The sequence below is a fragment of the Patella vulgata genome, chromosome 1, assembly GCF_932274485.2.
Source record: "Patella vulgata chromosome 1, xgPatVulg1.2, whole genome shotgun sequence".
Classification (NCBI taxonomy): Eukaryota; Metazoa; Mollusca; class Gastropoda; family Patellidae; genus Patella; species Patella vulgata.
The window spans coordinates 45,080,765-45,188,890 of NC_065879.2; the positions used below are offsets into that span (position 1 = coordinate 45,080,765).

Here is a 108,126-nt window from a genome sequence, read left to right on the forward strand (position 1 = left end):
TATTGACAACTCGTACTTTACGCTTTCGGAGCCCCTTGCAACGCTTCATAAGGAACCGAGTTCCATCTCCAGTTATCACTTTCATCAGAGGTACAGAAAGTCTATTTGGTTTATTTATCAGCTGGGGCGCCCAAAATGCCAGAATTTTATTGACTTAGAAGAATGCGATCTTTTCAAGGGGCATCGATAAGTAACTGCAATAGAATTGTTGAAAAAGTGAGAGAGAGACCCCCGGACAAAACCCACGAGGCTGGACGTGCGACACAACTCCTCGTCACATGCAAGTTGAGCATCGAAACCACGCCACTTGCTTCAGTGACAAGTCGCATGATCAAAAGCGCGCGCGGTACGACTACTCAACTACAAAATCAATCTTCTAATATCTCTGTAAAAGATGACTACCTTTAACGTCTCAAGATGACTACCTTTAACACGACGTGACGTCTCATCACGCGGCGTCAATCATTGGCTCAATGGCGCGTGCATTGTTTACATAAGATGTTCTAGTTTGGGCAGAATGGATACTTTTTACTCATTTTAATATCCATTTGCACTAAATAGGTACTATTTTTACCTACAAATACGTCAAACGCCTTTATTTATTTTTCTAATACATAAAAAACATGTTTTAGAATTTAAAATTTGTCGCAGGAAAAAAGTTAATATTTCTGGCTCATTAAATCGCATCGATGTCATCTTTATCAGTGATTGTAGCGGCCTAGCGAAAATTTATTGCTGGTCAATGTGCTACAAAATGTCAAATAATAAATCCAAACAAAGGTAAAGTACCTACGGCACCCAATGACCTGTTATGGCAACTGAACATCATTGGATCTAAAACAAACATTACATACATATACTGTAACTGTTTAAAGATCTGATAAAACGCACTGGTTAATACAAACTATTCGGTTTATCATGATGGGAAAATCAGCACTGCAATAAATTAGAATCAATTTTTTATCACTTGTAACAAGATAATGATACAGATAGCTTTTATTGTTCTTGGTGATCTATAAACACAGGACCATTAATGGCCAGTGCATTAATTTACTCATTTAAGTTGGACTGTGTCCGTCGTTTAAATACAATTATTTCTACATTTGAACTAAGCAAAACATTTTTAGTCGAATTCCTTCATGTAAGTTCTTAGTTCCTGTAAACATATCCCGACTATAATAAAAGGTCTAAATCAAACGTTTTACTAGTTATAGAAGGCCCGAAAAGGTGAAATAGCTCGAATATTGGCGTTTCTGTCTGCATTTACAGATGGAGTCAACCAAGATATCACCGCTAAGTCTTGCACGTTTAATTTATAGATTCCTTAAAAAGAAAGACAGTGGTTTGATATTAGAGAATATACGCAATATTTTGTTTATTATAGGGGCATTATGGAAGATTAAATAAAGAGATGACAGTCCTCGCTATAATGTTTAAAATCGTACCTATGAGATGGCATCGGGAGTTGTTTATGGTCTTGTCATGTTAATAAATGTCTAATTAATAGTTTATATAACATTTAAGGCCATAATGTATGTTTAATCTTATTGTAAATTACTATTATACTATTGCTCGCTGATGGCTGACAAGGAATGTGTGGTGGTTTCAATCGTTCGAATGGAACGGAAGACCAAGCCCCCCACCACCTTCAACGTAAGTAGTACACGGAAAGTATCTTTAAACAGTTGAAATTAGAATGTGGGTAGGCGAAAATGCTAATATCCGGGGGAAATATGTACTAAACCAAAAATATATAAAAAAAAAAATGATATTAGAAAAAAAAAAAGAAACATATTCCTTTCCATCTTATATATTGTGGGTAACTATTAGTAAAATTCACGATGTAACTTTAAGAGACCCTAACCCCCGTAAAAATGACTTTAAGCGCTGACCTATCGTTAAATTACTTTCTTCTCCATTTATTTTGACTAAACGGTCTTCAAGGACTTTGTGCTTATTAAAATTGTCCCTGTACCTTTAAGTGATAAATATCGCGACTCATTGTGTAGTACCGGTATATATGTATATTTGTTGTGTGAGACGGGATATTAGGAATTAGTCACGACACAGTGTTAGTTGGTTAACATATAGTTTTCACCAGACCAAGTGAAATTCTTGAGAAAACACCACCTAAAGAACTGTAATTCAAACACGTATGGGAGACTTGAAGTAGCCTATATTTTTGAAATAGCTTTCTGGTTTTCTTATTAGATCAAGTCTACAATCAGATCGGAATTATATACCATGGCGGAGTATTTGTTAATTAAAAGGAAGGGTTGAATTTTAGAGAACAGTCACCAGGCTACTAACAAATATTTCTCAATAAGCCGTATCTAAACTATAGATATTCTAAACAAGACATACATCACATGATCCGGATTATTGTGTGTTGAAGGTATAGTGACTTTTAAGTTAATTCAATTTTAAAATATCTAAAGAGAAAACCATGTCAAAACCATTCCAATGGCGTGATTCGTCCTGTCTTTACCGATTAGTCGAAAAACAATATCTCGAAGACTTGGCGCGGTATCACGAGAGAACTAACACTGTAAATGCCCACAAATTTGTGAACTACGCACCCAGAGAAGTTTTTCCAGATTTTCTCAAGAAAATCAACAATCACGTTGAGATCATAATGTTTTCAAGATATGGAGATTATTTCGACTCTAATCCGATAGCAAAAAAAGTGAAAATTCCTTATTTAAAAACAGGTGAGAAAAAAAGAGCAAGATTTGCTTCTCCTCCAAGAAAAGTCGATGTCATCAAGTCTGAAATGGACACCAAAAAGATAGAAGAGTCACCACAGACAAGTTCGGATGGAAATAAACCACATAAATCGGTACTAGTTCGTCCGAGAACTACACCACTTGTGCGTAGGGATAGTGTAGATTTTGCTAGGGCTTTACCTCCGCGTAGTAAGTCATGCCCTACCATAAGAGAGCAGCAAGTTTCTGTTGATGCGACTTTGAATCCGGAAGCGACGCCAGCAACAACAACTGCGACGACTTCACAGAAAACGGAAAATAATAAGTTGTCTGATCCGACAAAAAGTCGCAAAAAGTCACCAAAACCGAAACATATTCTACTTAGACGCAGATCAAGATTCACAATCAACGACTCTTTAGATGAAATTGATAGAATGGTCAGGAATCCATTTTGTAATGAGATGTGGTACCGGAAGTCCGCCCATATCTTAAAGAAAGCTGACATGGAAGAGGAGGACAAAGAATTAACTCAAGAAGACATTGATAACATGATTCGTAGATTGTGCAGACCAACTGCCAGCAGTCAAAACAGAATGAGTAAGCGACATATTCCAGAGAAAATGAAAAAGAAGAAACGCGTGATGTTTGATACATATGTCGACAACGACAGCCGGTTTTGTGGAGATCGTAACATGACTTTTTATGAAATTGAAGACATTGTGGATAGGTTGAGTGAAATTCCTCTTCATGTTCCCGATAATTGCCGAACAATTCCCGAGAATGTGAAATCTGACATGGGTATTCTGAACAGTTATAGATGGCAAGGCGTGGTAAAATGTTAACTGCCTACAGTTTTCATCACCGATAAAAAAAAAAAAGAACTTAACCCTAACTGATTGGTGACAAAACATATTTTTTAACTACAGGCAATAGCAAAGGAACTGTATACCGGCCGAATATGAATATAAATTGCCTAAAAGGATATTGTAAGATATAAAACATTTATTTTTTTTACTAATGGCATGGATATTTTTATACCTGTGCCATGGGTTTTGCCCACGACACTGACGTTAAGGGGCTTTGTGCGGTTTTTCGCACTGACACCTACGTCCTCATAATAATGGTGATTTAAAGACTAGCTCCGCCTCCACCTACACCACCACCCCAAAATTTCCTCATCTGAGGTGTATACTGGGCCCTGTTTCTCGAAATCTTAACTGAAGATAAAATCTAAATTTTAGTAAATACTTCAATTTTGATTGGCAAAGCACTAAAATCAATCTAATATTATCCTATCAAATTACTAAAATTTGGATTTTATCTTAGTTAAAATTTCGTGAAACAGGCCCCTGTTTTTTTAAAACATTACTGCTTGCTGCGTAGAAAATAACTGCAGTGTCGTTCTTTAGGTTTTTTTACATTAAGGTGGATTTGAAAAGGAGTTTGTGTCGTTATCATCAAATCATAATTCGGCAAAATGTACAATTTGTTTGTGAATTGTAGCCGCAGGAAAACATTGCCATGTGGCGCCAAAGTATCAGCGTTCTCTCGGCCTCACACCTCAAAATATATTATGTTCTGAACAACGTTGCTCCAAAGTATTTCAATTTCAATGATATTTGTTCTTTTTATGTTTCTAGTACTTTGTAATAATATCTATATATGTATTTGTTTTACTTTAAAATTCCAATATATTATATTATGTAGAATAGCAATAATATATTCATAGACATGTGATTTTTAGAGAATTCCATGTTTTCCCACGCTAAACTATACATTCATTATGTATATTGGATACGTGATTGTAATAATAAAAAACATGTATATATACAGTATGGGTGTGTATATAAATTACGTATTAAAGGGACAATATTACTCTTGCTGGCTTGACAGCTCCAGAAAATAAAAAAATAGCCTTATTCTAAGTACTAGATGTGTTAGTGTCCCACCTGTTGTGTAAATTATCCATTAAATCCTATTTTACTTGTCCAAAGGGTTCAAAAATATTTTTAAATCCAAGTAACATTCGAAAAGCTTTACGTAAGGCTTTTCTAATCATTTAGTTGAATTTTTCCAATTTTTTTAAATTAGGTGTGTTAAGATGAAATTTGTATCATCAATTAAATGGAATATTGTAAAATAGTACAATTTGTTGACCAGAATAAAGATTGGAACATATTATTCAGTTACAACAAGAGTGGTATTGAGCCTTTAAGAAAAACATTGTGAAAATCTTACAATAATAATTACGAACATTTCATATGAATATTTATTCCATACCCTTTCAGTTAAAATACACGAGATGCATGCATGTTTTTCTATTATGCAGACTCGGAAATGACTGCATCTGTTGGGGTATATCTTTTTTTTTTCTCTTTTCACGATTCCCTTGCGAAGGGAAATATTTCAAAGTTTTTCATTTCTTCACACACTGCGCCATGATAAAAATGTGCTTTTGAAGTAGAATATGAAAGGTTTGTTTGATAAAAAAATATGCAAAGATTATTGCTGGGGATTAAAGTTGTCGCTGTACCAGAATACACAATCTAAGGCGGTGACCAGGGGCACGTTTTACAAACCTCACATACAACTTACGTAGAGGGAATCTAGAAATTATACTGTACAAATGTATTGAATTTACTTGTCAGTAACTTTTCGTAAGCTTCGGGAATTGGGTCCCAGGTCAGAAAATTACCTTGATCAGGAAGATGGCATTGTGTTGAGATTTATTGTTATTTTCTTATCATTGAGGACGTATATTGCTGAGTTTCCACCAGTTAATACCCCGGTAGTGGCAAGAGGAGAATCAGAAAAATGTGGGTCATTTTTTTGTCATAGTTTACGAATCTCAAGTAAAAGTTCGTATGTTTTGGAGAATTTTCACACACACACATTCCGAACCGGAAATACTTTATAATATTATACACTGTCCGGTAGCTGAAACATGTACTTTTCCAAAAACATATCCAACAAAGCACACAACAACAGACCATTACGTCAAGGAAAGTGATCTTTCCGCCTACTCTTCATTAAACTCCGACTGAAAGAGTACTTACACATGCACGCTAATATGAACACCCGAGGAACTTAATTTTTCGTCCCATCCGAAAGACTAGGCGCTGTATAATTGCCGCCGGGAATGCCGTCCTACACGCCTGAGTTACAAGGAAAACCCTGGATGCAAAATCCCGTTGACTGTTTTGGCCAATACCAGGGCAGAACACTGGCCCTCCTTATAAGCGAAACGATGGCAGACTCACCAAGCCACCGTGACCCCTGATCAATTAATTAAGCTTTAAATGGAGTGCTTCGGGAAAAGAACCCATGTTCAGTTTGAGAAAAAAATACCCAAATGACTTAGAAGTTTTATTTTATCGTATTTACTGTGGGTTATACGTCATTTTAATAAGATAATGTATATATTGTACCTGTATTAAAGTATTGTGGGGATTAGGGTAACTATAAATTATGATAATATAATTATATATAATAACGGGTTTAATTATTACACCATATATCATTCTTACGTACACCGTGGTTTAATTAATTATTGGACTGGACGTTACACTGTAAAAACATCAGTGTTCTATCCATCAATTTGTACAGTATAAATCACCTACATTACCATTCCCACCCACATTTCCGTCGAATTCCAATTGTCAAAAGCTAAGCCACAGTTGCTCCGCATCTTGATATTTCATTTACAAATCATTGCAATATTTCTAAGATTTTAAATATTATAAATGTCATAAACCTAACGGAAACAGGGCCACGAAAAACAAGCGGCAATGAACTAGAATCCCGGGTTTGAATCCTTTCGGGCCTGACAAGGAAACTGCTACCTGGTTGTTTGGATGCTGCGAAAACCTCCCGTAAAAGAACCCTTAACATTTGCAAGAAAATGCGTAAACGCTACTGTCAGGGCATTGTACGCGTACAGTAAGTGGAGAACAATACCAGAGAAAAACAAACACGCATGCTTCTACTTCCCAAAAGAGAAAAAATGGAAAATTTACTCTACAAAATACCAAGAAAGAACAAAAAATATAGATATATAAATTTCAAAAATCCTTTCTTGGAAACAGAACTAATTTGTTTATGTAAATGTGGAACGGGTCAACATTACAGTTTTTACACTGTACACACGTTTGTTTGTAGATATATTATTACACTATTAAATAGTTACATGATTGTCTCACTAAACGTCATGGTTGACAACACGAATCAATCAACTGGAGCAATTCAAATAATACAAAATTAGTATAATAACAGTTATTATCTGGCTATTGATATAGTTTACAGTTTCGTCTTGTATCGATGTCGGTTTAGTCTAGAATCGCAAATGTCAGACCTGGTGTTGTTTCTCTCTTGGTAACAATTCGCACCAGTGGCGTTGTCGGAGATATAACTACGGTGGAAGCGGACGTTAAATAAGGCCATTTTACACGCCGGTGGCTAATCGTGGTATAAGAATATCGTATTCTATCCATAGTAGTAACAGACCAAAAAGGTAAAATCAAGATATATTTATATTTATTTCAATAATTTTGAAATTAAGCAGATTCTTGTCCCCTGGTCAGCAAATTTATGTTTAAAATAATACCATAAATATAATGTATACAAAATAGGAGATCTATTTAGAAACAAACAACATTTCCTTGCATTGGAGTAACGGGCAAAAAGGGTTTAGTAAGCTCAAATTAAATTTACTTAAGTGTCATCATTAGGCATTTTAATATTATTTGGAATTTGTGCAAAATTGAGAACCAATAATTATACCAAATATTGGATCTTCTTGAAATCAAAACTGATATGTTCTATTATATAGTTTTGTTTTCGATACCTTACTGATTAAATTCTTCGGAACAACTGCATGGGGATTTCACAAAATCGTTTTTGTTGAGCTTTTATATGAGTTTAGAATTTAACGGTCTTGAATAATGTTGTTTTGAATAATGTTTTCAATTAGTTGTTGAAATTTTAATCAGAAATATATATATTTTTTTTAAATTGTAGGTTATGGGAAATAAAGACAAATATATGAACCGAGCCACAACAGACCCATTTGATGAGGACTACAGAACTTTCAAATGGCGGATGACGGTTGCCAGGCCAACCACGGCTAGTGCTAGACGCTCCAAATTGTGGTCACGTGAGCGACAGAATTACGAAGAGGAACATCGTCGAATAATGGAAGATTTTAAAAACAGGCCATATTTAAGATATGAATATCCAGAATTAAAGAAACATTATCCAGGAACATGGCGTGTGGCAAATTCTACAGAAGTTGACGAGATCGTTAAACGTCTGACGCGAAAACCAAAGTGGATATACACGACACCGCCCCCTAGCAATACTCGTCAAAGACTTTTAGACAGAGCTCAAGCATAGAACGTATTATTGTGTCCCGTGCTGAGACAGTTGATAATTTGGTTGATATGAAAGAAAAAAAAATATATAAATAAGTGGACATCGGTTGGTTTATTAGTTCTAGTATCAACATTGACATTACCTCTAGATGCGTATACACTTTTAAATGTCAGCAGATTGTTATCCCACCAAATTTGCACATTAAAGTCAATGAGATCCACAATTTTATTTTTGATCCAGATTAAAAAAAAGTGGCGTATACCTCTTTACATGGTGCCAAGATAGACAATATTCCAGCTTTCCATATTAACATAAATGTTGGGCTTTTAAAAAGGTTTTTAAGTACCGTTTTTCGATTGCTTTGAGGTTTTTTTTCGATGAGGTGATTTCGGACCAGAAGTCGTTGATGTACACCATTTAAGTCATGGGGACCTCTGGACAAGCTTTCTCTTCGGCATCTTTCTGAGGCATATGCTATAACATATTTTGTATTGTCATTTTAAAAAGTGTTTTTCTATGGAAGTCGTTCTTTTCGCGCTTATTTTAAAAATAATACATTGTGTGGTAGATTAGCAACGCAGAATTACTCGAATATTAGGTTAAGCAACACCCCGTCGACACCGGACTTTTCCACATGAACCAAATTAGGCTAAGTTTTAGGTACGAACTATCTAGATTGGGGAGTTGTACAGAGGGTTAGCTTTCCTTCATTCCATGTACTCTTTGAGAAGTGGGGTATGATTCTTGTATATTGTTATAACTGGGTTCGTATTACAAATGAATCCTAGCAGTGGTTAGAATGCACGAAGTTGGCAAATCGGGTTATGACAGCATGTTGACTCACCACTTGAATAAAATCCTTGATGGAAAGAGAGACCAAATATATAATGTATTATGTAAGATTTAGATAAAGACCTGACAGTTACAACTGTGATAGTTTTAAAAACAGATCGTGGTAAAGGAAATATATAGACGGTTTCAGTTAAATTATTAATGCTCGATTTTCTTTGCTACCATTGTCGATTATCCATTTTTAAATCAAATTATTAAATGGCGATCGTGGTTCAACCCATTAAAAATCGTGACCATCCAATGGTCTAGGTATGTTATCATGGGCTTGCCATGTGAAGAAATGTCTAATTAATAATTTCGTCTTTACACAGGAAATCGCAAATGCTAATTGTAAAACGGAGATATATTCTCCCCTCTTAACTGTATATACATGTTCATAATTCATCTACTGTATATTCATCCCGGATTTGTATTATATACAAATTATATATTGTTTGTAATAAATGCCATATTTTCTTTTATTCATTTCTTCATTTTGAATGCACACAACCTATAAGTCAAATACGCCAATATGGGTGCACTTTTTATGCACCTACATAAAATATAAAAGAAAGTTTGAACCCGATAACAGAAGTGACAGTCACTAATACCAGAAGCAGGAAGCAGGACTCGGTCTCCGAACAGAATGTCTCAGTTTCAAATTCTCAATTTCGTCGGAAGATTCTGCTGGAATTTTTACTGTCGTGTGGTGCTGGGACAGCATATCAAGCAATTTATTTTTAATAAAATGCTCCTCCAATTTCTCATCCCAGTTCCAGTTAGTAATTTCAACGCACCCTTATTGTCATACTACGTTATAATTTCAATTTCCCCCTGTATGGCGTATGTCCGTCTTTATTTGCCCAGTCGGGACAGAACAGTAGGACCTTAAACCCCATTTCATTTAATTTCATTTCCATTCTGGTTTGGACATTTCTTTCCTGAAAGCTGATTGTACAACGAAATCTTAGAACAACATCACACAAGGCAGGCCTATGTTACTTTTCTGGATGGCCTTGTTTTTTTTAGTTAATTAGGGGGTTGAGTCCACTGGTTAGTATTGGTGTATCCAGGTAACTTTATTTCCAAAATATGTCTGACTTCTTTATCAAAGGAGGCCCCTCCACCGCTCGCCAGTTTTTAGGCGTTTTAATCGAGAAGAAAAGTAAGGTTCCTGAATAATTGTTGCCGCCACATCCACTAGGTCAATTCAAGTCCAGGGTTACGCTTGTGTTAAGGCTGTGTTGTTGTGGCGTATGACTTGTGTTCTTTTTTATGCCTTAATTTGAGCCTCTATTGGAAGCTTTACCAGATTATTAATTGCATACAGGCCCTAACCAATAAAGTTGATGCATATAGATTAGCCATGAAGTCCTCTGTAATCTGCCTCTGCTGCAGTTTTGTCATGTGCAGCGCCGGGACTACCACTGTCTCTAACTCAATATCATCCAAAATTTTCAACATTGAAAACACGATTTATTTGTCAAATTAAATCAACATTCATGTTGTGATCCTACCGGAAAAAGATGGGCTTTTGATATCCAATATTTAAGACGAAATAAACATTTTACCATTGGTACACGAATCGTGTACCATAATGCGCTTCAGCCCCAGGATTATCAAGAGACTCGAGGGACGAGACTAGACACATTGCACCAAATCAAACGGCGTATGTAGACTGGAATAACCAGACGCTAGAAATTTGCACTCGCTTGAGGCTGCTGGCTTATTTCGCCGAACATAACTGGTTTTGAAATTGGAGTAAAAACGGAAACCATTGATTGTAAATCAATTTATATACATTCATATTACGGTATTATATGCGTTGCGACCCACTTTTTTCAATTTCTAGGTCCCAAATGTTAGCGATTTAGCTCCTTTAAGATGTGTCTCACCACTACTCTCAGGTCCACAATATATTGAACATTCAGGGCATTACACGATTTACGACGTTGACCAAAAAAGAAAGCATCTCCAGCGTGAGATGGGCGTTGAATTTTGACAATTATACTATCAATGTACAATAATGAAAACATATTTCCGCCATGGATTGGATCTCTAAAGTTGACAAATTCAATCTGTTGAGGAATTTATCAATCTGTCCCAAATATCAAACAAAAAATCAGCAACTTCATGTGTACATAAATGACTAGTACTCCTTGCAATCCCAAATACATGGGCTGGCTGACGCTAATAACCACTTCTAACCGCTTTCGGGAAGTTAAAGGTAACCAGAAAAGCTTGATATTTTTTAAAAAAAATAATGCAAGGAATTATGTCAACAAATCCTTTCCATAAGTATAAGATAACCCTGAATGTCAACGTTACCTGCCACAGGTAAATTTCAACAGGTAGATTTCCGCCGTTCACCGTGAGTAGTCGTAACTTTCTGCCAATGAACAAGCCGAAACGTAATTTTAGTCCTTCTGCTCATATTCTTGTCTATATTTCTATGAGCAAAAGGACTAAAATTACGTCACGGCTGGTTTATTGGCGGAGAGTTATGACTACTTACGGAGAACGGCGGATATCGCTAAAGTTGAAAATGACCAGTGTTATACTTATGGAACTTACATTATAAAAAAAACTGGGATATTTGTTGAATTTCTGTTGTCTCCATGTATTATATTCAATAGACAGTTCATCTAGATATTTGTTGAATTTCTGTTGTCTCCATATATTATATTCAATAGACAGTTCATCTAGATGATGACTTTTGTCAAGTTATTATCATCTAACAATATTTTATGTAATTAGAAATAGTATTGAACAAAACTCCTTGCCTGATTATTTTTTCATGTAAATTTGTTTCCTTAAAGGGACAATAACACTCTTGCTGGCTTGAAAGCTCCAGAAAATAAATAATATCTCTATCTAAGTACTAGATGTTTAAGTGTCCTACCTGTTTTGTAAATTATCCATTACATCCTATTTTACTTGTCCAGAGGGTTCGAAAATATTTTTAAATCGAAGTTTCATTCGAAAAGGTTTACGTTAGACGTTTCAAACCATTATGTTGAATTTTTCAAAATTTTTAAATAAGGTGTGTTAAGATGAAATTTGTGTCATCAATTAATTGGAATATTCTAAAATAGTACAATTTGTTGACCAGAATAAAGATTGGGACATATTATTCAGTTACAGCAAGAGTGGTATTGAGACTTTAAATCGGGAAATTGATATTGAAAATATAGACAACTAAGGGGCCCAAGTAAAAGTTAGTGTTTACGACGTTAGTGCTCATGTTGTATAAATATATCCACGTTTAACACAACCTCGACACCAAAGACCTGAACTCGAATGATTTTAAATAAAGACGGGGTCTCAGCGTTGTGTTAGTACAGTTTTACACCAGTGCTACACTGATCTAACTGGTGTTAAACACTACACCACCTTAAACAAGGAATTGAACTGACTGGGTTAATGCAGTGATTCTCAACCTGTGTTGTTAAACCTCTCCGCTAAATAGGGGGCTGGGGTCAATGGCCGAATGGTGTGGTGTGGTTTCGATTCCCCGATTGTACGTTTTAGGCTCGCCTGTCCATCCTCGTTGGTTGTCTCCGTTTCTCCCAGTTTCCTCCCACTGCTAAAGACCCCAACGCGCAAGCGAATTATTGAAATCAAATTGAACCATTTGTTAGTCCAAAATAACATAGTTTGTGTCGAGTGGACGTTACCCCCCCCCCCCCTCTCTCTCTCTCTCTCTCTCCTTAAATAATAACTTTGATTAAATGCCAATCTGATTGAAATACAGATCTATATTTCGTTTTTATTTTTATACTTTCGGTGGCCTTTATGCTTTTTTTGACACCTCACGCCAAAAACTCGCCGTAACAGGTCGTTTCATTGGCTAATCCCTCATATCATCCAGAGCGCGGGTTATATATAACAACTTCGATATCACTTCTGTGGGAGGGACCTCTAGCAGACCGGTCACCTCTGGCTTGCGGCTGTGGTTTCGATCCCTGCTGTGAGCGTATGTGGCTTGGAGATAGGGGCGCCTTCTCAACCTCGTGGGTTTACTCCGGGTACTCCAGTTTCCTCCCACAGGAAAGACCCCTGCGCGTGCGCTAAGATAATAAAAATAAAGAAAAATAAGACTTGTCTACGATATCACCGTCGGTGGAAGCGGACGTTAAACACTAAGAACAACACAACACTAGTAGCCTAGTGTAGTAAAGACAAGTAAAACGAAATTTTGAACTATAATAAAACGAAATGAAATAGAATTGATTATATTCTTATGTCAAAGCTAAATAAAATTGTGTGAAGCAAGGGAGACAAGTGAGGTTTTCTGAGAAAAGTTTTCTTTTATTACATTACGCTAACTTTATCGATTTAATAGTAGCTAATGTTTCTAATATGACGGGCGGATGCGGTCACAATGGGCCATTTATATGACTTACTAATTCCATTTATAAAGCTTTATAATTAATTACTTACTTAGGCACGTGCGAACGCTGAAACCCCTCGAAGCGTGTGACTGAATTGAATATTATTTTCATAGCTTGATAAATGATTTATAAAGTCTTGTAAATAATATGGTAGCTATATAAATCTATTTTCTAAGTCTTATAAATGAATTATCTAACGAACTAAATATTCGGGAAAGTTCGTACATCTGCCCGGAAATCCCGAGGATGCTTCGGCCAGCCAATCACAGGTCGTCTTACTGAATGGCAAGCCCCTCCCACTCCCGTCCGCGGTTTTCGAGTTGTGTACGTCGGTGTCATAGGGCCTACATCATTTTATTCGTACATTTTTTCCTTTAATGGAATTCGGACGCACTAATCTTCCTGCAGAAGATGACCATGGTCAGGATGAGGGTATGTTGTCTTCAAGGGCTTGGGCCCACGCGTGCCGCACAACATCCGACACGATATTTCGGCAAACTCGCAAGAAATTGTGAAAAGAACTACCCCGGTCGGTGGGTGGAGGGTGAGCGGTGACCTTAGAAAAGTAAATTGAAGCTAGGATAACTAAAACATGCATAAAACTTATTCTCGTCATTTTATGTTTACAATAGCCGCCATGAAAGGTAAAACACCGCTATATGTAACGAGGGATTTGATTGGCCAATTGGCCGACTCAACGAAGGCGTACGGAGATTGCCGATTATTTTCTAAGTTATATAAATGGATTTATAAGACTTGATAAATAATTACGTAGTTTCATAATTATTTATCAAACTATGAAAATAATATTCAATTCAGTCACCCATTTCGATGGGTTTCAGCGTCCACACGTGCCTAAGTAAGTAATTAATTATAAAGCTTTATAAATGGAATTAGTTAAGTCATATAAATGGAATTAGTAAGTCATATAAATGGAATTAGTAAATCATATAAATGGCCCATTGTGACCGCATCCGCCCGTCATATTCTAAACCAAGTCTCCATCTCACGATGATATAACATAGGTTTCAACTGTTTCTGCGACAAATGAAAACTGATATTTTACATTATTTGTGTATATTATTATATTATAAAGTCAAGACTTCACTGGCTCCCAGTCGAGGCCCGTGTGAAATTTAAAATCCTCTCACTCACGTATCAGTGTTTTCACCAAACCGCACCAAGTTACCTATCGGAACTTGTTTCAAAATGTCATCCTAGCCGAATACTACGATCGGCTAACCAAAACTTAGTTTGTGTCCCAAACGTTAAATTAAGATTATTTGGACAGCGCTCTTTCTAGTATAACTAAGCAACAGTTTGGAATAAACTACCATCAGAAGTTAAAGATGGACCAACCTTATTGCAATTCAAGAGTTTATTAAAAACACACCTGTTTAAAGAATATTATGAGACATAAAATTGTTATAGCACATAAACCATAATGTCATTAGACATTTTGTTGCTCTATGAGCATATACTTGGAATTTAGCGCGTTAAAAGTGCACTATTATTATTATTTCTAAAATTCATCATTATTTGTTCTATGTGGCAACCACCTCCATTAAATATCATCAAATAGTTTTGTATTATTTCTAGCGCTTTGAAATTTACTAGTATGGTTTGCGACAGTAAGGTATGTTAAATTTTGGGGTATTCTGTTGAGTAATGTAGTCATTGTAATCAGATGAAATGTTCATTATTATGTGCCCTTGAAAGAGTAATGTATGCCTAATATGAGACAAGGAATCGGTACTTAATATATTAAGGAATAGCGTCTAATTATCAGCGATACTTTATTCTACAAATTAAACCCCTTTATTGAGAATGAAATGAATGAAATGAAATGGGGTTTAACGTCCTACTTTTCTGCTCCTAACCTGGGCTAATGAAGACGGGCATACGCCATACAGTGTGCTATGAGGGAAATTTTGCCCGGACAGCGGCACTACGGCCTACTCTTATATCGAATTCCAACTGCCAAGGGACCTTTTACGTGCACGCCAATGTGTACACGGAACCTCGGTTTTTCGTCCCATCCGAACGACTAGACAGCTTTCCTTGTCAGCCCCTCCATCCTGCATCACTGACAAGGGAGAACCACGCCGGAAAATCTGTTATTGAGAATGAACATGTAGTGTACTGAAAAAAGCTTTCAAAAATTGGGCCTCTGCTAAGTAGACAAGAATTTTGTAAATTGCAACATCGTATGTATTTTGTATGCATTAAATTTTATCTTTGCCTTTTTGGTGGAAAAAATATATGGTTATTATTTTATAAATTAAAATGAAAAATTGGCGGAAAAATGGAACCCAAAGTGAGCACTGGTTGTTAAAGGACAATATTTAATTCGTGTCAGTCATTATCACATATGTAATAGAACTCGTTAAACACGTTCCAAATATAATTTTAACACAGAGATCATTGCTAAGATAGATGCGTAATGAAGATTTCAAGATTTTGACGAGAGCAAAAGGAAAACACGAGTTATCCTTCCATATTATAACTGACTGAAGTGACGAGTGATAACAGAAACACGAGTGAATTTCTGCTCACTAATAATTCCGTGCATAAACCATGTTTTTATTAAGTATAGAATGAATAAAAACAGGTGTGGCGGACTGCTTAGGATGGAAACCACGCTACTTGACTCAATTACAGAGATGCGCAGAAGGGTCTTTTAAACACTGGTAAGGAACCCACGACGTTAAACAGGCAATCGCACATCTGTTTCAGTGCGTGATTTCTTTTTCCATCATAAGTGAGCATTTTTTAAAATCTAATTCTTAGACCTACTACAATGATAATGTGTCAAGAAAATGTAATACAACTTCTTTATTCCACTAATTTATCCACCATACGGGTTCTCTTAGTATTATTTATTATCTTGTTGTGTTAAACCATCTTTATGTAATTGCTATTAAACTTTCTTTCTATTTCAATTATTAGTCGTTTAATCCTAACCTTAATCTTGGGCCTAATGATTAAAGACAATCTGCTTTATATATGTTTTTTATTAAATAATTAGTAGTCTTACCCCAATACATTATAAGAATATATAATAGTGTGTTTGCATAACCATAACTATCAAAATATAAATCCCTAATTACGCTGATTTTTACCGGCAGTATATATAAGCCCTTGTAAATCTTTAACCCTTTATAAAGCGATCGTATCGTATCACGTTAACGTTACACTGGCATTGACTCTGTGACGTCACAGTAGATACGGGATAAAGTTGCATAACGTCTCCTAGTTACCGTGTACCACTGAAAGGTGTATAACGCGCGCCTCGAAGCTCTATCGCAGTACGATCATTTGTTTTATTCTCCACTGATTGTTAGTGTTAATACCCTCATCTAGTCAACATGCAGCAAGTTGGAGAAAATGCATTTTTACCAATTGATCCTTACCACACACCAGGGTATGTAGTAGATCTAGATGTATATAATTTTATTATCTCAGCATGCGTTATACTATGTGTTTTGTAGTATATATCTATGTGTATTGTATTTTTAAGTGTGATAGCAGTAGTTCATGTTCTAGGATATTTGTCTTTTTGGACGATATAAGCTGTTTTTGTTTCTTCATTAATATAATTATATTACCAATTATACTGAGGGATAGGCTAGTCATACACGAACAGTACCTTAAATTCAGTGCCCCTCCCCCCACTTTCGAACCCTTCATAGCTATGCATATGTCTCATGGGCATGATTTCAATAATCTTAAGCCAAGGCAAGACCTTTATGTAAAGCCAAAATACTAGGCTACAAAATACTTTCTTTGCTAACTATGCAAATGTTATTCAATTAGGGGGATTTTATTTATTTATTTATTTTATTTATTCACGGCTCATTTGCCATAACAGTTTCGTTATTTATTTTAGCCCACGTGCCATAAGGTAAAACTGTAATAATGTCTATGAGTATGTGTGATATATTTCTTACAACACTATAAACAAAATTCACCGCTAGCTGTAGTTTGTAATGATTTATGACTTGCCATAAATTATAAAATCCTTGTTAAAGGGTCAATTGAGTCTCGCGACAAAAACATTACGAACGGTCAGAGCGAACGCTAACAGACACATACCAATAAATGCACGACAAAATAATGACATTTGTAAGCCATCAACAGACTATCAGTATCAGACTATGTGTATGGAAAAAGCTTCAGGTCATTATATTTGGTATTCTTATCCATTTAGCTTATTGGCCTAAATGGCGATTAGGTTACTGTTTTTTTTCCCCGAATATCCTATCTATATATCTGATCTAAGCGGATTTACGTTTAATACTTCGCGTGAGTAGATATTTATCATTCATTCTATACGGGGTTATATCTCGTGTAATATTAAACTAATCATATATTTACCACAATATAAGATATCGAATTAACCTTGTTTTATTATTCAATACAAAGGTTTGATAATTAAAATAAATAATTTACTGAGGCTACTTGCCCGAAAAGTTTTTTTGTCATCCGAATTTTCAGAATGAATCCATCATTAACTAAAACGAGTTTTCCACAAAGTCACACTTAAGTATCATAAATTGTTTCAATTGCATTTAGTAAATGAACTGGAATATTAGGTCACAATTCTATGGAATACAATTACTACTTCTTACTGAGCGACGTTTCGGCCAGGCTTCTCTAGTCATTATCAAGCAGTAATTATATTTCATAGAATTGTGACCTGTTTATTAAGTATCATAGTATTAAAAACGTAAACCGCAAGCGATTTCATTTTACAATTATATTTCTATGATATATTTATGGTCTCATTACCTGATGTTTGTGCCCGAAAAACGGAAATACATTGCCCGAAAAATGGATGGTTCACCAAGTCGGGTGGGGGGTTGGGGGCTATAGGTCTATGGTATTTTGAACAGAACAGAATATCCAGTTCATTTAAAAATTGTTTGTTTAAAATAGTTTATATAAGCTTATATATTTTTCTTAGATTTCTCGAAATACAAATACCAGAATATATTATTTTATAGACATTATTTTTATAATGTTTGTCCATGAACTCGCTGCTACAAAACCGTAATTTCACCACTCTAAATCAAAATAACGTTTCAATATGTTGTTACAACCATAGACCCAATAACAAACCTGTATCTAAAGGTCTAAACATGTATACCGTATTTAAAAGGATATAGTATCCAGGTGTAAGATTAGTATATTATTTATAACACGAATCTATTATAAAACAAGTATAAAGCCATTGATTGCCAATAATATACTATACAGTCTATAAAACTGCCTATTAAAATAGAATAGCTTGAACAGTGAGCTTATTATTGATAACATACCAGATATTGAAACTCTTAAAGGGCCAGGAAAACCATAGATATTTCAGAATATAGTGTGTGTAAGCGCATACACTATCAAACCTATATTGTAATTTCGGAGGTGTGTGGGGTTGCTCACTAACCTGGAGGTCCCGGCGTTGGCCGAAAAATTCCGCGAATTTACCGGAGTGGTTTCTCCTTGTCAGTGGTAAAGAAAATAGAGCCTGGCAAGAAGCAGCGTCTATAGTCCGTGTGATTGTACGCAAAAACATAATGTACCGTCTACACCTTGGTGTGCACATGAAAGAACTCCTGCCTGGTCAAAATTTACCTTATACTTATTGTACATTGCATGGCCTAATGTCCGTCGTCATTATCCTGGTTGGAGCGTTAAACCCCATTTCAGTCATGCATTCATGTATCATAGATAACTAAAGTAATAATAATTCTGCTATCCTTCTCTCGCAGGTCAGACGATATGACCGATCATTTTGTGTTTTATATTATGAATCAGGGCGTGATCGTATATAATCCTATAGGCATCTATAATATTATTGTTAATTTACCCAGTTCATGGTAAATATACACAATACATTGTTGGTTGTATGCATTTTCTAAATAAATCAAAATAAAGGTGTTATCGCGTAAAAAGAGTAAGCATATTCCGCCTCGTCTACGACATTGATCACAAATAAATATGAATACAGAGTTATGGAACCGGTGATACTAAGTTTATTGTCTTTTTCTATTATATTAGATATGGTGGATATTGTCCCCAGTTCAAATATCAGATCGGACAAACTTTTGGTCGAACCACCAGACGTCTACTTCAAGATGACGATGTGTCAACTTCCGGTCGTTTGGTATTGTCTGAAATACGCCGTCCATTAAATCAAGTCGACGAGAAAGATGTTCAACAGGCGGATCTCTTCAGGACCAGGGTTAAGAGTTCTGGAGAGCAAAAACTAACAGAAAAAATGGTTCCTGGTTATACAGGTACGTCAATATATAATTAATGGAGCCATGTCTTTAACTCAGTATCATCCACAGTCTTCGACATTGCAAACACGACTTATTGGTCAATTTAAATCAACACTGGTGTTGTTATCTTACCGTGAAAAAGACAAAATGAAAATTTTGTGCCAGAATGTTTTCGAGAGTCAGTTGTATGAAGCGACTCGATGTACGAGGCTAAACATATCCCATGTAGGAGCATAGGCGTGGATTTAGGGGGGGGGACGAGGGGACGCGCCCCCCCCCCCCCCCCTTAGAATCGGAAGGGGACACGAATAGGTCTCTGCCCCCCCCCCATGATTTTGATCGCCAGGACAGATTTTCAGGTTTATATCCACATGAGGGTGAGCTTGTTTCTACGTATCTGGAACTGAATTGGGACTTGGAACAAGAATTGCCATTCTTCAAGTGCCAGTTTTCGGCCAAATCAATTTCACTTGTGTACGAAGCGTTCCTCATTATGTCACCTGAAGTGAGGCAGGTGTTCCCTTCTGTCGAAGCTCTTCTCATCTCAGATTGCTGAACCCTGCTAGTGCCTGTTCAGCCGAGTGATCCTTCAGCACTTTGCGCCATATCAAAACTTGGCTGCGCAACTCCATGACGCAAAACCGACTGAAACACTTCATGGCGTGTGCGGTGCATAATGACCCCCTTCATGTCGCCAAGATATTCAAAGAGAACAGTCCTGATCGTAGAACGAACTTAACTTCATGAACAATTAATATTTATGCAGCTTTGATGTAGGTAGTCAATTTTTCCATATTGTCATCATATTACCCCTACTTATTGCCTTCATCGAAATAACACTGGTACAGTAAACTGTTCATAATTATTTATTTCGTTTGGTAATGAAATGTTCCAGGCTCCAGGGTTCGTCCGTACCCCCCAAAAGTTATGACAAATCCACGCCCTTGTGTAGGAGAATACTACCGGTGTAGACTGGAATAACCAGACACAAAAGACTGCCACTCGAAATTCAGACTATTCGCGTATATCGCCGAACATAACTGATTAGAAATTACAGTAAAAACAGAAACGACTGAAATTAAATCAGTTTATATACATTCATATTACATTAATATAAGCCTTGCGACCCATTTGTGTCCATTTCTTGGTGCCAAAGAATAGGGATGTAGCTCATTTAAAACGATTTGCCATGAATGTACCGTGTTGGACGGTAGAATGGCGTGTATCTACACCATTTTATCTACACAAACGTCGCTCAGTAATAAACAATAATTGTATTTCCTAGAGTTGTGACCTCTATATTCGAGTTCAGTTACTAAATGCCATTAAAACAATTTATCTGGGTCAATTGTGGATTATCACACGTTTCTATTATCACGAGTTCAATTGTGGTGGGGATGTCAAGGGTACACGAATTTTGGGCTTTTGTCCTACCGGACGACTCGACAAGACTGCATTATCAGAAGCTTCATAATTATGTTAATGACCTCTGACGATAATAAAATTTGTTTTGTTAGAATAAAGCGATTTATCTCCCTTTAAACAAGTTCGACAAATCCACGGTTGAGCGCAATAGATATATTAGTGACGTAGGCCTAAGTTGAAATTATGATTTGCAACAATAAAAACAAATTATCCAGGAATTTTGTGGTTTGATTTACTTATATGAATCCACTTTTATTTACCCTGTTCTGTCAAATAGGAACCCCTATTAATATCAATTGCTGGTTTTGTATTTCAGGATTTATCCCAAAGAGCCAGCATTACTTTGGAAATCGTTACGCCGTTAACTGCCGGAATTCTATTGCCGATTTTGAGTTTGATCATCGACGTCACGCTGATAAAATTAAACAATTGAAAGTAATAGCTGATGTTCAAACAGGAAAATCTGATGGAACTCCTGAACTACCTGTAAGTTTCTGTTCATTTTTAAACCAGTTTGTCACTTATTCTTCAATGATAGCGACTATAGTCACTGACGATCTATATCCGTGGCTGCATGTTCCCTCCATATTTTGGTAGTTTGTCATTAAATAATGCTAACTAATTTTGTATTGAAATTTGGACTGATTCTGACAGATAGAGCCCTAAAACACAATAAGAGCAGCCGACTATATCCGAGGTACTGAATAATAAAATATAAAATTTCAGTCACAGGGCAACTCTTAAGAGTTAGGAGAAATAAGGCAATTTGTTTTCTTCTAATTTTAGCCTCTAAAAAGTCGTCATATCACGCCATTGAGGTCAGTGACCATTGAACCCGTGGTTGCCAGAATGCGGGGTAATAAAACAGTTGAATTTCCTGTATCACCCTACATGTTACCTAATGAAAACCCAATGAAAAACTTCATGTCAGGTAAATTTACTTATGATTATTAATAATCGATATAGATAATTGTTTTGTCGAGCTTGGCCCGATCTGTCACCTACAGCATGTCCGGTGTTCCCGGCCAGCATAAGCTGAGTAAAGCCGCTTGTATTTTCTACTTCTTAGCAAAGGGACTAAAACAAAGAAGTTCATTCTATACACATTGGTTGAGGGGTCTAATTCGAAATCTGGTTTGCTGGTGATAAGGAGTAGGCTCGACTTCCCGGTTTACTCCCACTAGTCCCACTTCCAAAGACCCCCCCCCCACCTTTTAGGGTAAATTTCTCTCACAGAACACAACTTGACGTATACCCGTCTTCGACGCTTCATTTATTGTTGTATGAAAAAAATCACATTACAAACCAAACGTAAACATTCGTGGCTGTACTGTACGTGTCGTTTGTTATAGACGCTAATGTGTTTATTTTTATATTCTAGGCTACACCGGTTTTGTGCCTAGATCACGTGGTATCATCGGCATGAGTTATCCAATCATAACTCATGAAGCTCTGAATACCTTTACTGACGAGATTTCCCGATCAAAACAACAGAGCCAACAACCTGTTTGCCTGAGTAGAGAAGAGAAACGTATCATAGATTTAAAAAATATTTATCCAGAAGAATCCGGTCTGGTACCCCACTACACTGGACACATCCCTGGTAAGTAGTAATAACATTTGTATTGGGAAGACCTTGGTTACCGGTACCATAATACCACGAATTTCCATGTTAGAGAAAATTTTTGTTGTTCTGTTTACAGTGTAGTGTTCAATTCTGAATAAAAAGCAACGAAACGACATTTTAATCATATTTTTGCTCGATTATTCATGGAGTGATTTTGCCACTACACAAGGTCTATTACAAAATACATAATGGCCTCTTAAAGCTGTTTTGTCCAAAGCTGTGTCGACAGAGACGGATTCAGTGCCCTTTTTTACTGCTGAAAGTGCCTTTTCTCAGGGATGCCAAATGACTCAAACCATCGACTCAAACACACCAGTCTGGGAAATAGCTCTTGGAATGGCTACAGATGCAAGGAAATGACGGATAATTTTCTTGGGACCCCCCCCCCCCCCCTCAACGGCATGCCCCGTTTCCGCGGTCAATGCCTTCATTTTGCAGCGCCCCCCCCCCCTTTTCAAAATTCCTAGATCCGCCCCTGGTCTACTGTGTTTATATATTTACATATACTTGAGAATTTCTCTCTGTAGTTTTCCAATCAATTTCAATTACTTTTTTTCAGGCCAGAAGTTCAGATATGGAAACACATTCGGCCATGGTACCCAGAACGCTTTACACCATGCTCTTAAACAAAGCGCCTAATTTCATTTTTTACCGATCTTGTTTCAAAAATATCTAACCTTCAGTAATACATCTTAACAATATTATTTCGATTTATAATTTTACATACCAGTATTATACGATGCATTTTTGTCAAAGACGTAACCGATATTGATATACGTATATGCTTATGTTACCCGGCAAAATGACATTCAATTTCAAAAGGATATGATTTATTTTGGCAGATTTTGCAATCCGTACAGGCAATTCACAGACATGTTAATGCTTATGAAAATTAATCATGATGAATGGGATTTGCTATTGGAACTTTGTATTTGTTTGATCCCTCTTATCTTTATACAAATCACGTAGCTTTGTAATATTCGATTTTAGTTGTGTTAAATATTTCTTAAAGTACCTGATAATGTGTTTTATAAGATTTGTTTGATACGACGAATGGTTCGTGCGTTCCTCTTCCCTTTATGCAAATCAACAAATTTTTTGAAATATCTGATTATGTCTTCATGGTTTGTTTAATACGCCAAATTGTTCTTACCAAATATTGGATTTGAATTGACAGATATATTTTCTATGAGATTTTTTCAACTTTGATTGGTCAAGCTTCAGGCTTTTATTTTTTTATTAAAAAAAATATGGTGATAAATTTGAAATCTCATTATACACGTCCTTTTATTTCAAAAATCCTTTGCGAGGTTCGCATACCAGGAATATCATTGATCAACATATAAGATTATAAAAGATTCGTTATATATTCTATTAATTCGTTATAAAATTGATCTTATTTGTAGAAAATAATTATTTGTGTCTGTGATATGTATAATATACACACTCTTTGCCTACATATATTTCAGTCCTAAGTGTATAAAGTTTTTGTATATAGAAATATACCGTCCATATTTACTTGTAATATATTTTTGTATATATTGTAAATCAAAGATTGTATACTTTATACTTTTGTAAATCAAATTTTATTTGTTCTAAAGTGTGTGAGAAAGAAAGGGGCAAATGAAAGATGATTATTTTTCGATTTGATTTTTTTTACGAATTCTTTCCGTTCTTTTCTTTCTACTTTCGTTTTATTGAATAAACTATTACATAAAACTCGACAACCAATGTTTTTTCTTCAGTAATTTGTTTTTGGGGGTGGGGTGTGTATGTGTGAGGATGGGTTGTTTAGGTATTTTGGAATTGAGTATTAGATGTTGTTCTTAATTAAACGCTATACCTACTCCAGGTTTTTGCTTGATGAGATCGTTTTACGTCTAATCATTACAAGTTCGTTTTTGAGCAACAAATGTTATACTGCCTAGAGAAATTTAACATTGTTTTTATTTTAGTAAAATTATGTTATTGTAGGAACTTTTAATGTGAACTGGTGATATAGACATGAGACGTGACACTTTAAGGGAAGTGGGGGGTCTGGGTTACCCCCACCCCCTTGCGCCCATGTAGCATTGACAAAAAGTGCAAATGGAGAACCAGGTGACACCACCGGTACAATCCAGCACCTGACTATGGTTCTGTAGGAAAGTTTGAGTAGGGAGAATGTTTTTGAAGAAATGATTAGTGGGTGCCGAAGTAAGTATTTTGAACTTGGGTTGACACGCACCACGTGGAAAGTTATTCCACAATGACGTCATCAAATATGGCCGCCGACACTATATCAATTTTATCCTACTTGCTCTAGTTTTCCGTCAATTTCTATGAAATAAAGGTCAGAAAGAAGCTGTTTATTTGAATTTATTTGAAGAATATATTTTTGGTAATTTTTTTCATTAATTTTCAAGAAAACACATACCACATTTTTTAAGCGAAAACGTTTAAAAAGTTAAAAAATATAAGAAAATTAACACATTTACAGTGCTGCAACAATAAGAATACTTTAATAACACTAAAAAATAGGTTTTGTCTTTTTATATAAAGAACTATCTGTGCATTGCAAGCATAGTTACCGCAAGATGTGATGTCACAATACATAGTTACCACAAAACGTGGTATTTTCCGACTGTGAAGAAATACACCAAGCGGAATCTCTCACACGAATTCAAAATGAAATTAGCAAACGTATACCTAGCGTCAATAAAACATATATATATTTATATGTATCACGATAATAATTGTTACATTCATAATAGAAGCATTTAAGACATGTTATTACCGTCAACATACTAAAATATCGCAAACTGGGCACGCAGAATTCAAACAGTATTCAAACCAGCTGTGGTGGCAAAATGTTTTTTATTTCACAGAATCAAGGGATGAATAAACTACTAGACTGCAGAATTTCATAATCCTCCATGTTGTATTGTATTCAGGACGCCCTTTTCACACAAAATATTATGTTATATTCAAGTGGACCTTCCATAAAAACATCTATCTGCATAATAAGTTTATGAAAATATGCATTTAAACAACATTTAGATATTATCTACCATCTGTTGCACTTTCCCCTCAAACTAACAATAAATTGTTTATTGGAATTTTCTATTAAACGGAAACATTCTTGTCGCTGTAAAATACTCGATCAATATACCAATTGTTAATTTATAAGATAATTTAAGGCATACACCATTTAACACCATATCGTTCTGCATAAAATGACAATAAATTGTTTTTTGGATAAAACGGAAACATACCTTTCTTTCGTTATTGTAGCTGTAAAATAATATATGAATTATTATTTTATATAGCGTATTTCTACTGATGATTAAAGTAATCAAGTACTAAAAAAAATTGCAACACGTTTTAACTTCCCATCTTTCCCCTCCCTTTTTCAGGGCTCCCAAAACTAGTTAATGTTCTTGCGTAAATTGGTGTCCCCTTTTAATCATGAATTTATGTCGTTTTTGATGAATTGCTAAGGTTGCCGCAAGTTAGATGTGCAGAAGCTAAAAAGACCAAGATATACTCTATAAAGCACAACTTACAGTCAATTTTTCAAAAGAAATATTGCGCCTAATCGAAGAGAACACCACCGGACCCCACCCCCAGGGGGTAACAGTAGGACCGTCATTAACCACAGTTTCATCATTTTTGCCTGTTTTATGTCTACCTGTGGTTACTATCGGACTAGATGATACCACGGACGGACCGGGAGCCCAAGGTCCATTGTTTCCGATGAGATTCTCTTCTCACAGGCGCAAAATTTCTTTTGAAAAACTGACTGAAAATGATGCTTTCTATATGATATGTCGTGATATTTTCAGCCTTTGCACAAATTCTATGTCTGACAATCTTATCGGAAATTATTTTTTGAACCCCGTATTGAACTCACTAACTCTGACATCTTTATTTTTCAAGGGAGATCCAAACAATCTGATTAAAACACAGATCTATATTTCGTTTCATTTTTTTAAAAACTTTCGATGGCCTACACTACATGAAGATCTGACAAGTTATAGCGATAGGTCACGTCAGGGGTCAAAAGACCGACTTATGACCCTATGATGTCAGACATTTGATTAACCAATCAGCATTGATGTTACTAGTGGATTACCCACAGTTCAGAACACGGGTTAAATAACAACTCTTCCAGATCCAAGTGTAGTAAAGACAAGTAAAACGAAATTTTGAACTATAAAAACGAAACGAAATAGGATCTGTGTTTTAACCAGATTGAGATCCAAATGAACAAAAATCGCCATATTGGATTCTATTTTCATAGTTTGAAATTTACCTTATCTGGGCTATTCATAATTAGTTTTGTGGATAGAAACCCTTAGCCTAGGCTATAAGACATATTGTACATGTCATATCTAACGGAAGTAAAAAATTTAATGACGATTAATTAAAATTCCGTCGTTTGGGATTTCATTTCTGTCATCAAGGATTCTTGAATTTTATTTTTGAGATCAGAATTGATGCCAGCGACACCGAAAACCATATAAATGACATATCCAATAGGAAAAATTTATCTTTAAATTCAGAGATGTCGAAAACCTTATAGCTAAAAGTCATCTTACGAAATAGCTGTCATGAAAATACATTTTTTGAGGGTTTTCTTTTGGTCCAATTCGTTATTTCAGCACATTTCGCCTCTTATCGCCTGTTTGAAGAATTTAAAAAAAAAGAGTTATTCTCCCACCACTAAAACACACTGAACCTTGTTGAAGACCGCCATATTGAATTATGTTAATTACGTCATTTCGCAATGGCCGAATTTGAGTATGATGTTGTCTGATATATGTATCATTGAACCGGTTTCTTTTGCAATTCGTATCGGAGTAAAACGCTATCCCTCCCATCCTACGCATACGCGACGTCATAGGTTGCACGCGATGGTGCCGCGTCAGCTAAGTCACGTGACACAGACTGACAAACATGACTTCTTTTAATACATTTTTTTTTGCGTGGGGTATTTCCTCGCGAATACAATGTTTTGAGAAGGATTTGAAGAAAAATTTAGTTTGATTATGCTTTAAGTCCAAATATATCATCAGATCACCCAGTTTGTAACGTGGAAGGTATCTTTAAAGTGTCTTAAAATGTTATTTTTTTAATATAAAGGTAACAATTACTATCGTGATAAATATAACACATGTAGATAGGTTTTTATTGGCGCTAGGCATATGTTGGCTAACTTCATTTCAAATCCGGGTGCTGGAATACGGGTGAGAGATACCGTTCGGTTGTTAAGATCATATTTTTATACTAACTACCTACATGTACATCATTGTCTTGATAATGTAATCATTCATTTAGAACCATGTCAATTTGGCTTTGAAATATCCAACCAGCAATCTAATTAAAATATAGATCTATATTTCGTTTCGTTTTTTATACTTTCGATGACCTACACTACATGTAGATCTAACAAGTTATAGTGGGAGTTCACGTTCTATGACGTCAGGTACCAAGCAAGCGACATTTGACCCGATTACGTCAGTCATTCGATTAACCAATTAGCGACCGCCATTTTTTTTTATCTACTTTTGCTTTGTTTTGATTTCTGTTGCCGCTAATGTCTACCAACAGTTCCGCGCAAAAAAGGTCAAACGCTCGATTCGGCAGACCATTTGATTCGCTGACCCCTCATTTCAAGTAGAACACGAGTTAAATAACAACGCGGGGGGTTGGATGGCCGAATGGTTAGCACGTGCGTGCTGTATCATAAGACCTGTCATTGAGTCAACTGGCGTGGTTTCGAATCCCCGGTTGTACGTGACAAGGAGTAGGGTGGCCTGTCCAACCTCGTGGGTTTTCTCCGGGTCCTCCGGTTTCTTCCCACTGCTAAAGAGCCCTACGCACAAGCGAATTATTGAAATAAAATTAAACCATAAGTTAGTCCCGAAATGACCTAGTTTGTGTCGAGTGGACGTTAAATCCCATCTCTCTCTCTCTCTCTCTCTCTCTCTCTCTCTCTCTCTCTAAATAACAACGCTTCCAGATCCAAGTGTAGTAAAGACAAGTAAAATCGAAATTTTGAACTATAAAAACGAAACGAAATTGGATCTGTGTTTTAATCAGATTGTCCAACCAGCGGCTGTCAGGCAGGATACGCCCACATTTTGCAAGAGATGGATAGAGAACAAGCTAAAAACAAACGGGATTTTTTTGTACAATTAGCGGCAATAATCAAGAAAGTTATGGTCTGAAATGCGCAAACATCAAAAGGGACTGGAATCTTTGGGATATAAAGATATGTTTTAAGTTTCAACAAAATCGGATAAAAAATTGTGACCTCTAGAGGGTCCACAACCTTCGTATTGCATACTTTTACACAATTTGCGTACAAAGAGAGGCAATTTTGTCGGGCAGTTTCATTTCGATTTTCCCGAAATTCGAATTCAACCTTCATTATGGTGGAATAATGATATATTTCAACGGTTTTTAAAATCCAAACTCAATCAAAATTACGGTGTAACGGTGATATATTCGAACGTTTTTTAAATTGGATAATAATCACAAGCTAAAAACGCGATTTTTCTTACAATCAGGGGCCATAATTCAGAAAGTTATGATCCGATACGCGCGCATATCAACAGGAACCAAGATCTTTGGGTAATAAACATGCATTTCAAGTTTCATCAAAATCGGATCAAAATTGTGACCTCTAGAGGGTTCACAATTTTGATATACCAGATGTTATACACTATTTGTGCAGGAGAGGCGGTTTGTCCGGCAGTTTTAGTCCGATTTTCACGAAATTCTAACTCCGCCAAAATTAATTTGTAACGGTGATATAATTGAACATTTTTTTTAAATCGGATAAAAATTTTGACCTCTATAGGGACAAAATGCTAAAAACGCGATTTTTCGTACAATCAGGGGCCATGATTCAGGAAGTTACGGTCCGATATGCGCAAATATTGAAATGAATCGAGATCTTTGGGTTATAAACTTACAGTTCAAGTTTCAGCAAAATCAGAAGAAAATTGTGACCTCTAGAGAGTCCACAACCTTGATATACCATATTTTTTTTACGCTATTTGAGTACGAGGGGCAGCCATTTTGTCTGTGAGTTTTGGTCCGATTTTTACAAAATTCGAGCTCAACTACCCTTAGTGTGTAACGGTGATATATTCATAAGGTTTTTTTTAAATCGGATAAAAAAAATTATGACCTCTATAAGGTCTACAATCTAAAAACGTTATTTTTCGTACAATCAAGTTTCGTTTAATTCGGATAAAAATTGTGACCTGTAGAGTGTCAACAAACAATTGTGGACGGACGGACGGACGGACGGACGTACCGACGTCCGGATGGACAGGGGCGACGACAATATACGTCCACATGAAAATGTTGGCGTATAAAAATGGTCTGGCTCCGCAATTCAATGTTCAAAAGTATCCCAATGACTTTATTGGTGCTTGTGTCTATGTAGGCATTATATGCAAAGCCTTTCAGTATTTGCAGAGCAAATGGGTTATCCTGCTGATCATTTTGTAAATGTATGATTGTCAAAGACTCTGATGAAACTTGTAAAAAACCCTTTTGAATGCTGTCAACGAATTTTTTATTGTTATACCATTGTAATTAATTTTGAAGTGTTATTTTTTTTTACATTTTAGAGCTTTTTTCGTGTTGTCACTTAAAAATTGGGTATTGAGTTTTCGTGAAAAATTAATAAAAGTTTAATAAATATATTTTCCATTTTAATCCACACAGTCAGCTTCATTCTGACTTTTATTTCATAGATATTGAATGAAAACTATAGCAGGTAGGGTAAAATTGAAATAACGTCGGCGGCCATCTTTGATGACGTCATAGTGGAATAACCTACCACATGGTGAGTGTCCACCCAAGTCCAAAATACTGACTTAGCTACCTACTAAACATTTCTTCAAAGAAATTCTCCCTGCCCTGGCAAAATTTCCCTCATAGCACACTGTATGGCGTATGCCCGTCTTCATTAGCCCAGGTTAGGAGTAGAACAGTAGGACGTTAAACCCCATTTCATTTCATTTCATTTTGTGTTCAGTGGACGTTACCCCACCCTCTCTCTCTCTCTCTCTCTCTCTCTTTTCAAGCTTTTATCATTGTGACATTGTGATAAAATGCTCCATAGCTCGACCATATTAAGGCTATATTTTATGCATGTATAATATTTATTTAGATGCATCGAACCAATTTAAACCCCACATGTGCGAACCGGTACATCTCGGGACGCATGAAGAATTAGCGGCACATCTGACTAAATATATATGAAAAATATCTGAATTTTGCAAAATTAAAATATGGCATGTCATAGACTGCATACAACCGTAGACAAAGAATAGTCATAGAAACATAGAAGGACTCAAAGAAAAACACAGTTATGAACGTACTAGTATACACCAGTGAATACTCAATTGGACTCGAGTGGATTTTTGCGTTTTGTTAGTGTGTCGTTCAAAATTTCGCGGTACACTGGTTGTGAATCACTGATCTATACTGTCACCTATACATGTCCACTACATATTTGCACGAATTTAATTACGGATTTAATAATTTCCACATATAATTGGCGGGGCGCCAATAATGCCGGGGGGTTGGATGGCTTAGTGGTTAGCACGTGCGCGCTGTATCATTCAGTCTGTCATTGAGTCAACTGACGTGGTTTCGAATCCCCGGTTGTACGTGACAAGGAGTAGGGTCGCCTGTCCAACCTCGTGGGTTTTCTCCGGGTCTTCCGGTTTCCTCCCACTGCTAAAGACCCCTACGCGCAAGCGAATTATGGAAATAAAATTGAACCATATGTTAGTCCCGAAATGACCTAGTTTGTGTCGAGTGGACGTTAAACCCCATTTCTCTCTCTGTCTCTGTCTCTCTCTCTCTCCAATAATGCCGAGTGAGATTGGTTAAGCACCCACGAATGAATTTGGGGCCCAAAACGGCGTGATAATCTTCAAAATTCAAACAAGTCGTCCTCTAACCCGATTATGTTTTTCTCATAAATTATTGTAGGTACGTTAAAGTTACAATTTCATATTTTCTAAGAAAGTCAAAACATAATTATTTCTATGTCTTTTGCTTAATAGGTTGTCAACTCAATATTATACGATCATAGGTGTCATTCTCACACTTTAAACTCATTTACACCGGAAATAATAACACAATTACCTCAAAATTACCCCCCTTGTTTTCTATTCTCCACCATGGAGTAGCTAACTTCAAACGTTTGAATTTGTCGATGAAAATGATATTTTTGCCAATTTCTCAACTGGCAATTGTGAATTATAGGATTAATAGGATTATTCTTTAACAAGGTAGGACTGTTTATAGATACCATCTATTTTAGGCTTTATTTTAATAAATTTTTAAAATATAACTTAAAAATATGAAATTGCAACTTTAAAGTCCTATTCCTTCCTTCAAATTTTTATAATGTTCATATCAAAATATCATAATACGCCAATATCGCAAATTCAGACTCAAAATTGAAATTTTCCGTCATTTTCAGGTGCAAAAACTATTTTCCAAAATTTTCTTTGGAATAGTCAATCACTTAAAAATAAACTACAAGCTGTTCAAAATAACGTTCTTAGATTTGTATGAGCTGTGGCGTAGAGATCATGTTTCATATTTAGATATTAATATACTAAATGTTGAAAACCTAGTTAAACAGTTACAACTAAACCACGTACAAAAGATTTTTTTATAATAGGCCCTAATTGTCTATCATACCTTAAATGAAAATTCAAATGTGTTAGAGATACTCATCAATACGGCACAAGATCTAGTTTATTCAATTTTGCGCGGGTAGAGATCAGTTCGCATCATTTTATTTAAATACCGGTATAAGTATCTGGAACGATTTACCGAATGATATTAAATCTTTAGATTCACTACACAGCTTTATACTCTAGTAGCTCATGGTAGTTTTATATGTGCTTATATGTCCAGAGCTAAACTCTTTAAAAATCATCTAATTGATGGTCATTGAACATTTTTTGGTTGGTGTCACATTTGTCACCGGGGCCGAAATACGTGAAAATGCCACAGGGTTCAATCAGTTTTGGTTGACTCACCTGACACCGACGTGTTTGTCAACCTTATTTTTCACTTCCATAAAACCTGGCAACTACAAAAGCTGTTTGTAAAGCTTTGTAGCCGGAAAAACAAGAAAACGGTACCAGTCCATCTATTAGTTGATCAACTGGATAACAGTTTGCTGTCGTGTCTTCCAGCTATTCATGCACTCAGCGGGTGTTATAGTACCAGCAAGGTGGGTCCAAAACTTTCTGGCAATAAAGCATCTATGGACCTCTCCCTACTGGAAGGGTTTGGCGTAGATAACTTGTCACCAGAGATGATAACTAAATCTGAAGAATTCCTTGTGTCTGGATTAACGAAAACCGACTGTTCCACATTCAATGAGTATCGGTGGGAGCAGTACCACAACTCCAAGAAAGAGCTTGACTTCAACCATCTTGTGTGCTGTTCGTCAATAATACATCAAGCGGGCATATCTGCAGTGTAAGATGTGGTTACAAGCTCCAACTCCTGCAGTCACCAAACCAGATCCACGCCAGTATGGTTATAGAGAATCAGATGCCGGAATTACACCTGTTATTCTGCCAGTACCATGCAGAGCTGATGACCTACCGCCCCCATGCAAATGCCCAACATCATGTATGAGTACCAAGACGTGCACTTGCAGAGGAGCAAACATAAACTGTGTTATGTTTTGTGGATGTAGTAAAAAGGAAAAGTGTAGAAATCCACATAATTAATACGGACAATATGTGAAATTACAACAGGAAATATAACAAAGGGTCAATAGTATAATAATAAATCAGTTTTTTGCAAATATTTTAACAACCATTGACTTTTTAACATATAAATGTATTACAGACCCCCTATAATGTGACCATTTCAAAGATTTTGAGTGGTCACACAACCTTCTAGGTCAACCGGTTCTAGAGATACAGTTATTGCGGGGGGTAGTGCTGCGCTTAAAAAGGGCAGTTCCACGCATTTCGGCCCCGGTGACAAATGTGTCACCAATCAAAAAATGTTCAATGACCTTCAAATAGATGATTTTTGAAGAGTTTAGCTCTGGACATATAAGTGCATACAAAACTACCATGAGCTACTCTAGTATGATGTATAACATCTAGACATAAATATATTTAATTATTTGTGATACATTACATTGATTGGCATATTTATTAAGTTTTGTCTCCTAATCATGACCTGACGCGACCTTGACAACTTTGGACCCCATTGGAAAGAAGCACCGGCTGTTATATACGTCAGGCTTTATGGGCTAAATAAAGGTCTCCTCATGACACCATACCTATCATACTTCTCTATTCCCGTCTTATTTCACACCCCAATCACACAATGCAGCACATAGTTCTAATTTCATATACATATCTATATTTATTGTTGTCACTTTCCCAATCATACGATTTCTCATAGTTCTTATTTTGAAAAATGAACTGCCGGAAATACTGTCTGACACTATTCAGGCACTGATTGTCGAGATAAATAGAGCTGATCAGATACCGTCTGTCTTCTGATCACTAGTTTATCCGACCCCAGAGAGGAAAGTGTCAAATGAACGGACTTGCAAACCTCAACGAAGCCCCCGAAAATTTGAAAAGTAGACTGCCTGAAATGCAGTCTGGCAGTATTTCAGGCACTGATCGTCGAGATAAATAGAGCTTACCAGATAGCGCCTGTCGCCAAATCACTAGTTTATCCGACCAGAGAGGAAAGTGTCAAACGGACGGAGTGAGTGAATCAAAGTGAATGAATATTTTCGCCACGATATTTTGTGAAATAGACTACTGGAAATGCAGCCGGGCAGTATTTCAGAAATAGAGCTGACCAGATACTGTTCGTCGCCAAATCACCAGCTTCCGAACAGAGAGGGAAATGTTAAACGAACGGAGTGAGTGTATCAAGTGAATGCATATTCTCGTCGCTTTGAACCTATAGGCCCAAAAACTTTGAGGATCGTAAAAAGCACTTCTCAAGTGATTCACGTGTTATTGTTTATAGTAGGTTTACAGCAGGATGGGCTTGGTAAGAAATCACTCAGACTCTACAACATGCAAGTCTATGACTGAGTGGGGATGTGGGATTTAATCACCGTAGAAGGTATTGATTACCGAAACGTATCACAAGTAATTTTTTTTTTATTTTCCAAAATTATTGTGGGGGGGGGGGGCAAACAGAGGTCAGACCAGATTTGCCCCTCCCCCTTGACGCCGCCACTGTAGGTATCTATTTGGTATCCCGTTCTAGCAGTGGTGCTATTCTATTTTACTACACCATCAATACTAATAGTGAGTATTTATTGGTATCTCGTTCTGCAATAGCGTTGTTCTGTGTTACTTCGTCATCAAGCCAAATCTAGTAGGTATCTATTTAGCTAGTTCTACCAATGACGATTTTCTGTTTTACTACATCATCAAAACTAATATATATTGATATCTATTAAGGTCAAAGGTAAATCGTATAAAGCTATATTATATAGTAAATTCCATTGGTTGTATGCAGTGGGCTTGATATAAACACAAATTTGAGTTCGTTTCGTTTTGAAAGTCTCTTATAACGTTATACTTTCAAAGCCCCGTGTATACACTGTAATATTTCAAATAACATTCCTTGAAGTATATAAAAATTAAACGTATTTTCTTTTAAGGTTTATATTTACCGACAAATTTTTTGACAAAGGGGACAAAGGTGAACCTATTTATGATTAGTCATTAATTATTGTACTTTGTACTCACAGAAATAACCCCACCTCAGCTTGACACATTATTGACTGATGTAACCTTCCAGTGCTTGCTATAATCCACGCCACACGGTTTTGGATTATAGATTTTATCCCCCCTACCCCCACCCCGCCACAAAGAATGCTATTCTGTCACACTAATACTAAAGTCCTAAATGGGTATACGCTTAGATTTAACGTAATGCCTATATTAAAAAATAAAACATAGAGCTGAAATTGACGCAGGGTGCCACATAGCCTTGAAGATAAATGCGTATGCAGACACACGGGCCATTGCATTGTGCAATCTAGACTTTTCGCTTTGTCATACCCAGATAGAAATGTCAATATGTAATGTGACTATTCACCGGGTACAGACATATAGCTATACAGACGTCGTGTGTATAAATACAACGTGCGTATATACTGGCTCACTGTATCTTAGACTTCATTCAATAGAGGTAGGTGTTTACTATATCACATACTTTATATACTATATCTATGTTATACGTATGTCATTATCAAATGCATTGCCTGGATTCATTGACCAACCTTATAACAGCACACTTTAATTTAAAAATTTTCCGGAGCAGTATGATAGTCATTTAATTCTTGTACCCAGATTCGGATCAAGGCTCTGATGGGCCCTAGGCAGCTCGACCAAATGGGCCCTTTGTAGAACTGGTTTGCCGTAGTAAAACTAAGACCGCTGTAAGAGAAACGAAATTTCCGAGGATATTTAATTTAACAAGTAATACTTATAGATTTCTGTACTTCTTTGACAATTTCTTTATTCACACGTTCGCCGAATAGTTCGATAAACTCCTCAAATTAACATAGATACACTACCGCGCCCCTTATTACCAAACTTTTCTATGTGCGCGGCTAGAAAAGGATCGTATTCTGACAATAGATCCGTAAGTCCGGCGAAATTGCCGTTGTCATCCTCTCCAAACACCTCGTGGCTGTGGCCACGGAATGGCGACAACCGACAGCGTACAACCGACACCACGCGCTTTAAGACTTCACGCCAATAGGCGTTTGTGGATTCTATTTCTTGAACTATTAAAGTATCTATTCGGCCTTCTTCCTGTTGTCGTACTACATACTTTCCGTGCGCCTCTAGATGGTCGTCACTGACGTCATGAGTCTCTATCATGGTTAACGCATTTTTTCAGTCGTCGATACCTTGGGTGCCCAACGACGATCGACTGTTACCAAACAACTTGCAAATAGAGCAGTATAATCTGCTGTCAGCTCCATCTCCATGCCCAGAAAGAAAGTAGCACAACCATTCTCGTTCTACCTTTTCACCATTGACGAGTTTCCGATAGAAAAATTCCATTGTTATTTTACGTCCATACTTTTGTTTTCCTACTATCTTCTTAGAAGTGGTAACCGGATACCAGGCTAATACAAGGCGAGCGAGTGACCAATCTCCCAGTTGGAGTGATCGATCACACTAAAGCTCATCTCGAGCACTATGATGTCACTAACCGTGTGGACCCTCTGCCCTCATAGTGAACGACCGACACAACCGAGTGAGGTTCGTCGGAAGCGTAGTCCAGTGAATTTAATAATGTAAAACATCAAATTTGAAAAGGTTGTCAAAAATTTTATGGGCCCTAGGCAGCTGCCTACACTGCCTATGGGGTAATCCGCCTCTGCTTGTACCCCGTCTACCGAGTTGTAATTGGGCACTGGGCTTGATATGATAGTGCACAGATTGGACCAGATAACTATACAAAAGAAATTTAACCGGTGACATTTATTTGACCTATTTGCTTAATACATAACAGTAAGCCGGTTAATGGCACACTGGGGCATGCTGGTGTATCTATATTATTGGCGTTCAAAGGAAGGGGGGGGGCGAAGATGGCGACGGCCCCAGACATCCATATCTGGGGCATACAATCAAAGAGGGTTTTTTTTAAAAAAAAATTATGAGATCATCGCTGTTTAACATACATTATGCAAGAGCTAAATATGCAGGTCTTTCTTTAGGCCTGAAATCTTATCTAAATTATTAATTAGACATTAATTAACTTATCCGGACCATAATAAACTCTCGATGTCAACGCTGGCCTGTGATGTTTACTGGATTAGAATCCCAATTGCTGCTCCACTTTCATTCTTGATTTAATCATGAAATGGATAATCGAGACTATGTTTTTTTTATCGTACCGACTTTAGTAATGATGATCGAGGCTAGGACGAAAATTCAATCGCTAAAATCTCGATTCAGAGTGGATCAGTTTGACTGTAATATTCAGCAAATTCCTTTTACATTATCTAGGTTTTAACAATTATAGTGAGAACTGTCAGCTCTTTATCTAATCTCCCTTAATGTATCTTTAAATTTGTTATGAGAGAGAGAGAGAGAGAGAGAGGGGTGGGTTTAACGTCCACTCGACACAAACTAGGTCATTTCATTTTGTCTTATATATTAGATATCAGAAGCCCATCTTTTCACGGTAAGGGCAAGATAATAAAATGACCAATAATTCGTGTTTGCAATGTTAAAAACTGTGGATGATATTGAGGTAAAGACTTGGCTCCCTTAATAATTATATATTTTTCATCTCACCGTTTTGAGTACTAGGTTCTATACTTAGATCTTGAGGGTATGCAAATCAAAGGACTGTCCCCGGATATAACCAAACCTCTACACGACACTGATCTATATAGAAATATATTTGGGGTTAAAGAAAGGGCAATATATTCACTCTGTATTATTTGCATATAAATGTTATTAATAACCCTAGAATTAGAGTACCTGTCAAAAGGTGAAACAACTAAATCTAAAGCTGATTGTTTCCTATGAAGTGCCAAGGTATTAGTGTTTACAAGACCTATAGAAAAATATTTTCATAAGTGCTATCATGTATGAAATCCCAAACCCTCTCTTCTTAGAAAGTGTAATCGGGCCTTTTCTTAAAATAAAAATCAGTCAGATTAATATTGTGCCGACATTTCCTTCCCTTTAGATTTTGTTAAATAAAGTTTTGTTGAACACCAAAATAAAAAATATTATTTTTTTGTTACCTCTTCCACTCATGGTTTCTTCCCACGGACGGAATAGAATAGGGAATGTGTGGTGGTCCTTGATCGCTAACCTAGAGGTCTCGTGTTCAATTCGGGGATTGGCCGAGAGAGTTCATCGTGACTTTCCGGCGTCGTCGCCTGTCAGCGGTGCAGGACAGGTGTTCTGACAAGACACAATCTAATCTATAGTCATTCGGGTTGTACGAAAAACAGAGGTCCGCTTGTACACATTGACAGTCGGAATTCGATAGAAGAGTACGCCGTAGCGCCGCTGTCCGGGCGAAATTTATCTCACAGCACACTATATGAGGCACATTTCTTGTCAAAAACTAGATGAATGTTTGCTTGAAAGTTGAAATAAGTTAGATACGGAATTGTTTCAATTGAAACTTTTATGCATTTTATGGTGAATCCTGTATCTAAAGGCTAATCTAATATAATCTAGTCCGTACAAGATGGCGATGTGCACAGATGCTTACACGATTAGACTTGTTTGAATATTGTATCTACAAAGTGCTTCATATTGATAAGTGGGTGGATGAACAAAAATTTAAAATGTCGTCTCTATTTCCAGGTGTCGACCGTGTATAACGTTACTATATAAGTTAGTAAACTTAACCAGAACAACCAACAGATTTCATATAACATTACGTCAATTGTCCAACCTATCCAAAATGTCTGGTCCAGGGCCTATGGTAACATTTAACAACGGAAACAAGTTTCCAATTATTGGACTTGGATCTTGGCAGGTAAGAATTAAGGGACTGTCTCGAGAATAAGGTATTTTGTATTTTGTAATTCCGAAATGGCGACCTGAATTCAAATCCTACAGCAATGACAGCAAAGACACCACAATTTCAGTAATAAATCTTGTATTTTCTTTTACTTTAAAGATGCATTATGTAAGAGCAAAATCTGGCTATTTAAGATCTTCTTTTTGCCTACAAATATTTTATGAATTATTATCTAAACATTTATTTATTTGACAAGACCATAATATGATGGCTCAGATATTAAGATATCTTAGTTAAACGTTAATCTGGAAAATAGAGACTTTGGTTTATTATCCTAGCAATGGTTCTTGACAATCGAGAGTTTCAGAACTATTTCTTGTAAAAGGTCCAAGCAATCATATCATCGCCCAGAATAAAGTAATCAGACCGAAAATCTTACATAATGCACCTTTAAGTATACAGATATAAATGTAAATGACACCACCATTTAAAACAATCGGATTATCTCGACGTATTCTTGTATTTACCCGAATATTATGGCGGTATTTAAGGGCCAAAACTAAATGTATGTTGAAAGTGTTATTCTACATCATAGAAAATACCTAATACCTAAGTTGCAAAATACAAATGTCGTTATAAAAATACATAATGCCGTTAATGTAAAAGTCAAATTTTAATGTCAAATTACAAAATGTTTTTTGAAAAAAATCCACTAACGTTAAAAACAACACAACTTATTCACATATACACTTCAACAAAGTAACTTTGTCAATTGACATTTGTCTTTCGTCTTCTAACACATCATGAGTTCTTGGGGTCAATGGTCAATGATCACTGGATTACATGTAAAATTGGTAAAATGAATGCTCCAAAGAAGGAAAGATAACTTTCGATGACATTGAGAAAGTAAAGCAGACAGCAATGGTTGAGGAAATTTTATCAAATTTTCAGAGTAGAAATAAAAATTTATGTCATGAATTCAAACATCTGCGTTCAATTCACGACATTAAAGTTCAGCTAGATGTTCTTTCTAGAATATTGTCAGGTAAATTTGAGACTTTTGATTGTAATGGCATTGGATAATGTTGTTTTACCGAGCGGAATCTCTCACCCGTATACCAGCACCCAGATTCGAATTTCGAAATGAAACATATTCCTAGCGCCAATTAAAACCTATATATAATTATCACGAAAGTAATTTTTACCTTCATATTAGAAAATAACATTTAAGACATATTAAAGGCTCAATACCACTCTTGTTGTAAATGAATAATATGTCCCAATCTTTATTCTGGTCAACAAATTGTACTATTTTAGAATATTTCAATTAATTGATGATACAAATTTCATCTTAACACATCTTATTTAAAAATTTTGAAAAATTCAACATAATGGTTTGAAACGTCTAACGTAAACCTTTCAAATGAAACTTCGATTTAAAAATATTTTCGAACCCTCTGGATAAGTAAAATAGGATGTAATGGATAATTTACACAACAGGTAGGACACTTAAACATCTAGTACTTAGATAGAGATATTATTTATTTTCTGGAGCTTTCAAGCCAGCAAGAGTGTTATTGTCCCTTTAATGCAAAGTATATCACAGAGTAAAAATACACAGAGTGGCGACTCGCATTACGGCCCATAGTAACACAGCGACGCGCAATGCATCTTGGGAATTGTCTGTAATAACCACACACTGACAGTTCGCTCAACGACGTTACGATATCTTTATCGATGAACTAAATCTCTTTAATTTCGTAGTTTTATAGTATTTTCGGTAACAAAACTACCGAGAATTATCACATACAATCATACATTAGTTGTGTGTGTTTTTCTGGAATTTATAAAACATGTTTCATATTTTTAAAACATGCATAGATAAAGCGTGGTACAGCCCGGAATGAAGTGAGAGACGGCATTTGTGACGGTTTATGAATTGGTCTATAAGGCCGTAAATTATAGTCGATTTTAAAAAGTTTTTATTAACTTTAAAACTAATCCACCAAATACTTGTTGTTTCGATTCCCAGATTTGAAATGTAATTTCCATACACCTTAAAATGGACCATTTGAAAATGTCAAAGTGACACGCCCTTTTTTGGATAAGGCCTATTTTACTCAACATCAACATGATTTACCTTTGTCTTCTAGAGCTTATTACTGTGTGATTTTCTTATTTATGTTATGTTAATAAAGTAAGCTTTCATTAAAATATAAAAAAAATAATTTAAGAATATTAAAATCGAATTTCAAATAGGCATATAACGTTTTTCAATAAACAGATTTGAGCCGTTGGTTGTTTTCCAAAATACCTTTGGCCCCAACGTTGACTCACTGTGTGTTTTATGCTTTTTGTTCTATTAATTAATGTAGGCTTTCATTTAAAAAAATAATAATAATAATTAACGATATTAAAATTCTATTTGAAATAACCCTATAAAATTTCTCAATAAACATTATTTGAGTTGATTGGTTTCTCTTTTTACAAACAAGTATAAACCAAAAACAACCTTAGAATGAATACTTTGCATATTGCTCTGGGTGTCATGTAATGTTTTGACGGACTTTATAGGCCCCCTAATACTATGAAATTATCCATTTTACACTACTACACAAGAATATTTTAAATTATTATAACTGATTATTTAGAAATAGAAAATTTAGTTTACACTGTGTACTTATGGAATTATCTGCCATGAAAACTGAAGTTAACCATACAGCATACTATTACTATATAATGACAGAGTAAAGTAAAATTATTTTGAATTACTGAATGGTTTAAAATTAGTGACAGTGCTTCAGTAAATATTTTATTGGTCGGAATAAGGCCTACCAGTAAAAGGGGAAATGTGATTTTGAATAGCATAACAGTATTAGGATTACTGTATTAAAAGCTTATTGCAAGTGAAAATTGAGCAAAATATATAATATTTTTGTTATGAAATTTAGAAAGGTATATTCATGTAACATACCATATACTCAACACTTCAATTGTTTACCACAAGTAATTGTAGACCTACATAGAATCACATCTTTCGATACACAAAATATAGAATGTAAAAAGAACATGTATAACTACAGACTTAATGGGTAAAGCTTACGATTTAAAATTTGATCCTTTAAAAATCACAACTACATGTAATTCTAAAATTACGAAAATACAAGATAGCATGCGATAAAGAATGCAAGGAATGAGTTGGTTTACATCGAAGCGCAACTACTTCTTGTCCCGCGAAAGCGCAACTACTAAAAAAAAAGATCTACAATTTAAATTACCGGATATTAATACGTTTATTAGACCTAAGACTATGTCGTGTCATGGATTCAAGTGGCGTGGTTTCGATTCCCCGCTTGTACGCGACAGGTGTAGGGTCGCCTGTCCAACCTCGTGGGTTTTCTCCGGGTCCTCCAGTCTCCTCTCACTCAGTCACTGCTAAAAAAAAAAGACCCATCAATTGAATTATCGAAATAAAACTGAGCCATGTTAGTCCCGAAATTACCTTGATTTGATTTAGCTTAGACAAGTTAGAGCGAGAGGTCATATTTTCATAAGTTAGATAGCCTAAAGACGTATACCTATAGATCTACTTCTAGGCCTACAGTACTCAGTACTCTACATTGGAATAATATGCAATATAATGCAATTAATCAATCAAATATGAAAACACCTTTCACCAAATATGTACTCTTACAAAATAAATTTTTTGATGATATGTACTGCTGTTATTATTATCTATAGTATTATAGTATTTTCATCTGTTCAACTGCGATGATTAGTGACATTACAGACAAAACCCAAGATGCAGTGCGCGACCTACTTTGTATGCAAATGAAGCAGTCGCCACTCTGTGTATTTTTACTCTGTGGTATATATAATACAAAAGAAACCCCCCAAAACTATTACAGTAAATATACTAATATATCGCACACTGGGCTAACTGAGCACGCAGAAAAGGGTACGTCCATTTTGCACCAAGAAGCACCGAAACCAGCTTTGGTGGCAAACTGTTTTATATTTCACAGAATCAAGGAATGAATAAACAACTGGAATACAAAGTTCCAAAGGTCTCCCTGTGTTGGCTTTTCAAGGTATATTACCGTAAACATACTAAAAAATATGGGGGGAATCGGTTTAAAGTAGGCTCACTGTCCACACAATAACTTCCAAACTAGCTTTGGTGACTACAAGATCTTTATTTCATCAAATGGACAGATGCATAATGTATGAACATGCAACATCTCATTAACTTTCTTTCTTGGCGTATCGAGTTATATCATCGCAAAGGTCATAGCACCCGGATTCGAGGCGAGGTTCGTGGGTTTAATAAACAAAGGGTACGCCCACTCTGCATCAGAGATGGACGTACCCCTTTCTGCGTGCTCAGTTAGCAGTAATAGTTTTTTGAGGTTTTCGTCTATTATATTATACTTTGCATTAAAATGTCTTAAAATATTATTTTTTTAAAGATACATTATGGGAGATTAGATAAAGAGCTGACAGTTCTGACTATAATTGTTAAAACGTAGATAACGGGAATTTGCTGAAAATTTAAGTCAAACTGATCCACTCTGAACCGAAAATTTAGCGATTGAATTTTCGGTCTAGCCTCGATCATCATTACTAAAGTCGGTACGATAAAAAAACATAGCCTCGATTATCCATTTAATGATTTAATCATAAATGAAAGTTTAGCAGCAAACCAGATACTAATCCAGTAAATATCGCAGGCTAGTGATGACATCGAGAGTTGATTATGGTCTGGATAAGTTAATTAATGTCTAATTAATAATTTAGATAACATTTCAGGCCTAAAGAAAGACCTGCAATCAGTGTTGACGTTTCTAGTGGTTTACCCACAGTTCCGTGCATCAAACGCCAAGAACTGGCCGTAACAGACCATTTCATTGGCTAATCCCTCACTTCAACCAAAGCGCTGGTAATATAACAGATCCTAGTGTAGTAAATGAAATGAAATGAAATAAAATGAAATGGGGTTTAACGTCCTACTGTTCTGATCCTAACCTGTGCTAATGAAGACGTGCATACGCCATACCGTGTGCTATGAGGGAAATTTTGCCCGGGCAGCGGCGCTACGGCCTACTCTTATATCGAATTCCAACTGCCAAGGGATCTTAAACGTGCACGCCAATGTGTACACGGGACCTCGGTTTTTCGTCCCATCCGAACGACTAATCAGCTGTCCTTGTCAGGCCCTCCGCCCTGCATCACTGACAAGGGGAAACCACGCCGGAAAATCGGGATGAACTTTCTCGGCCAATGCAGGGATCGAACACCCGACCTCCAGGCTAGCGAGCCAGCGTCTTACCCACTTAGCCACGTGATCCCCCTAGTGTAGTAAAGACAAGTAAAACGAAATTTTGCACTATAAAAACGAAACAAAATAGGATCTTTGTTTTAATCAGATTGAACTTGATCCAGCCCTGGATCCGACAGCCAGCCGTAAGCGTACACGTGTTTAGCTACTTTAAGTGGCGTTGATTGCCGTTGATCCCTTGAGAAATAATCCAAATATTCAGAAGTCAAAATATTTAAAAAACGTGTGACGAAATTTTAAACATAGTTTAATCGTGTTTTATTTACCCCATTGACGCGGCGACCTACAAGATAAGATTGCCTAGTCACTGCAACCTTGGACTTTAACCACACATTCTAAAAAATAAGTCCCGATTACCGCCATAGTATGCGTCATTTGGAATTATTTATATCACGCTCAGCGTGTCTTTAATTGTTGGTGGGGTGCAGCCAAGGAGTGCGTGTATTTGAGGGAGGTGCGGGTGTGTGTGTGTGTGTGTGTGTGTGTGTGTTGAGGGGGGGGGGAGGTTCGGGGGTATCGATTCAATTTTAAGGAATTCTAACATTATGATTGTTCAAATAACACAAGACGCCCCCTGAACACCCAACCTCCTTTCTCGTTGCACACCACCCGGGGTTACCCCAGTCTACTCTAGCTATCCAAGACCCGGCCCAATAGTTGGAAATATTGATTTGTCTGTTAATTTAGACAAGCGTGAAAGGGTATGAGTTGGATTCGCCCATTACTTATGCCAGTGATAAATGATAAGAAATTGATTCGCCTATGAGTTTAGACAACGATTTGCATTTGCAGGGTTAGTAAAACTGTAAGGAATAACGGTTAAATAAATGCTAATGTTGTCATTATAAAGTAATTCTTTAAATGTGTTGTAGGACAGATCTTTTCTGAATTAATAGTGTAAATATTTGCCGAGTTATTAAAGGCTCATATCAGTGAATATCAATCAATCAACTAGCCAAGCGAAAATATTAACCCTATAATTGAATAGAACATGTACCACTCACCCTCAACAGTTAAACATGCAAGCCTGTGATCGTAACCATGCCACTTGATTCGATGGTATGCCAACCCTTATGATCTGAAGCCAACGCGTTAGACCACTCACTCGTAACCCCCTTTCTAAAAAAATAAAAGCATTCGTCATAAATTCTTGAATAAAACAGGGCCGTAACTAGCTCAGAGCAACACGGGGGACGGGAAGTGTTCTCAGGGGTGCTGTAATATTGACGGACAATGTATATCTACTTTTTTATGGTCGAAAATCTTTTCACAGTGGGGGGGGGGGGAATCTTTTTGCAGGGAGCCCCCCCCCCTTGTTACGGGCCTGAATACTAACATGGGTGTTTAGTTGTGAAAGGTTTTAAATACTGTGTTTGAATATGAATAACCAACAGGCCAATGAGTAAAATGTGATGGTCTAAATACATGTATATCTGTTGTATCGCGCTCAGCTTTGCTTTCAGTCTACTTCTTAGTCTATCGTTAACCATATGACAAACCTGTTTCATATAACAATGGTAGATAGTGATTGATTGACGAGCGCGCAACATAAGGGGGCGGGGGTGGCACCCTCTCCGAGCTTAGTCCAGATAGGCAAGTGGGCCGATTTTTTGCCGGGTAGGCCGTTTTGTTTTTCAGGAAAATGGGCCGGTTTGCCGGAGTCTTTTACTCATTCAATCAAACCTAAACGACGAGGTCTACAAATCAATATTCAACTCGGTCATTTAAAAATTACATAATGCTATACTTACTAAATACTTTTCGACCTAACTGGGGGTAATATTTGATTTTCTAATGCTGAGTTGGCCGATTTTTTGATGCCCCCCCCCCCCCCCGGGAAAATATGTCTGTGCGCCCCTGGCGAATACATGTATATTTGGACACGAGGTGAAAGAGCATGTCTCTTGTTCACCGAGCGACTCGAGGCCAAAATATATATGGACTTTCGAAAGCACCCCCCCCCCCCCCCGCGGACGGGTTATTTTCCCGAATAACTGACAGATTTGTAGTAAATATGTCGTTATATTTTTTTGCTTAGTTACTTTCAGTTTTCAAATGGACCACTGGAATTTTTGGGACCATATCTTTGATATTGTAATATTTAATATTTTGTGCTAAGATGCGTAAGAAGTAAGTTATTGGAAAATCACTGTATTTCATTTTGTCCTGCTTTTGTGTGCATTATAACGTGTATTTACCCTTTTTTAACGTGCCTAGATACATTGATTCACAATAAAGTTTTACTGCAAACATTACCATGAATAGCCTGTATACAATATTCATCAATATCTTAATATATTTTATTCATGTCAATGTGAAGTGTGCAAGCGTTCCCATCAACCGACGGAGACAGAGAGTTTAACGTCCAACTCGACACAAAACTCCCAACCCTACTCCTTTCAAACAGATATGTTTTATGATACAGCATGCACGTGTTAAGCATTCGGCCATACCCACCACCCTCCCCGTTTCGTTGGTTAAACATACGACCTAATTATGCACGAAGGAATAGATCTTATTGGTAGAAGTTATATTTATATCCTTAAAATATTTAATGTCTTTTCAGGCAACGAAAGAAGAATGCCAAAAGGCCATCCGTGCTGCTTTAGATGCCGGTTATCGCCATATTGATACTGCTATGGCATATGGAAACGAGGCTGATATTGGAGAAGTGTTACAGGAATATATGAAGGCGGGAAAACTTAAAAGATCAGATTTCTACATCACAACTAAGGTAAATGATATTATTGGCGTATTGTATGTCAGTATATATGTGATATACATGTATATGTTGTATATTTTGTGTGTATGGTCTGAAAATGTATATTTGTGTCCTGGACACTTATTTGCTGATTCCTTAGCTCGGATCAAATAAATACATTTCGATTAATGTACATTTTGGGGAGAGTAAAAATAACACTTCTTTCTCCTTAATTTGAAATGTGGGGTGAGTAAAAATGTTAAAATGACGTCTATTTTCTCCAATTGCCTTCTACAACAAAGGCATCTTTTTAATCTGATTGCATTATAGTCAGGGAAATTGTTCAGCGTTGATATTTTGCTTTTATTTTATTAGTTAAAGTTAAATACTCAAGTTGAGTACAGTTAAACATTTCCGAAAAATGTAAATGAAAACCAATGGCTTCAACGTCCATTAAACGTAATACATGAATCCCCAAAATGTAAAACTAGTCTATTGAATACAGTATAATTAATATTGAATATTGTTAGAGATACATTATGGGAGATTAGATAAAGAGCTGGCAGTTCTCACTATAATAGTTAAAAACTAGATAATGTAAAGGCAAATTGATCCACTCTGAACCGAGATTTTAGCGATTGAATTTTTGGGTCTAGCCTCGATCATCATTACTAAAATCTAAAAAAATATCGCAGGCTAGCGTTGACATCGAGAGTTGATTATGGTCTGGATAAGTTAATTAATGTCTAAATAATAATTTAGATAACATTTCAGGCCTAAAGAAATACCTGCAATTGTCAGATTTGGCTCTTGCATAATGTATGTTTAATTATATTTTAGCTGTGGATTACATACCATCAACCAGAAAGAGTCATGCAATGCCTGGATAAATCACTGGCTAATCTTAAGCTAGACTATGTTGATCTTTATCTTATTCATACGCCATGTGCTTTTGAGGTGAGTTCTGGTAGCGAATATCCCCAAGATTAGCTTTTAGTTATACATGTATGTTGTGATGGGCGTGTGGTGACTATTTTTAGAAAACCTAATACCATTTCTCACTTATTTGGGAAGGTTCCAAATAATAATTTGATTACAAAGCTGCCACAAAATCATTTATTTTTGGTGAAATGTATAGATTGTACTTGTTCAACTTTATATATTTTGTTATTATCTGAAAATTTCCTAATAATGATATATTTTAATTTCATAACCCAGGAAACTGGAAATGGATTTTTCCCTGTACGTGATGACGGAACACCAGCTTATCTGAATATTCCTGTTGAGGACACCTGGAAGGTAAATATGTATACTTCGTGAATCTCATTTGGCTAAAATCCGTTTTATTGGCTTCATTTATTACGTTTCAAATGATAATGTGTAAGAAATTGAGATGTTTATAGTCCAGAGGCAGAAAGTGTGTGTGGGTGTGTGTGTGTGTGTGTGGGGGGGGGGGGTCGCCACCCGAGCTGTAAATTTATGAGACCAAGGTTTTCTAGATTCCGAATATGTGTGGTGATCAGGCGTTTGAGGGGGGAAGGGGCGTCTTCCAGATATATATATATATATATATATATGTTTGGGGGGGGGGGGGCAATGTCTACAATTTGGGAAAAATGTGATTATGATGATCATGTTATATATTAATATAATATTAATTTCTAGGACTGTCCATCTTTATATGAGTGTTCATGATGTGACTGGAGAACAGTTTTGATTTGTGGCGCGGCTATGGTAGGGGGGGGGGGGGTGCAGGTGTGCGTGTGTAAAAATGGGGGGGGGGGGCCGTTAAAATTGGCGGAAAATGAGTTCACATTGATTTAAATGATGATTTTCTTAGAACTTGATGAAACATCTCTATATGTGTGTATACGATGGCAACATGTAGTTTTGAGAAAAGAAATTATTTGGTTTAAAATTGACCTTAAAAGTGGCTTCTCGTTAGCTTTTTCGTTTAGTACCAATTTCGTCATTCACATGTCTCTTGTTTACTATGTTTTTTTTTTTTATTTACGTTATTTAATATTTTGAATGACGAAATTGGTACTGTACGAAAAAACTAACGATAAGCCACTTTTCATGTCAATTTTGCACCCCCTCCCACCCCACACAATGGGAATCTTATACACATATTTAGAGATGTGCAGCGGAATTAAAAAGTAATGTTTTTACCAAGCTCTAAAAAAATCATCATTTATATCAACGTGAACCCATTTTCTCCAAATTTTATAACCCCGAACTCTTCCATATACGCACGCATGCACCCCCACCTCTCTACAAATCAAAATAGTTGTCCAGGGGCATCTTATATACACTTATTTAGAGATGGACGGTCCTAGAAATGTATGTTTTATTAATATCTAAGATAAGTTCCCAGGCAACGAAACATACGCCCACAGCAGCTATATCGTCCGGGCAGTCAACAAGAGTTGTCGCATATTTTTACTTTTTTCGGTAATGAAACATTTATAATACATTAAAATCTGATTAAGGGTAACAACTCATTAAGTAATTATCAGAACACCATTAGAATTTGTTTTTTTATAATGTTCTGCCCCATGGTAACGTTTAGTATACGAAACATTTAATATCATGGATTTAGCTGTTCGAGTCATAAAGATTCATTGAAAATTCATGACCTTAAACACTGTGTATAAATTTAAAGTCAATCGGATATTAACTTTAGCCTCTAGAGCGCCCACAAGATTTTTCAAAGTGATCAAGGGTCATAACTCTTGCAGTAATTATCGGAAATCGCTGAAAATCAATAGGTTTCTTCGTCTCATGACCTTAAACACTTAAAGTCGATCGGATATTAACTTTAGCCTATAGAGCGTCTATAGGACGTACGGACCGGACGGACCGACGGACGGACAGACGGGCGGGGGCGACAACAATACACGACCACATTTCAATGTGGGCCTATAAAAATGATCATCATTAATGTCAACATAATCACAATTCCCCCAAATGTTGGCATTGGACCCCCCCCCCCCCCGAAAAAAAAATCTCGAAAACGCCCCCCTCATACACTTGATCACAACACATATTCGGAAATATTCTAAATATGCCAAATGTTTTTATTGTATATTTGTGACCACATCTCCAACTTTACCTGAGCAATAAGGCTCCTTCCCAAACATAGAATTGAACCCAGGAAATGTTCTCAAAAACACAACCTGACGGAGGACCGGACGGACGGACCGACGGACGGACGGTCGGGGGCGACAACAATATACGGCCACATTTAAATGTGGGCGTATAAAAATGATCATCATTAATGCCAACATAATCACAATTCCCCCAAATATTGGTATTGGACCTCACCCCTCCCCCCACAGGAAAAAAAAATCTCGAAAACGCCCCCTCAAACACTTGATCACAACACATATTCGGAAATATTCTAAATCTACGAAAAAAAAAACCCGACTATTAAAATCACCACATCTCGTTGATTTGGGTCCAAATAAAACTGTAGATTTCAATGAATTCAATATCTTGATTAGTTTGGGTGAATGACAATATGTCATCGTTGAAAAATTTTACTTCTATAATAAATAAAATTTGAGATATAACCGAGTTTGTCTTCCACTGTCGGAAAAAATAGGTCCAAAATTAACCTAAAATTATTACTTCCGAGCTGAGTTAGCTTTCGAAACAAAACGTGAATCATCTAGAGCTTCTTTAGTAATCAGCATAACACCAGATCAATACTTAATATTGACAAATATATTAATACCTGTTGATTGATGAGATATATCCACCTTAATATTGACCTAAGTCAGATTTAATATTTGTTGTTCAGATATATACATCTTGAATGAGCGATTGGCGTTATCGTAAATCCTCAACAAAATTAATTACTAATCAGAAAAGGCTACCTCTAGAATGTTTTCTTCCGGGAATTTTCAATTATTTCTTTCAGTCATTTTTCTTGATGAACGCTAAAAATAAAAAAAACACTATGGTTTTGTATTTTAGGCAATTGAGAAAGCTGTCACGAGTGGTAAAGCTAAAAATATCGGAGTGTCTAATTTTAACAGCAAACAGGTAGCGAGAGTGTGTAAAATCGCAACTATTAAACCCGTTACAAATCAGGTGAGTAGTATGATATAACAACCCCTATTCGCCGTTTAGCTAGAGTTATCTTACTTGACTCACAATTTTGATCTTGCCCCTGTTAGTCCATCCTCGGTATCCTCAGTGGTTTCATTCCGTTCTACTCCACTAACCCCTGGGTTAATCTAGGGGGGGGGACGTTATGAAGTTATCCGCCCTTGATGATTGTGCTATTTTTATCGACCAATGCCATATATCGTTAATTGAAAAGGAAGTTGGCTAAGGGAAGTAACTCTCATCGGACAAGGTTAGAAGTTAGCCTAAATGAGTCCAAATTATTCTAAAGCCGTATTTATTAACAACATAATATGTGTAGTTTAATGGCCGAGTGCGAGACATTAAGTAATATACTAAGCAGCAAAAGAAACGACAGGTTGGTATGTTACTCTGAATACATAAAACTTGCCAAATGTTTTTATTGTATATTTGTGACCACATCTCCAAATTTACCTGAGCAATAAGGCTCCTTCCCAAACATAGAATTGAACCCAGGAAATGTTCTCAAAAACACAACCTGACTTCTGGGATGGTAATGTGTTCTCCGTGATTTTCATGTGACTCATGCTGATCGTGCTGTTCACCGGGACCACGGATGATCGCCCCCGAACTGGTAGACCAAGGGTTACCACAAGGCGACAAGACCGCCATGTTGTGCCGCCGCAGCACGTGCAGAATCCCTTCACAGAGGCATCTGAGACAGCACGTCAGACAGTGAGAACAAACGGAATACCCATCACTACCGATACAGAGGGCCGACGACTCACCAGAGAGAAAATCCATTGCCGTAGACCATACCGTTGACCGATCCTCACACCTCGCCATTGACGTGAACGTCTACAGTTTGCCCAACAACACCAGAACTTGCGACACAGGTAATGGAGAACTGTTCTGTTCACAGATGAGAGTCGTTATTGCGTATCAACTGCAGATGGCAGGACCAGAATATGGCGTCGACCGTGGCCAGTGTTATTCTGACCAATGTGTCATGGAACGAGCCTCATGGTGAGGTCCAAGCGTAATGGTTTGGACTGGAATCGGCCTGAACCAGAGCGTGGGTCCTGTGATGTTCCAAAATCTTGGTCCGAGGAGAGGAGGCGGCATCACAGCAGTGCGCTACATCGATCAAGCTCTCAGACCCCACGTCATACCACATTTAGCACGTCATCGAAACAACGTTTTCCAGCATGACAACGCCCGTGCCCACACCGCCAGAGTTACTCGGGACTTTTTACAGCAGAACGGTAACAACGTTATGCACTGGCCAGCCCTTAGTCCGGACTTAAACTCGATTGAACATCTTTGGGATAATTTGAAATCGTGGAAACCCTATGGATTAACCCGGGGTATAGTGGAGTAGAATGGAATGAGAACACTGGGGATACCGAGGAAGCTGTTAGTCGTACTTACATGCATATGCACATGACCTCGATTGACGTTTAAAAAAATATGGGCGTTTTTTCTTCATTATAAAAACAACTGATTGTTTTTGAATAGAATGAGATAGGGTTGTTGGACTATCGCGGCCACATTGTTTTTTTTTTTAAAAAAATAAAAATCCCTTAACGGAATGAAACTTACAGCGTATAATTACCTAAATGCCCCCCCCCCCCCCCCGCCACACTCATCTATGTGCAGACATCGTGGACAAATTTTGAAATGTATGATGATTTCCGATAGATTTGTAATAAGTTGAGTTCACAGTTATAGTGGCCATACATCAATCAAAATTCATATTTATATTTTATAAAGCTGAATCAATCAAAATTCATCATGTAATCATTTATATTTACTAAGGCCGAATCAATCACAAATTCATGTATTTATATTTTCTAAGGCAGAATCAATACAAATTGATGTATTTGTATTTTTGAAAATTTAATCAATCAAAATTCATGTTACTGTCTTTTCTTAGGTTGAATGTCACGCCTACTTCAACCAAGCTAGACTCAAGAAAGCCTGTGAAGACTATGGTATACTTATAACTTCTTACGGTTCTCTCGGTTCACCAGGCAGACCCGATCGTTTGTAAGTAATTAGTTTAAAATCTCCCAACAAAGTAGCATGAAAGACAAATGCGAAATCAGATTATATGTAATCAAATGTACGTTTCTTAAAAAAAAAAAAAAAAAAAAAAAAAATACCCAGATCTGTCAAAGCCCTCAATGACAATTATAGAGCCAGGCCATACTCCTCAAAACTGTCCAGTTTTGTACCTTTAGCCGCAAGCTCAAAGGGATGTGTCGTGCATGAGGAAGAACACGCTTACTCTATTTTATACGCCTCATGGGATATCCGATTTAATTAATGAGTAAAACACCTACCGATTTGTTTTCAGAAAGGAGGCCACAGAACCCGTCTTATTAGAAGATCCATTAATTAAACAATTGGCTATAAAATACAAGAAGACACCAGGACAGGTAAACTATTTATTTTAAAGACTGTTGGTTTTCTATACTCTTCAAAAAAAAGTAGGGGATATTCAGAAACAGTACAAAACTGCGGAATGCACTGCTGTTTTTATTCGAGGTAACCAGTGTATGTTAATAACAGGCCAATTGCCTATACATGAACATAGACAATTGATATGGGCGGCTTATCTGACGGCCCCATTTCACTCGCAAAGAGATACACCGTCAAAAGTGAAAATGAACGTTTTTGATTTTTTGTCTTAATAATGAGTAATGGCTTCACCAATCCTCAGACATTCAGCAATTCGTCGTGGCATGCTCCTAATCAACCGTCCAATCACGATTTGGGGCAATCTGACCCACTCCTCTTGCAGTGCCACGGCCAATTCTTGCAGTGTTGTCGATTGAGGTTGACGTCTCCCTTTCAAGTTAAACGTAACACACTAAAGCAAAGATACGCTAAACAGTAAATCTTATGCAAGAACCGATAGGAAAGCAAACATGGATAGATAAACCAGCACGCGGCCGTTTTCATCAACCTTTCCTTGAAGTGTCAAATTTGACAATGAACCCCTCCCGTGTATGGCGCTATTGCGTGTTGCATGTGCAGCTCAGTGTTTCTGTTGGGGCGATAAGTTCTTCATCTGTGAACATACTCTCAAAGCATGTCAAATGTCCATGACTATATATCATATCGCAACCTGCATAGGCTTTTGCATTTCAATATCCCCTACTTTTTTTGAAGAGTATATATCAAACACAAAATAAAAGTAGAAGGAAAATTAAGAGTAAACTCGTCTGATTCCTAAATGAAATCCAGCTGGTCTGATCACCACGAATCATTAAAGTAGTTGATCTAATTAAAAGAAGATGCCAATTACGCTTGCTGCAGTTTTTTGTTGTAGTGCATTGTCATATTTTCTTTGCCGAGGTGTTCAGGTCGCGTGAACTTATTGACCAATAATATTGTCTCTATTGGTCAACTGGGACTGTGTTTAGTTAAACATACATTATGCAAAAGCTAAATCTGATTATTGCAAGTCTTAATTTAGGCTTCAGATGTTATAGAAATTATAAATTAGATCTTTATTTAAACAACAAGCCCAAAATCAACCCTGTAGACCCACGGATGGCTCGGCTACAGCTCGGATTTAAATAGGATTTCACTAATTGATTAAATCAAATATGGGGCAACCTGATGAAAATATGTCAGTTAGATCGAGGCTAAATGATAGAGTGTACTTAGCGAGGCCGCTGTAGAGCGTTTCCGTATGCCATTGAAAACTTTACTTGATAATCGAGATATGTAGGTGGAGGTAACGCCTGTCAATCGAACGATCGGCCAAGGCGAAGACGCATTTCGCTACCATTTCTAGTCAAATATTACAACGATGATAACTATGTTCAGAATAAAGTAATTTGACTGAAATTTACAATATATGCTTCTTTCATCGTCTACTTTTGAACTGTTATAGCAAGAATGGCCAACTCTCTATAAAAATCTCCCATAATGTATCTTTAAGGGAATGTTAAAACCCAAGTGAAATGAGTTTTAGACAATAGTTTGCGGTCCATCACCGACAAGAAACCGACAAGAATGTCAATAGAGCTAATATGGTGACCGACCAGTCGGTCTTCTGCAAAGACAGCATGCAATGATTTATCTGTTGACGAAGTGAGGAGGGCGAACCGATGTTGGCTCAGTCTTATAAAATTGGACGAAACCCTCGATCCCTTTAAGCTACCGTTATTTCTAACAGCATTTTAAAGAAGTTTGTGCTCAGTTGACCCGTGGTTTAGGTAATAAAATGTGCACTTTATTTGGTCAGAATGGTTTTGTTCGCCAATGATATTGTCGCACATCAGATCCCAAAGAGAACAGATAACCGATACAAATGTAGTTAGATCTAGGTAGAGCAACAATATATTCTAGTCAGAATAAACTCAAAATCTAATTTTTTAATAAATTTCCATTTGTCAAGGGTGAATATCGATCTTTAAGATTACATATTTATTTTCAGGTTTTGTTACGCAGTTTAACACAAAGGAATATTCTGGTTATACCAAAGAGTACCAACCCTGATAGAATACAACAAAACTTTCAGGTAGTCTAATTATTATTTACAACACGGGGGATCACGTGGCTAAGTGGGTAAGACGCTGGCTCGCTAGCCTGGAGGTCGGGTGTTCGATCCCTGCATTGGCCGAGAAAGTTCATCCAGATTTTCCGGCGTGGTTCTCCATTTTCAGTGATGCAGGACGGAGGGGCTGACAAGGAAAGCTGTCTAGTCGTTCGGATGGGACGAAAAACCGAGGTCCCGTGTACATTTTGGCGTGCACGTAAAAGATCCATTGGCAGTTGGAATTCGATATAAGAGTAAGCCGTAGTGCCGCTGTCCGGGCAAAATTTCCCTCATAGCACACTGTATGGCGTATACCCGTCTTCATTAGCCCAGTTCGGAGTAAAACAGTAGGACGTTAAACCCCATTTCATTTCATTTCTATTTACAACACCATAGGATACTGCACAGTGCACAATAGAACACGGACAGATCAAACCAAGCCGTGTTCTTTGTATTTGTGCTATGTTTGTGTTTGATTTATGTATGCCGTGTTGTTTTTTGTTTGTGCCATGGGTATGTTATATAGAAGACCAAATGGGATAATGTTAATGATTTTTGTTTCTACATTCTAGTTTGAAAATTTGATATACGATAGCAATATTTGAAACTAGTGATCATTGTTTCCACATTCTAATATCACCATTTCATGCACAAAATCAATATTTTAAACAAGAAGTTGATCTTAATAGATGTTTACCATACTATTATTTTGTAGATTTTTGACTTCAAACTGACCGAAGCTGAGTTGAAACAAATAGACGGAATAAACAAAGAACATAGGTACTTTAACATGAAAGAGTAAGTTAACTTTATATTAAACTACTCTCAAAAAGTCCCGTCTAATGATCTAATATATTTCAATGATTTAATTGAAACCACAATTGGCCTGATCAAGACGGCAGAACGCCCGCTGGCTTCTCCAAAGTGTCCGATTATCCAAACAGATATTTACAATATCTATATCCACTAAGTGACCATGATGAGCTCACTTATTATGGTTTGAGGATGTTTTTTTTTCTAGCTGTGGCAGTCGAGGAAGACTGAATAAAACATTTTTGATTTGTTTCAGGGGCGTGGGTCATCCAGAGTATCCAGGACAAGAACCATTTTAAAATAGAAATTAGATTATTTTATATTTGTTTTGTTTTCACGTTTTTACCAAGATGCTTTTATAGCCTTTACTTTAATAGTTTTGTACGTTTTTAGTGTTTTATGTTTATAGTTTTGTAAGTTTAGAGTGTTTTATGTTTATGGTTTTTACCTTAAAGGTTTATTGCTTTATGTTTTAATTAAATCTAATCCCCCATTCCGAGTTGTATATGCTCTTGGTCTGCTCTACATAAATACTTCTTTATTTTTAAGTCCTAGTTGAGCTTCTTTGGTTTGCTTAAACCATTACTGCCGTACGAAAAGTTGAACACGCACTTCATAAAGATGTTGTCACAAAAACCGAAAGGAAAGACAATGTGGTTTAATGCAACTGCATACACATTGCATTGAAATAATATTAGGAGGAATACATTAGATTAAGGTTTAAGGAATTTCGCACTATTTATTTCATTTCGTTTTATTACTGGCATTTTTATTTTATTTCTAGATTGTATGTTTAAGATTTATATTTATACCGGTGTAAACAAATCTAAAATTTATTTATTATGTTTGACAAAATACACAATTTTACCATGTTTGTTGTGTTTGTATGTTTTGTCTGTATTTTTCCCTTTGAGTTAATGTCCATGTCTTTTTTTAAATATCCACCGTAAAGAAAGAGATTTAATAGTGCCATGAAAGAAGATGTTGCAATGTACCGTTTTGTTGCCAGATTTTATAAAAAGTTATCAATGTTTTCTCAATAAAAAGTAACATGTTTAATACGTGTTTTAAAAAAATATCTTTTTACTATAAAGAAGTATTCAACAGATTGTCCATTTTCATTAGAAAATTCATATGAAATCAGTATCAAATTGTAGTTGTTGTATTCAGCATCCCACTCTCTCCGTGTCTGTCTCTTGTTTGTCTCCAACCACAATCCCTCACAAATCAGCAGTCCAGATCTACCTGGAAAATATTTTGGTAATGCTGTTTCGGCAAGACGAAGTGTAGAGTTCAGTGGCCGAGTCTCAATTTAGGCAAAAGAAAAATGAATAAATACGTAGCATGTTCGGTATACATACCCTATAACCCTCTCCCCTAAACACCAACGTTCTCACCACTAACATGATGACGAAACTGTTACATTAGGATTTCCGCTAACATGTTTTTGTTAGATCTAATTCCCATAAACTGACACATGTTAAGATGCGAGTATTTGACCGGTTTTGAGTATGGCCATTTTCATTTTTCTTGTCAAGATTGGTTTCGATATCACCTGTTTGGAAACAAATGTTAATCCCCACCCTAGCATTAGTATCCACAAACCAAATCACAGTGTCTATCAATTTGTCTTACACTAATCCGTACGTCAAGTTAAAACTTAAATTGTCACAATATCATATCTGAAAATTTCAAATACGAATATTGAGCTGTTAGGAAATTATTGCTACATTTTCTGAACGGAGTTACGTAACCCATATACCTCAATTAGCACTTCAGCAAGTAAATAGTCTGTCATTTCATCCTAGGTGGAAAGGGACGTAGTAGACATGGTTATTCAGGCTCTTACATAGCGTGGAAAATTAAAGTTTATATTTATTCGACATTGTATTAGATTGTTTTAGATTGTTGCACATGGCCAGTATTAACGTAGATAAGAAACTTTCAGACCGACTTGACCAGATATAATACACTGCAATTCGTTCATTTTCTTAGAACAAATATCAGAGTTTCAGGTTTTGATTCTCTTCTGACATAAAAATCGGTTCATACTCCCAAGCAAACATGATACACCCCCTCCCCTCCCATCAAACTGTAAACCAATTCTGGTTTTCACGACACCAAATCGAATGCGCTTCACAATCCTGGTCGTGGCACCAACCTGAAAGTGTATAACAATCCTGGACCAAGCACCTAGTACTTCTGGGACCGTCTATGGGTGAGGTATTGTTCCGTTTGGACCTCGTTTGTTGTGATTTTTCCCCAATACCAATTAATGTAAGCAACTACAGTTCAGGTTTGGTGATTGATAATCCAACTATTTACCGAGAATACCGAGTAGTTCTTTCAATTTAACCGAAACAAACATAAAGTACTACAGACTATTCTATTAAAAACACCCAAGACGATTTTATAAAATCAAACGGAAACAAAACAATACTCCCCCCCCCCGTCCCCTCAACCCCAAGAACCAAAACAAAACAAAAACAAGTCTAAAACTAAACTTAAACATACATTATGCAAGAGCTAAATCTGCCTATTGCAGGTCTTATTTTAGGCCTAAAATGTTATCGAAATTATATTAATTAGACATTAATTAACTTATTCAGATCATAATCAACTCTCTATGTCATCGCTAGCCTGCGATATTTACTGGATTAGGATCCGATTTGCGGCTCAACTTTCATTCGTAATTAAATCATGAAATGGATAATCGAGGCCATGTTTTTTTTTTATCGTACCGACTTTAGTAATGATGATCGAGGCTAGTCCGAAAACTCAATCGCTAAATTCTCGGTTCAGAGGAGATCGATGGAGATCGATTTTACTGAAATTTTCAGCAAATGACCTTTACATTATCTAGTTTAACTATTATAATGAAATGAAATGAAATGAAATGGGGTTTAACGTCCTACTGTTCTGCTCCTAACCTGGGCTAATGAAGACGGGCATACGCCATACAGTGTGCTATGAGGGAAATTTTGCCCGGGCAGCGGCACTACAGCCTACTCTTATATCGAATTCTAACTGCCAAGGGATCTTTTACGTGCACGCCAATGTGTACACGGGACCTCGGTTTTTCGTCCCATCCGAACGACTAGACAGCTTTCCTTGTCAGACCCTCCGTCCTGCATCACTGACAAGGGAGAACCACGCCGGAAAATCTGGATGAACTTTCTCGGCCAATGCAGGGATTGAACACCCGACCTCCAGGCTAGCGAGCTAGCGTCTTACCCACTTAGCCACGTGATCCCCAACTATTATAATGAGAACTGCCAGCTCTCTATCTAATCTCCCATCATGTATCTTTAAATATACAAAAAAGGGGACACATTTCTGTGATAAACTGTTTGAAATTGTTAATTCAACACCAGAGACGTGTTACCACTTTTTGTATTTGGAAGATTCATTAACTGATGGGTTTTTTTCGAATTCATACACATGAGTTTGTTACTTGAATATGTGGTAATGATCAACTGACCATTTGATAATTTTCCATTAAATACAATTATACAATAATGTTAATTACACAATCATATTATCACAAAAAAATACATTTAAACTGTTCTAACTTTTTTTTCAGGGCTTCCGGTCTGGGTCACCCCGAATGTCCACTAGACGAACCATTCTAACTCTGAAGATTTTATATGTTAATTATCAGAATTAATCTTTTGGGCGTATTTAATGTTTTTGTAAACAGTCGGACAACAGGGAATCAATTAGATTGAACTAAGCATTGACTGTATAGCTTGTATTAATAGATATATTTCAGTTTTGGATTTAAACCACGAAAATGAACAATTCCAAAACTTTTATCTTAATAGAATAAACTAGTGTAAAAACGAATATGATTTTTCCCGTTTTAATTGGTTTATTTTTGTTAAATTAGTGTGTATGCGCATGTGCTAGTTAAAGGACAATATATTGGTGCCAGTCATTATCACATATGTGATAGAACTGGTTAAACACGTTACAAATATTATTTTTTCACAGAGATCTTTGCTACGATAGATGAGTAATCAATGTTTCAACAATAGGAAGTGACGAACGCAAAAGGAAAACACGAGTTATCCCTCTATAAATTATAAAGGAATTATTATTAGTGAGCAGAAATTCGCCCATGTATCTGTTATCACCCGTCACTTCAGCCAGTTTTATAGAGGGATAACTCGTGTTTCCCTTTTGCGTTTTGCATAAGTGATAATGACTGGCACCAATATTGTCCTTTAATGCCTAGTCAAAGCAAAATATGAACGCCTGAGTAAGATAATTTACAAGAAGTGTTAAATAAGTGTGTAAATACTGTAAAAGTGATCTTAATCTTTTAGAGGCATTTAGTAACTGGATAGAGCAATACACAAAAACACATACTTATGGAAAAAACAGCTACTTATTTATTTGGGCGACGTTTCGAAGAGTATTCTCTCAACGTTATCAAGCTAATACAGTAATACAAGAATTATGAGATCAATATATACAGAAAAACTATAACAACAATTCATGAAACCATACAGGACAACAACAAGATCAAAGGGGTTTATTCTACAAAAAACTAATTAAGTGTTAAGTGAAGCCATTGAGTATAGTTTAAGCAATTAAGTAGCTATGATGATAGATACAATACTACCGACAGTATAGTACCTACAATACAATTATGATATACCATGGTTTGTTTAGATAATGGTAATTAACTTTATTTATCTGTGTAATTAAATGTACAATTAGACTAGAATAAACCATAAGTTGTAATAAATCTAAGAAATAGAGTGGATATAACTGATAAGTTGATAATAATATTAGAAAAATGAAAAAAATAAAACTAATAAAAAATGAAGAATTTAGGTGTATTTGATAAGTTCATCATAAGCACTAGGCATGCATATCCCTGAGTAACGGTTGAGGTCTGGACTGTTTCTTTTTATTTGTATGGCCTCAATAATTTTGCGGGTTTTTTCTATCGTAAGGTTGGCTGCCAGGGTTCATACCACCTCAGAAGACTCCTAACCCCAACAGGCATCCAGGTAACATTTTCTAAAGGAAGAACTCTCAAAGATCTCCTGAAGGCCAGTGGCAAACTTCCCCCAACCAAACAACCGAACCCAAAAGAATGTGTTTATGAAATCACCTGCACGTGTGACAAAAAAACATCGGAGAAACTCGACAGCCTTTACACAAGAGAATCAGTCAGCACAAATCCAAGTCCTCTACTACCAATTCAGCTGTGGCCCAACACACACAATCCAACCCAGGATACAGAATTAAAACGTATAGGGTCCACTCTACACAAACTAGGTAATTTTACGATTAAGATGGCGATTCCGTTTTCGATAATTTGCTTGGACAGACAAAACTACACCATGTCATATACAAGCTTGGGATCGACATCGCGCCACTTAGCTCAATGACAGACCTCATAATCTAAAGCGCATGTGTTAGACAAACAAGGTTTGACTTCGCAAGGGAAAAGTTCCATGAATGCCCAATGCAATTTGTACAGAATAAAACTATTTGATATAGAAATGAAAGGTATGATACAGGATTCTGAGTATCATACACTACACCTACACTGTTAATAACTGCGGGAGGTTTGCAGCAACATCTCCAGTACGTTCTCGTGGCTGGAAATGTTCCGTGGAAAATCGGAAAACCGAACCGCGATTGCTCGTGAGTGGTAGAGAAGCATATCGGCTATGTCCGCGATCACAACTGTTAAATCATCCGTAGCGTGAAAGGTTTTAAGAGGCGGGGGGTGTTGGTGTGTTGGTGATCCGGGTACCTTGTGTGTAGCAGAATAATTAACAAAAATCGGGGGATTAATTAAAATCAAGACTATAGATCGGACACAATTAGACACCACTTGTTTCTTAGGAGAGCCGTAATGCGAGGTTTCCATCAGTAAACTCGTTCTGTGAGTTTAGTGGGAGATAGACAGAGAGACATTTTATTTTTATTGCAGTCTATGCTTGTAACCATGTATCCTACTTTGACATAGAATGTAGAAAAGAAACTGTTGTATTGTATTTCTTGATTTGGCCGATGTAAAAAATACGTACACAACGAGTGAAGTCCTAACCGTACAGAATTACAATAATATCCACGCCAGAGTCAAACCTAGACGATCAAGGCTAAAACAAAAGATGTGTAGCAGGAAATCTGTCACATGTCGGATGTGGTAGGTTTTGGCGAGTGTGCTTTCAATATTCGACCGACGGATAGTGCTACAAGAGTCGTAGTCAGACGATCAGCAAGATGAATACACAACAAGCATCGGATAAGTGGGTTAGCCTTCCCAGCCGCACGCCTGATGGACCGTCACCTTCACCACCTTGCCGCCTTTGTGGTGAACCGTACCCTTTACCACCTTCCCGTCTTGGTGGTGGACAGTCCCTTTCATCATTTCGTCTTGGTGGTCGATCCTGCTCCTGAACACCTTCACGTCTTGATGGTCGACCATCCTCTACATCATCTTCTCGTCTTGTTGGTGGACCGTCGCCTTAACTATCTTCGTCTCGCCATGGAGGTTCATTTGACTCTTCAGCTTGGCGTCGATTCCTTTGTCGTGTACCATCTTGTTCTTGTTGTGTTGGTGATGGACCGTCACCTTCACCACCTTCCCGCTTTGGTGGAGGACCGTCCCTTTCACCATATTCTCGTCTTGGTGGTGGACAGTCCCCTTCATCATTTCGTCTTGGTGGCCGTTCTTGCCCTTGACCGCCTTCACGTCGTGGTGGTCGACCATCCTCTATATCATCTTCTCGTCTTAGTGGTGGACCGTCGTCTTCTATATCTTCGTCTCGTTTTGGAGTTTCATTTGACTTTTCAGCGTGGCGTCGATTCCTTTGTCGTGTACCTTCTTGTTCTTGTCGTCTTGGTGGTGGATCGTCCCCTTTCCCACCTTCCCGTCTTGGTGGTAGACGGTCGCCTTCACAACCTTCGCGGCTTGGTGGTGGACAATCCTCTTCATCATTTCGTCTTGGTGGCCGTTCTTGCCTTTGACCGCCTTCACGTCGTGGTGGTCGACCATCCTCTAGATCATCCTCTCGTCTTGGTGGTAGACCGTCGCCTTCTATATCTTCGTCTCGTCTTGGAGGTTCAGTTGACTCTTCAGTTTGGCGTCAATTCCTTTGTCGTTTACCTTCTTGTTCTTGTCGTCTTGGTGGTGGACCGTCCCCTTCCCCACCTTGGTGGTGGACGATCGCCTTCCCCACCTTCCAGTCTTGGTGGTGGACGGTCCTCTTCATCATCTCGTTTTGAAGGCCTTTCTTGTATTAATTATGTTCATGTTTAAACATAAATCAGATAATGAGTATAATCTAAATAATCTAGAGCTTATTATTGTTCTAACGATATATATATATATAAATATTGATTTAAACTAACAGGGTCATTTGGTACTATGCGTTTAAATGTGGAATTAGCGTTCATAGATAGCTGTGTAATACTGAAAGGAAACAACGTGTTGAGCTCTGAGTCCCACAATTCCCTTGTTTTATATATAGTTAAGTAGACAAAGTAGTTCATTTTTGGCGATATTGATTCGGTTTTTACCTAAGCAGTAATTACTTAATTGACGGTCGTCAAACGATAGATAAGCTCGCCTATAACAACAAGACTGAGTGTCAGTTAATTGACCTACATCAAATCAAATCAAATCTTTATTAACCTTGAACCACTGGTTCATCGGTAAACATAGTAACATAAGAATACAATTACATACAATATATACAGTGAATAGAGAGCAAACAAACGAATTAAACATTACAGTATTACTATAATATGATATTAACTACAATCTATTAAGGGTATTGTCTCTTAACTTATTAGCGAAGTATAGATATTTACCTAGTTTTAAAAGTTCTAAACAATTTTGGCTTTTTAGTAGTTCTGTTAATTTTTCCATATTTGGTCTAGTATAGTAATATTTCTTTATAAATTTTGACCTAAGTTCAGCAAAGTACAAAGTGATATTCATCTTCAATTTCATCACTTTCACAGAGTGTACAAATTCTTTTTTCTCTCGGTATTGACTCATATCTTCCAGTTTCGATCCTCAATTTATGACTAGATAATCTTAACTGTGTTATCTCCCTTTTAAATCTTTGCTCAATACATATAGTCAAATAGGACTGGACAACAAAGTGATTAACAATATTTCTATAAATAATACATTTAAAAGATTCGTTTAAATTTTCCACAAAAAAATAAATTTGAGTCCATCCCTTTACGATTATCTGATAAACAGGCCACAAGTTTGCATATCTCAGATGGTTCAGAAGAAGACTCAAAAGCTATATAAATTTGAGTGTCGTCGGCGTACAGATGGTAGTTAAAACCGTGTTTACGAATGATATTTCCTAAAGATGTTGTGTTTGTATAATACTTCTTAGTTATTTCGAATTCATAGTATGCACTGACTAAATTTTATAGTATCAGTGGTTCTCAACCTTTTTTGCCAACGGTACACCTTGGAACACATGAAAAAATAGCGGCACACCTGGCTAAATATATACTCTTCAAAAAAAAGTAGGGGATATTCAGAAACAATACAAAACTGCGGAAATGCACTGCTGTTTTTATTAGAGGTAACCAGTGTATGTTAATAACAGGCCAATTGCCTACACATGAACATAAACAGTTCATATGGACGGCTTATCTGACGGCCCCATTTCACCCGCAAAGAGATAAACTGTCAAAAGTGAAAATGGACGTTTTTAATTTTTGTCTTAATAATGAGTAATTGCTCCACCAATCCTCAGACGTTCACTATTCATTCAACAATTCGTCGTGGCATGCTCCTCTCTAACCGTCCAATCACGATTTGGGGAAATCTGACCCACTCCTCTTGCAGTGCCACGGGAATCCTTGCAGTGTTGTCGGTTGATGTTGACGTCGACGAACATGTCTCCCGATCATGTCCCAGACATGTCTATAGTGGAAAGGTCAGGGCTCATGGCTGGCCAAGGCATATGGACAATATGGTGACGCTGGAGGTAGTTATTCATGACACGAGCGCGATGGGCAAGGGCATTATCATCTTGAAAGATGAAACGTCTACCTGCACGTTGAGCAAAGGGCAGAACTATCGGTGACAGTATGTGGTCACGGTAGTACACACCAGTGACCCTTCCTTGAACAATATGCAAGTCCGTTCTGCCAGTCATGGTGATTCCTCCCCACACCATAAGAGACCCACGCCCGAATCTGTCATGCTGCCTGAGGTTAACGTTAGCATGACGCTCATTTACACGCCTCCAAACGCGAGCACGCCTATCGGTGAAATCCAGAGTAAATCTGGACTCATCTGAGAACATCGACGATTACCCAAATTTCTACGCTGCCTACTCCTTTGCCGGCTGTGTGCCATGTGCTGGCGAGTTAATGGAGGCACAGCACGCGGTCGTCGCGCATGCAAATGGGCTGCATGTACCCGATTTCTAATCGTTTGGGTGTAACTCGAATTCCTGTAACTTGGTACAAGTTTACAGAAAGCTGATTGGCCGTTTGTCCTCGATTTCTCAGGACATGTGTACGAATGTATCGATACTGGGCTTGTGTAGTGGCTCAATGACGACCTGAACGAAGTCTATCATCAACATTGTGCGTTTGTTGGCACCGGTTTCACAGTCTGCTGATGACACATTAAGCATGTTGAATACTGCTCGCTGTGTAGAACCCATTTGAAGCATACCAATAGCACGTGGACGTTCATCACGTTGAAGACGTCTCATTGCAAATTAAAAGTAAAACACTAAAGCAAAGATACGCTAAACAGTAAATCTTATGCAAGAACCGATAGGAAAGCAAACATGGATAGGATAAACCAGCATGCGGCAGTTTTCATCAACCCTTCCTTGAAGTGTCAAATTAGACAATGAACCCCTCCCACGTGTATGACGCTATTGTGTGTCACATGTGCAGCTCAGTGGTTCTGTTGGGGCGATAAGTTCTTCATCTGTGAACATACTCTCAAAGCATGTCAAGTGTCCATGACTATTTATCATATCACAACCTGCATAGGTATTTGCATTTCAATATCCCCTACTTTTTTGAAGAGTATATACATGAAAAATATCTGAATTTTGCAAAATATATTAACATGGTAAGTCAAACGGCATACAACCGTAGACTAGGCACAGGCATATAGCATGACTCAAACTAAATGAAGAAAAATCCTTTAGTTTTTAGCCATAACTCAAATTGCGGACACTAAAGTGTTGCGAGGGGTTTAACGGAGGTAAGCCTTCATTCTCTCCATTGTCAATAGTAACAAATCAGTAGTGTTCTACATGCCGTAGCTTACCGATAGAAAAAAAGACTGAGGAACGTTCTGTCGGTGATCAAAAACATTTGTGACTTGCGGGCATTTTAAAACTTTGTTCAAACAATCTCATTTAAATTTTATTGAGAAAGCATCTGCTGGGCCATTAAATAAATAGACGCACTGAAAATGTGTGAGGAAATAGAATTTTTTTTTATAGACAATTTGTCTAGCAATGTATCATCAGTATCCCAAGAGGTATCGTTCGGTTATACTCCAATAACACCCCTGGGTCCATTAACGGGGGCGGGGGGCATAATATAGTCAAAAGAAAACTGTTTATAATTATGTTATTTGTATCGACCAATCAGAAATTTCCATAAGTAGAAAGCAAGTGGGTGAAGAAAAGTAACTCGCATTTTGTTGCAAATAAGATCTCCGAATCGTTGTAGTAAACTTTGTCAAAATATTTTAGGAAATCGTTTTGTGTGCATGCCACTTCTTTGATATTAAATTTCTTGCAAAATTTCTCTTAATCGAGCGGATTGGTTCTTAGAATTAACCTTAAGTGCCCAATGAAATTATGAAAGACAGATAATTTGAATTCATGAATGGACCCAGGGGTAGCTGGAGTAGAACGGAGCGATGCCACTGGGGATACCGAAGGTGACTAGCAGTGTGAATATCCTAGGTATTAAGTAGTAGTTATTAGCACCCTTTCCGAGGTGTTCAGGCGGCTCCCGACCAAAACTGCCCTGATATTCACCGATACACCGAGGAAAGGTGCTAATAAGTTACTTACATCACATTTTTATCGAGTATTGTGAAGCAAAATGTGAAAAATAGTATTTATTATCGAGTCGTTTCAACCGAAAAGTGACAAATACTTTCTGCTCTTTCATTATTTATCCCTTTATGAGCCTCACGTTACATTTCATGGTAGAATGATTTCGCAGTGGAGAGACGACCTGAGTAGTATTTACACGTGCGTCTTGCTATGATACTCTGAGCGTAAAACATTCACGTGTTTGTTCAGACCACATCGTCAAAACAAACTTGTCTATGGCGTAGAGGACTGCGATATTATTAAATGTAGTGTAAAGGAAATGCGAAACGTGGGTCATTCCTGGTGAAAGTATGCATCGGCGGATGGTTCTTCCGTTGAAATTTATTTGTAATAAAGTTTATGACTTTCTAGGCGTTTTTTTTTCATCCTGCTTATTTTCAATGCCTGTGAAGTGTCAAGCAAGAGAACTGCGCCTTCTATCATCACAATTAATTAAAATAATTATTCAAAATTCTAATTTATATATTTTGCATATTAATATAAATCAAACCAAATTATGAAATAGATTCCAATTGATATGTATAATAATTGATTTTTGTAATATGTTGTTATGTTAATTTAATGTCATTGTATATGTTTTTGAACTGCCATGTAGTTCCCCCCATTTTGTTTTGTTACTATGATTTTGACTAGTCGTTTCGTGGACATTGTACAGAGCCGTCGTTATCAATTGCGATCTGGGTCGGACTAAACGTCCGCTACTTATTGCTTGATAGGTATCTAAAACGGTATAAAAGTATCCGTGTATCAGAAATGAACAGTACTCTTTCTGAACATTTCTGATACCCGGATACTTTTCTGCATGTACTGCAATTAAACAGGACAGTTTTATCAAAGGTTGCCAGTGGCAACGAGTAGACGTGGGGTGTAAGTAACTGTTAATAGATACATTTTCAACCGATGTAAACAGTCAAATTATTAAAAAAAATTGATAGACATTTGATTGGAGATTCTATTCGGGACTTTTTATTTGCAAAACTGAAGATTGCGTCTACATTCGTTCCTTATTTAACGGATGGTTGAACAATCATCAGTTCCTTCTAGTTACTCACGCCAATGACCGATGCGCGATCTAGCCGTAGGTGTAAATGTATCAGGTATAATTGGCTTGAGCGTAGGAATCTTTAGCTGTGGATACCAGGGACCCCAAGAAAACCCACGAGGTTGGACAGACGACCCTACTCCTTTTTCACGTACAAGCGTGGAATCGAAACCACGCAATGTCACTCTTTGACAAACCTTATGATCTAATGCACACGCACTCAACCATTCGCACCCCCTCCCTGTCTGTTGATGAAGTATAATATAGATAATTATGTTAAAAAGGTTTTAAAAAGTGATCTCCCAAAAGAGCCTTGGCCCTGAATTATATACTTATATTATCGGTTAGTTATTTTATGACTTGGATACAAAATATCTCGCCCCGGTAGAAACGCCCAAATGAATTGTTCAGAAAATGAATCAATCGACGGTCTTTACAAACCTTGAAAAATGTGACGTTCTTCGAAGCGTGGAGGTAAAATGGCCATTAAACATACATTATGTAAGAGCTACTCTTGCCTATTGCAGGTCTTTCTTAAGGCCAGAAATGTTTTCGAAATTATTAATTAGACATTAATTAACTTATCCAGGCCATAATCAACTCTCGGTGACATCGGACTTCTCCGATATTAAGTAGATTAGAACAGTACAGACATAGTTTGATTTAAGCTAAAAATGGAGGAGCGAGACTTAGCTTCGAACAACCAGTACGGTGGTTGAAAATATTGTACACGTCTGTCAAACCTTCAAAGGCTAATATCTTCATATTATCCATTTTACATTATTTATTTTCGAACTATTATAGAAAGAATGGCCAGCTCTTTATCTAAATCTTACACAATGTATCTTTAAGCAAAAAACACGTCCTTGGTTACGATGAGTAATTATTCTAGAAGATCCATTATTACATCATCTTTCCCGATGCAAACAGTACGGTGACTGGTGTCGTTTTCTTCACAACTCGAATAGAATGCCCAGGGTGTGTGTGTGTGTGTGTGGGGGGGGGGGGGGGGTATGCGGAGAGGCTGTCTCCTTTTCTGGCAGTGCAAAACTAACCGTATAATTGAACAGTATTATGGTGATGAGACCTTAAATTAAACCCATTTCGTTTCAGTAAAACCCATACTCTAAATGTAAAGTAAGCTATTGTTATGTCTAAATATGTTTGAATCGACCAAATATCGACATTTTTCCTAATTCCCCTTTTATATTTTCTATAGAATCATTATTAGTTTATTAGAAACTCTATATTGGTTAATTTGAAATTACAAGCAATAACTTAATAATAAACTCTATGAAATATTTGAAATTAGCCAGGCGTATCCTAATAAAGGTGTCACCGTTTTTTTTCTTAACTATAGTTTTTTCTTAACTATAGTCCTAAGCTGGAATAGGGAACATATTATTTTACAACCTCCTGGTTTGCGAACAATTAAACCAAAAAATTACTAATGACCAACCCTGAGCTAGTACATAGTATAGATTCCATATTATGCAAGTCCATATTAATTCCATCACTTAAACACGACAATGGCTGTACCGCAATCCGCAGTCTGGAAACTACTATTATGTCCATTGAGACTAAACAACGATAAGTAGGTCAAAATTACGCCGAGTCATGACAAACTATTGAATTTACTCGGGGATATAAATAGTAGGGATATTTCCTCGATTTATATCACAGTACAGCGCACACGAAACAGGTCAGTACTTTTTTTTTACCTTTGATTAAAGCAGGTAAAGGGGAAGCGAGTGGGGTGGGGTGGATATGGATACCACGTTTTGTTTTCGTAGCCCTTGTATGGTTAATATAGTTAATATACTGAATGACATAATAATATGGACGTTTTTAAACCTTATATCTATGGATGCTACATGTGTCAGCAGCTCATATGAACATTTAACATCATTAGACAAAATATGAGGCGCCCGTCAGCTATATGTACACACGTGAGACGAGACAGCTATTACTCACGTCCGCTTCTTTTCTCCAAAGACACTGCGACGTTCCATCTGTGTTTAAACCCACAGCATATCATTCATTCCTTCCATTATATCCTTGCATTGTTTGCGTCGTCTGGGTTTTGTTGGGAGTCACGGTGGCCCAGTGAGTAAAGCGCTGGTTTACTAACCATGAGGTCCTACGTGGTTTCCCCATGTCAGGACCTGGCAAGGAACAGTGTCTAGTCGTTCGGATAGTACAAAAAGCTGAGGTCATGCTGCGTACACCTGTGACAATTTAAATTGACCAAAATGCACGGTGTATGTCCATTTTCATTATCGGGTTTGGTGCAGAATAATAGAACGTTAAACTCCATTTCATTTCATTTCTGTCATTGAGTCAACTGATGTGGTTTCCATTCCCCGGTTGTAATTGACAAGGAGTATGGTCGCCTGTCAAAACCTCGTGGGTTTTCTCCGGCTCCTCCGGTTTCCTCCCACTGCTAAAGACCCCTACGCGCAAGCGAATTATTGACACAACCGGCATGGTTCCCACAAGGAATAGGGTCGCCCTGTCCAACCTCGTGGGTTTCTCCGTATCCTCGGGTTTCCAGCCACTGCTAAAGACCCATACGCGCAAGCGAATTATTGAAATAAAAATGAACCATATGTCAGTCCCGAAATGACCTCGTTTTTGTCGAGTGGACATTAAACTCCATTTCATTTCTGGGTTTTGTTTTCTGTTAAACCTGTTTCGTCTATATAAGTTTAGTCAATAAGTAACAGTTTAATTGTCAACGAATTCCTGATCTTCTCTATTTTTATAGTGAGTCCCTGTATACAGTCACCAATGCTAAGATGGCGATTCCAATGGTAACCTTTAATAATGGGAACAAATTCCCAATCCTTGGACTTGGAACTTTGGCGGTAATTATATTTTCTTTTTCAAGAGCTTTAAGCAGATACCTGTAGATTATAATATTTTAGTGGCCTGTATTCTGTGGTGTAGTGGGGTCATAGGCATACGGGCTCGATGACAGGGGAGCAGAACCCGAATGCTGGAAAAAATTTCGAGTTACAGACGGTGGCGCCGGTCTTCTGTGAGAGCGGAGGAGTGGAGCTTACCGTTTAAGATTGCCTAAAGAAATGTTTGGAAAATTTAACCTCCGTTTTCCTGCTATTCCAGCCCGTGAATACAGCAACTTCAAAGTGGTCTAATATAGCACAGGAGTCTGACCTTCTATCCGTATATATGCATACACCATGTCCAACCAGACAATATATAATAAAAAAAAGAACAGGAATGCAATGCCTGTTGAAGACTCGATTTTGCGAGAGCAGGTAAAATCGAGTCTTCAAACAGGCATTGCATTCCTGTTCTTTTTTATTATATATTGTCTGGTTGGACATTGTGTATGCATATATCTACGGATAGAAGGTCAGACTCCTGTGAATATAGCCTAATTAAGACGGCTGACTCGAAATCCAATCAACCAATCAATCGTATACAGTCCACGGAGACCGGACCGTCGGGAGAAAATTTTGAAAATTTAACTGCTGCAAACGCGTTTTCCTGCTAGACAGAAACGTCAATGTGGTCCAATATAGCCTATAGACCTTAGGTGGCTGACCTGAATCCGAAACAGCCAATCAATCGTCTTAACAACAACAAAAAAAAATGACTCAATGTTTTTGGCTACCTTGCCCTGGGTTCTTCGCTCATGGTAATAGAACAGTAAGGAAATTCCAGAAACAGGACACTGGTTATTTTTATTTCCACGGTTATGTTTGCAATGTGTGTGGGAGAACTTTAGCCAGTTGTGAGGGGGTGGGGATTTCTGCCTAATTTTCAAGGGTTATTTTACATGCAGTAGATATGGGGTCTCCCATCCGACCAGCAACACTCGAGTTGGGACCAGACTGGGAAAATCCCGAAGATACTTCTGGGACCGAGTTGGGATTCACATAACCATAACAACCCCTCAATGACAGTGGTGTTTTCATTGTATAAATTAAAGGGTTTTAAACTACTTTTCGAGGTGGGGCCTGTAGTAATTCAAGACGTCAAAAGTAAATCTCAAGGATCAATGTGCGATAATAACATTCTACACGTATTGATTTAAGCTAATGGCGCAGGCCTACTGCATAAGAGTGTAACCTTCCCTAAACTGAAACTTAACCTACAATGCATTATCTAATATGACCACCAAACTTCACATTTTTAACAATTTTTAAAGATACAGTGGTTTCGACTGGACGAGATTTTCAGAAGTTAAAACGAACATCTTATATTTAAAAAATTACCTGAAATATTGAATGGCGTACGTCTGTCTTCATTACCCCAGTTGGTGACGAAAAGGATACGGATGTTAAACCCCATTATCATTTCAGTACCTTTAAAACAACTAATCGTCTTTTGGCTGTTGGACTAATATACTATTTTGATTACTTGAGTGATACGATTTGTACGATTCTTATTTCTGTCCTAAACTTAAAGATGAGGTCGGTTTGTTTAATACATGTAAGTTTAGTTTTATTTTTGGCTAAATTGCCGAGGGTTGAACAATTCATCGTTATATTACATTATTGACGATAAATATTGAAAGATTGCCACTATTAAGTCAAAATAAAATCGTCAATTTTAATTCTCATGTGTGTTTACAAACACTGCAATAAAGAAGTAAAATGAATATTCACCAAAACAAACCCCGTTGCCCCGTATACTCCAAGGTAAGATTGCCACTGTTTATAACAACATATAATAAAAAAACAAACTTGGACTTTAGTCTGACTCTTAATAAAACGTCCTAGTTATCGACCGTTATAGGCGCTATACATGTATATCGTATGAATAAATCGTACTTACGACTACACCTGCATAGGTTATAAAAAAAAGTAGAGCATTGCGTTGAAAATAAAGATCTTGGTATGTTCTTAAAATAAATATGCATAGTGTAATAATAAAAAGATACTGTTCAATATGACTGTTGCCTATTAATACAAGTAGGACAATCTCTGAAAGTTTACAGTGATATGGTCAATAAGCAGATGACTTGCAAATTTGGAAGACAATATAGTAGTGATCAAAAAGATTTACCACTGCATTGCATAACTTTGTTTTTAATTGAACAGATAAACTTTTTAATAGATCGCGATGTGTTTGCGATTTCATATACCACATCGTCGACATTAAGTTTTACCTCAAAGGCATATTACTTTGGATCTCGTGGCTTTATTTGCCTTACTTGAATAGTATACCCAACTGCAAGAAAATAATTTTATTGTTCAAAAGTTGATATAAATTTCATTTAAACTTTTTAAATATTATCAGTCATTAGAGAGAGTAATATACAGACAGTAAAATCTGAAAATGATAGACATTTTGACGGGGCTCTCAAGGCTCGAGTGGCGTTGGCTGTTTGACTAATTTACATATTAATGTCAAGTTACATACACCGTAGAGAGCTATACGCTTTAAAATGCTTAAACATAATTGAAATTATGAAAACAAATTATATGTACAGCAAATCAAAGTTTAAGAAATAGGTCATAATATCCAACCGGCAAATTAAACCATGAGATGCTAACTGTAATCGAGCGCGGTTCTTATAGTCACCGTCTTCTATTAACGTTTTTATATCCATACACTGATTTTTACAACGGATTTCATTTAAAGGCGAATTCCCAGATCTCACAGGACACAGTGGGTATATGTAGCAGTGTAGCCATTACGGCGGGATGACTTGTGGTTCTTCAGTATCATAAACCTCCATATAATACTTATGGCTAGAATAAAGGTTTGCAGGGGTCTTTCTCCGTTTTTATTCACTAAATACTATAATTAAAAATGAATTATCACCGTTCCAGGCTACGACAGACGAATGCAAGAATGCTGTACGCGCTGCCCTAGATGCAGGCTACCGCCATATTGACACGGCCTATGCATATGGAAACGAAGCTGATATTGGAGAAGTGTTACAGGAATATATGAAGGCAGGAAAACTTAAAAGATCAGATTTCTTTGTCACAACTAAGGTGAATTAAATATAGATTTAAATTGTGTATATTTGGATCGGATTTAGCAATAGGTTATATTTATTTACAATCGTGATTAGTGGTCGATTGATATTGATTAATTCTACTGCAGATGTTGAAAGAATCAAAATCTTAAATCCACTGAATCAATGTTACAGATTAATGTTATATGATTACATTTTAATATGCTTTTTCAATGTGGAAAGTCATGAATCAATGATTTTAGGCTTAATATGTCAGTGTGATCCATTTTGGAAATGTCACTTTATAGTCCAAATGTTATTATTTGTTTCTAGCTATGGTTGACCTACCATCAACCAGATAGGGTACTGGAGTGTTTAAATCTATCTCTATCTAAACTGAAACTAGATTACGTTGACCTGTTTCTTATGCATACTCCCTGTGCCTTTGAGGTAAGTCAAGCATGGATTTAAGTAAAGATTTGTGTTTATTTTAGACCAACACGATGGAATTCTTACCAATATTTTATATCCGATGTAGAGTGTAAGCGACATCTATAAAACCTATATTATACGGGGTTAGGTAAACCATGTAAATCATTCGAATGCTTAAGAGGAAGACTCCGTTATAATTAGTTTTCGTTCCCATGTTACCTCATAGATAATCATCAATTCAGACTTAATATGAATTTAGTAACACAGAAATTTGTTTGCATTTCAAATTGCAGCTTAACAATAGATGTATGGTAATGAAACATAGAGGTTGCCTTTACAATTCCTTTAGCATTTTGGAACTAAAATATGAATATTACTTTAACTATATATTCTCACGTGTGATAATCTAGAGATGGAATCTTTGGCAAGAATGAGCCGTTAGCTTCTTTTTTTTTTTTGTTTCAACGTTCGATGATTCTTTATCCGTGCACGCTAAAATGGTTACAAGTGAACCTCGACTTTGGAGTTTTTCTAGGCATCTGGGCACAGTTATTGATTTTGTATATTTATCCTTTGGTGGCCTTATAACACATATTGCCAGTTTAGTCAATCTGATTGCAACACAGATCCTATTTCGTTTCGTTTTTTACAGTTCAAAATTTATTTTTATTTGTCTGCCCTAAACTAGGATCTGGAAGAGTTGTTATATAACATGGATGGCGTGAGGTATTAGCCAATGAAACCGTCTGTTACGGCGACCACTAGAAACGTCAACGCTGATTGAATATTCAATGTCTGACGTCATAGGGTCAAAAGCCGCTCGTACGACCCCTGACGCGACCTTTCAGTACAACTGGTCAGATCTTCATGTAGTGTAGGCCATAGAAAGTATAAAAAACGAAACGAAATATAGATGTGTATTTTAATCAGATTGCCAGTTTAGTATAATCCAACTTTACTTATATTTCAGGAAACAGGGAATGGTTTCATTCCTTTACGAGCCGATGGAAAACCAGCATTTCTCAACTTGCCACCTGAAGAAACATGGACGAAGGTACAAATAATGAGGCTGTAAAGTCTGCACGAATTATTGTTTGTTTTAGTAAAATTGCATAAATATACATACACATGTTATCACATGAGTGAAATCAAATAAGGGCACAAGCTTTGAATGTCACGGCGTGTTTATTGAATCGAAAATCAAGTGCAATGTTAATGTCCCGCCTTCATATCAAAACGACTTGTTTAAGAATTAAAAATGCCGATTTGATTAAGTTTGAAATTAAAATATTAGGTTCATACATAACACCAGTGTTTTTATATAGGTGATTGTGTGTTGAATGTAAATGAAAGTAAAATTGGTAAATAAGCTGATTCCCGCCAAATATTTCGAAACGACAGTTTAATCATATAAATAACATCACTACTCAAAGTAACACATCAAATCAACCGATTCAACACCCCAATTTTATCTAGTTTTTAGGGGCATTATTATAAGATTTAGATAAAGATCTGGCCGTTCTCGATATAAGATTTCAAAAATAGATAATGCAAAATGAATATATTGAAATTATTTTATTTTAAGCGAAGTTACCAATGTAGATGTGTGCATTGATCGTAAACACCGTACTGGTCATTCGAGTCTTAGCGTCGCTTCTGCGTTTATAAATTAAATCATTAAATGGCTGAAACGTTCTAATCTACTTAAAATCGGAGTCTTATCAAGTTAATTAATGTCTAATTTATAATTTATATAACATTTAAGTAAGGCCCAAATAATGATCTGCAATATGCAGATTTAGCTCTTACATAATTTGTTAGTTTACATTAATTGTCTATTATAGGGAATGGAGAAAGCTGTCAAGCTAGGTAAAGCTAAGAATATCGGTGTATCTAACTTTACGTGTGACCAAATCGATAGAATTTTTAAAGTTGCAACCATTAAACCTGTTACTAATCAGGTAAGTATTCAACAGAAATAGATTGTGTTTACTCGTTAAATTGCAACAATAACTGGGAATATGTCATTTCTGAACTATTGACTTGTTTATCTAGGCACAAGTTACGTGCTATAGATCAATCGAATGCGGGAGCATTCGTTTAAATCTGTACAAGATGACTGAGCTTTAAGGCCACACACATAGTTCTACGTGTGATATCACATCATATGCCGTCGATAACACGTGCTTTATTTACATCGGACGTTCTAATACAAAATTATCCGGACAACATTGCGACTTTTACTTATTTTTCGCCTCCATGTACTATTTTATGTTCCCATTTACATCAAAAAGGAAAGATGTTTTATCCAGATATACCTCAAACGTCTTTATTTTTATAATAATTTGCAAAAGAGAAGCGTTAATATTGAGAGCCAATTAACTCAACCTGATATCACCACCTGATGATTCTTTAAAAATGTTTTATGCAACTTGGGGTAGTTACTTTAGACTAGGATTATAAAAGCCTTCAAGACTGGATCAAGCAGTTTTAGTCCCCTGGTGTGTCTCCTTTAATTCTTTCTGTGATGAAAGTCTTGGTACAGTGGCGCTGATTGGCTACAGCAAATGACAGCATTTTTACTAACGCCCCTACAGCGGTTGAATAGTCCAGACGAATTGAAAGTGGTATCGATAAAGATTGTCCAAATCGTGATACCTGAGGTTGAGAATTCAGTCCTTGAATGTAAATAACGGGACAGATCAAAATATACTGAAAATAAATTTTACTCAAGAGCTTCCTATTGCATATTATTTTCACTATTTTTACAGGTAGAATGTCATGCCTATTTCAACCAAGCGAACATGCACCGCTTTTGTCAGCAAAGAGGCATATTTATTACATCTTATGGATCCCTCGGTTCCCCCGGAAGAGCACCAGCGTTGTAAGTACATTGGAAGCTATATACAATTTTGGTGACATGCCTACTCTTATATCGAATTCCAACTCTCGGGGGTTCTCTTACGTGCATGCCAGTGTGTTCACAGTATCTCGGTCTCATAAGACACCACTGGCACGGGAAAACCATGCTGAAATTGCCGAGGAAATTTGTCGGTCTACACAGGAAGCGAACCCGAGACCTCCTGCTTCGCGAGCTAGTGTCTTATCCACTAAGTAACCGCGTCTCCTACAATTCTGATATAATATTTAAAAAGAATGTACTACCGTTGATAATTATGATATTAAAGCTACGTTCCCAGAAATATATTTATCGGGTGGTTATGTCCAATAAAAATATGGCAATTGTGGTAATATGGAAAGTAGAAATATCCAATCTTACTAGAAAAATAATGGGTTCCCCGAAAAACACTCATTGAGCACATACAGGACATTAGGGTTTCCCTAATCAACAGCCCCACGATTAGGAGTGTCTGCACGCGTGATGTCAAAGGTCACACACGAACATTGAGCAATTGATGTACAAGTTGATAAACTTTATGAAGAGTTAGACGTACAACATTTTCGGGGATAAAAATTACGGAAAAAGACGCGGGTAGTGGAGAACCCGAGTATTTAATTAGGATTCGATATTTGTAATAAATAGTAAGCGATAAAAGACAACTTCGTCTTATGTATGCAATGAATTCTCTTCTGACTTCCAAGAGAGGTAAGTCACGTGACGTAAACATGGCCTGGTTTGATCGAATTTTTATAGCAGGGCACTCCCTGACAATTGCAATGTTTTGAGAAGGGTTTGAAGCAAAATTATGATAAATTAATTAGTTTGAATATGTTTTTAGTCAAAATATATCATCAAATCACCCAATTTGTAACCGGGAATGTATATTTAAGTTTTATATAGTGATATGGTTTGTTGGACATGTCTATTGGAAAGGATCCCAAGAATGAAACCAAGATGGAATTGTTGCCCGTGACCCCGTGCGTGAGCAAATCCTTCGCTATATTCTATATTGATATACATTTGTTGAAATGTGTATTTTATTCATTTTCCTTTACAATTACCTTAATCATTATATTTATGCTATTATGTTTACAGTAAAAAAGATACTGACCCCGTTTTAATGGATGATCCTGTAATTAAGAAGTTGGCGGATAAATACAAGAAATCAGCTGGACAGGTACTACTTTTACTATTCTAGTACCTGGGTCGGATTAAAGATCTGGCTGACTGCGATACAGCCAGGGACCCCAATATTAAAGGGGCCGCCAAATTACTTCTTAAAAATCTGTTGTATCGTAAATACATGTCATGTTACGGCGGAGATTGAAATCAGTGAAATTTTTAACTACAGAGTTTATGTCTCAAGCATTGTTTTTCTTTTTAGGAATACTTAAGTCGGCAATACTACCGCGGGGCATTTCATTAAATATATATTTCCTATAGCCTATTCGTTGAGCCATACAAAAAAATAGAGGGTGCTCGTTCCGTATGAACAAACTATTTAATTGTGGTAAAATAAAATCCATTGTAAATATTCCAACACATAAACTATTTATCTCTTGAAAATCATCACAACATGGCATATCAATTTGATTGTCTGAGTTTGTATTGGGCATCGTAAAAATTATACTGTGCAGTATGTGCGTAAACAACAAACATTTAATTATCGTCTTCTTCGTTGTGTTTAACTGTGATCTTTTAATCACTTTTAGATCTTTGTTCTAGATCATAAGAAATATCGTACTTTTTCTTTTTATACTGGGCTATTGTTTATCTTTCCAGATTTTGTTGCGTAATTTGACGCAACGGAATATCCTTGTTATACCAAAGAGTACCAACCCTGCCAGAATCAAGCAAAATATGGAGGTAACCCACTATAAAGTTAAATTATTCTTTAAATGACATTTAAGTTATCCGATTGGAACTAGTCAGGACATTGCATTAAAGTGTGGCGCCCTCCGGGGTAGTTAGTGCCATGTCTCTGACTGCTCATCATTAACTAAGTACTGTTTTAAATTTCATCATTGCTTCATAAAGACTAGAGTTTCGTCGCCGTTCATTAATTCCACAGAATAATTCGGTCGTGCACACTATAAAGATACTTGAACACTTTTATTTTATATTAATTTACGTTTCCTTATGTTTTGTACACTATTCCGCGGTGCAATAGAACTTAATCTTCTTGACAAATTAAATTGTAGGTTTTAATATAACGTGGATTGTGTATTGTGACATATTGAAATTATAAGATTGACGCTGATTGGTTAATATATAATAATAACATTCAGCAGTGTTAGAAATTAAGTATTTTGGCTTAGATTATATTTTCACCGGAAACTGTCATGTATTGTTATTAAAAACATGAAACTGCATAGAAATTAGAACAATTTCAAATCCCTGGTCGTTTGAAGACTACGGACGAGATACATTAACCACACAGCTAGCACCAGATTCTTTGGTTCGCCGTCACCTCATGGATTCACCCAGAGTATTCAGTTTGGTCTTATGACGATGCAGAATAATTGTATCTTACAGAACCAGTTTCCTGCGCATAAATTCATGGATACACCCAAATTATGCCGTTTGTTCTCTCCGCAAACCACAATAAATTATCTTACTGTTTGACATCATGTATGGTTGTGATTGTTTCAGATATTCGACTTCAAATTGACGGATGATGAAATGAAGCAAATTGAAGGAATTAATACAGACTACAGATTATTTTTTAACGATAAGTAAGTACCTCATGGTTAGGTAATAACATCCCACCCTACTATTTATAATTTTAGCGGTCAATACGCCTTAATACCGTGTCGCAGTACATCTACCTGTCTAATCTGCGATTTTTTATGTTTTGTTCACGCGGTATTGATTGCGTGCCAATCAAGTTTAAACAGGTAACTGAACTGAATTGTTTTTTTAGTACTAGTGAAATGGGGTTTACGTCCTACTTTTCTGCACTGACTGGGATAATGAAGACGGGTTTACGCCATGCAGCGTTTATTGCACGTGGCTATAATGTGACTAGGTGTGATTTTGAAGACCTGTACCCTGAAAAATCATTGTAACAGAGTAATGTGCCGTAGTTCGACTGTATACGTTTTATATCACAAAACATTCAACAATGTACCCTACACGTTGACTATACAAGACGTTTGATATTAATTCATAATGATATATTAGTACATGGCCAACAATCTATTTATATACTTTTTTTTTTCAGTTTTGTAGGTCATCCAGAATGTCCATTTTAATAAGTCGGCAATGTACCAGAAATAATAACATGACCACCATTTCATCGTTGTGTACAATTTTATATTACATTTTACAAGGCATTCTCGCATTCCTTGCAAAGTTCTATTAAACATGTATATACTATATTCATTGTGTTATTTTTAGCAGTTTTAATGTCTGAGTAAACTATTTATTTTATCATTACTGTGTTTTATGTTTTATTATGCAGCATGGATGCATTTTCTATTAATACACAGTTTAGCTTACAATGATAGTTGTTAGAAAAATAAGAATAGTTAATAGGTTAAAAAATATTCGTTCTCCAAATTCATTAATTTTTGCGTATTTACAGTATAGTGTGTGCTGATAATGAGAAAGGAAAAACTAATTGGTTGGGGAGAGAGGGGATTAGACGCCTAATGAATAACCTTGGATTTCCTGAATTTTGGCATAACCTTTATTCCTTAAACTAAATGAGTCTATCTCTAATTAAAACCCGCATCCAAGACCAATTTAAACAAAGACCAACTGGAAAGTTCGAATAAGTTGCGTTCAAAACTGTACGTAAACATAAAATTTACCTAAATTCATCTATTGATAACAACTATCAAAATATAATATGTCAGTGTTATGTAATAATATCGTCGTTGTGACATTGTTTTTAAATTTATAGACAAGGAATAGAGAAATAAGATGGCTTAAACAATATTTGTGTCTTTGCAAATTATTCTCTAGTGTCAGTATATTAGCTATGGTATGAGTTTATTTAAAACGCAAATTAATTGTTTATGAAATAGTGTGAGAATAACAGGAAAGAGGCTCTAAGTTCAAGGATAGAATGTGTCGAAAAAACATGTGACTGGAAATTTACCTATTGCATCATTTGGTTTAGTTTGACCAATCTCTGTAATTATTTACATCATATTTGACCAATTAGATAATTGAAGGTTCAAAACCCAAAGCTACAAAACTATCATATTGGTGGGCGATTGTCAGACAACAGGTTGATTCCAGAAGGGGAAAGATGTAACAGTTTCAATCAGCAGACTCGCCAAATCTGCCTGGCAAGTGTTTGAGAATGACTCTATTATTGTAATTTATACTGTGCTTGTATCTATATGTAAGCAGCTATGATATTTAAAACGTAAAAAAATGAACTGTTGCATTGTTATAACTACTGAGAAGACAAACGTCTTAAGGAAAACAGTAAAACGGAAAATACACAGCGTGAAACAGGAGCAAAGACAGCTAGAAACAAATTCTAGACGACCACAAGGCTACTAAGATATGTAGTAAGAAAAGATGCATGGGTCGTACGTAGGGTGTGGCGACCGGTTTTGCAACTCCCGCTCTCCACGTCTGGCGGAAGGCCCATAGTGCTAAAGTTGATGTGGTATGCTTAAATTGAATGTGGGAGCTTGGCGTTTATACAAGAACTGGCCGTCAAAATAGAATTTGTTGAAAACAAATACCACATTCTCCTCTGTTGCCCAGCGTGTATAAATTTACGTCGCAAGTACTTTCATCGTAGATCTTGGTCCTTTTCTTCTTTACATAAATTCAAAAATATTTTAACGAAAATGTATAATCAATTTAGGAAAATATATATACCAAAGTATCGAATTACGTAATCAAACTAAACACCTATTGGGAACATATTTGTATATACCTTTGTATTGTCATCGTGACATGTATAATTATATATATTGAAACTGCTTATATCAGACATTTGGCCAAACGCCTAATTAGAATCTGGGGGGGGGGGGCATCAAACAAGAGAAAAATGTCCATCAACTGATAGGCAACTTCAGCAACTCTTTTGCACGTAATGCTAGGTTCTCACTGTCGTAGGGGGTTGGATGGTTGAATGGTAAGCGTGTGCGCGCTGTATCATAAAGTCTGTCATTGAGTCAACTGGTGTGGTTTCGATTCCCCGGTTGTACGTGACAAGGAGTAGGGTCGCCTGTCCAACTTCGTGGGTTTTCTCTGGATCCTCCGGTTTCCCCCCACTGCTAAAGACCCCTACGCGCAAGCGAATTATTGGAATAAAATTAAACCATATGTTAGTCCCGAAATGACCTAGTTTGTGTTGAGTGGACGTTAAACCCCATTTCTCTCTCTCTTTCTCCCACTGTCGTGCGATGTGATACGAGTGAATTTTCCCTATTGAGTACACGATCCGGTACGTGCAGAAGCGTTCGGATACGTTTAAATACGATCAACACGATTGCTACGATTGACCTCAATATATGATAAGACATGATATATAGGATCATCGCAGATGTCTCCTTAAAATTGTCTACAACGATGATGAAGTTTAAAGTAGCTAAGTCTCTAACTCAATATCATCCAAAGTCTTTGACACTGAAAACACGAATTATATGTCAATTTAAATCAACCTTGATATTGTGATCTTACCGGGAAAAGATGGGCTTCTGATAACCAATATTTAAGACAAAATAAACATTTTACCATTAGTACACGAATTGTGTACCATAATGCGTCTCAGCGCTATTTTTAACAAGGGACTCGAAGAACGCGGCTAGACATATTCCACAAGTCATGTTAAACGGTGACGCCATATTTTTATCTAGAGCATGCGCAATAAATAATCTCGGTGTAGACTGGAATATCCAGACGCTAGAGATTGCCATTCGATTAAAAAGAGAAACGATTGATGTAAATCAGTTTATATACATTCGTATTACATTATTATGTGGATTGCGACCCATTTGTGTCAATTTCTAGATCCCAAATATTAAATTTACAAGTCACAATTGTGTGGAATACAATTACTGATTGACGTTTAGACTAGGCTTCTCTAGTCATTAGCAAGCAATAATAAAATATAAATGTTGTTGTTATTTATTACAGTTTAACGTCCAATACATTAAATATGACATTATAGACAGGTTGTTTTAATTAAATTATTTACACTTAAATTGTTGGAAATTGGTAAAAACACAAAATAAACAAAGTCCTTGTATATCAAAATGTCACCTTAAAACACTGAGGACGGGTCATCTTCTCCCTTTGTCATCAGTTGGATCAACAAAAACCCATGTGGAAAAAGAATCCGCTTGATTTATGTGGAAAAGCGAAGTGCTCACAGTAAAAAGCCACATAGCTGAAGTTGTGAACCGTATTAAAGGAATTTTAACTAACTTTGTAATTGATGGAACGTACCGGAGAACAGTTTTTAAGAGTTTTTTGGTTTTTCTTGTGTATGACTCTCCCCAGTTTTGTTTTGTTTTGTGTTTGGATAAAGTATAAATTGTTGTTATAAATGGTTAATGCTGGCCAATCAGAGACACCTTTCTGATTACCCGGGTGGCGTCCTTACTGCGCTGCTACGGCGACGGAAAATGGTCTCAGAGCGCGTCAAGGTCGCCATAAGAGTGGTAAAAGTGTGGTGGAAACGCTAGATATCTCCATGGTGGCTGTGTCACGGCGTTTGTTTTGACCATGTTCAAAACAAACGGCAAGGTTCTGTGATCTGACTCGGAAAGCTGTGAGAACGCGACTTTTTTTGAGTTTGTAATTATCTCGTGTTGTGTTCACGTTTGCAGGCGAGCTTGTTCATTTTCTGTTCGCCGTACGATCGCAGCATCGCAGTAAGAATGCCACCCCGGTCTGACGGGAAATGAAATGAAATAAAATGGGGTTTAACGTCCTACTGTTCTGCTCCTAACCTGGGCTAATGAAGACGGGCGTACGCCATACAGTGTGCTATGAGGGAAATTTTGCCCGGGCAGCGGCGCTACAACATACTCTTATATCGAATTCCAACTGTCAAGGGGTCTTTTACGTGCACGCCAATGTACATATCGAATCCTAATTAAATTCTCGGATTATCCACTACCCGCGTCTTTTTCTGTCAATTTTATCCCCGAAAATGTTGTACGTCCAACTCTTCATAAAGTTTATCAACTTGTACATCAAGATTGGATATCTCTACTTTCCATAAATACCAAAATTACCATACCTTATTGTAAATAACCACCCGATAAATACTTTTCTGGGAACCCATCTTTAAAGTTAATATCCGATTGACTTTAAATTTATGCACAGTGCTAAATGTCATGTGTAAAAACCCTACTGATTTTCAACGTTTTCCAATAATTATTAATAGACATATCGACCTGGATTTCTTTGAAATCTCTTGTGGACGTGCTAGAAATATCCGATTGACTTTAGGTTTATACACAGTGATTAAGGTCATGAGACCAAGAAGCCTAGCAATTTTCAATTACGATTTTCGAAACATAATTTCCGATAATTCTGCCAGAGTTATAACCCTTGATTACCTCAAAAATGTTGCGGATGCTCTACGGACCAAAGTAATCATTCAGTTGACATGGGATTGATACACAGCTTTTAAGGTCTTGAGACGAACAAGTTATAATTTTTGACAACTTGGAACAGGTTAAATCCATGATATTTAGTGTTTTGGCTTTGTAAACTAAACATTACCATGGGGCAGAACCAGAAGCCAAACAGTTCTAATGATTTTCCATTTGTTACTTGATGGGTTGTTGCTCTTGTCATATTTAAGTGTATTGTAAATGCTCCATTACCGACAAACGGAGAAATATGCGACAACTCTTGTTGACTGCCCTAACGACATAGCTGCTTTGGGGGTATGTTTCGTTGCCTGACAATCTATATTTATTATATTTTCAAACATTTGCATGCTATGTTTTTGTTTTTAATTTTAATTATTAGCCTGTCATAAATGATTTTGATGCTTTTTTATTTTCTTTGTAAAATGTTATGTGGATATTTGTATGCTGCCTCTAATGGGGTGTTTAGATACAATAAAATCTATCTATGTATCTATCATCTAGGGTTAAGGGTCAACGACTGAAAAAAATTGCCGTACTATAAACAACTTGTTTTTAGTCTGTGTCCGATGCATAAAACTGATGACGGCATAGTATCTAGTCGCTCCACGACGTGGAGGGATTTATAGAAGAGTAGGCTACATGTTGTAATCTTAGTTACTGCCACCACTGCTTAATAAAGTCAAACTTTACGTTTTTCCTCGTCATATTGAGCGACTGGATTATTTGACTGGATTATTCGACTGAATTATCTGCCTGTTTTTTTCGATTGGATTATTTGACTGTTTTTTTTTCGACTGAGATATTTCACTGATTTTATTGACTGATTTATTCGACTGAGCTATTTGACAGGTTTTATCGATATCATATAGCCCTAATCCCATCCCCTTACTATGAGCATACTCAATTCAGACATAGCATGTTGGGGGGGGGGGTACTATCCCCGGCCTAAACACCTAATTGTCAGACTACTTTTGCCCCATAAATCGAACTTGAAACTATTTGGCAGGGGAGGGGGGTGCAAACCCCCCGGCTCTTTTACAGCTATGGCTATGGGTATGACTGGACTACTCGATATTATCTTAGTTCACTGACATTGTTGCTAATTATTGATCGACTCAGATATTCGACTGGGCTCAGTGGAAAGAAAACTTCTCATCAAATAACTCTAATAATTCAGCCAGTGGTTGTGCCTATTTAAACTGTCAAAAGCACATTGTCAACTTGATCTGGGATGAAGACCATGTTTGTGGATTTATCTAAATACAACTGTGCTACATTTTACTATCTTAGTTTAATCCCACCAGAGTATTGTTTTCAGTTTTTCACCATCAGGTTCAGTGACTGGTTTTATCGACTGTGATGTTCGACTGGTTTTATCGACTGAGATATTCGACTGGATTTATCGACTGTGATATTCGACTGGTTTTATCGACTGGGGTATTTGACTGGTTTTATCGACTGAGATATTCGACTGGTTTTATCGACTGAGATATTCGAAACCATTCGAATAATCCAGTCGAAAAAAACAGTCAAATAATCCAGTCAATAAAACCAGTTGAATAATCCGAGCGAAAAAACAGTCAAATATCCCAGTCGATAAAACCAGTCGCTCAATATTAAGCACCGGTAATGTTTTTGGCCCCGTCATCTAAGTCAATAGAATCCTACATATGCCTGTAGTCAGGGGCTGGGGTATTGGACGAGACAGGTTTTTTTTGTGACCTCGTCAAGTTGAATATTTCAGTGTATACTTCAGTCGAAGAAAGCAGTCGCTTGACTTGAAGTTGGAGAACCATATTTTATGAAGCACTAATGGGAGTGAACTAAGATAACAATAAGTAGCCTGGAGCCACGGTGGCTAAGTGAGTAAGACGCTTGCTCGCTAGCCTGGAGATCGCGGGTTCGTTCCCCCGTATTGGCCGAAAACGTTCCTCAGAATTTTCCGAGTGGTTTCCCCTTGTCAGTGGGGCAGTACGGGGTGCCTGACAACAAAGACAGCTGTCTAGTCGTTCGGATGGGATAAAAAAAACAAAGTCCCGTGTACACATTGGCATGCATGTAAAAGATCACCTGACAGTTGGAATTCGATATGTAACAGTATGCCCGACTTTATTAGCTCATAACACGGTTCGACTTTCAGTGAGTGTATCTCGTCGAGTGTGTCCTCGAAGTAACGGAAATGAATACAGATTCTTCGAATAGATCTTCAACATTTTATTTCAGGAGCAAATAAATAACAGCAACAAGTAAACAACTTATAACTTCCTATAAATCGGTCCTCCAACTAATTAGCTGGTCTCTCCAACTACATGTATAATTCATCCTACATACATTTGTCTTTTTATATAAATTAGTTACTATGAAAGTGTTGACATACACATATAATTATTGAAGGATTAAGTCTTAAGCCATTTAAAACAATAGTAAAAGAAACTGAACAGATCAACCACTTTATTTGCCAGCCTGTCATAATTTAAATCGAGTGACAAATTCATTGTTTTCTGCTTCTAATGACTAACCAAACATTAATGAATATAAAAATATAGATTTGAAATTAAAAATAGAATTAAACAATAATGAAATAACATATTATGACCTATACAAATTCGACATAACCCGGCTGCTCGAGCAAAATTCCCATCATAGCACACTGCATGCCGTAGACCCGTCTTCATTATCTCAGTCGGTGTAGAAAAGTAAGACGTTAAACACCATTGCAACAACTGTCAATTTTATATGCCTTAATTGATTAAGGAGGAAGTAGTCAGTTTTTTGCGTAGATTCCGAATCTGGGTAGTGATCAGGCGTTTGAGGGGGCGTTTTCGAAATATGGCGGGGCGGGGGGCCATTGTCTACCATTGGTGGAAAATGTCATTATGTTGACATACCAGTAAATGGAATAAATGATGATCATAAAACATGAATTTCTAGGACTGCCCATTTCTAAATAAGTGTTTATGATGCCTCTGAACAGCTGTTTTCATTTGTGGCGAGGTGGGGTGGGTGATTGCAAGTGTGCGTGTGTGGCGGGGGGGGGGGGGGGCGTAAAATTGGCGGGAAATGAGTTGACGTTGATTTAAATAATGATTTTCTTTGAGCTTGATGTTTGCCTACGATATCATCCATGGTGGAAGTTGGTGTAAAACTCAAGGAACGAAGAAGAAGAAGAGCTTGATGAAACATCTCTAAATAGGTTTATAAGATTCCCACGTGGGGGTGGGCGCCAGGGTGGGTTCCCGTGGGGCGGGGGTAACATGTATTTTTTGGACAGAAATCATTTGGTTCATAATTGAGCTTAAAAGTGGTTTCTCTTTAGCTTTTTCGTGTAGCACCCAGGTCAATTTTCAGGTAAATTTTGAACCAAGTGGTTTCTGTCCCCAAAAATACATTTTGCCCTCCACCCCCACCCCATACAATGGTAATGGTATACGCATGATCACCATCCAGATTCGGAATCTACTAAAAAAAAATGGCCTAGAAAAACTTGGTCTCATAAATTCACAGCTCGTGTGGCTATTCCCCCCCCCACTTCAGCCACCGGATTAAAACAATAATACTTGAATTTTGTTTAGTTAATGTTACTGTGTTGAAGCCACCGATGAATGGAATGTGCACTAAGAAGGTACATAGCCGATAAAGACCCCACCTAGAAGGAAGGCCTTGTTTTGGATGACAGCATGTAGGTCACTATGATGTAACACTCCCCTCAATTTATACACGTATTATTCGTAGACGTGGAGGTAAATAGTGATGATTGTGCAGAAACTGAGACCATGTGATAATGAGTAATAATTATTTTAGAAGATCCCAGAAAGATCCAAACATTTATATCATATTTTTGGTAGGTATAGTAAAATTAGTTTGGTCTGATGACTAAAACTAGGGTAGGGTAAATATACTTTTTTCTTCACTACAAGTGTTTCTTAAGGCAAAATTCGACGCTGAATCCGAATCCGTTGATATTTTCGACCTAATGTGTGTCTTTCGCGAGTCCTATACAGTCGCATGTATTATTTACTATAGTATCTTTTAGAGTTTAATCTATACGAAAACCCCCAATTGTTAATAAGGGGGAAAACAAGAACTGTGGAAAACAACAAACATAAATAAATAAATAAATAAATACCGTTGAGTAGAAATTAACGCTTGTCATTGAAAACAAAGTTCAATAATCATAAAACAAAGACAAGCGTTGCTAAGCAGAAATAGTATGTAATCACAGAGTACTGAATGCTTAGCTGTCTCCGAACGTAAGTCTACATAACGCAAGGGCTAATATAATGGCTATACAAATAAAAGAGTCTAGGTCAAATTCATGCCGAGTCATGGTTATTTTACTGAACTGTCTCGGGGATATAAATAGAAGACATTTTTGTTTAATTTAAGTCATAGTCTGTTTACATCTGATACAGGTAAGTTGTAAGAATTATGTTACTCTTGGGGGGGGGGAGGGTTGGATGGCGTGCGCGATGAATCATAAGGTCTGCCACAGCGTCAACTGACGTGGTTTCGATTCCCCGCTTGTACGTGACAAGAAGTAGGGTCGCCTGGGCAAGTCCTCCGGTTTCTTCCTATTGTCAAAGACCCCTACGCGCAAGCGAATTATTGAAATAGAATTGAACCATGAGTTAGTCCCGAAATGACCTAGTGTCGAGTGGACGTTCCCCCCCCCCTCTCTCTCTCTCTCTCTCTCTCTCTCTCTGTGTTATCCTTGATCCGACATTTCTGCACTGACAGGGCTATTGAGGATGGCTGGACTATAAGCGTTATGCAGGTGATATTTTATTAGAACCGGTCTGTTGATTTCATTTTGAGAAGTTAAACATCTACGTTAAAAATGTCATTTCTGTAGATCTGGGCTAATGTATCGGCATAGGAAATTATAAAATTAAAGTAGAAAATGACCGACTTCCAGTAACTTTGCAAACATGAAAATGGGGTTTTGAAAAGATCGACGCATTCAACACCCTGAAACGCCACGTGTATTCCTACTACGCGTGCAAATTGGTGGGATGTTTGTGAATTGTTTTGTTGAAACCCGGGTAACAGAGTGCAATAGAAGATACGTTATAGTATTCATGACCTAAATACCATATATAGGTAATGGGTTGTTAAAAGCTATGATGGTTTTTATTCTGGAATCTGTGATCAAAACATTACAAAACTCATTCATAATTTCAAGAAATCGGAAGGCTGCACTGATATTAAAATGATTTAATGTTGGCGTACCATTATTGTAAATAATAGTACGGACAATGTGTCAAGCATACATTATTTATACTAGTTGAAATATTGGACCCGCGTGACGTATTTCCTTGAAATGCACGTGCTGGATAGTGTCTGTATTTTCAGTTGTTTAATGGTCTCGTGCAAGGCATTGCGTAATATAATAGATATAAGATATAGCACTTCACACTGATCCGCAGTGAATATTTGCTAGGCCGCTACAATCACTGATAAGGATGACATCGATGCGGCTTAATGAGCCAGAAATATTAACTTTTTTCCTGCGACAAATTAAATTCTAAAACATTTTTTTATGTATTGGAAAAATAAATAAAGGCGTTTGACGTATTTGTAGGTAAAAATTATTTCCTATTTAGTGTAAATGGGTATTAAAATGACTAAAATGCAGCATTCTCTCCGAAGCAGTAACGTCTTATGTAAACAATGTACGCGCCATTCAGCCAATGATTGACGCCGCGTGCTGTGACAGCACGTGTTAAGGCAGTCATCTTTGACAGAGATATATCACTAGACTCGTAATTCTCTGTGAAACAGATTGATAGCACTTGTGCAATATCAATATAATCAGAGTCTCGCACTCGACATTAAAGATACATTATGGAAGATTAGATAAAGAGCTGGCAGTTCTCACTCTAATAATTAAAAACTAGATAATGTAAAGGGAATTTGCTGAAAATTGAACCACTCTGAACCGAGAATTTAGCGATTGAATTTTGGGCCTAGCCTCGATCATCATTACTAAAGTCGGTACGATAAAAAAAACATAGTCTCGATTATCCATTTTTTGTATTTAATCATAAATGAGCGTTGAACAGCAGATCGGATTATAATCCAGTAAATATCACAGGCTAGCGATGACATCGAGAGTTGATTATGGTTTGGATAAGTAAATTAATGTCTAATTAATAATAATTTATTTAGATAACATTTCACTCTTCAGGCCTAAAGAAAGACCTGCAATTTGCAGATTTAGCTCTTGCATAATGTATGTTTAAACTACACATATTATAGAACAAGGGCAATATAAAATTGTTCGATATGCGTACGGCACAAAGTAGTTCAGTTTATAATTATGATGAGTTCACTGAATGTAGGCTTAGTCATAACTAGACCAATACACGCAATCAATTCAGTACGTGATCGTTCTATAATTACGATACGTTCTCTCAATGAAGTCATAACTAGCATGTATATTCAATCAATTCAGTGATTTATTTTCAATAGAAAGTAACGATAGGTTATATAATGACAAACTTTGGTATCCGTCAATACACAAAAAGACATAGTATTGCCATAAAAGAGATTTTCAAATTATTGGCAGGTATATCACACATGTATCAATGGAGTTAGTTCCTAAGACACCACGTCAATATTGTTAGATAATATTTATACACGAATTCTCGTTTAAATGACCGATAATTTGTGTTATATCTTTAATTACCTATAGCGAATTTAGTATGGCGTTATCCATCGGATTCAGGTCCTGAGTGAATCGCCCCGGTGATTTTTTCATTTGTGAGCAAATGGCGAATACACCCATTTGTAACACTACAGATGACAGAATATCAGCATAATTGATAAGACCTTTATTGAGAACATGAAATAGACATAAATCGGGAGTATTCCAAGTCTGACTTACTGTCAGTAAACTCCTGCTTATATAGCGTACGACAATTAGGGAAGATGGAAAAGAGTGATCATCATATATGGTATTGTTTATTTATCAGATTATGATACCTGTAATTGCACTGCCTATTTCCTTTGAAGTCATTAACAGGCCATGGTATGATGCACTGACCACTAGTACATTCTCTTTGTTGTCCTGCCGAGTGTTGCACACAAATCATGTGCAGCCCGTAAATGATATATTGAATTAATTACATGTTTAATTATATCATAGCCAGTTCGTGCCTTAACAGACTTTTATACAGAGTTGAAACGTCAATATCATATATTATCAAAAACCAGCAGAGGTCATAACGTTCTAAGCCCCTAAATGATCGTTCAATTTGATGAAAGTTATAGAGTACTTTGTCACACATTAACCTATACTCACAATATGAGAAAACCACGTTTTATTCTGTATATTTTATAGTTGTTTTCTGTTTCTAGTCACTGGGTATCAGGTCCTTGAAGCAAGATGGCGATTCCAATGGTAACATTTAACAACGGGAACAAATTCCCTATCCTAGGACTTGGAACTTGGCAGGTAATTTTATTTTCTAATTTGATACTGAGTGAGTATTTTGGTGGATAGCCGGTTTGAGAAACCCTATCGTTCAGCCACATCACTTGTATGAAAAACTCGGGCCCCGTAGAGCTGTGAGAGAAGAGGTACCGATATGACTTTTGGATTATAGGTCCCAGATTTAGGGAAAACATCAGAGTTTTCGTTTTTTTGCATAGGACCTAAGACGAAAACTTGGACTTTTTTCAAAATTCAAACAAATATATCATGGAATCAGAGCTTTTTTTAGAAACTTGCATAGGTCGGTTTGCATTGTATGATTCGGCGATTCGTCTGATCATTATAAGCCCCAACTGTGTAAAGCGTATATTGTATTGTATTTGTTTCCACTGGCAAAACTCATAGAGAACCACCTCTTAACGCAATATCTACCTCGTTATTGAGTTCTCGTACCTGCACTATAGTTCTGTATATGCACAGAGAGGTGCGTGTGGGGTGGGGCAATGTGGATTTTCGTTCCATCCTAAGGACTATGTAGTGTGAGCTGCGCAGACTCTTACCCAATAAGTGAGAACCGGGTATGAAAAATCCCAAAGGTTCTTCTCGGTACACACCGGAATGCATCTGGTAATAGTTTTTGGTGAAAGTATATAAATATTCAACAAACATAATCTCTTATATTTATAATCGTATGTATGTATTCATTATGTATTTATTGTGTAATTATTTTCGAAAATCTTCAGAATTGGAGGAAATAAAGATATATATAAAGTACCATAGCCCTCTCACATAAAGTAACATAACACACTTAAAGTACCATAACACCGTCACATAAGGTATCATAACATCTTCACATAAAGTACCATAGCTCCCACGTGAAGTACCATAGCTCCCACATGAAGTACCATAACACCGTCACATAAAGTACCATAACACCGTCACATAAAGTACCATAACCCCGTCACATAAAGCACCATAACTCCCTCACATAAAGTAATACAACCCTCGCCATGCTCACAATATTATGATCATTTCAGGCTACCAAGGAAGAGTGCCAGAATTCTGTTCGTACTGCTTTAGATGCAGGTTATCGCCATATTGACACGGCCTATGCTTATGGAAACGAGGCTGATATTGGAGAGGTTCTACAGGAATATATGAAGGCGGGAAAACTTAAAAGATCAGATTTCTACATCACAACTAAGGTGATTAATCAAAAGATCGATCTTCGGGTTATTATTCTGGGACGAATCGGGTTGGTCACTAACATTTATCTTTGGAAACCAAACCCTTCCCGTAAAGTTTTGTAAACACTATTTTTATTCAGTAAATATCTGAATTTATATTGGGGAACAGGCTATGCCTATGTGTACCTCCTCTCTCTTATATAATTACATGTACACAGTATATATACAGTATATATACGTACATACAAACATAATTACATATATACAACATATAGGATGCATATAATGGAATATAGAGACAATTCTTTATTGCTATTTTAATAGGTAGTAGTTTATTATGAAAGTACTGTTTGGTATTCGATATTGGGTATGGTAAGACCTGCAGAGCACACTTTCAAATGTCACAAACCAGCTGCGGGGGAAAGATAGGGGTGTCCTGGGGTCCGCTTCCACAGAAGGTGATATCGCAGACAAGTTGCCTTATTTTCATTTTATTATCTTAGCACACGCGCAGGGATCTTTTTTCTGTGGGAGGAAACCGAAGTAGACTGTGCAAACGAGGTAGAGAAGGCGCCCCTATCTCCAAGCCACATACGCTCACACCGGGAACCGAAACCACAACTGCAAGCCAGAGGTGACCCGCAAGCTAGAGGTTGAAGCGTGACACTCTAGACGACCAGGCCATCCCATCCACCCGGCAGATGCCTCCGTACTCTGGCCTATACTTGAGCCCTATAACAGCCAACTGATAGTTTTATAATTATATTGTTTATTTTCTTGCATCTGAATCTAAGGGAAATATGAGCAAATATCATCGACGTGTGTGAAATTTATGGTCTTGTAGATTTGAGCAGGATAATCTTAATTTACAGTGCATTTTTTGTAATGTTCTTTTCCCAAGGTAGTAATATGGTGGTACGGTGGTATCTAATTTTTTGGTAAATTTCCAAAGATAGTGAGGGATCTAGTGTTACTAATTCCAACGTAACTAGATTTGAGGAAAGTGTCTGCATCTGATTTCTTTTATTTTATCTTTGTTTCTAAGGGTATAATTACTAGGAGTAACGGAAGGTTCTAAAAGGTTAGCGAGATATGGTGGCGCGACATTGTGACTAATTTTATATATTAATTTTAATTTATGACGTGGACTAAATCCAGTCTCTTTATAGTACATGGCTAGTACCCACAGATGTTACGGAGTACATCTAATTGAAGGGATTCTAGTTTGTTAGTGGCAGAACAAAAGAACAGTGTATTGTGTTTAATCGTTTTTGCTTTTTTTGATTAAGTCTATAATTTCCCGTAAGTTATGCCAATCAGAGTCTAAATTCCTATTCACTGCTTTTTTGTGTAATCTTTTTTTCTTCTTTTTCGTGCGTCTTATTGCGCCAGTAATCCAGGGCTTATCATGTGCCTGGTAAATTTGTTTTTGCTATATTGATCAACGAGCTTGTAAATTGGACACACAATAATGCTTCTAAATTTGAAATATTTATAAGATTGTACCATTTAGTAGCTATAACGCCCCTTCTTATACACCCAAGGTTTGCGATATCGTAATTCAATGCCGCTCCCTTAAAGCTGCGTTGCTTTTGTAGGTTAAATGATAGTTTGCAATAAACTGGACAGTGGTCACTACAGAAGTTATCAAGTACACATCAGGTCTATTAAAGAAATGTGGGTTTTGCAAGAATAATGGGTAGCGCGGTAAGATCAAATACATTAATCGCATCGTCAATAAAACTTTTAGATTTTTTAAACATATCCATATAAGATCACATAAAGTTATGCATAGAAGTTGATGAAGGTGGTGTATAACATATGCCCAAAGGGCCCTTTAGAGCGTTTTTAAAAGAGTTAGAAATATGTTGGGTTGTACTAGAAGTTGATGAAGGTGGTCTATAATAATTGGCAAGTAAAGATTTTAGGTAGTTACTATTTACTTCTATCTGTATAGATTATATTTCACTATGTTCAAGTCAGCCCTGTGTTTGAACGATATTGAATTATTAACATAAATGAGAAGTACTCCCACATGATTATTTCTATATTTCCTAATAGGTTGGTAGTAAGAAGGCCTGTTCACATGAATGTAACATTATTTTTCTAATGGCTTGCTTGCACTTAATTTAAGCAAGATGAGGTGGGGAGGTGGGGGGCGACCTTATGTGTATTACAGGGTCTACACGATGCGAATTCTGCTAAACAACATTGGCAGTAGTACATTTCATCACCAATCATAACAAAAGAGCCACCTGAGAATTAAAGTTTCAGATCAGACATCAAAACGTAATATTATGTTTTCATGTTTTCTTTCTCGGCCTTTGCTCAAAATGAACCTTGGTCTGCTCCACCATTGGTGAATAGACTCACATATCCAATATCTATTTGCAACCTTAACTTGTCGATAACTTTTGGAATATTTAACATCTTTAAGTCTGATAGCACAGCCAGGTAAACTGAAAATATAAATTAAAGTTATAATACCTGTATCTTTATTTTTGTTTAGTTATGGTTAACCCACCATCAACCAGAAAGAGTAATAGAATGTCTGAACATATCTTTAGCTAATCTTAAACTAGATTATGTTGATTTGTATCTTATTCATGGTCCCTGTGCTTTTGAGGTAAGTCAAGCAACTTGTCTTGTGATAAAGTTAAGATCAGTGTATATTTTACCACAACATGGGCCGAATTCTTATCTTGTACCTCATATATACCACATACTCGTCTGGGCCCCATTTCGCAGCCCCCTCCCCTTCTCAAATATGAATTTCATTCTGACGAGACTGTAGGACCAATTTCACACAGGGTATTTAGACCTCTCTGATATACATGGTAAGGTAAAGACAGTATACGGTCAGGTAAAAACAGTATACGATACGGTAAAGACGTGGTACGAAAAGGTATAGATATGTAAACCTTTTGGGTGTTTAAAGGGAAGTCTCTGTTGTAACCAATTTTCTCGCACATATCTCATGTTTCCTAGAACCAACCCTCGCTTCATGTACTGTTTCATGTTCTTTTTATTCCATTGACATATTTACCATATCTTACTAATTATATACTCTTTACCACATAATGCCATAAGATCTTACTAATTATACACTCTCTACCACTGTAATACTGACACAATCTTACTGATTATATACTCATTGCCACTGTATTACTGACACGAGATCCTACTAAGTTATACACTATTGACCACTGTGTTACTGACACAAGATCTAACTAATTATATACTCTTTGTCACTGTGATACTGACAGTGATAATTACTAATTAGTTTAATGTTCATCAATTATTTTATCACAGACTGTTCAGTATAATACTGGTTTGTTTGATTATAATTTATTAGGATACAGGAACCGGTTTCTATCCTTTGAAACCAGATGGAACACCAGCATTTCTGAATCTCCCACCTGAAAAAACCTGGGAGGTAAGTATATTTGTTGTGCTTTAAGTTGCACTAGACGTGGCTGTAATTCCTGCATTCTCTTTATAGATACCAAAAACCCACAAGAATATAGCTGTCTGAATCATTTTTTGTTTAAGAAAAAAAAAAGAACAAAAATGTTCTGTTGTGGATATTTTGAATCTAAAGAAAAACAAAACCGTATTCTGATTTGAAAATGTGTAAATTAATAAATAGGCGGAAAGAATCTGAATTCTGATACATTTAGCTGTGTTCACACTAGGGGTTTAATCTGAATTGAATTCAGATTAAAGTCTTATTCCGGACTTTGGCGTCAGACTCAATTCGAAAAAACCGAACTGAATCTGAATTAACGAATCCGTATATTTTTCCGAATTCAACCCGGAACAGTTTTACCGGAAACGATAACTATGCGCGCATGTTGGGGTGAAGCCTACATAGCTGTAGCCCTTCGTCACTGAAACAAATACTGCGGTAACATAATCAGCTATTATCGTAAATCGTTCAAAATCAATTGGCTTCTTCGTCCATGAAGTTAAAAACTGTGCATAAATATCATGGGCCATAACTCTGGCAGTAATTATCGTAAATTGTTGAAATTCAATTTTCCTCTTCATCCATGACCTTAAATACTGTGCATAAATTTAAAGTCAATCAGATATTAATATTAGCCTCTAGCGCGTCGGACGGGGGCGACTACAATATATGACCACATTTCAATGTGGGCATATAAAAATCCAAATACAAAGATAGGTGTGTTCATATCACAGCTGACCATTCACGTCAGGTAAGCTTTAGTCGTCTCGAGTCTAGTCTCTAGCATGTATTGCATATAGCTGGATAAAAATGACAACAAAATGTATTGCTTTACATTACGTATGTTTAGTGCTGAAAGGATTTGAATTATGAAATGGGAGCCACTATTGTTCAGTGAGTGAGAAGCTGGCCCCTAGTCTGGTGGTCGAGGGTTCGCTCCTGGTGTTGACCGAAAACATTCATCGTGATTTTCCGGTTTAGTTTCCCCATGTCAGTGTTGCAGGATGGAGGGCCTGACCAGGACAGTTGTCTAGTCGTTCGGATTGACGTGGAAGTAAAAAATCCCTTGATAGTTGAAATTCGGTCTATGCCCGTCTTTATAAGCCCAGTCGGACCAGAACAGCAGGAAATTTAACACCATTTCATAAAATTTCAATTATGAAATGTATCTTCGCTAGTACAGAGTCAAGAGTGAAGTACATGTACATACGTGTATAACAAACGCTACCAAAAGAGTAATCATCCTCATTCGCATTTGATTTTGGTGCCAACGAAATCGTGCCCGGTGCTGCATGGCAAGGTGTCGAAGATGTAAGACCCGCCGTCGCTGATGTAGCCTTGCTTGCCTGGCGCATACATCTTGGATATGAATGACCCTCACTGCGCATTCAGTGTGGCGCTTTTCATTCTGAATTCATTCCGAATAAACTGTTATATGACGGACCGCTTTTAAACCGGGAAAAAACAATCCGAATTCCGGAGGCCGGTCTCCGGAATTCGCATTGAATGTGCATGCAGTTTGAACGCAGCTTTAGACTAAAACAAACGCTTAATGCGAATGAAATGATATAGAGTTTAACGTCTTAAGTTCCTACCCCAACAGTACCAACGATGCTGTGTGCTATGAGAAATGAGGAAAAGTTTGTAGCACAATTTATAATACATCGTTCTAATAGTTATGGACTAATCTTTGTAATTAAACAGTTGTTGAGTTTACTTGACTAAACATATTTCAGCATCTACAATCTTAGTGGTAAACGCAATTTTATTATTGCTACTAATAAAAGTCAGATTCACATGTTTAATAATAATGTATGGTAAAGCCCAATGTGATTAAACTAGATATCTATATTTCGTTTCGTTTTTTATACTTTCGATGACCTGTATTATTTGGAAATACACCTTTTGCTTTGTCTTCGCTGTGAATGCATACGCTCGGTTCCGTGCACCACATGCCAAGAACTCGTCCCACGAACCATTTGATTTGCTAATTACTCAGAACGCGGACTATACAACAACTCTGAATCTGCAGATGGCTTTAATATTTAGACCCAACCCTTTGCCAGATTCTAGTGTAGCAAAGGCAAATAAAACGAAATTTAAGAAACGAAATGAAATAGGAACTGTTTTTAATTAGATTGGGTTAAGCCCCATGAGTTCAAATTATACAGCTGATAATTCAAAATACAACATCTGTAACAAAGGACTGTTAGTTTACTATAATGGTCTATTTTCAGGGAATGGAGAAAGCTGTCAAGCTAGGTAAAGCTAAGAATATCGGTGTTTCAAACTTTACGTGTGACCAAATCGATAGAATCTGTAAGATTGCAACCATTAAACCCGTTACTAATCAGGTAAGTTTCCACCTAATCCTGGTCTCGAATGCTCAGTCCCAAACGGTCTACTCGTCGGCCACGACGATAACAAACTAACAAAAAAGCCTGATATTTCACTTTTATGACTTATTTTTAAGAAACAACTGTGTATCTTATGTTAACGTTAAAATTAGCTCTATAATAAAGATCCATTGTCTACCCCATTGTGCAGGAAAGTTTAGTAATCTAATTATGAACAAATAATGGCCAAGACAATTAGACATAACCCCAAACTTAAACAGCTTTTGTTCGCGCGAAAAGTGGTAACTCTGGTTTAATATAGGGATATAGACCACATATTTTACCACGATAACTTATATTAATGTCACGCCTCAGTCGATTGCCACAGATAACCGAATATGAAAAAGCCAAGCATCCTAACATATAGGCCAAAATATAGACCTGCAATAGGCAGATTAAGCACGTCTTACACAATGTATCTTTAAGATGGTTATTTAAAATTGACTGAACAGGTAAGCAAGCTAGAAACTGTGGATCTGTAAAACTTATGTTTATGCAAATAGCAATAGCTTTTATAGATATATCTCTCATGTTAATGAGTTATTAAACTGTATATTACATCATTATTTTACAGGTAGAATGCCATGCTTATTTCAATCAAGCTGACATGCACCGGTTCTGTCAACAAAGAGGCATACTTCTGACATCTTATGGATCTCTTGGGTCACCGGGAAGACCAGAAATGCTGTAAGCACCTTAAAATAGATTTGATATGTTTGCTAAAAATAGTAATAATATATAGTTGGAATCGCTTTAAATATAGCTACCCCATCGAATTGAAACCAATAGCGATAGAAATTAAATACATTCATAAACAGTAATCCAGGAAGCAATTGATGTAGGGTGCACACAGGTTTGTCATTGAGAACAGCTTGTCATGATGACAAGGGGTCTTAAATAGAATTGATTAAAATCACAAACAAGTTCATTGATGGGTTTTCCAGGGGTTTCTGAAAAAGGTCCTAAACAAAGCAAGCCGAGAAAACATTTGAATATTGGTTTGGGTTAAATATAGGAAAAATCCAATTTTACATGTAAGGAAATGGCATGAATTTCTCAAATCAAAATATTGAGCCGTTCGAAAATGTTCAATTACCCATTTAAGCATCTCAGCATAATATTATGTGCTTTGCGACCATTGTGAAAATGGGATTTGGACTTTCCTCATCTTTCACAATCGTTATTATTTACAGAAAGAGAGATACCGACTCTATTTTATTGGATGATCCGTTGATTAAGAAGTTGGCGGATAAATACAAGAAATCTGCTGGACAGGTACTACTTTTACTATTCTAGCTATCTATAGATCCAATACTCAATGACAATAGCCCCACTCCTGACGGTACCTGATAATAAACGCTGTGATTTATGAAACAGCTCTTTATTCAGTGTTCTTAATTCTTAGTCCACTGTGAAGATCGGCCGCATTATTTCTGTTACGTCTTTTTTGTAAATCATTTATTTATTTTTTTTTTCATTTTGACTTGAAACCTGTACGAAAACAGACCCGGGACTGTACAACGCAGTGGACGCTTACTGATGGCCCCCGAATCCATTTACTTGATTTGAAATTTGTTTATTTTTTGCAATGTCTATTTTCTGTCTTGTACGCAGGTTTATCTTGTAGATTTTGGTTTTGCGTGTAGTGCGGTCCTCCTGCACTTACTAATGTGACGACTATACGCTGTCCCATGCCAGACTGTAGAATTTATTTGAAAATAACATTCTCAAAACACAAAAGAAAATATGTATACGGTATGCACGGTTATTTAGATAACCAATGCAACGTTTATTAAAATAATGTCGATATACGTCTTTCTATCCATCTGAAACGATTTTAGTATAAATCCACAGTCCACCACTTGCGTTCTACGATGTCGCCATGATGTTCAGGTTGCATGACATTGGAGAAATGTTATTTTGACATTGATTTTGCAAGATTGTTCGAGATTTGTTTTCCGTTGTATGTTTCTGATGAAATGTAAATGTAATTTTTTGATGTAATTTAAAAGAAATTTTATCATTATACAAATCTGATATGACGCATGTAAGATTTGCAAAACAAACATTGATTTTAAGATGCAAATGTTGATTTTAAGATGCAAATGTTAATTTTAGTATCTCGAAATACGACAACAAAATGAAGAAATACGAATTAAGAAATAAAGTTAAAAACTAATAAGAATTAAGAATATGGAATATGGAGCCCTTTGGTTGATTCATATTCATATATTCATATTACGCAATCTACTATAAAGGCCGTTCCTACAGATATTAAATTTATTTATTTATAGCGATGCCCATTTTGAATCGGTTATAATCCTAAATTATATAAGTATAAAGAACACGAGCTGACTTCGGAAACTGTGTACACGACTTGGCATGTGAACCACGAGTTTTCCGAAACTGGTAATAAAGACAACATAGGAAATACTACAAATAAAACTCAAAGTCTTCGTGTGTAAATATTAATACAGTAGCAGTGTAAATGAAATGAAATGAAATGGGGTTTAACGTCCTACTGTTCTCCTCCGACTGGGCTAATGCAGGCGGGTATACGTCATACAGTGTGCTATGAGGGAAATTTTGCCTGCATGGGCAGCAGCACTATGGCCTACTCTTATATCGAATTCCAACTGTCAAGGGATCTTTTACTTGCACGCCAATGTGTGCACGGGACCTCGTTTCTGTCCCATCCGAACGACTAGACAGCTGTCCTTGTCAGGCCCTCTGTCCTGCACCACTGACAAGGGGAATCCACGTAGGAAACAGTAGCAGTGTATTGATATATAGTTTTATACATAAAACACTTGAATATAGACCCCTTTTGCTTCCTAAAACGTTCTCTTTATTTTTATTTTAAGGTTCTGTTGCGTAATTTGACCCAAAGAAATATTCTAGTTATACCAAAGAGTATTAAACCAGCTAGAATCAAGCAAAATATGCAGGTAAACTACTTTAATAATACCGGAACTGTCTGTCAAAGATGGGTGGATTAATTAAATGTTTCTTTATTTTGGTTAAATCCCCATTTAGAAGTGTAGTGCTATATCACAGAAACAAAATTTGAATTCAAGTCAAGGTTTGACATTAATTCCATCCAAGTTATATGTGAGATACTCATTATATCAAGGCATTTAGACATCTATTCACATAGCAAACTTATAATCTAGGCGATCGGATAGCGGAGTTTTAAACGGATTGAAACACGATCGCCATTTAATGATTTAATTTAAAAATGGTGAATCGAGGCCGAGTCTCGATTGGCAAGTACAATTACTGCGATAATAAACAATCTATGCCACATCTTGTCAAAACAGTGATAACTTCGCTCAGAATAAAGTACTTTGAATGAAATCTTCAATATATTCTTTTTTCATTATCTATTTTTGAACTTTTATAACAAGAACGCTCAACTCTTTATCTAAATCTTACATAATGCATTTTAAACAACAACCAACAATTGCGTTTGTCTTTTTGTTTTGGTTTCTGATTTTGACTACAGATTTTAAGACACAGTAAAATTATATTGTATTCAGATAAACAGGTCAATAGTGAAGCTGATGTCAACAGCCTTAATTCCAAAATAAATAAATGCTACTCATTTGAATACTTACACAAGCATCGAGCAATCAAATTGTTTATCACTCTGATTAATCTGAGCAGGAATTGTTAATTATCTTCTTTAGTCAAGGTATTGATGTAACGAAATTACACCAATGACGGTACAAACAAATATGTTTTTATAATCCCGAATTTTAATTTTTCTCTAATTGTTGAGCAGGGCTATAATCCTATGTACCTGTTCGTAATCGTAAAAATTCATATTTCCCTACATTTTGACAACTCGGTGCAACAAAAGCATTATATGACAGGACTTACCCGTTTACTATTAATACAATGAATGGTTGAAATTTTGCAGGTATTTGACTTTAAGTTGACGGATGCTGAAATGAAACAAATAGAAGGACTTCAGAAAAACGTCAGATTATTTAAGAACGACCTGTGAGTATTTCTCAAGGGTACTGATCACTCCTTACGAAATTATTTCAGCTTAGACTGGCCGGTTTTAGTTTTATTTGATGTATGCTGTTACTAAAACATTGATAAATTAAATTGAATCTCAAGTGCATGGGAGATAACTTTTCCTGGCACAGTGTAACGAACATGTATTAGAGAGTTGTCTGCTACCGAAATGAATGGAGGTTAACGTCTCAACAGCACAATACCTCGGTCATTTTGAGGCTAACACGCGACCATTATTTACTTTGGTCACGTTTGTAATGCTGCTCTTAGGAAGGTGAGGGTCCGGATTTCAGGTTCATCCTAACGGTACATTCTAGCTAGAGGAAAGTCCACTCTGCTCGACTTTCAAAACCCCCTAGAAATATATAGAGTTCAGTAGAACGTCGGCGGTAACCTGGCACTAAATAGAACACAATGATCATGTGAACCCCAGAAAATACATATTTGGCCCGATAGGCTGACAAATTGTTATGTTAATGCCAAGCTACTCATAAACTGATGTGCGACATGGAATAGTGTTAATGTTTAAATTTCTAGATATGGAATGACATGGGGTTTAACGTTCCACTGTTCTGCACTAAATAACATGTCTAAAAAGACGGGGTTTTGCCACGCAGTGTGCTATGAGGGAAATTAGCCCATATAGTACTAACCTGGTCGTCTTGTTTTTTTTGTTTTCTTTTCGTTTTTTTTTACTGCCGTTATTGTCAGTTTTCAAACTTAAATATTCAACTAAATATCTTGACTTTTTGGTACCATTCAATATTAATGTTTCTGTTATATTCTCCTACCATTCAATAGTACGTGTTTCTGTTATGTTTTCCTGTCGGTACCATTCGATAGTACAAGTTTCTGTTATATTCTCCTACCGGTACCATTCGATAGTAGATGTTTCTGTTATATTCCTTGCTGGTAATTATTCATTTTTGATTGGGGTCAAACATAAAATGGTTCAATTCATGTATATATTGATAATTTGCTTTATTTCAGTGGTAAAGGTCATCCCGAATTTCCCTTTTAAAACAGCTGAATTATATGACATAATGATATCACCACTACGTCATCCTTTTTTTTCCACTGTATGCATTATATTTATTATAGTTCACATAGTTTTATTAACACTTTTTATTTTATGATCAGTAGTGGAATACCGCATTTTATCAGTGAAATAAAAGTGTTATTCCACTGGCTCCAAGCGGACAAAGTAGTCCATGTTGTTTTTACCTAAAATGATTGTAAAATCATAAAATAAATAGAACATTTGTCGTTTTGTCGTGAATAACATCTCTAAGCAAGAAAACGTTTATATTTTCACTCATGCTACGCATTCGTGAAAATATAAGTTTTCTTGCTTCTCGATGAAATAAAACATGTTATTCACTCTAAAACGACAAATATCCTCTATGTATTCTATCGTTGGGGTAGGATGGCCGAATGGTTAGCGCCTGGGCGTTGTATCATAAGGTCTGTCATTGAGTCAACTAGCGTGGATTCTATGCACCGGTTGTAAGTGACAAGGAGTAGGGTCGCCTGTCCAACTTCGTGGGTTTTCTGCGGGTCCTACGGGTTTCTCCCACTGTTAAAGACCGCTACGAATTATTGAAATAAAAATGAACCATGTTAGTCCTGAAATGACCTAATTTGTGTTGAGTTGACGTTAAACCCCATTTCCCTCTCCCTCCCTATTATATTGTTGTCTCAATGACCCCTGGTTAGTTGTCATGAACGAGGCATGAACAAAAACAGGTATGCTCGCATCCTTCCATCGTTTGCTTGTCAAGACCCCTATTAAATAAACACCCACCTACCCCACACACACCTAGAAACACCCACGCAATTCCCACCCTTGCGCCATGTTAAAACTTTACATCACTAACTAAAGTGAGTTAGGATATAATTTATCTAATTTGATGATATTTTTTTTTTTATAATAAAAGTGTAACTTGTAACTTTTTATGTTCAATAAATATATCGGTTTTTATTCATATTATGTAATATATCTGAAATGCAGGGGCAACCTGGGGGCAGGGGCATATGATCTTAGCCGGTGAGAGTCCCGCACTCTCGGGGGTCTGGGAGTGTTTTCTCTCCCTAGAGCACGGGATATTTTTTGTATTTATTTTTTTTTTAAAATCTTACCTTATATGGTGCTTTCTAGAGTGCATGTGTCCTGGGGCCTGTTTCACAAAATTTTAACTAAGATAAAATCCAAATTTTAGTAATTTGATGGGATAATAATAGATTGATTTTAGTGCTTAGCCAATCAAAATTGAAGTATCTACTAAAATTTGGATTTTTATCTCAAGTTAAGATTTCCAGAAACAGGGCCCTGGTGTTTGTAGCATGTTCACAGATTTAGCGTGAGACAGTTTTACCAATTCTTCAAACACTCCCACCACTGCCCCATGGCAAAACTTTAAACCACTAACTTCGTGGGATAGGATTTATTTTTTATCTTTTGTTTTGTAATATATGTGTAACATCTAACTGCTGATGTCCAATAAATATATCTGTTTAATGTATTCTTCCTTCTGTTTTTCGTAATATGCTGGAACAGCCTGGGTCCGGGGGAACATGATCTTGGCCCGATGAATGGCCCCCACGAAATATACATATAGCTGTAATACTTGATTATGGTGGTAGAGTTTCATTGGAACAGGAAGTGTTATGTTAAGGGTAAAGGTCTTTTCTAGTTGTGGGTAGCTTAGTGGTCATGTGTCTAAACCCGTGGGTTTTATCCGGGTTTTCCGACTTCCTCCAACTGCAAAGGCACCGTTGCACAGGCGAATAATTGAAAATAACACTAGAACTGTGATGCAGTAATGACGGGCTAAACCGGTACCACATTACCCTTGAACTTATGTCACTTTCCTTGCCACGTTACCCGTGAACTTATGTAACTTCCAGGACAAATGAAACCGTTGAACAGATTTCCACACAACCATTGCACACGTGTTATAAAACAGAAGCAGCATCAACTAAATCAGTTACATTTATCCATTTGTTACCATGTGTTACATATGTCAAAATAGTGATCCTGACAAAATTGGTTACTAAATTACCGGTAAGTTAGCTGATGAGACTTTCTAATGGGAAATTAAAATGCGAAAAAAAATCTTTAAAAGTGACCGTGAGAAAGCTGGTTATTTCACAGTAACGGAAGAAGTTAGAAGCAATTGTTTGGTATCTATAACGTCGTATTAAATCATTCTATATGTTGGATGAAATTAAATATAATGAATTTAAAGGAACATTGAATAACGCTCATTTGAAGAAGATATTTGATTTGAAGGCTAAAAATACAGTTTTTGTCAAAATGTTGTCACTTTCGGTAAAAAAAAAATTTTTTAAATCGGGTTTATGAAATCAAATGGTGAAACTTTTATAAAAACCAAATAATAATTGACAAGTTAGAAACCATTTTGTGATATCTATATGATCGTATGGGTTCATTCTATTTGTTGAATGGAATTAAATATCATACTTTTAAAAACATAACATATAGGACTCATTTGAATAAAATATCTGTTTTGAAGGTTAAAAATACAGTTGTTGACAAAATGGCGTTATTTCCTGTGTCAATTTTAAATTCTACTCAAATTGGTATAATGCACATTTGCTTTATGTATCAAATGGTGTTAGTTTTATGAAAATCCAATAATGATTGACTCTTTTACAGGCAAAATAACTTGAAAAGTGACTAATGCAAAATTGCCCATTTCAGGGCAACTGCTCAGATTACAAACTAATTTCGGCATAGATTGTCTTAGTATAGATATATGCTACAAGTTTATAAACATTACATAGAAATATTTTAAAATATGAAACGGCTGAATGGGTTGTAAATTGCTTAATTTTACATCTTTTTTACCTTTAAATCGAAATGGCGCAAATACAAGACCAAAATTAAAAAATAATGAGTTCAACATTTTTG

General features: G+C 36.7%; 4 protein-coding genes across 6 annotated transcripts; all 4 read left to right on the forward strand.

The window, feature by feature from the left end:
• Positions 1-16,581: 16,581 nt before the first annotated feature.
• LOC126808047 (protein FAM166B) lies at positions 16,582-24,247 on the forward strand. Its single transcript, XM_050533031.2, has 6 exons — positions 16,582-16,724; positions 19,358-19,596; positions 21,323-21,492; positions 21,793-21,937; positions 22,388-22,609; positions 23,193-24,247. Exons 1-6 carry the CDS (start codon positions 16,669-16,671, stop codon positions 23,270-23,272), a joined length of 912 nt encoding a protein of 303 aa, XP_050388988.1. The 5' UTR covers positions 16,582-16,668; the 3' UTR covers positions 23,273-24,247.
• An 11,495-nt stretch (positions 24,248-35,742) lies between these two features.
• Positions 35,743-60,471, forward strand: LOC126807973 (aldo-keto reductase family 1 member A1). Of its 2 annotated transcripts, none has more exons than XM_050532980.2 (11): positions 35,743-35,860; positions 39,019-39,193; positions 47,083-47,250; positions 48,058-48,174; positions 48,436-48,516; positions 51,199-51,315; positions 53,249-53,361; positions 53,672-53,753; positions 55,766-55,849; positions 56,583-56,665; positions 60,264-60,471. In XM_050532980.2, exons 2-11 carry the CDS (start codon positions 39,119-39,121, stop codon positions 60,310-60,312), a joined length of 969 nt encoding a protein of 322 aa, XP_050388937.1. In that variant the 5' UTR covers positions 35,743-35,860; positions 39,019-39,118; the 3' UTR covers positions 60,313-60,471. The 2 variants fall into 2 exon arrangements, with proteins under 2 accessions (XP_050388937.1, XP_050388945.1); XM_050532988.1 differs by lacking the exon at positions 60,264-60,471 and adding an exon at positions 56,937-57,739.
• A 9,971-nt stretch (positions 60,472-70,442) lies between these two features.
• LOC126807984 (aldo-keto reductase family 1 member A1) lies at positions 70,443-82,490 on the forward strand. The gene is made up of 11 exons (XM_050532998.1): positions 70,443-70,529; positions 71,595-71,694; positions 74,635-74,802; positions 75,099-75,215; positions 76,168-76,251; positions 77,042-77,158; positions 77,969-78,081; positions 79,195-79,276; positions 79,882-79,965; positions 80,752-80,834; positions 81,323-82,490. The coding sequence occupies exons 2-11, from the start codon at positions 71,626-71,628 to the stop codon at positions 81,351-81,353; spliced, it is 948 nt and encodes a 315-aa protein (XP_050388955.1). The 5' UTR covers positions 70,443-70,529; positions 71,595-71,625; the 3' UTR covers positions 81,354-82,490.
• A 6,968-nt stretch (positions 82,491-89,458) lies between these two features.
• Positions 89,459-106,660, forward strand: LOC126807991 (aldo-keto reductase family 1 member A1). 2 transcript variants are annotated; one of them, XM_050533020.2, is made up of 11 exons: positions 89,459-89,520; positions 93,039-93,135; positions 94,152-94,319; positions 96,811-96,927; positions 97,657-97,737; positions 100,008-100,124; positions 100,741-100,853; positions 101,360-101,441; positions 103,031-103,114; positions 104,089-104,171; positions 105,183-106,660. In XM_050533020.2, the coding sequence occupies exons 2-11, from the start codon at positions 93,067-93,069 to the stop codon at positions 105,211-105,213; spliced, it is 945 nt and encodes a 314-aa protein (XP_050388977.1). In that variant the 5' UTR covers positions 89,459-89,520; positions 93,039-93,066; the 3' UTR covers positions 105,214-106,660. The 2 variants fall into 2 exon arrangements, with proteins under 2 accessions (XP_050388977.1, XP_050388967.1); XM_050533010.2 differs by lacking the exon at positions 89,459-89,520 and adding an exon at positions 90,011-90,091.
• Positions 106,661-108,126: the final 1,466 nt, after the last annotated feature.

Bases quoted from the DNA above. Each gene is read 5' to 3' on its own strand.
- LOC126807984 (XM_050532998.1), top strand. From the start codon at position 71,626: ATGGCGATTCCAATGGTAACCTTTAATAATGGGAACAAATTCCCAATC. The intron at 74,803-75,098 runs GTGAATTAAATA...ATTTGTTTCTAG, and splicing joins ATTTCTTTGTCACAACTAAG to CTATGGTTGACCTACCATCA. The intron at 80,835-81,322 runs GTAAGTACCTCA...TTTTTTTTTCAG, and splicing joins AGATTATTTTTTAACGATAA to TTTTGTAGGTCATCCAGAAT.
- LOC126808047 (XM_050533031.2), top strand. From the start codon at position 16,669: ATGCAGCAAGTTGGAGAAAATGCATTTTTACCAATTGATCCTTACCAC. The intron at 16,725-19,357 runs GTATGTAGTAGA...CTATTATATTAG, and splicing joins GATCCTTACCACACACCAGG to ATATGGTGGATATTGTCCCC. The intron at 21,938-22,387 runs GTAAATTTACTT...TTTATATTCTAG, and splicing joins AATGAAAAACTTCATGTCAG to GCTACACCGGTTTTGTGCCT.
- LOC126807973 (XM_050532980.2), top strand. From the start codon at position 39,119: ATGTCTGGTCCAGGGCCTATGGTAACATTTAACAACGGAAACAAGTTT. The intron at 53,362-53,671 runs GTAAGTAATTAG...ATTTGTTTTCAG, and splicing joins CCAGGCAGACCCGATCGTTT to AAAGGAGGCCACAGAACCCG. The intron at 56,666-60,263 runs GTAAGTTAACTT...CTTTTTTTTCAG, and splicing joins AGGTACTTTAACATGAAAGA to GGCTTCCGGTCTGGGTCACC.
- LOC126807991 (XM_050533020.2), top strand. From the start codon at position 93,067: ATGGCGATTCCAATGGTAACATTTAACAACGGGAACAAATTCCCTATC. The intron at 96,928-97,656 runs GTAAGTCAAGCA...ATAATTTATTAG, and splicing joins ATGGTCCCTGTGCTTTTGAG to GATACAGGAACCGGTTTCTA. The intron at 100,854-101,359 runs GTAAGCACCTTA...TATTATTTACAG, and splicing joins CCGGGAAGACCAGAAATGCT to AAAGAGAGATACCGACTCTA.